The sequence below is a fragment of the Myotis daubentonii genome, chromosome 6, assembly GCF_963259705.1.
Source record: "Myotis daubentonii chromosome 6, mMyoDau2.1, whole genome shotgun sequence".
NCBI classification, from domain to species: domain Eukaryota; kingdom Metazoa; phylum Chordata; class Mammalia; order Chiroptera; family Vespertilionidae; genus Myotis; species Myotis daubentonii.
In genome coordinates, this window is record NC_081845.1 from 11019531 (window position 1) to 11160548 (window position 141018).

At 40.2% G+C, this 141018-nt stretch overlaps 4 protein-coding genes across 7 annotated transcripts; 1 reads left to right on the forward strand and 3 right to left on the reverse strand.

The window, feature by feature from the left end:
- The first annotated feature begins 298 nt into the window (after window positions 1-298).
- NT5DC1 (5'-nucleotidase domain containing 1) lies at window positions 299-106925 on the forward strand. Of its 3 annotated transcripts, none has more exons than XM_059700114.1 (12): window positions 300-497; window positions 5335-5426; window positions 7144-7215; window positions 10627-10733; window positions 14476-14555; window positions 17216-17300; window positions 97497-97671; window positions 98505-98602; window positions 101167-101285; window positions 102612-102764; window positions 104741-104909; window positions 105772-106925. In XM_059700114.1, exons 1-12 carry the CDS (start codon window positions 405-407, stop codon window positions 105885-105887), a joined length of 1359 nt encoding a protein of 452 aa, XP_059556097.1. In that variant the 5' UTR covers window positions 300-404; the 3' UTR covers window positions 105888-106925. The 3 variants fall into 3 exon arrangements, with proteins under 3 accessions (XP_059556099.1, XP_059556097.1, XP_059556098.1); XM_059700115.1 differs by having other exon boundaries at window positions 17219-17300; XM_059700116.1 differs by lacking the exon at window positions 104741-104909 and having other exon boundaries at window positions 299-497.
- On the reverse strand, window positions 18764-52200 carry COL10A1 (collagen type X alpha 1 chain). 2 transcript variants are annotated; one of them, XM_059700111.1, is made up of 3 exons: window positions 52074-52200; window positions 24010-24178; window positions 18764-21356 (listed from the first exon to the last, which is right to left on the reverse strand). In XM_059700111.1, exons 2-3 carry the CDS (start codon window positions 24161-24163, stop codon window positions 19468-19470), a joined length of 2043 nt encoding a protein of 680 aa, XP_059556094.1. In that variant the 5' UTR covers window positions 24164-24178; window positions 52074-52200; the 3' UTR covers window positions 18764-19467. The 2 variants fall into 2 exon arrangements, with proteins under 2 accessions (XP_059556094.1, XP_059556095.1); XM_059700112.1 differs by lacking the exon at window positions 52074-52200 and adding an exon at window positions 24698-24756.
- Window positions 106926-109698: 2773 nt separating the features above from the next.
- On the reverse strand, window positions 109699-113826 carry TSPYL4 (TSPY like 4). The gene has a single exon (XM_059700118.1). The coding sequence runs from the start codon at window positions 113736-113738 to the stop codon at window positions 112488-112490; it is 1251 nt and encodes a 416-aa protein (XP_059556101.1). The 5' UTR covers window positions 113739-113826; the 3' UTR covers window positions 109699-112487.
- A 6798-nt stretch (window positions 113827-120624) lies between these two features.
- TSPYL1 (TSPY like 1) lies at window positions 120625-125438 on the reverse strand. The gene has a single exon (XM_059700117.1). It carries the CDS (start codon window positions 125325-125327, stop codon window positions 124014-124016), a length of 1314 nt encoding a protein of 437 aa, XP_059556100.1. The 5' UTR covers window positions 125328-125438; the 3' UTR covers window positions 120625-124013.
- Window positions 125439-141018: the final 15580 nt, after the last annotated feature.

A 141018-nucleotide genomic window follows, 5' to 3' on the forward strand; every position in this document is an offset into this window, starting at 1 on the left:
AGGAGCGGGCTTGCGGGATGAGCAGCGACAGACCGCACACCGGCCGCCGGGACGCAGGGGAGGCCGGACGCGCGAGGGGCGGGGCGGGGCGGGGGGAGCGCGGCCCGGGCGGGGAGGGGCGGGGCGGGCGGGGGGAGGCGCGGCCGGGGCGGGGGGAGCGCGGCCGGGGCGGAGAGGGGCGGGCCGGGGCGGGGGGAGGCGCGGCCGGGGCGGGGGGAGCGCGGCGGGGCGGTGCTTGCGGGCGCGGGAAGGGCTACGGGCCGCCTCGCCGCGTCCCGGGGCGGACGCAGCCCCGCCCCGCCGCGCTCCCCCCGCCCCGCCGCGTCCTGCCAGGTCCCGTCCCGCAGCGTCTGGCCGGCGAGCTCTCCGGCACCGAGGCGCCCTGCGGTCCTTCCCGCGCAGCCATGGCTCAGCACTTCTCCCTGGCCGCCTGCGACGTGGTCGGCTTCGACCTGGACCACACTCTGTGTCGCTACAACCTGCCCGAGAGCGCCCCGGTGAGTGGCGCGAGGGGTCGGGGCGCACGGAGCGCCGCCTCCATAGCTGCCGGGGCTGGAGTTTCCTCCCCGCGCGGGCGGCGAGCGCCGGGGCCCTGCCGTCGCCGCGCCTTTGCGCGGAAGCATCCCCGGGTCCCTCCGGGGCGGTGGGCACGGCTGCCGGTAGTCAAGTTAGAGAGAGGGTTCCGGAAGAAAAGGGGGGGAAGGAAGGACAAACGGTGCGCGATCGGGCAGGGGAAACAGTTCCTAGGGCAGAGGAAGGGCGGGGCTAGAGGAACTGGGGTGTCCTCTGCAGATCCCAGGCCTTGGGACTTGTCTGCAAGTCATTTTGGGCACCAGCAGCGCGCCGCCACCGCCGCCGCCACCCGGTTAAGGGCTTGGATCTTCCTCGGCAGCATTTTTCTTTTCGCACGTCCACGCGACCACCTGTCAGTTTTTAGCACCGCCGTCAGGGACAGATTGCGCATTGGAAGGAACATTAGCCAACAAGTCACTAAGGTATCTTAGCCCTAATTTTGCTTTCCACCAAGAGAAGAAAGTAACCATCGCACACCTACTACGTGCTCCATGCACCTTGAATAAGTTTAATCCTAACGACAGCCAGCGAAGTGTGGTCCTCACTGTGCTTTGGAAGGGAGGGGGAAGTGGAGTATGTGTGACTCCACACCTGTACCCTAATGCCCCCCAATTCCTTTGATTTTCACAAAACATTGTGAAAAACTAGCAGATATATATATATATTTTTTTTGGTGTTTTTTGTTCTTTGGTCAAAGATCTACACACCCAAACAGAAAAAAAATTAGTTAAGAGCACAGTGTTTCCAAGCACGGACTCTGCAGCCAGTCTGCCAGCTCCTCTGTTACTAGTTCTGCGTCTTAATCTGTGTCTATTCTCAGTTTCCCCATCTGTAAAATGGGACCAATAACTGGATGTACTTCACGAGGTTGTTACAAAGATGAGAAGGTGATAGATGTATAATGCTTAGAGCAGTGCTGGCATTCAGGTAAACTCCACTTGTCCGGCAAGTACAAGCGTTGCTTTTATGGTTACCACCCAAAGCACTTTAAAGCCTCACCCAGTTATGAGTAGAGCTCGAGGCCATTGGTGCAGACATCGTCCAGGCCCCACACTGTGGTGAGGTAAGTGTCCCAATAAGCAATGCAGGTACCCGTCAGAGGTCGGAAAGGAGCTGGAATCACTTGAGTTTTCTATGCACAGATGCTAAACAAAAATAGTGTGCTGTTCCTCTACTACACTTCTCTGCTTTCCCTCTGTATAGATGTTCCCTTACTTATATTGAGAGTTAAGAAAGCTTTTCTTTACTACTTGATTCTTTGTCCACTACTTCCTCTAGGTCTTCTTCTTTTTTTTAATATATATTTTTATTGATTTTATAGAGAGAGAGAGAGATAGAAACATCAATGATCGGCTGCCTCCTGTACACCCCCCACGGGGATCAAGCCCGTAACCCGGGCATGTGCCCTAATGGGGAATTGAACAGTAACCTCCTGGTTCATAGGTCGAGGCTCAATCTCTGAGCCTCACCAGCTAGGCCTCTAGGTCTTTGGTTCATATTTTTCTTCCCTCTGTGTCTTTAAAATCCCCTCCTGGCTCATATTTTCTGCATCTCCTCTGTAGTCACCTTCATATGGGAGAAATATTGTTAAAAACCACTGTCATGTTAGAGCCAAAATGATGCATGTGCGAGCGTAAGAGTTTAGAATATAAGATCCTTGAAGACAAGGATTGTTTACTACACGTATGTGATGCTTAAAGGTTGGGAACAGTCACCTAGTGTGCTTTGGAGCCTGTTGGGTTTAGAAATCTTCCATGAAGGGCCTGCCGTGGGCTGAACACTGTAGTGGAGTTGGGGATACACAGGTAACACTCAGGCCTTCAGTGGCCTTCCAGTGAGCTGAGTGCTGAAAGGTTGGTTGGGGTCCCCTGTGGCGAGGGGTTTCGGAGGCAAAGGGTCCCCTGCTTTCCTCAGCACCAGTGTTCTCTGCTTCTCCCTGCACGTTGACCCCATTGTCTCCTGTTACAGAAGTGTCTCCTCTGGGAGGGAAGAAACAGCTATGGGTGCCCGTGTTGGCAGCCTGAGAAAGGGCTCCTTGTCTTAGGAAGGAGCCTGACCTCATTGGAAGCATGTTAGTCGTCAGTATTGCCACGGGGGTGAGAAGCGCTGTCCAAAACGGGATAAAGTGCCTTGACCAGAGGCAAGTCTAGCATCCCCAGGTCCCATCCGGTGGGTGCAGTGGGCACGGGCTGGTAGAGCCCAGCCGGTAGTCAAGTTTGAGAGAGGGTTACGGAAGAAAAGGGGGGAGGGAAGGACAAATTGTGCACGATCGGGCAGGGGCAACAGTTCCTAGGGCAGAAGTATGATTTACTTTGGTCCACTGAAACTGACCAAGGTGGGAGGATGTATACCTTGAAAATGGGCGAATGCTATAAGTCAGGGCCCTTTTTTAAAACCGCTACGTGACTGATAAGAAGAGCAATACCTAAGTTGAATTTACTTGTATGCCAGGCACAGCTCTAAGCTCTTTACATCCGTTAATCCCATGGCACTGGTTTCTTGCAGGCAGGATCATGTGTGTGTGTGTGTGTTTTATGGTCCTTAGTATGTTGCACTTCAGAATGACTCAGTACATGTGCGTTGATATTTTGGAATGATTGAATAAAAATCTATAAAGCAGGTAAAGGAGGAGTGTTCAGTCATCTGCGGGCTTCAGGAATCCCACTCTGTCCAAAGGCTTGGAATTTCTGGGTGGTTTTAAGAACCATCACCTGTAGTTGTGAATCACCAACAGGGTGGAGAACTGTTGATCCGTAGTGTTGACGTAACGTGTGTCGATTTACAGTTGACCTGGATAAAGGCCACATCGCCTGGCATGGGGGTGCATTTGAAGTGCCTTTATTAGCTTTGCCACACTGAGCAGCTCTATTTGACCAGGAGCCTTTGCTCTCCCCGTGCTCATTTCCTGACACTCACACCTTAGCCCCTAACTTCAGCCACGTACCCGCTGAACATGTCCCCTCCCCTCTGGGTTCACCCACCTGAGTGCTCCTCTTGCAGATGCCGGTGAAAGCATCACTGAGGGAGGTCTTCTCCCTCTCCTTTGCCTGTCTGTCCTTGCTTCCCCCGCGCCATCCCATGCTGACAAACGTGTCTTGGCTTAGCATCTGCAGAGGAGGGTCAGGCCGCTCAGTGTGGGCCAGACACACGGCTGAGTCCGGACCCCCGACCACAGTCTGCCTCAGGCTCAAGTGCATGTGATGCTGGCCCAAGAACACTCTGGAGGAGAATGGGTTGGGGCTGGTGTAGACCTCCATCCACCCTTTGCCTGCTTTCTGTTTGGTATGCACAGTTCTTGGAAAATTGAGCCAGCTCTTTAAAGACAAAACAGATATTTCACTCCAAAAGCTGGGATTTCGTTGTTGGTGAGAAGTCAGATCTGTTAACGACCAGCAAAGCATTTTTGTTGCTTTGCTGCTTTGTGGAGGCTTCTGTTGCTCTTTTTCCTGTTTTTCTTATGGTGGAAAAATGAGAGGTATTTCCTGTACCTGGTGGAGGTTGCAGATTCCTCCTCGGGAATCACCTGCCTGGTGCCCATGTGTATTTCTCTTTGAGACGCCTTTGTGTCAAATTACAAGACTGAAACAATTAGGTAACCCATTTGATGTCCTGTATTCAAGAGAAAACAATCCATGGGTTGGGGTACAGTGCTCCCAGCAGTGGACCGCTCCCCCAGAAGGGTTTTGGGCAAGAGTGAGCTGAGAGAGCATTAGAGGAGGCAACACAGAAACAGAACATGACTGGCCAGGAGGTCAGGGATTCCTGACAGGTAAGGTAAGCTAAACCGGAGTTGGAGGATTGCGATTGGTATATGCTGGTTTCCTTACAGGTGTGTTCCCGTAAGTGCAGGCTGAGCAACGCTATTATAGGTGAGCTGTAGACAAAGCTCTGGGTGGTTTTTCTTTACTACTTGATTCTTTGGCCACTACTTCTTCTAAGTCTTTCTTTTCTTTTTTCTTTTTTTGGCTCTAACATGACAGTGGTTTTTAACAATATTTCTTCCAAAAGAAGGTGACTACAGAGGAGAAGCAGAGAACACTTAGCTTTAGCTTTGTGACGTGGGCTGGGCCACTGGGGCAACCTCCACTTCGTGGCCCTGATACAAGAATTAACTTTACCACCGGAGGTGGGGCCTTTCGGCAAGGCTGGACCAAGCATAGATGTGATCATAAAGCGGTCAATATGTTCATTGTCTCCGTCATGTGTTGAATAAGTTTACAAAGCTTTGCCAAGTCTTTTTTTTTTAATTGATTTTTTACAGAGAAGAAGGGAGAGGGATAGAGAGTCAGAAACATCGATGAGAGAGAAACATCGATCAGCTGCCTCCTGCATACTCCCTACTGGGGATGTGCCTGCAACCAAGTCACATGCCCTTGACCGGAATCGAACCTGGGGCCCTTCAGTCCACAGGCCGACGCTCTATCCACTGAGCCAAACTGGTCAGGGCGCTTTGCCAAGTCCTAATGATCTCCATTCCCTTGGAATTCAGGAGAAAGATGAGTAATTGTCCTTGGTTGTATAATTGTATACTGATGATGGTACAATTTTGGAGGAAAAAAAAAGACACTACAGGTACTAGGGGGTTCGTAGGGGTGGTTTAATGGCTTGTGAAGGGCATTAAACTGAAGAGCCTTATAATTAAGATCTTCCCTTCCCCCACTGCCCCGTGAGTGATTCCATCCGGTCTTCAGGTCTGTGAAATTCAGAATGAATAGTGAATTTTATATTTAACCTCTCTTTTTTCTTTCCCTTTGTCTACAGCTCATTTATGATAGCTTTGCTCAGTTCCTGGTCAAGGAGAAAGGATATGACAAGGAATTGCTCACTGTGACTCCGGAGGACTGGGACTTCTGGTAGGTCCTTGTTTTCAAGGTTTGCACATCCCTTCTGATTTCTAATTGTTGCTGATAAGCCTTTAATGCCTCCTCTTCTATGGAGGCAGAAAGTGAAATGTGAAATTGAGTCACAGGACAAGATGCCTTCTCTACTAAAAAATTTTATGTTTAATGAATGAATGTCCTTTCTACTTTAAGTTTAGACTCAAATATGAAAACAAGCCAAGAGGGCATGTGACTAATGTGGATATTTTCACATGGTTAAATTTGTCATTATTAAGAGTTTTGGAGGTTTTAAGAGCTATCTCTGAAATTTTATCTTTAAAAAAGTTTTGTTTTATTGCTCTTCAAATACAGAAGTATAGCAGAAGAAGAGTCATGTTTTGGATAAGTATCTGAATTAGGACATTTGGTTTTTCTGTAATTGGACAGACATTCCTTTGTCTAAGACTCTTATTCCCTTTCTGGGTTAGGATTCTCAAGCTTCCTTTGTCTTTCTTCCTCATTTAGATGACAAAACCAAACGATAATCCTGTTAGACCACTTTACATTGTTTAGTTGAAAATTAATAATAATCCTAAAACACGTGAAAAATCCTAAAGCAACGGTGTTCCTCCGTTATGCATTCCTCCAATGTTTGGTTAGCCCTTTGTTATTCAAACTCTTTTGTAAAGGAGAAGCAGAAACATTTTACTATATGAATCTGCTGACTCTGGAAATTTTACTATGGACCAAAGTAAATCATACTTCTAAAGTACCTGCCATTTTTTGTTTAATTCCCTTGGTATTTATTGGCTATTATAACTCCTTGCTTTTATTATTTATAATAATGCATCTGTATCCATTTTTCTCCCCAAACTTAATATTTGACTTTCTTTTAGTTGTTTTCAATAATATACCTTGCCCAAAAGACCAGTTTTATAATCTGACCTAAATTAAGGCAAATTCTAAAGAGTAAGGAAAAACTCTGGCTAAGATCTGAACTTGCAGAATATGAATGTGTGTGTGTGTGTGTGTGTGTGTGTGTGTTATTTAATAAAAACATTTTCACTTTTAAAAAAATCCTCACCCAAGGATGTGTTTTTCATTGATTTTTCTTTAAGAGAGAAAGGAATGGGGGAGGGGGGGGAGAGAGAGAGAGAGAGAGAGAGAGAGAGAGAGAGAGAGAGAGAGAGAGAAAGAGAGAAAGAAAGAAAGAAAGAAAGAAAGAAAGAAAGAAAGAAAGAAAGAAAGAAAGAAAGAAAGAAAGAAAGATGTGAGAGAGAAACATGGATCGGTTGCCTCCCAGACACTCCCCAATTGGGAATCAAATCCACAACCTAAGTATCTGCCCTGACCAGGATTTGAACTTACAACCTTTTAGTGTTCAGGACAATGCTCCAACCAACTGAGCCACCGAGCCAGGGCACCATTTTCACTTTTTAACAGAGATATGCAATGAGGTTCATTTTTGCTTCTCTTTGAGTTTGTATTTCTCTTTTTAAAAGTTTAAGAATTTTAGAAAGTAAACATGCTGTCCTTCATTTGTTCACATAACAGTTTTCTTTATATACTTTCTCTGTGGATGATATTTAATTTTAGAGTTCTTGGATATTCTTAACTGTATGATTAACGTATCATTCCCCTGGATGGGAGAATGCCTTTTTTGCATTGTGACTTTTTGAACATATAAATTATTATCTTTTGAGTTAGGTAAATGCATGAATTGATTGAGAATCAAACATTTCTGTTTTAGTTGCAAGGGCTTGGCCTTGGATCTGGAAGATGGAAACTTCATTAAACTTGCAGATAATGGCACGGTCCTCAGGTAATAAAATGTAGTTGTGAAGTCAAGACTTTACTCTTTTCAGGACACTTATTACTCTGTAATATTTTATTGTTAAGGTATATATATATATATATATATATATATATATATATATATATATATGGCTAATATGCTTAGTGTCCATCTGGGTAATGGCGTCACATAGCAACGCCCGGCTTCCTCTCCCTAGCGACTAGCCTCCTTGGAGTTTCTTCAGCCCAGGAACACAGGCGGAAACATTTTACACTTTAACCAAATGTCTGTGAAGCGTTTTCCCGTGCCTCATCTCATTTGATCCTCACAGAAGTCCTGGAGTAGGTAGATAGGAGACTTGGTGGAATCCTATTTTCTTTTCATTAGCCGGAAAACGGAGATTTAGAAACTTGACCCAACTGAAAAGAAGCAAGAAATAGTGGACCTTGAAAATGACTTCAGATTTTCTTACTGCGCAGAATATAGTCAAACACTGCTGCAGTTAAATATTTCACCCTTTGTTCTCCCTGCGGTATCTACAGTAATAATTTGCTTCATGTTGATATTTACTGCTGTGTTGCTGACAATTACCTGAAAGAGAAGTTGGGGTGCTTCACTGGGCTGGAAAAAGTTTAGCTAAGTCAGAAAGCAGGTCTGATTAAGCAAGTTTTTTCTGTATCTATAAAAGGCTAAGTTGACTCGCGCATGCATGATACATATAAAGCTCTCACTGGCACCAATCGCATGCGTGTGTTTTGATCTGTTATTGTTGATTGTGAATTTGGTTGACATTTCTATTATAGAGAAAAGGTGAATAGCAATATTAAAATATTTCTTCTAATTAATTTCCTTCCAGTATGCACAAATTCATGCACCGGGCCACTAGTACTTAAATAAGATCATTATTTTAGTCAGATGATAGAATCTCAATGATGGTGAACCTATGACACGTGTGTCAGAGGTGACACGCGAACTCATTTTTTTGGTTGATTTTTCTTTGTTAAATGGCATTTGAATATATAAAATAAATATCAAAAATATAAGTCTTTGTTTAACTATGGTTGCAAATATCAAAAAATTTCTATATGTGACACGGCACCAGAGTTAAGTTAGGGTTTTTCAAAATGCTGACACGCCGAGCTCAAAATGTTCGCCATCACTGTGATAGATCATCTGTGTGCCTGCATATCTTTGTATGAATCCTTTGAGCCATTTAAATAACAAATCTGAGCATTAGGCTTCGACATCTAGTTTCTTTAAATTTAGCTCATTAGAAATACTTGCAGGAAATACAGGAGAATGTTAATAACTTGCTTCCCGTCATTGCCCACCCTTACTGCAAAGGCGCTTGGGAATTACATTATGTTAGGTGGGTACATAGGTACCTGGAATAAAGTAGGACTTATTTTTATTAAGGTCGAAGGACAGAATGGATATGGGATAGGAGTTTATGGTCTGCGCACACTTCTCTTCCTCCATTTATCCAAATTTGCCCCCATCATGCAGGATTCTGTGGTACCCCAGCTCCTTCTGGAAGGTTTTTCAGACTGTTCAAATCTTCCTCAGTCTCTCCTGCACTCACTGCTGCCTCCCTTCCCTTCCCTCCTTTCAGGGTGAGCCCAACCCTTTGAGTGTTGGTAAAAGTAGGGCATGCATTTGAGAAGCAGTTGCTGTCACTGCTCAGAGCCTTACAGAGGGATCACGGAGTGAGCATCTATCTTTCCCCCAATGCTGATAGTACAGTATGTCAGCATGGCCATGCAGCTGTGCGATTTACTATCCTATATAATAAAAGCCTAATATGCTAAGTGTCTGACTGTTCAACCATTTGAGCAGTTACTATGACATGCACTGACCACCAGGGGGCAGATGCTCTGACCGGTACATTAGCTTGCTGCTGGGGTCTGGCCAATCAGGACTGGGTGAGATGGGCTGGACACGCCCTGGAGCCCTCCTGTGGTCCCTTCCAGGCCCTGATCGTGCACTAGTGGGGTCCCTCAGCCTAGCCTGTGCCCTCTTGCAATCCGTGCACTGGGCCTCTAGTTTATACTAAGAGTCCAAGGAGAGGGTGCTCAGAGCAGGTTACTTCTTATACATACTCTCCCTTTTGATATATCATATTTTTTTACACATTACAAATTCTTGCTCTCCCCCAACTTTCCCTTAAGGTGCCTCTAGCTACAGCTGTTGGTGTGGCCCCACTTCTGATTATTTTGTTATTCATTTGCATGTTTTCCCTTGGGCAACAGAGATAGAGTGTATGTATGCATGTATCTATATCTATATTTACATACATACACACAGTGTAGCTTTGACTTTGACCTTTAACTTTGCTATCATTTTAGCACAATGTACTTGTCTATCTCAAATCCTGGAGTTAAAGAATGGAAAGCATCCATAGTTTTGCTTCTTTCTTTCATTGTTATGTCAGTTCATCTCCCCTCGCCACACCCCTCCTGCAAGTCTGACCCTCTCCATTCAAGTTCTAGCTACCCTGCAGCTTCTCCTGAACTGAGCTTTTCTCCTTGATGCCTGCTTCCGTTGAATATAGGAGCTTCCTTGTCTTATCATAGTTCCCACTCAGGATTCTCCCATCGCTACATACCACTTTCTAGAACATTAACCTCCTTACAAAAAGGAACCTATTTGTGATTTTTCCACCGTTTCTTTTCTCCTTAATTTTGCTTTGCTATCATAACCCCAAGCAAAGAAAAAATGATACTCTCTAGCATTATCATGTCTTATAATAAACTACATAAAATAACAGCTGTTTCTCTATAGGCTAAGAGGCTTTCCTCCGGACCAACTGATGCAAGGGCAATATTGTGAGCACAGGAAATAGCTACATCCTGTCTTGCTGGTCCAAGTTTTGTCACATTTATCTTACTGCCACCCATTGTATTTTTAGCTACGTTATGTCCTTGAATGGGCAGGATGCTCGCTCATCTTCACAGTCTCCTGTGCCCACCAGCTGGCCACCCCCAGGTGCCAGGCTCCTCCCCCCTCTCCTGTGGACCTGGTGCAGCTCGCACGCTAACTCTCCTACCTGCTGCTTTTTCTCTCCTGCTCCCTGACCCAGTCCACACAGTTGTTTTTGAATTGTTCCAGTTAGGCTCATCTTATCTTCACAGTTACATGACCGTTTCTTAGGAAAGGGTCGTGTCATATTCCTTCCAGAGAGATTATAGGTTATAGTTTCTATGTTATAGGTCCACTTTGTGAGCTGCTACTGATCACTTGCTTGTTGGTGGATGAATGAAGAGCTAGAGCTGTCAAGAGAAATGCCTTACAGATTCCTAAATGGGGAAGTCATCCAATTGAAAACAGAAACAAATAAAACTTTTGTTAACTTTAGAAGGGATCCACAATAGCAAGGCTGGAGGGAGGGGTGTTCAAGGGAGCCATTGACGAGCAGTGTCCCTCATCTCCCCCAACCAGGGCTAGCCACGGCACCAGGATGCTGGCCCCCGAGGAGCTGGCCAAGGAGTACAGCGGGAGGGAGTGGAAGTACTTCATGTCTGACACTGGGATGGCTTTCCGATCAGGTATGTCTCACGTGGACAGCACTGCCATCCCCTCTCCTTTTCTTTTGGACCCTGAACCTGCTTCATGAGGACATGAAGAAGGCCTTTGTCGTGTCCTGCTAGGCATGACGCACAAGGAAGCAACTGCGGTTTTATAGAAATAGGATGTATTTTTCTTCCACGTCTGTCTGATTTTTCTTTAGCAGTTGGTTCTATGTTAATTAAGGTTTTGTTGATACTCCTTTTCTAGCACTTGTTCTAGAGGAAAAAGAATAGCACTTAGGAGTAATACATCCCTTAGCAATCTGTATTTTTATCAGTTTGTTATGGGCTCAAGCCTTACTTTTATTTCTCCATTCTCACTTCTTTCTCTTTTCTAAAATTTTCCTTCAGTTTTTAAAAAAATATATCAGAGAGAAAGGGAGAAGGTGAGAGAGATAGAAACATCAATGATGAGAGAGAATCGTTGATCAGCTGCCTCCTGCATGCCCCACCCTGGGTTTCGAGCCCGCAACCCCAGGCATGTGCCCTAACCAGGAATCGAACCATGATTTGGTTCATAGGTTGACGCTCAACTACTGAGCCGTGCTAGCCGGGCTAGAGTTTTCCTTCTTACTGCCAGTTCTAGTCTCTTTTCCCTTCATCTTTTCTTTTTCTTTATTTTAAATGATTGTATGCATTTTTTTCCCAGTCTTTAAAGAGCTTCACCATGGGTACACATGAAAAGATTTTTCAGAAATTTTTTACAGACATCGGTGTGCATAAAGTAAAACATTGTTATAACCAGACCTTACTAAAAGTCATGATTACTGGTTTTTCATTTTTCCTAATTTTTTTTTTGCCATTTTCTCCTACACTACAGTTTTGAAATGCATCTGTTCTCTTTTAGAAAATGTAATAACCTGGAAATAGTCCTTATCTTGATTGTATTTCCTTTCTTTGTTACATTTGCAGTCTTTTGAGAGCTTTGTTTTTGTGGAGAGATGAAAATTGCAGGAAGTATGAGTATTCTTGATAAAGTAAGTTGATAGGCAATGCCGAGACTTCCCATTGGGGTTAGAGTTAGGCATAGAATGCTTTCGCACATGTCAGCTCAGAATAACTAGCGGAAGTTAAATGGGCAGATAGCCTTTTAGCCAAGGGGGGATGGAGAATTGTTGTCTCTCCAGGTACAGGTGGTGGTAAATAACCCAGAGAAGCGAGGCACACAGCTAAGTTCTGACATCCATTCAGTAACGGGGAGTGTTTTAAAGAATAAAGTATTTCCCAGCTGCCAAAGGACATTCGCCCACTCTGAGCCAGCTGTGTACTCACCGCTCCGCCCGTTCTCCAGGGGGAACCAGCAGCTTCTTCTGGTGCTGAATTTGCCCAGGAGCCGCTGAGGATGGCCTGGAAGGTTATCTGCTCTTCATTGGGTTGGTTAGGGAACTGTTTTCACTCCAGGTGCCTGGTGGTCGGGCGGTGACATAACAGAGGCCTGTTGTTTCTACAAAATACTAAGAAGCTAATGCTTTTAAGAAACAATACTAACCCAGCCGGTTTGGCCCAGTGGATAGAGCGTCGGCCCACAGACTGAAGGGTCCCGGGTTCAAATCCAGTCAAGGGCATGTGCCTTGGTTGCAGGCTTGATCCTGGCCCTGGTCAGGTGCATTCGGGAGGCAACCAATCGATGTTTCTCTGTGTCTCTCCCCCTCCCTTCCACTCTCTTTAGAAATCAATGGAAAAATATACTCTTATTTTTTTAGTGTAGAGATATATAAAAGAAGAAAAATGGCCTGTGGTTCTACAACCCAGTTAAACATTATTTACATTAAAAAAAACAACAACAATGTGATCATATGCTTAGGAGATTTAAAAAGTATAGAAAGGAATAACATGAAGAGAAATTATGTCCAACCCCTGCCCCTCAAAATTCCCCTTTCCCAAAGCTTATTTTTTAAAAATTATACCACAGGGATCATACATTTTCTGTACTTTGCTCTTTGTAGCTTACATCTTAGTGATCCTGTCACATCAGCACACACACGGATGTACCTCATTCTTTTTTTTTTTTAATATATTTTATTGATTTTTCACAGAGAGGAAGGGAGAGAGATAGAGAGCTAGAAACATCGACGAGAGAGAAACATCGATCAGCTGCCTCCTGCACATCTACTGGGGATATGCCCGCAACCCAGGCACATGCCCTTGACCAGAATCGAACCTGGGACCCTTCAGTCCACAGGTCGACGCTCCATCCACTGAGCCAAACCGGTTTCGGCTACCTCATTCTTTTAAAATCTGGCATCCAGGGCCTGAATCACGATTTATTTTATCAGTCCCCTGATGGGGGACATGGACGTGTGTCTGATGTTCGGCCATTACAGACAAGCCTGCAGTCACATTTTTCATACGTGTACAGTTTTCAGTTTTGTAAGTACATCCAGGGTGAACTCCTAGAAGTACAGATGCTCTAAGGATATGCAGGTTTAAAATGTTGATTAATATGGCCCAATAGCATGTTTCTTTACATGCCCTTTCTTTGTATATTGAGTCCATTTATCTCCGAGTTAAATAGAGAGTTGTGAAGTGCTTTCCCTACCAGTATATTTAGGGCATTTCAAGCACTAATGTTTTCTTATAATCCCTTTCCAGGATGTTGGCATAAGGATGGTTTTCCTTACCAACCGATTACCAGAGACCAAGTTCTTTTGAGCTTTTCTCCCACAAACGGGTAGATTATGTGGAAACAGCTTGGTGTAGTGGCAATCATAAGGAACCAGGCCTGGATCATATTGACTGTTACTTGCTGGATAAAGAGATCTAGTCAATTCCTAAGCCACTGTTAACATCACTTTCCTCATTTTTAAATGGAGATTTCACTCATCTGCGGAAGTGAGACTTAGGATAACATAAATTGTTCTCTTCCCCTCAGTGGTTTCACTCATGCGCCTGTGTTCCATGATCACTGAAAGTGTGTAGTTTGCAAAGAGAACAGTATTGGCAGTGGATTCTTGGGGAAAGGTATTTCTGTGTACAGAGCTTAATGGTTAAGGGACTCGGTCTTGATTCAGAGGCTTGCTTTCTTGAGCTCACCAACCACTTCATTCCCAGTGAGCCGTCTGTTCTGTCAGCAGGTGGAGGGTGACGCCTTCATACAGTACAGTCTCAGGGCTTTGGTGCTGGGAGAAGCATTGACAGCAGCCTGGCCCAGTTAATAGGTCAAGGCTGACTAAGCCTCACTATGCACACAGGCCAGCCCATGGTTGACAGCTGAGTGACATCAGCCCCTGGCCTTGTGGGTGGAAGTCAGTGAGCCCTTCTCATTAAACTCCTGAGTTGTTTATTAGACTCCAAACAAGACACATCAATATTCAACTCATAAACTGAATTTCATCTCTTAATGCCCACCAAGGGAGAGGAAGGGGATGGAAAAAAGGAGTATACACCTGGCAATGATGCTCTAAGGATACACAGGTTTATGGTGCTTAGGACAGCTAGCCATCAGGATCAGCAGGTCACTCTGGTGCCACAGGCAAGAAATAAGATAATGTACAGGGTAATGAACTTTGCCCACTGTCTGGTTGGGGGGCCCTGGAATATGGTGTGGTACAGAATAGGAGAGCGGGGGCAGAAATGTATGTGGGATATCATCTTCCTTTTCCTCTAGATTTCTGGCAAAGCCCTTCCTAACCTTTCTTAAGAATAAAAAATAGTCTGAGATGTTCCCTCTAATAATTTCAGCATGAATTTGTTTCCAGTTTAAAATTTTGTTCTTTTTCAGGAAAGTATTATTTTTATGATAACTACTTTGACCTGCCAGGAGCTCTTCTGTGTGCCAGAGTGGTGGACTCTTTAACAAAGGTGAAAACTTTTTTTTTTCATATTTTAGAAAACTGTGATGTACATATAAACCAGTATATGTCTTTTGAGTGGAGATTTTACTCAATTTCCTCTTTGTGGTTTCAGAGGAGACTGAGGAAGAAACACAGAGAATCTGGCCAAAATGTTTTTGGAAAGTTAAATAAGCAGTGACCATTTTTCCCCACAGGGAGGATAAATCTGTTCTCCAGCAGGGGGTGCAAAAGTCTAGGGAAAAATACAGAACTTGGCATCTGCATACATTCTTACTGGGCAGGTTATGGTGGTTGACATGCCCCACGCATATAATTTTTTAGTAAAAGGTTTATCTTGGCCTTAAGCAAGCCCTGTCTATTGTTTCTGTGCATCTAGGTTAACACACCTTTGAAATAAACTGTAGCCACCCTTAAGAGAGCACATGACCTTGTTAACTACCCTGTAATCCAGTCCCCACCTTGCTTTCTCCCAACTCCATGTAATCTTCCTTGTTTCCTCATTAATTTCAAATGCATTAAAGAAGTTGCAAAACTCCATTCTCCAGAGCATTGGAGATCTTGTTCCCCCATATGTCATCAATTTGGCTCGAACTCTCATAAAAAATTTCTACAGGTTTAAACATTCTTACATAGACATCTTCAAGTCTACAGTGTGGCTTTAACTCTGCATTTTCTACTGATTGGTCCCATGTGCCAGCAAAAAAAAAAAAAAAAAAAAAAAAAAAAATGGTGCCTATTCCTTGTCTCAGTTTTCTGTGGCTCAGGTCACACACACCCATTTTAGATTTCATATTTTGAGGGGTGGATCAGAAACAATGCGTATTGACTATTTGCTTCTTCAGATAATATAGTCTCGTTTTGGAATAGAAGCTCACTGCTTTTAAATGAAACAAAAGAATAGAATAGGAGTGTTTTATTTTGCTTTCAACTTCTAGAATCGACAAGGGAAATAACACAAAAAGAAAATATGCAAAATTATTGATTAATGTCAGTTCAGTAAATGCTTACTTGCTTTTTTAAAGCAATAAAAAAAAGAACTTGCATCTGGAAAAATATTTTCTTTGTTGTACTACCAATAAAAAAGTAAAGGTAATTAAGAAAATTCGACATGTCCTTAAGCATTCTAAATAATGTAAAATGAGAGAACATGAGATGAAATTTTAAAATGAATCATTTTGAGCATAGTTTAATGCATATACACTTTTTTGTAATGTGTATCAAAATTAAATAGATTTCTAGTTATATCAGTTTTTTGTTTTTTTAAAAAATTTTTTTAAAATATATTTTATTGATTTTTTTTCAATATATTTTATTGATATTTTTACAGAGAAGAAGGGAGAGGGATAGAGAGTTAGAAACATCGATGAGAGAGAAACATCGATCAGCCGCCTCTTGCACATCTCCTACTGGGGATATGCCCGCAACCAAGGAACATGCCCTTGACCGGAATCAAACCTGGGACCTTTTAGTCCGCAGGCCGACGCTCTATCCCCTGAGCCAAACCGGTTTCGGCATAGTTATATCAGTTTATACTTAGAATTTAAGACCTATGAACATAAACTGGCTTTATGTCAGAATCACTTTCCTTTTTGCATACGTTATCTTTTAAAATCACAGTGATCATGTTTATTTTAGAACACAGGTAATGGTTTATTTTTTACTCAGAATTACTGTCGTGTGTTTATGACAGTTTCTGTAGAGCATTAGTTCTGGTATGTTTGTAGAAATTGTTATTGAGAGGAAATAGAGACAGTTTCTCATTTCATAGTGACTACCAGCAAATGTATCAGTCTTTAAATGTTTTGGAGTTTTTATAATAAATACAAATATCTAGTAGTTGGTCTTCGTTTAGATGGAAACACTGCTTAATATTTCCAAGGGAGCAAATGGTTGTAGGGTTGTGTGTTTCAATGTAATGTTTACTTGCTTTCTGGTTTAAAAAAGTCTTAATAAAAATGATTCACGGCCCTGACCAGTTTGGCTCAGCGGATAGAGCATGGGCCTGCGACTCAAGGGTCCCAGGTTCGATTCCGGTCAGGGGCATGTACCTTGGTTGCGGGCACATCCCCAGTGGGGAGTGTGCAGGAGGCAGCTGATCGATGTTTCTCTCTCATCGATGTTTCTAACTCTCTATCCCTCTCCCTTCCTCTCTGTGAAAGATCAATAAAATATATTTTTTTAAAAATGATTTACATTCTGGACTTGGAATCTCCTTCATGCCTCCTACAGAGACTTGCTGCTCTTTCATATTGAAATTCAGGTACATGTGCACTGAATTCTAAAGTAACCAGGTTTATGGTTTCAGGTTTCATAGCCCCATTGATGCCATTGTACACAGAGTAACACATTCTGTCTCAGAGGCTATAAATTTACTCCCGTGTTTAAAATATCCTGTAATTTCCATGCTTTCTAATGAGTGGAAATTTTTACTTGATTTCGGTTATATGAGTTATATTAATATAGTTGTGTGTGTGTATACACATCTTTGTAGCAATAATTTTCATGGATGATTTTTAAGAATGATAAGTTTATTAACCCAGTATGTTTTCTGAAAATAAGTCCCTATTTTCGAATACAGTAATATTGTAATTGTTTGCCAAGTATTTTCTATTATGCGTAAAAAAGAATTATTGGATATGTTACATTTGGATTTTTTTTTTTTTTTAGAAGAACAATGGTCAGAAAACATTTGATTTTTGGAAGGATATAGTTGCTGGTATTCAACACAATTATAAGATGTCAGCTTTTAGGGGTGAGTAATGTGAATACTTTCTAATAGATGTTAAATGCTATGCGTTTAGTGAATTACTTAGACATTACCTAATCTGCTGCGTTCTTTAATTGGGACTTAATTTGATCCTAAATATCACTATAAAGTTTGTACCATTTAAAAGGTCCTTTTGTTTATACCTGTCTCATGGCCATAATTGCCAACATTTTGAGCTGTGCCGTCTTTTGCATAACTGTCAATGGGGTCGTTTGGTCCATTCTCCAGAACTGAAGTTCTGGTGTGGCCCTTTCCTGATTTGGGAATAGGGCTGGTGACACCTGTAACCTGTTACAGTTTGGAAAAAGTGAAAATGCCATTGTTTTTGCCTAGCTGACCCAGAATGAGGGCAGAGATATCACCAACCCGAGCCCAGGGTTTCATGGTTCTGTTCACAGGTTTGCTTGAGATACACACGTTACTGCTAAGGAATAGAGATGCCTTTATAGTATGTGATCCTGGTGACCTCAACCAGACTGTCCTGATTCAGCCAGTGGGTGGCTGATAGATGCGCAAGAGCAGTACTTTTTGAGCTTAGAAAAATGTTGCCCCCCTTTTTATTTATTTTTTGGCAGAGAAAGGCAGGGGGAAGAGGGGGAAGGGAGGGGAGGGAGAGATTGAGAGAGACTGAGATTAGGTTGCCACCTTTTGGTGTATGGGGGGATGCTCCAACCAACTGAGCCAAAACAGTCAGGAAAAATATTGCCTTTTGATTGACATAAACATTTCTTGCCTTTTAATGTAATTTAAGCCATCAAAATAATCCTAAATATTATGACTAAAAACACATCAAGGCAACAAATTGTAATTGCAGAATATTTGTTCAAATTACATATTTCTCTGCCACCTCTTTCTTTCCCTCCCAGAAGAAAATCGCTGATCGGGGGTGATTACCTCACTTTTCTCTCCCAGCCACCCGTCCTTCACTGGCTTGTGGGTCACGTGTGGTGCTGAGGGGGTCACAGGTACACTCCGTGCCCGGGTGTGTGGGAATGCCCATCTCCAGTGGAGAGGCGTATCCTTGACAACTGTGAAGCCACCCACCACTTCATTGTTTTACTTTTTATTAGCTTTGTAAAATGAAGAGCCTTAAAAGAATGGTGGAGAATTGCAAATTGCTACTGGCAAATAAATTCCGCACAGAAATCTACGGATGTTATTTTATTGCATTGTAAATAAGGAGTAGGTAAAACATTTCGTGCTTTCGTAAGTGAGGTACAGCTTATGACTTTTAAACAGCAATATAAAAATACAGTACAGAGCATAAATAAATAATGTCTTTTCATTTCTAGGCAGATTTTGAAACCTTTGACATTAGGTATAATTTCACTGGAATGGGAGGCACAAGGTACATACTGTAAACCCACAAAATCATCTGATATAAAACTCAGTAAAGGAATTAAATCAAATTAATTATACTTGTGTTAAATAAATACATTAGATCAGACACCAACTTCCAAGTTGTGAAGGGTATATAGAAAGCTTTTCTGCAATCACAGAAAAGTTTGTAAAGGTTCATAACTAAAGCACCTTGCATTTCTGGTTAATTTTAACATTATATTTTGTGTGTTTTTTATGAGAGCCATAAAAAAATCTATACGCACCTCTATATATGAATAGATTTTTTCACAAGGGGCCATTTAAGCCTTTGAGTAATGCACCATCAGAAAGATCCTATGATATATAATGTCTTCTAAATTTGAATATTCAAGTATTTAAGTCCTATACAGATATACCTCTTAAATGTTTCCTAGAAGTTCTGTTAACTGTTAGAAAACAGGCTTATTTTAAAAGGAAATGCTGACATTCTGAAATCAAATTTAACGTAATGTAGCATCACAGATCAGGGTTTTGTGATCATTTTGTATTTCGGCTTAGCAGGACTTTTATGGTGAGATTTTTAAGTACTGAAGGACTTCACAGAAAACTTGAAATGTCTTCGGACTGCTGACTAGGAATTTGACAGGGTCTTCTCCTATTGGTTACCATTGCTGCTCGCTTTTCAGAGGGAAAACTTGTTGGTCTGAAAGCTCAAATCTGTATTGAAATGACTGCTATCTTTTTCAGCCTACGTCCATACGCATTTTGTGGGGCGGGCGACGTTGGGGAATGCCTTTTCAAGCAGATTTATATTAGCTTGGTGCGAATTTGCTCACATCGGGGCCACTAAGAATCCTGAGAAAGATGAGTGCACGTACTCAGAGGAGTACAGGCCGTTGGACTCGGCGTTGGGCAGTTGGAGCCACACCTGGTCATTTTCTGCGAGGTCAATGATGGCACTGCCCGAAGCCTGATCCAGGTAGCCCTTGGTGTATTCATCATACGTGTACATGACGGGGGTGCCGTTCTTATACAGGCCTACCCAGACATGGGTCCCTTTCACATGCACATGATAGGAGAAATAGTAGATTCCCGGAATCTTGCAGGTGAAGATTCCAGTTCTCGGGTCATAATGCTGTTGCTTGTTATACAAAATCTTATCAAATGGGATGGGAGCACCTATTGCTGGGTAAGCTTTGGAGAGGATAACGGTGAAAGCAGACACGGGCATTCCTGTCACACCCTGGTTGGCACTAACGAGGGGCATCCCGGAAAGACTGGGCCTTTGGCCCGCCTTTGTAAAGCTTTCAGGAGCGACTGCCTGCCCTGGGGGCCCTGGAGGACCCGGGGGCCCTGGAAGGCCAGGCTCTCCGGCGTGGCCTCTCGGACCTGGAGGCCCGGGTGGCCCTGTGGGTCCATTGAGGCCCTTGGTTGCTATGCCAGCTGGGCCAGGAAGACCTGGAGTCCCTGGGTCCCCTTTAGATCCAGGGAATCCTGGAATGCCGGGGGGCCCAATGGGGCCTCTGGTGCCTGGTATTCCAGGAGCACCTCTGGGACCTGCCTCACCATTGTGTCCAGGCATTCCCTTCGCTCCTGCGGGGCCTGCAGGGCCTGGGAGACCAGGAGGTCCTTCTACTCCAGGGTCACCTTTGGGTCCTGGCAGCCCTGGGTGGCCCTTGGGACCATCGAGACCGGGTTCTCCCGGGTACCCTGGTTTCCCATCTAAGCCGGAGGAACCCCTTTCTCCCTTAGCCCCAGGGCGTCCTGCAAGCCCAGGTGGCCCTGCCTCACCTTTAGGGCCTGGCATTCCATGGTGGCCCGGGATGCCCTTTGGTCCTTGGGGTCCCACATTCCCAGGGGGTCCAGCCAGACCTGGCTCCCCGGGACGGCCTGCCGGGCCTTGCTCCCCTTTGGCACCCGGGCCCCCTGGAAGGCCGGGAGGTCCTCTTTGTCCCTGAAGGCCTGGCAAGCCTGGTTTCCCAAAGCCAGGAGGCCCTGGGGGCCCCGCGATTCCCGGAGCCCCGGGGTGACCTTTGGTTCCTGGGACCCCTGGCTGGCCTGGGGCTCCGGCGGCTCCTGGCTTTCCAATGCCTTCTGGTCCTCGTTCCCCAGGAGGACCTTGGGGGCCTGGTAGGCCAATCGGTCCCCTTTCTCCTGGAAAGCCCCGATCACCCTTGATGCCTGGCTGCCCTGGAAACCCATTTTCACCCTTTTTTCCCACTCCGGGAGGGCCAGGCGGTCCCATGGGCCCCTGAGGACCGGGAAGGCCCCTCTCACCTGGACGGCCTGGCGCACCGTATCTGGTGTCTCCTTTCTGTCCGTTCACACCAGGGACTCCCGGAGCACCCTTTTCTCCAGGGAGGCCTCTGGGTCCCGGGGCTCCTGGTGATCCCTGTTGTCCAGGTTTTCCTGGCACAGAAATTCCAGCCGGGCCGGGAATTCCAGGTGGTCCTGGTGGGCCCCGTGGTCCTGGTAAACCAGCTGGTCCAACATCTCCTTTTGGTCCATAAGGTCCTCTCTCCCCTGGTTTTCCTGGCAGTCCCGGTGTGCCTGGCTTCCCTGTGCCTGATGGTCCCGGTGGTCCTGGCAACCCTGGCTCTCCTTGGGGTCCAGGACTTCCATAGCCTGGTTTTCCTGGTGGCCCAGAGGGGCCTGGGTGCCCTCGAGGTCCAGCGGGGCCTGGTGGACCGGGAGTACCTTGCTGTCCTCTTACTGGGATACCTAAGAGACAAGCCCAAAAACACACCCAGAGAGGGACATCGTTAGTAACATTAAGGATAATCATTGCTTCTGGAGATGTGAATCAGGACAGAGCATTGCAGTGTCAATCAGTCCTTTTTGGCTGATCAGTCTTACATGGTTTTAGACAGTGCATTTTATATGGTTTTTAAAAACACTGCAGGAGAAGATGGTTTTACTAGACTACGGCTACCATAATGCTTTCATTATAACCTAATGACCCATGAAAATAAGCTGGGGTTGAAGAATCCATCTACTAGTATAATAAGAATGCAGTGGAAGCAAATTTATTACATTTATTTTGGGGAAATCATCTTCCTAGGAAGAAAAGAAAGAAAAACAGTATCTTACAGAAAAGGAAGAAAAAGACAAGTGCAAGATAAATGGGAAAATATTTAAGAACAATAACAATTTTCCCTCACAAAAGCTATTCTGTAAGACATAAATAAGAAATGCCCTTAATTCTGACTTACATCAGCCATGGCCCTGCTAAACACGGGGTTTAGATTTAAGTTGAATTTTTATTTTTAACCTCAGCACATACTGTGCACTCCTACAGTCTCTGTTATTGACTTAAAATTGAAACAAAGAATTAGACCTAAAGGGAGAGGTACATTAAGCAGTGTTAAAATGCTTATCTAAAGTTTTCCTTGATAAATGCACATAAATATTGTTGATGGCATAGTGCTATGGGTTCATTTGAGCTAACTGCTTCTCATAATATAATATATTTAAACTAAAAAATCACTTAGTTAGCCGGTTTGGCTCAGCGGATAGTGCCTTGGCCTGCAGACTGAAGGATCCCGGGTTCGATTCTGGTTAAGGGCACATGCCCGGGTTGTGGGCTCGATCCCCAGTAGGGGGCGTGCAGGAAGCAGCCAATCAATGATTCTCTCATCATTGATGTTTCTCTCTCTCTTCCTCTTCCTTCCTCTCTGAAATCAATAAAAATATTTTTTAAAAATCACTTATTCATTACTTTTTATGTGAAAAGTGCAATTGAGCCACAAGTGTGGGAGGAGCAGAGGGTGCCTCCTATGAGAGCTGCTGTAAGTATGGTAGGAGATGTCCAAGGCCTATTTTAGTCACTCAGAGGTGGGGTATAACAGCATTGCTGGCACTGGGATATACCATCAGGGAAGTATTAGCATGTCAAAGATCTTTAGGCTGTAATCATCACAAGCAGCTGCAGAAAATACTCATTCTTTCTCAGAAAACTTCTTTAAGAGCTAATAAAGATGCTAATAAAATTACATATTATTTTTAAATACCTGGCTGCATAATTTACATTAAAATAATTTTCTGTTTAATAGAGTTTCAGAAACATAATTTAGTGTGTTTTGGCTGAGCTCTCTTTTAGCCTCTGCTGAACAGATGTGCACGCTGTGTTTCTGTTATCAGCTTCATGTTTTACTTGTAGATTTGTGGGCTTTTGTCTTCATTCAGTGTACAATGCCTGCCAGTGGGTGATAATATACTGAGTTCCTACGTTATATAATCAAGTAGAAGTTAAGGTGGATTTAATAGTTAAAATACAGCTTCTCAACTTTTTATGTGTAAATAAGATACATATTTTTACTCTGCAAAAATTAGCCAAGATTATACAGTAAATTAAGATGGGGAGATAGAAATATTTTTAACCTTCCAGAAATGGTGCATTTTATTTTTAATTTAAAACCGTTTCTTATGATCTTGGTAAACTATAAAAAGTCTGAATTTGTGATCATAAAGAGTATAACCTAGGGCTGCTTGTCATAGCATTTCAAAATGCCATTTATTGCTTCAAGTATAATGTTTCCTTATCTTTTCTTCTTTCTTTCCTAACATATCTTTCTCTTATTTCATTTGCCGTGTGAGACATTCAAGAGTATCTGTTGTACATCTGTGCATTTATTTTTAAACATTAAGCTACCTTTTATGAAATATTTTACATTTCAACTTTCTTCCTTAATAGACAATCCTACATGCTTAACTTGCTTAAAATTGTTGTCTCCAAAGGCATTTGTTAAGGAATGGCAAATATCCTTAGCTTTCTTTATGGGATAAAATATATAACTATAATGAGAAAATACTATGGAAAGAAATTTGAATCCTCCAGTCAGTTCAGATTATTCAGTTTAATTCAGTAGATGCTTTACAGGCAGCATGTGTCAGATGTTAGTAAATGGAATTAGTGAATATGAACCCTAATCATTGCTCTTTGAGGATCTATTAGCACTTTATTAAACATTTTCTCAGTACTCTTACAGGAGCCAAGAAAGCTGAACAGATATATAGACCTCCTGCTCTTTTTTTGTGCACTTGTCAATCATTTTATTTAAACCATTTTCAATGTGAGTAATTTTGATTGGATTAGTATTTCTAGATTATGATAGTTGTTTATGCAAAAGCATCTTTTAAAGGAAAAATTTTCCATACATTAAAAAGTTCAGGTATATCTTTCTGTTATACTTATTGTGCAAAGAATATTAATGTTCTTGAATAGACTTGCTTTTTCCAAAAATCATTTTGGGCTAATTCCAGAGTTTGAAAATAATTTAACACCAGAGTTAGTAGCATTTTGTTAAAGAGATCATTAAATTGTAGAAAGCAACAACCAACTAGTTAATCAAGCAACATAAACAGTTCAGCTTACCTTTACTCTTGATGGCATAAGGAATGAAGAACTGTGTCTTGGTGTTGGATGCTGGGCCTTTTATGCCTGTAGGTGTTTGGTATCTCTCAGCATAAAACACTCCATGAACCAAGTTCAAGGACATTAGCAGCAAAAGGGCTATTGGTGGCAGCATGTTCTCAGATAGATTCTGAAAAACAGAAAATAATGATTTCGTTCCACTCTGTTTATTGACCCATTTTATTTTTCTAATGTTGTACAAATGGATTCCTTATAGAGATACCTATTTTTTTAATCTTACTGTATATATTTTGAGTATATTTAATAATTAATGAGTTATAATTTCTTAGTTAAATGAATATATGTTTTGGGAAACCAATAATCAAGTGAAAATGAAGTTAAAAAAAAGAAACAGAAACTATAATTGAATGTCTATATTAAATAATTCAGGATCTTTGACCTAGACAAAAATATCCAATAGTTTAAAAATACACTGAAACTCAGATTAGGGCATTAGTTTTTGCAAATCCTGTTTTACTAGGACTGTCTTTTATAGAGACTGAAACAAATTAAACTTTCTGAGTGCATGTTAGTGGAAAGCCATTTTTTAAAATCACAAAATCCAAGTAGTTAATTCATTAATCCAAGTAGTTATTTCCAAGCAAGCTGACACGGTAGTCCACCTGTGAGCATTGAGCCATATTCTTACCTGAGTGAGTACTGGGAGTTCCCGGAATGGTTTCTTGGTCACTGTCTGAGCCCTCCTGTTCCCAGGTGAGCAATGCAGAAGATGCTCCCTCCAGAGCTGTCCTGCTGTATTTATACTGGTTTCCTTCTACTACATGAGGTCACCCTGAGCTTAAGCTCCTCCCCCAGTGGAAGTAATTATGGTGGAAAGTTCTATTGGGCAGACATACAAGATCAGGTTGGACTGTCTTTCTCCTTGTTTTCTTATTGAAAAATAAAGTCTTTGTCTTAAATATATATTAATAGTTGTAACCGTACACAATCTTTTTCTGTAATTTTATTTTAGAAGTTATTGCTCAGATGTTTAGGTTTGTTCATGACGGGATGATACTGCCCTCGTTATATTTTTGAAAACCACATTCTTGTGTTATTTGGTTGAAAATGTTTGGTAGTATATAAAGGGAAGAAGTCTTTTTTGGAGGGGAGTGTGGATTCAAACAGCATCTAAATTCTTCAATTATTACATAAAGCCATCAATGTGTCCATTAATGTTCCTAAATTTTTATGAAAATAGCTTACCCCAATTCTGACTTATTTTTAGCCTTGGAGTAACATAGTGGTGAAAATGTAGGTAGGCTGTTTTGTATTTTAGGATTTTAGTGTAACTCCTCAGAAGTTATTAAGAGAAATTTTAAATATGATAGCAAATGAATATTTCAGGTTTTACATGTTAACTATTTTAAATTTTCCAGACAGAGCAAGATATCCATGAATTTGATGGTAGAGTTAGCAATATAATTATCCTGAAGGTTTTAGTTTATTCACAGCACTATGTTCAGTAAATGACTTCAGGTTTTATTGCTTACTTTTGGATTTTACTTTAGAGTTGCAGTAGAGATTACAAAAAAACCTTAACTTGATAATGTCATATTATGTCTATTTAAATGATATTGCACTGTTCACTTTAAAAGAAAATACATTCTTTAAACTTCGCTTCCAGCATTTTAAAAATATTGGAATTTCCATCAGGAATCTTGAATCAGCCCAATTAGAAAACATTTTCTCCTAAAGATAACACTAAATGTTATCATTTTAATTTTCAGTGTAGTTAGTATTCTCTTCAACAATTAGGAGACTCTTAAAATAGGTTTGAGGAATCCTGAAGAAACTAATAAAGATAGAAAGTTGAAAGACTAATTTTTGTATCTTATTTAATTGCATGATTTTGGGGCTAACAGGTGACGGTGAAATAGACGAAAGGAGTATTTCATACATAGGCGTAGATACATCTTTTTAAAAATCTCTTTAGAAGTAGAGTGATATGGATTCAGGATTGACCAGCAATGGAAATAATTGAATGTCTGGCCAGTGAACAGAATAAAAGTTTGTTCTTTGTCCTTTCCTTTCCTTTCCTCCTCCCCTGCATACAATTTTCTGTCTTTTAAACAAAGCCTGATTAGCACCTTGTAGAAAGGTAAATGGTAACTCATCTAACTGCCTCCCTTCCTCCTAACTCTCACTTTTAAAGCTTTTACTGGTTACCATATTTTTAAAAAAATCTACATTATCCTATACTAGAGGCCCAGTGCACAAAATTTGTGCACTTGGGGGTGGGGTGTCCCTCAGCCCGGCCTGTGCCCTCGTGCAGTCCGGGAGCCCTCGGGGGATGTCCAACTGATAGCTGTTGGACATCCTTAGCACTGCCGTGGAGGAGTGAAAGGCTCCCGCCATCTCCGCTGCGCTTACCAGCTGTGAGCCTGGCTTCTGGCTGAGTGGTGGTCAGTGCATATCATAGCGACTGGTCATTCTGCCATTCAGTTGATTTGCATATTAGCCTTTTATTATATAGGATGTTTGTATAATACTCATTGACACACATGAAATGTGACTTTATATCAGTTCAGATTAACAGAAGAATTGAAAAGTTTTTTTAAAAATCTTTCATCATTTGGAAATTTTCTATGGAGTAGCTTTTGTAATGATTACATGTACTGCACTATGTCTGTAAGGGACCACAAAAGGTAAGTGAGAGAAAGTGGCCGCCTTCTATCTGCTTATGGTTCATTTGGACAAGATTTTGAAAAAGTCATTAGGGTAACATTGTGGATGCTCTTGAATGCTAGGCTGAAGAATTTGTTTGAAAGGAGTTATTGGAAGTACAGTTCTAGTATTTTTGTGTGTACATATGGTTTACACACACTTATTTGCTTATGATTGAGACTGGTACCCTTTAGATGCCATTCATGCGAAAGTTGAGATTTATTCGCAGCTCTCCATACCTAGCATTGTGCACCTGCAAAGACTCTTTGTTCATCTGTGGCCACTGTCACTACTTTTAGAGCTTTTCACCTTAATCTCTTGTAGGTGCTTGTTCATTAACACAATGAAAGGGTTGGACTAGGTTTTTAAGCTCCACCCAGCTTTAAAATTAGAATATTAGAATTCAAGGTATTAATTCTCTTTCCCGTAATCAGACAGTGGGCTTGGCTGCATGAAGTACTTGTGGGAGACAAAATCCATACCAGGTGGTCATACACCTTCTTGTGGGATATGTAAATATATGTGGGTATTTGTCATTCTGTATTCCTCTTTAGCTTTGGGAAATGTGGTGTCTTTATTGAACAAGCCTGCGACGTTCAACCCTTTTTGCAAATAGTGTATTAATTTCAGCACAGGGAATCGGACTACTGTTTGCTTTGTTAGTCACATAAGAAGCAATGTCTTGTGCAAACAGATTGTAGAATCAGAATATTTGCTAGCCACACCCCACCCAATTGTGTATTTAAAACTATTTTTATTCTGGGAGTTTACTTGTAGTTGTTTGAAGTGACTGGTCTGTGGCTTTATGACAAAAAGCCATTCCACTTAAAACAGAGAGCCTACTCTTTAAACTCAGTAACCTAAGTGATTTAAAAAAAAATTTTAATTCCTCACCCGAGGATATGTTTTTTTGATTTTTAGAAAGAGAGGAATCGAGAGAGAGAAAAAAAATTCGACCACTTGCCTCCCATACGTGCCCCTATCAGGGACAGAGCCTGCAACCTTTTGATGTATGTGACAGAGCTTCAACCAACTGACTCACCCGGCCAGGTGATTATCAAATATAATGTTTTTTGCCCATCAATCATTTAGCTCCATTAAGTTTGCCTATTTATTTTCATTTCCCAGGGTCATTCATTAATTCACCAAATACTACTTGAGTACCACTTAGTGTCAGGTATGGAGATAAAAACTAGATGAATAATGAACAGCCCTTAATAGTGTTTAAACAGTGGTTCTCAATCTTTTCACCACTTGCACAGTCCTGAGGAATATGACAGAATTCTCTCAGTCTTGGCAGTTTATTAAGACAGTGGTGGTTCAGAGACTATATTTTGCAAAGCTCCTTAGGTGATCATCATGGATTTCTAATTTCTCATGTCTTAGTCTTATGTCACTGTTCTAGGACCTGCTTGTTAGAATTAGCTACATAATTCTGTTGTTTTGGTTCGTACGGTTTCTAACTTTATTATAGAAATTTTGTCTTATATAGAGGTAGAGAGAATAATTACAGTGCATGCCTGTGCACTCCCACCATAGCCAATTTCAAGCTACCAAGGTCAGGGTAACTGGCTCCCAACACACCTGCACCTTGGCCAGGGAACAGTACAAGCCAGCTCCAGCCTACATTGCATATTTCCCAAGTCAGATTTATCAAACAGGGAGCCTGCAGAGGCGTCTGGCTCCTGTTACTGCCCTATTCACCCTGTATTTCACCTCCTTCTATAAGTAACATTTAAAAAAATTTTTTAAAGCTTATCATATTATTTAAAAAATATCTATTTAAAATATAATTCATCCATATCCCCTCTCAATTTCTCAGGTAAATGTCATATTATACATGTACAGTTTTTCTTCTCTTTATGTAACTTTATCTTGGAGATCATTATGTACAGATGGTCCACACTCCTTTTTACAGCTGCATAGTACTCCGTTGTATGAGTGTACCATGTTTTTTTTCAGCCTTTTCCCTGTTGATGGTCATCTGTGTTGTTTCCTCTCTTTTGCTAATACAAACATTACTAAAGTGAATAATTCTGTGTGTACATATATTTTTTTATCTGAATGTCTTTGGGAAAGATTCTTACAACTGGGATTCATGAGTTAAAGATAAATGTATATGTAATTTTGTTATATATCATTCAGTTGCCCTCCATAGCAGTGTATTATTTTGCATTTCCACCAGTGTGACAGCACCTGTTCACCCACAGCCTCCCCAGTAGGATATGTTGTTAGATTTTTGCCCATTTTTGAGGTAAAAATTGGAACCTTAGTCTAGTTGTAATTTTGATGACCATCCACAGGGAAAAGGCTAAAAAAAGCATGCATGGTACACATATTCTTCTTGCTAAACACGTGGTAGAGCATCTCTTCATAGAGATCGGACCATATTTTTAGCCCGCTTTTCCTAAGTGTTCTATATCTTAGAAATATGAACCTCTTTTCTGTGATTATGGTTTACACATATTTTTTTCTTCCAGTTGGTCATTTGTCTTTTTAGTTTGCTTATAAGGATTTTTTTTAAGTGTAACATTTTCCAGTAAGATACATAAATTTTGATTCAGAATATGATTGTTTTCTTATAGACTTGGAGCTGTCAGATACATTAAAGGTCATTTAAGTCATCCTTTCATTCTTCAGATGAGGAAACCAGTTTCTCTGTTAGGAATGTCTCATTCCCTAATATTTAATCAAGTTAAATTCTGAAGGGAAGGGCTGTTGGTGAGAGAGCCCACTGCGGGAAAACACCACCGACGGAGTGAACGTGTTCATCTCCTTACCCAAGCAGGATACTGATTTTCCTGTTCCTCTGATCCTTCAGTCTTTGAGCAGTGGAAATGGGCACAGTGCCCAGGAGTTTAATTAGGGCACTTGGAGACCCACAGCTTCCACTACCTGGCGATACCTCATTCCTCCTGAAAAAGAACATCCGTGGGTGCTATTACAGAGCCCAGAAGCTAAAAATGATCTATTTGTGTAAATAGTCTAATGTGGTTTAGTGGTAAGATACCTGCTGGGGGTTTGAAAGGAGAAATTCATGCAAAAAACAGGTGTTTATGAAAACCTCTGACATTTCAGGTAAGGTCAAGAAAAACTGAGAGTCATTTAAGAAGTTTGAATAAGGGCTTTATGGTCTATTTTCTATTATACAGAAACTGCTACGTGACTTAAAGAATTCATGGTTTTGTGCCCCAGGTGCTTAATGACATCATTGTCTGTCCATAGTAACTTGCCCAGTTAAAGATACAGAGCTGCTTAGCACTTTGGCCTAAAATCTTCAAGGATCTTGGCTCCCCAACAGGTTCTAGGCCATTTAGAGACATTCCTGCTCTGTTTATAAATTTGGTCTTCACACTCGGTCTCTGCTAAATGGGAAGGAGAATGAAAGTGTTAATTGGGGAGTCACAGGGTGACATTTTATTTGAATCTCTTGCTCCCCTGTTTGATGCCACGCTTCAGAACAGCGCCACGGGTGCCACCGACCTGTGAGGTGCGAAGTACCTAGTGGGTGCAAAGCACAGTTCTTGCAGCTGGCAACACAGGTCACCAAGTAACTCCCCGTCAAGACTGATGCCTGTGCAGCCGTGAACTTGCTCATATTGACAATTAAGTCATCCCTGAGTTTTCAGTTTAAGTAATGCTCGGTCATAGTCTACTTAGCCTTTATCCCCTAAATGGGGAAACCTTAATGTGATATTCTCAACTTTGTAGAGTTTTATGGTTTTTTAAAAAAGATAGCAAGCTTTTTATGAATTGATTTGTAATTTGATCTCTCTTATATCCTAGGTAACCTTTGACCTACTTCTTCCAATACTAATATTTCTTTAGATTTAATATGTTGAAAATAACTCAACTTTGAGCTGAAGATTCACCTAATTCCTATCGTTAGTTTACTCCTGCCTTTCAAATAGAAAATCATTTTTGAATTGTCACATACAACATAAAGAACTCAAATATTGCCCTGGCCAGTGTGGCTTGATTGATTGGAGCATCGTCCCCTATACTGAAAGGTTTGGGGTTCGATTCCCAGTCAGGGCACATGCCTAGGTTGCAGGTTTGATCTGGAGTTGGAGCATGTATGGAAGGCGGCCCTTCAAAGTTCTTTTTCGCATTGATGTCTTCCTCCCCCCTCTCTTCCCCGGCCCCCCCCCCCCCCGCCTTCTCCTTTCTCTAAAATCAATAAGCATATCCCTCTGGTGAGTTCATAGCAGTTTCATTGTCTTTAGTATTTAGACTACATTTCTGAGTGGAGCTGATGGAGTGGTATTAGAATCTATGCTTGAATTTGCAAAGAGCTGCACTAATTTACATTAATAAGATGCATTTAGAATTTCATTTCTGGATCTTCATATTTATATAGTATTTTATATTTAGCATGAGTTAAAAATGATTACAACTATGATGTTCAAAGAATTAGAATAGATATTTAGATATTTCCCATTTTTGTCTCTAGTACTGATTTTGGGCTTTTTTCATTAAGCTTGATTTCTCGCATTGGTAAATGTTAGTTTATAACTGCTTTTTAATTTCATCGAGGTGAGGGCCATTCGTATAAAAGTGTTCTGTCTTTGTAAGGCAGTTGAGTCTTCTGTGGGTCATTTCTTCAGTAGCATTCTGTGATAATCACTCTAATTCGATCTAATTTAACGTCTTCAAATTGGACTTGCATTAATTGAACATCTTCTATGTGTCAGGGACTTTGCTTTTCTCATTTGATCCACAAGAACCTTTTGTGATAGATATTATCACTCTTTCTTTGTATGTAAGGGAACTGACTGAAGCCCAAGAGGTTAAGGAATTGCATCGGTTCAATAAGCCAGTAGTTGGCCGAGCGGAGAGTTTGAAAGTCAGATTTAAAGATCCAATGGCATTTTCCACAAGAGCACACTGTCTGGTATTTTAAACATTCCTCTTTTGTTTAATTTCCTCCAATTGTTACTTAAATCAATTTGTGTTCCATCCCTTATAAACTGTGGCTGAAATGTTAACATACACCTTTGCTCTTCTGGCCACCTCATGCCTAGTTCCCTTTTCTGCCTTGCAGCATTGCTTTTCAAGAACGAGGACCCCTTTTTCAATAATTACAGTTGGAAATACTTTGATAAAATATAGTATATATAATTGTTTTATATGAAAAGCAAAGAATATGAATACAGTGAACATACATGTAGCTGCTACCCAGATTAAGAAACCTAATTACCCCTACTTTTTGAAGCCCCTATGTGTACTTCCCTGGCTGCCATAGACACTTACCTGTGTCCCTGGATAGATAACTCTGATGAATTTTGTCTATTATTCCCTCTGTCTTCGTAGATAGGATACCCTCCAAAACATGCACATATATATTCCATAATAACTTTCTGTTGCATGTTTTAAAATTTTACTTGAATTATATTGTGTGTGTTTTTGTAACTTGCTTTTTTGATTGCAACATTATTTTTGAGATTTACCCATATCAATCTGTGTGGCTGTTTATTCATTTTTTAAAATACATTTTGATTGATTTTTTTTAGATAGCGAGGAAGGAAGGGAGGAGGAGAGAGAGAGAAACATCAATGTGAGAGAGAAACATCAATAAGCCGCTTCCCGCACACATGTCCACAGGGGGTTGAGTTCACACCCTGGGCACGTGCGAACCTTCAGTGCACAGGACAATGCTCAACCAACTGAGCCACACCAGCCAGGGCTGTTGTTTATCACAGCAGGGCTCTATAGTTTTCAGTGGTAGGAGCATGTCAGAATTTGTTTATCTGCTGATGGATATCTAGCTTAGTTTTATTTGTTTGCTATTAAAAATGATGCTGCTTGCATGGATGGAACTGGAGAGCATTATGCTAAGTGAAATAAGCCAGTCAGAGAAAGATAAATACCACATGATCTCACTCATTTGTGGATTATAGAGAACAACATAGACTGATGAAAAGGGACAGACCCAAAGACTGAGAAACAGCGATCAGGCTATCAATCCCCAGAAGGAAAGTAGGGGAGGGCGGGGGTAAGGGGAAGAGATCAACTGAAGGACTTGTATACATGTATATAAGCCAAACCAATGGACATGGACAACAGGGGGATGGGAGCATGAGTTTGTGTGTGTGGGGGAGGTTGGGGGTTAATGGGGGGGATGAGGACACATTTGTAATACCTTAACTAATAATAATAATAATAATAAAAAAGAAGATAAATAAAACAAACTCTGTAAATAAAAAAATAAATAAAATAAAATAAGATGCATACTGAAAAAAAAAATTATGCTGCTTTAAACATTTTTATACATGTTTCCAGACTGCCTGCAAAATCATTTTTCTAGGGAGTATACCTAGGAGTAGAATATTAAGTATACATATTTTTGTGTTACTGGCTAATGCCAAATTGTTTGCTAAAGTCATTTTATGTTTCACAGCAGGGCATAAGAGTTACAACCACTTGATATCATCTAGATTTTAAGGTTTGCCAGTCAGTAGTTGTAAAATGTTGCCTCATTAAATTTTTATTTGTATATTTCTGATTTAATGAGGGTGAGCATGTTTTCATGTTTATTGGTGATTTGCGCTTATTCTTCTTTCGAAAGCCTGTGCATTTTTGTATTCAAATACCTGTTTTGTATCTTTATGCATTGTTTCTTGGGTTGTCTTTTTGTTGTTATTGTTGATTTTTTTAATATTCCTTACATCTTTTGCATATTGATTTTCATATGTTTTGAAAACATATGGTGTCTTAAACATTGTATGTTGCTATCATCCAGCCAAGAAAGACTCTATTTTTTAAAATAACCATTGAAACCCAGTAAGTTACTTATGTTATTTTTTCCCCAACTTTCAGTGGAACTCCAAACCATTGTATATTCAGAAAAAGGCCTGGCATTTCTCTGAACGATGGTGCAGAATGTTTTGCAAAATTTTTCTTTTTTCTTTTCCTTTCTCTAATAAAGATAGATGATCGTTTTTTTTATAGAATTGGCAATTCTAAGTTTACTTGCAAAGGTTCGACATCTATCATTAATGTAAGTTTATAGTCAGCATTTAAATTCAAGTAAAATGTATTTTCTTCTCATGTAGTAATAACTAGTACCACATTCTCTTTATTGGAGTTTCCATCAGGAGACTGTTTCTAGGTGAGGATTATGATCAGCATGTCATTACTGAAAAACCTTGGACAGGGTCCTGATTGTTTCAGTAAGTGATTTTCTGAGAAAAATACTGTCAATGTGAGCTAGAAAATATTTAGGAATTCCCCTGTTCAGGAAAATTTTGAAGTTACTTGGATATAAACCCCTCCAAAAGATTTTTATGTCATAGCTGATTTGTAATGCATGATGCAAATGAGACTGATGACAGGATATTATTCTTATTACTTTTATATTTGTAAAATATTTGTAGGGGCTAAATGGGTACCCTTTCTAAAATATGAAATTAATAGTACAGTTCATGGGTATTCCATGTTATTTTTCAGAATTTATGGGACCATTTTAGTAATTTGATTTTTAGAGACAAGAATACCACAAAATGTTTTATTAGACATCATTTTTGCTTTTTATTTATTTTTAAAATTTTTTATTGATTTTTTTTTTTTAGAGAGAGAGGAAAGGAGAAATATCAATGTGGGGGTGAAACATTGATCTCCTGCCTCCTGCATGTCCTCTACTGGAGATTGCGCCCACAACTCAGGCACGTGCCCTGACTGGGACTTGAACTGGTGACCTTCTGATGCACAGGGAGATACCCAACCAACTGAACACCTGGCCAAGGCCATTTTTGCTTTTTGTAAAACCTTTTAAAAAAGTTGTTACCTGCACAAATTCTTAGGAAAACAGTAGTAGAGGTTGCATTAAATTTAAAAAGCTTATTTTTAATAACATAAAAACCAAAACCTAATTTGTCTACTAAAAGCATCTTCTGCTTAGTTTCAGAGTTCATATTTTATATTTAATTATTTGATATGTCATCAATGCTGCTTCTACTCTTCACCTCATTTTTAACTCTTAAAATTTGTTAAATGAGCTTTTGACTTTCTTCTGATAATTGTATGGGAATATGTTGGAGTCTGAAAATAAACATGTGTAGGAAATGAGAGCCTTTATTTATAGTGGGGGATGAACACTAAGTTCTGTGCTTATGGTAAGAAGTGACTTTAGCGCCATGGGTATCTTGATAGAATAAACTCAGAGAGGTTTGTGGCTGTGGCTCAGAGGTAAGCAGGAAGGAATCAGTGAAATAAATTTATAGTGTTCTTCCCATCTTGGAAAATATAATTTGGCACTGCATTTCTTGTTCCCTTTCATTTCTGTTAACTGTCTTCTTCAGACTGGAGATGCAAGCTTCTGCATACCCAGCTCTAAGAGACATTTTCTTGTTCTAATGGCCTTTGTTTCTTCACACATGTCACTTCGAGTATGTGGAAATCAAGCAAGTCCTCCTAGATATGTATAGTAACTCTTCTCTGTTTTATGGTGGGGAAAAAATGGTGAAAAATAACATGGATATTCAGGTTTATATCTTATTTGGAAAAGTGTATGGTTCTGTCATACACATTTTGACATGAAATTCCTGAAGACTAGATTTTGTTATTTTGAGTAATATTTAGAAGTAATATAAAAATTCCTGATAATGTTACTTATATTAAATCTGCCTCTGGCATGAATAATATTTGAAGGAATTGTCACCAGTATAGATAACATTGGAACAATAATGCTGTATTTTTCCAATTTTTAATTGTAATTATTTTGTTCGGAATGAATTTGTTCTATTACTTATAGATTATTTTTTTCCTATAAAACTGCCATCAAGAAACAGTTATCCTTTTGGCATATTTAAGGAATGGGAGTTTGCCATTTTTTATGGCTATTAATCAACATTTTGTGGTACCACATATTTTTGTATATAAAATATGTATACTAAGGTAAGTGATCATTTTATGGATAAGCCTAGGAAATAAGTCACTCAAAAAATTACCTGTAGTAACTTATTTTATTATAATAAAATCAAGAAAGATTATTACTAAGTGTCATTACTGCAACATGGCTGAATTTCTAGTAGTGTTTGGTTGTGATATTTTTTCTCTATTAGGAATATCTTAAACCTTTTTACAACCTGAGAAAAAAAATATGAAGAAATTAGGAGCACCCTGGCCAGTGTGGCTCAGTTGGTTGGTCATCATCCCATGAACCTAAAGGTTGCCGGTTTGATTCCCAGTCAGGGCATATGCCCAGCTTGTGGGTTGGGTCCCTGGAAAAGGGTCATGCAAGGAAGCAGCCGATCGATGTTTCACTCTCACATGGATGTTTCTCTTTCTCTCTCCCCCTCTCCCTCTCTCTCTAAAAATCAATAAAAAATAAGTTACGAAAAAGAGAGATTAGGGACTTTTTCATTATGATTTTTCACATACATTTATATGGTCATTTCATTTTCTTATAGTAATAAAGATATCCAGAGCATATTTATTACTGGTATTTGGATACTTGGATTTCTAGGATTTTATATAATTGGAATTCTTTTTATAACAGAATATAGGAAAAGTTACATTTATTCTTATTACTTTAAAACATAAATAACACCACCTTCCATTCATATACACTCAGCTGCTAAATATGTTTCTTGAACTTGTTTTTCCTAGTTTTCCATATTACTTTAAATATAAGATTCTAAATATAGAACTCAAATATTTGGATGGATTTAAGTTAACCTTGATTTCCAATAAGCTAGTGAATGGACTCATAGAGTTTATTTGTAATCCACACCAGACTTTGGGATGACTATTTTTTTAGACTTTACGACAGTAACGTAATTGTTAAGAGGATGGGTGTGATAACAGGAAGTAAACTGGAGTGATGAGCCAATGATTTATGCCTGATGACTTTGAGTTAGTTCACCATTCCCCAGCCACAAATATGCAGGGTAGGAAAATGAAACCTCTGTTCAAAATGAGACTACTTAAAACAGATCTTAGACTGATATCATTGACTGTTCTCTGCACAACTTTGTTGAAAGTTTTTGGATTTCTTTTGAAATGTGCTAGCTGCCAGCAGTTGGGGACAGGATCTGAGGGAAAACGAATCACCTAAAGCAGCAGTTCCCAACCTGTGGGTCACGACCCCTTTGGCGGTCAAACGACCATTTCACAGGGGTCACCTAAGACCATCCTGCATATCAGATATTTACATTATGATTCATAACACTAGCAACATTACAGTTATGAAGTAGCAACGAAAATAATTTTATGGTTAGGTCACAACATGAGGAACTGTACTTAAAGGGCCAGAAAGTTGAGAACCACTGACCTAGAGTATGATATTTAATCCTGGAGTCAGAAAGCCTTTCTAAGTATGATCTCAAACCCAGAAACCATAAAAGAAAAGATGTATGAATGTGACAACATTAAAAACATTCTGCATATAACAAAAAATACAAACAAAGTTAAAGACAGAATGGGAGGAAAATTTCCAACTCGTGTAATAGACAAGGTGCTAATAGTCATAGAAATAAGAGTTTCTTTAAAAATAATTTAAAACAAGCCCTGGGCCCTAGCTGGTTTGGCTCAGTGGCTAGAGCGTCAGCCTGCAGACTGAAGGGTCCCAGGTTTGATTCCGGTCAAGGGCACATGCCCGGGTTGCAGGTTCAGTCCCCAGTCAGGGGCATGCAGAAGGCAGCCGATCCATGACTCTCTCATCATTGATGTTTCTGTCTCTCCCTCATCCTTCTTCTCTGAAATCAATAAAAATATATATTTAAAAAAACAAACAAAAGAAAAAAACAAGCCCTGGCCTGGTATTTCAGTTAGTTGGAGCATCGTCCTGATTCGATCCCCAGTCAGGGCACCTACAAGAATCAACCAATGAATACATAGATAAGTGGAACAAGTAGATCTATCTCTGTCTCTCTCTCTCTTTCTCTCCCCCTCTCCCCTCTCAAATCAATGAAATAAAAAAATTTAAAAATATTATTAAAGGTGGAAGAGGGCATAGAGGGGATAAATAGTGTTGGAAATTTAATTTAATTTAAAAATATATTAAAAACAAAGCAATAATCCATTTGAATAATGGGCAAAGGAAATCAACAGTTAACAGAAAATAAATTATAAATGGTTTTAAACTTATGCAAAATGTACACTCATTCATAATAAAAAATTGCAAATAGAAACTGCTGTAGGAAGTGTAAATTAATGCAAACTTTAAAAATTTTAAATGTACATGCCCTCTGCCCAGGAATTCTATGTCTTAAGAATTTATTTCACAGATACAATTGCATGTGCAGGTAATGTATATACAGGGTTATCCTGCCAGTGGGTCTTAACCTTCTGGCCCTTTAAATACAGTTCCTCATGTTGTGACCCAACCATAAAATTATTTTCATTGCTACTTCATAACTGTACTGTTGCTACTGTTATGAATTGTAATGTAAATATCTGATATGCAGGATGGTCTTAGGCGACCCTGTGAAAGGGTCGTTCAACCACCAAAGGGGTTGTGACCCACAAGTTGAGAACCACTGCTTACACCATTGTTTATAATAGCAACAGAAGGAAACTGCTCAAATATTCATTGATAAGGACTACGCACATTTTCATACATATGTACAATGGAACATTAAGGAATGATTAAAAAGTTGGAGGCACCTTGTTTTAGACTGATATGGAAAGACCTCCAAATATATTTAGTAGGAAAAAGAATGTGTGTAGACTAGGTTATATGGTAAATGGCATTCATGTGACATACACATCATTGTATATGTAAAGCAGGATGTCTCATACTGTTTATGTAAGATTAGAGGCCCAGTGCATGAAATTTGTGCACTGGAGGGGGGGGTGTCCCTCAGCCTGGCCTGCACCCTTTTGCAGTCTGGAACCCCTCAGGGGATGTCCGCCTGCCCGGCTTACTCCTTACAGCCCTCCTGCAGCAGAGGCAGGAGAGGCTCCCGCCACCACTGCTGTGCTAACCAGCCGTGAGCCTGGCTTCTGGCTGAGTGGCGCTCCCCCTGTGGGAGCACACTGACCACCAGGGGGCAGCTCCTGCATTGAGCATCTGTCCCCTGGTGGTCAGTGGCATCATAGCAACTGGTCATCCTGGTTGTTCCACCGTAATGGTCACTTGGGCTTTTATTATATAGACTAGAGGCCCAGTGCACAAAAATTTGTGCACTCGGGGGGTGGGGGTCCCTCAGCCCGGCCTGTGCCCTCTCGCAGCCTGGGACCCCCTCAGGGGATGACCTTGCTGGCTTAGGCCTGCTCCCCAGGGGATTGGGCCTAAGCTGGCAATCAGACATCCCTCTGGCAGCCCAGCAGCCCTCGGGGGATGTCCACTTGCCAGCGGGGAGCAGGCCTAAGCTGCAGTCGGACATCCTTAGCGCTACTGAGGAGGCAGGAGAGGCTCCCACCACCATCGCTGTACTGGCAGCCATCAGCCTGGCTTGTGACTGAGCAGAGCTCCTCCCATGTGAGAGCGCCCTGACCACAAGAGGGCAGCTCCTGTATTGAGTGTCTGCCCCCTGGTGGTTAGTGTGTCATAGTGACCAGTCATTCCCAGTCCTTCTGCTGTTAGGGTCAGTTTGCATATTACCTTTTTATTATATAGGATAGAGGCCTGGTGCACAGTTGAGGGCCAGCTGATTTGCCCTGAAGGGTGTCCCGGATCAGGGTGGGGGGTCCCACTTGGGTGCCTGGCCAGCCTGGATGAGGAGATGATGGCTGTTTGCAGCTGGTTGCATCCCCTTCAGGGTGGGGGTCCCCACTGGAGTGCCGGGCCAGTCTGGGTGAGGGGCTGAGGGCCGTTTTCAGACTGGTGGGTGACTGAAGCTCCCAACCTCTCCTTTTTTTCTTTTTCTTTTTTATTCTGGGATTTATTTACCTTCTATGGCTGTCACTGGAGCTGAGAGCCGGCTCCAGCTTCAGGCCTCGGCTGCTGAAAGCAGGTATCTGAGGTTTATTTAGCTTCTATAATTGAAACACTGTTGCAGCTCCATCTCTGAGGCCCGGCTGGCTGAAAGCAGGTACCTGGGGTTTGTTTAGCTTCTATAATTGCAACATAGTTGCTTAGAGTGCAGCTCAGAGCCTGGCACGGCAGGTGTGGAATCTTGGCTTCCTCCATCGCTGGGGCAACCAAGCCTCCTGTTCGCTTCAGCTGTGTGGCTGCCAGCCACCATCTTGGTTGGCAGTTAATTTGCATATCGCCCTGATTAGCCAATGGGAAGCATGTCGGAGGTACGGTTAATTACCCTATTTGTCCTTTATTAGATTAGATAGTAGGAAACTAGTAAGTAGGTTGCCTTTTGGGAGAGGAATTGGGTGGGTGAGGGGTGGGTTGGGAAGGAGACTGACTTTTCATTGTGTGCTAGTCTTTACCCTTTGAGTGCTGCAACATGTACAGATATGATCTATTCCAAAATACATCATATAAAAAGGCAAAAAGCAAGAGAAGAGAATGTAGCATTTGTTTTCTTTGCAGTTTACCATGCATGCCCTCCAAAGACGGCCTGTTCTTCTGAACATTGAGACACAGTGGTGAACAACAGTCATCCTAAAGTTTAGTTAACATTTTTTTAGTTAATAATCCTGAATCTTGCATTCCTTGGGACTATCATTGTGAATGTCATTTGCATTGTACTCACAAACTATAGACGTGTAAACTAGTAGAAGTGTCGATGATGGTAGCAGAGTTTATTTTGTTAAGGAAGACATGGCTGAAAGCAGGATGGTTTATATAACAAAGTCATTAACTAAAATTTGAGAATTCTTTTTGTTTTTCTCAATAGGAAATAAATGAGCAAAATAATGTTTAGTATTAATATATACTTAAGTGGACTGATTTATTTTTTAACATCTTGAGTGGTTAACTTTATAGGCAGTCATTTCTATAAGTAAATCAAAATGGCAGGGAAAGTCAGGGTCCCACCAAAGAGATATTTTCAGTAATAGGGTATTACATAGCACTGATTTATAGGTTACAGTTTACTAAGGAGCCAATCCTTTATTTTTATCACTAGAACATACTAAAAATTTAAGGCATGGAAATTGACGATGCTGCTCAAACTTTCCTAGATGCTTGGGTTTTTAGCCTAATTCATGTGTTTCTTCAATTTTTCTTTCTTTATTACAAGACAGGTACATAATCCATGGATAAACACAGGTGGACAGTAAACCAACAAAATTCTCAAAATATATTTTGTCTGGCAGGACATTTTGGGTTAATTACACACTTGGTTCAGAATTTGAAGGTGTAGGTGATATTATTAGCAATTTTAACACAATTTAAATTACTCAGTGAGTTCTAAATGTTAACTTAAGAACTATTTTATAATTAAGAGCTTAAGTAACTGTTTTCATAAGTGTAAATTTTCAGAGCAGAATAAGCTATTTCTATATACTAGGACTGACTTAAGCTTCTTCCCACTGTGTATGACAGGAAATTGGATAGACGGCGTGTTTCTTTACTAGACTGACTCTGCAGTTTTAGGATTATAATCTTTTACATTCTTTTCTTGCCAGTATTAACAGAACACTGAACTCTTCAAATGTTACTCTAGGAGGATAAATAAGTTGAGTCTGAGATGGAGCTTTCCACATAGTGGTATTTGAATGGGGGAGTATATAACACTGTTGCTTTTAACAAAGGTGAACCCAAGGGCAGCTGTCAAAACGGGTAGCTAACTTGAAACTGGAGAAATAGTGATTTTCCAAAAGTGCCCCAATGCCTAGTGCAGACACTAAATTGAAAAGGAAATAGTTGGACTTAATGTTGGTACAACAAATCAGTGTAGAGAATGGGGTAGAACCAATGAATCTGCAGTTTCCATGTAAAATAAGTTGTGAAAGAATTATAGAATCGGAGAGCTTGAAGTGTCTCAGAGATCTTTTTGGCCAATATCTTTTCTTTAGAGATGAGGAAATTGAAAAGAAATCCAATTAACACAGAATCAGATTAAGACTCTTGGCTTTTTACCTGAAGTCCAGTGTGCCCCCTCACGGGTAGGTACCCCCAATATTACCCCAAAATATTGATGAGGAGCTGAAAAAAGATTTGTGGGCCATGAAAGATGTGATTTAGGGGCTAGATCGTATACTTTTGTAGTCCCTGGTCAGGATTAAAGGATATTTATAGAGGAGTGACCTAATTAGATGTGTGTTTTTAAATGATTACTCTGGCTGCAGTATGCAGAACTTTAGGGAATTAGTGACCACTAGGAGGTCAGTTTTAAAAAATGGTGTTTTGGACTGAAATGATGTACTGTAGATGGAATGAAGTAGCCAGACAAAACTAATATTTAAACACTTTGCTGATTTTTAGAGATTGGGGCATTAATCTGGCAATATTAGGTAAACTTATTTTTACTTGATGTTGCTTGCTGTTGTTGCTGTCTGTCATATATTCTTATCATTTAATATAATATCTGAATTTGGGGAAGCTGGAGAGTCTTGGAGTTTTACACATATATACAATAAACTTCAAATGTGATTTGGGTGGGTATATCACTTAAAACTATATATATATATAATGTATACAGTTCATATTTAAATACAACATTCTATTGGCATTTTAGTTTTATAAGCAATTTCAGGTTATATGACTTTGATAAATTAGTGAATAAGATGACATTTTACAACATTTTATGACACTTAAAAATGTTATCTTTTCTGTATTGAAATCTCGACATCTCTGAATTTACATACCTTTCTGAATTTGTTCAGGGATTAGAATTCGCAGCTCCTAGTTGCAATTTGTACCACCTGTTTAGCCCTTTATTTTGCTTCTGTACAGTTGTCATGCCCACCTTCGCACTGTCAGTGCCTGAACCATCACTCTGCTCTCCCCGTCTCTGTCCACATTGTTAAGGACCCTCATGTCAGAATGGTGTGCCTTCCAATGAGTGTATTGGTCGTATCTTAAGTCCCATTCATATATACAAGTGCATTGTTACTGTGCATATTTTTCTTGGCTAACAATACAAAGAAAAAATAAATGTTTTCAACTTATATTGTTTTTGATTTACAGCCTGTAAATTACCGTGTTATTAAAAGGCATTTGTAGAGCAACATTTATTCCATTTATTCATATATTTATTCACTTGAAATAGTAGAGCATTTGCATGCTGTTTTTTATTTAAGTTTGCTGATATGGTGCTATTTTAATTTAAATAATTTTATGTGGTCTCTTGGTATGCTTTTTAAATTCACAAAGTTATCACGGTAACTGCACATTGAGAAATGTGATGTTGGGTTGTTTAATATAGGGGTAAGCATATAGATAGTGTGTTAAATAAAAGCCATTACTTTTTTATTCCTACTTCCCATTAATAATGGGAAGAAAGTCTATTTTAGCATTTCTATAATAAATACCGGCTTTAAATAAAACTTTAAATTTAAGAAAGCAGCAACAAAATACTTCACTATAGCCTGTAAATAACAACAGCTCTTTCTTGATTATTGAGATATTTATAAACTGATAATTTTGTCTCATCAGATATCCTTTTGTTTCTGGAGCACCAAGGTGTTTACTTTGGCTTCTAAAGCTTTAGAAGGACATGTTCTTTGGGGAATAATTGATGCCAACTTTATTAAAAACACCTATTTTATTTTACTAAGCTACTTCTTTGACTAAGAGTTAGGATTACAGTGTCCTAGTTGATTCTCGTACACCATTCCTTACAAAGGAGAAAGAGAAATGGAAATTTTGGAGGAGATGGAGTTTGTGAGGTTGGTATTTCATAGTCTACTCTACAAGGAAGCACTGTGTTCGTTTTCATTATACTTGCAGTACAGTTGACTTCTGAAATGGCAAATGTTAAACTAGTTTGAAGATTCAGAATTTGAAATGAGAATACATGATTGGAAAATACAGGAACTATTTGATTCTTTTTCATCTGTTAGTGATTAGAGTGTTAACGCCTTAAAGTAGCACACAACAGTTGACTAGTCAACTTCATTTATTAATATTTCCATCTCTTTCATCTTAGCCTCTGTTTCTTCACCATGAGATACCTTCCTTTGCCTTTTGTTTCAAACATAAAACATTGAATAACAGTGTTTTCAATTGCTCCTCTACCTTTAATTTCATCTATGATTGTGATTATCCATACTACCATGTCAGAAATTGGGGTGCCTTACTCTTTCTCTAAGACAGTCCAAGTGCTATATGTTGGATTCATCACCCTCCATCTCACATGGAACTTCTATTCTGACATTTATTCTCCATCCTGTCTTCACCATATCTATATATATAAAAGCCTAAGCGACGGTCCAACAGTCCGACCATCCGACCGGTAGCTATGACATGCACTGACCACCAGGGTGCAGATGCTCAACTCAGGAGCTGCTGAGGTGCGAGGACTTGGCAACTGCGGTTCTTGGGTGACGCACCTGGAACCAGAGAGGAGGGAGACTGATTCCGGGGTGCATCACCTGAGAACTGCCCTCTCACAATCTGGGACCCCTTGGGGGATGTTGGAGAGCCGGTTTCGGCCCAATCCCCACAGGCCAGGCCGAGGGACCCATTCGTGCACAGGGCCTCTAGTCCTTATATAAACCCCTTAAATATTCAAGATTTTGAATGCTATAAAAAGAGAAACCTTCCTACAGCCCTATAATTCCTTCTCTTCTTTTTTCCTCTCTCACTTCACAGCCATACTTCTTGGATAATTGCTCCAGATTATTCTGTTTCTTTTTAGAACTCTAATGCAATTCTTGGCAACCATTATTAACAAGGTCAACCAGAAACTCCAACTTGCTAGATCCAATGATCTATTATCAGTAGTCACATTATCATTATTCTAAATATCTAACTTTATAAATCACTGTTCTCAAAACTTACCCCTTTCTTGGCTAGCTTACTACCTCTCTCCCTCATCTCCTTATCAACTCTGACTTTCTTATCTTATTCCTTGATTTTTTTTTCTTTTACTTTGCTCACCCCATGAATGTTAGGACTCCTAAAGGTCCTATGTTTGGTCCTCTTCTTTGTACTGCAGGGGCTACCTGGATGGTCACACAAATTCCCCATTTATTTGCATGCTCATTTCTCCCTTATCTGGTATCAACCTAAGATCTCTTGTCTCTTCTCCTGATCCATATTTTCAACACCTTGTTGGAAATTACTAGATACAGGGAGCTAGGAATCTGTAGATGGTTGTAATTGTCCTGATAAAAGATGACATGGAAGTAAACTCAGGAGTCTCAGAGGGGATAGAGAAGCTAAGTGTTTACAAAATATAGTAAGGAGGTGGAATCTATAGAATCTTCTATTCCATTTGACTGGGGGAGTGGGAGAGAAGGAAGGTCTTATTAAGCTTGGTCATTTGAAGATTTGTGGCTCTATTCATTAAGATTTGGGGTAGAAAAAAATGAGCAGATCTTTCAAAGATGATGCTTGTATTTTTGAGCATATAAAGTTGGAAATATCTGTTGGATTTCAATTATTTGTTTGACTTTGTACTAGTATGAGTTTCAAAGAGATCCGGTATGGAGGTAATGGACTTGGAAGGAACCATCTATAGATGGACATTGAAGACATGAGAACACAGAGCACAGAGAAGGCTAATGTAATGTCACAGCCTTTTGTAAACACTGTACTCAGATTTCCGACCCCATCTCCAGCTGTTTCTCCCAATTTCACATGTAAACTCTGTTGTAACCATGGCAAATTACTTGACGTTCTCTTAACGTGCCTTATCCTTTTTCCATTGTCTTAATACACGTTGATCAGTGTTTTCGTAACCCCTGCCCATTTGGTGAATTTTATCCTCCAAAATTTAGCTTAAGTAACATCTCCAGGAAGCTGTCATCAGGTTTAAGCATTCCTCTGTCTCTGCTCCCACATTGCCTTCTGATAGTACTTACTACAGTTTTTTCTGTGCCTTACATGTATGTATATACCCTTCCCACTAGACTGTGTCTTCTACAGGCCTAAGACATGTGTTGGCAAGTTTAGGGCCAAATTTACTTATTTGTTAAGATAATAGAATTTTGGGTAGAATGTTTTATAATTATATGGCTCATTAAAGTATAATAAAAATAACTTTAAAAATGATTGGCCATGTTAATATTTACATGACTTTTTAAAGGTTCACTAAGAAAATGCTTCTGGGCTCTTGATTAAGCTCTGTGAGCTCACCAGAAAAAAAGAAACCGTAAATTTAAACAACCTTTAACACCCCTCCATGCTGCTAGTCTTATTTTTATAGTATAGTAAAATACAGAGAAATGATGGCTTTATACTTTACCACTAGATGGCTGAATTACATTGCTTTTGGAAAAGAAGTAAAATCTTAATCATTCAAAGCAGCGTAATATGTGGCATTTAACAAAATGTGTCTGATATTTAAATATATGCATTTGCACATATATGTGCACAGATATCTACCCACACATAAGTAATTTAATATTTGAATAGTCAAGTTAATTGGATTAAGAATTGTTTCTGAAAAAGTTGTAAGAATTATAGCCATGTATGATTTTTGCTTTGATTTATAAGATATGTTACATTTTCCTAAGACATATAAAAGGTCAGTATATTTTAAAAGCATATTCTTGCATAGAATATCCACAAACATCAGCTCTAAAGTTTCACAGGTACCATGAGGGTGAATTTAGCTCTGTTAGGAAACCGGTATCTATGTCAGATGAGTACATTCACTTTATCTTTCAATACAGCTTTGTAGGATCTCTGTGCAGTTAGAGTTCAAAATGAAATAAAAGGTCAATACTCTACTTTGCCATTTAGATTTTAAGTTGTAAACCATTTTGCTCCAGTTTTTAAATTTCCTTGAATCAACTCTTGGTCATGAATGCCTCTATTTTTGGTCAGGCTTCAGGAATATATAAAGTTGAACCACATGAACTTGACACTTTCATTTATCAAAAACAGTCAAATATCAGCAGTTTCATGTAGTTCAACTTAATGACTTTTTTATTGTTTTAGTCATTTTCGTTTCTTACATTGCAATGAACTGAATAAATAGTTCCTGCCATATGAGGGCAGTTGAGTTTGGTGAGCAAAGGTTTGACCTGGACGGGATTGTTTGCCTTGTCTGTAGGATTTTGGGGGATCCATGCACAGAAATGCAGTGTGGCAAAGTAACCTTCAGGGTAACGATAGGTCTTAGTGGATGCCATTTCAGTGTAAAGGTGTCTGTGTTGCACTCGGAAAATGCAGGAGAGGAGCGTCCTTTAAACTAGGATGTACAGTGATGTCTCCAGGGCATATCTCTAGGCTTCTTTTGGTTACGTGCTGGTTGAAGTGATTGGCCAAAAAGATGTTAAATAGTGGGTCTCAGATGAACATTTGTTTGTATGTACTTTTCTGCCTTGAGCGAGTGTTAATTTCATTTTTGGTTACTTCGTGGTAACGCTAACATTTAAAATACGTGAAATTTAGACATAATTGGTAAATTTAATACTTTAAGAAAATAGCAAAACATCTGAAGGGATGTTTGGGGCAAAATTAAAAGTTGCTTGTCCCCGGGGTCTTGATCTCTTTCCATTCCAATATCCTACTACCGCCCACGCTAATCCAGTTTCCTCGCGGGGAGGCATGCTTTTTGGATCAATTCAAAAATAAACAAATCATTACTTGTTTACTTTTCTGAACTCTGACAACAGATTCACCCAGACATGTACTCCTTGCTACGGTTGATCTTACTCATGTTTTGGAATTTTTATGTCAACCTTATTTTAAGCCTTCCAGCAAAATGTTGATTTTTTAAAAATACACAAAATTTTATATTTGCTTTTTTTAAAAAAAAAATTGTATTTGTTTTGTGTGTGTGGTGTGTTTTTTAATGCGAGGACAGTGAGGTAATATAACGGTTTGAAAGTGTTCATGGTGTTTATTTGGTAAACTTACAGGTTACTTTAATTAGGAAAGGAAGAGGTCCTCTGAGAGAAATATTTGGCTGCTTTTAATGGTGGAATTAAACAATTTATTTGCTCTGTTTTATTTCATTCATCAGATAAAATAAAGCAATGTTTGACTATTTATGCCTCAAGATTAACAATTAGGAGGTGCTTCTTAGCAGAGACATCTTACTATGTTTTTTGACTTATCACTAATGTCTTGTACATGAGGAAAAAGAATGAATTGTTTTGGAGAAAATACAATATTTCCTTATGAGATAAAAATAGAAAGCATCATTGAGGATTAAAAAAATTACAACCACATGGTTTTTTATCTGTTTTGTTTTTACTCCCTGTGCTGATTTGAATTGAGGCTGTTCGACTAGAACTTCATTTTGACAGGAAGTTTATAGACTTTATATGTGGCCATCTGAATAAATATTGCATTGGAATATTTCTCCATTTGAATTATTTAGGATTACAAATATTTAACATGGCTGTAGCTTACTAACTTCTTCAAATTGCTCCAAAGATCTGGGATAATCTGAGAAAAATAATAGTCTTTCTTATTGGGGATAATTTAGTTAGCACTTTATAGTATTAGTTTTTATTGTAGGTTCTTGTCACTCATCAGCACAAGCACTTCTTCTGAAAGTCAATGCCTCTTACTAGATCACCTAAAGGACCATTGTAAATCAAAATTTGCTTGCCGAAACCGGTTTGGCTCAGTGGATAGAGAGTCGGCCTGACGACTGAAAGGTCCTAGGTTTGATTCCGGTCAAGGGCATGTACCTGGGTTGCGGGCACATCCCCAGTGGGAGATGTGCAGGAGGCAGCTGATCGATGTTTATCTCTCATCGATGTTTCTAACTCTCTATCCATCTCCCTTTCTCTCTGTAAAAAATCAATAAAAATAAAAAAATAAAATTTGCCCAAGATCATATTTTGAAACTAAATAATATAATACATTAAATCTAGTTTGAGAAATTTGAACATGTCCTTTACAAAGCTAAAGTGAACAGTTTAAAATGTCTTTGAATCGATCAAAAATTGCAAATATATTTACCTATCAGTATTCTACCCATCAATGAAAGGACACATTAATGAGAGGGTATCCATTACAACACAAGTTATAAAAGGAAAAGATTCTAAGCAAGGCATTTGTTCATGTAAAAAGGGCTGGTTGAATAAGCTACAGTGTATCCACACAAATAAATAATATGGTTCTCTTTAAAATAGAGAGAATGAAGGGAGGGAGGGAGAGAGGGAGGGAGGGAGGGAAAAAGGGAAAAAGGGAAAAAGGAAGAAGATTTTTGTAAGAGCAGGATACTTCTAGGACTATATTCCAAGAAACCAGAAACACCAATCAGAAAGGATATATGCACCCCTATGTTCATAGCAGCACAATTTACAATAGCTGAGATTTAAAAACAAGCTAAGTGCTCATCAGCAGATGAATGAATTAAAAAACTGTGGTACATCTACACAGTAGAATACTACGCCACTATAAAAAAGAAGGAACTTTTACCATTTGCAACAGTATGGATGGAACTGGAGAGCATTATGCTAAGTGAAATAAGCCAGTCGGAGAAAGATAAATATCACATGATCTCACTCATATGTGGGATATAATGATCAACATAAACTGATGAACAAGAATAGATCCTAGACAAATGGCAGGGTGGGGTGGTTAGGAGCAACCAAAGGACTTGTATGCATGCATATTAGCATAACCAATGGGCACAGACACTGGGGCTGTGGGGGCTTGCCTGGGGTGGGAATGGGGGGAGGGGGTCAAGGGGGGAAAAGGAGACCTATGTAAAACTTTAGACAATAAATTATTAAAAAAATAAAATAGGAACAGTGCAAATAAAATTTTAAAAAGCAAGATACAGAGCTGTATACATTTTATGCTATCTTTTGTATAAATAGGAATTAGGGTAGATAAGAAATATTTACAAACAAAAAAACACTGGAAGAGGATACCAGAAACCAATATAAGCAGCTACCTAAAGGCATTAAGGATTGGGAATAAGTTAGAAAAAAGTTACATTGACTTAAATCAAGTTCAGTAATACACTACCTCCTGTATGAAATATCATGATAGTGGCCAATGTAGTCTTATATGCCTTTGCATAAAAACCTTGAGGTTATGTTAAGGTTGATAATATTTCTTTACTTTGAAGAAAAAAAAAACAGTATTAGTGGCCATTTGTTCCTGATCATCCTTCATTTTGGGGAGGAATAAGTAAAATAAAGAATGATATTTTCCATTTGACTCTTGTTTTTTTCATGTAACATTTACTTTCTGTAGTGTTCCCCTCAGTCCCTGTCCTTCTCATTTCTAATTAATGAGCTTTGATTTTTAAGGTTTGAAAAGAAACAGGTGGTCTCTGCTTTTCAATCCCAAAGTATTAAAATTGGCTTATTATAGTCTGTTAAGGATTACCATGCTATGTATAGTACAGAGTAGAGAGAAATGTGCCATGAAGAAGACATGGATAAAGTAAGGGAGGGGAGGTTAATATTTCCTCATTGGGAAGGGACGAGGAGGGCATAAGGAAGTCTGCCTGGAGGCAGTGGTTATTTAGAGTTGCCGTAACAGATAAAGTAGAAACAGAGGGAGAAGTCAGGTGGATGACACTAGGGATAGTCTTACGACACTTTTATAACATTTGCTGTTAAAATTCAGTATATCTTGAATGAGAACATTTGAAAAGTTTATCAAAGCTCCATGTGCATGTGAAGATAATAGAGATTAGATGACAATAACTTTGTGCTTCAAGTCCTTTCCCACCCCCACCCATTCTCGTCACCCCACCACTCTGGACACAATCCATCATGTTCTCAGGCAGTTAGTTGATGCCCCTGGCCCTAGTCCATGGAGGAGCCGACTCCCTGGAAAGAAGGGTTGCTGCATCTTTCCCTATTACAGCTTGCTTAGTGTTTAGTTTTCTCTTTGCCTAAGTACATCCCATAACACTACTTTCCCTCTAAACAAATAAGATAGGAAAGGAGGGAGATTCACCTTGGGCTCCAGTTACCTGGATTATTTGGGGTTGGGGGGATGGGAACAGGGAAAACAAAACAAAACTTGTATGTATCCCAGATATTTTCTGTCCCAGATATTTTGCCTTTTTTCCTCAATCCCATGTTTTCTTGAATAACTTGGTTTAAAATGAGGGCCCCCCCCCCGCCCCCCGCCCAGTGTCTTAAATTTATTTACTTAAGAGGTTCTGTAAAGCTGTCAAATTATGTAGGACCTGTCAGTTGTTACTGTAACCTGTTCAGTGGAACTCTAGACAAATAAGTTTTGTGGGCTTCCACACTCATTTCAATCCTTTGGCCACTGCTATCTTGGAAGCTTAAGACAGTGGGAAATGAATTGTGGGGACAGGTTCAAAGAGTTGAAACTATGTTGAAAAAGCTGCCTGCCAAAAACCAGTGTTGAAGTCTTAAAATGAAATACTTTTTTATTTGAAAAATAGTTAACAGGAGTTGTTGAAGAGATGAGTCCAAAGAGAGATCAAGTATGTGTAAAACTGAATTTTTGTAAGTTACTCTTTTTCAATAGACTATAACAAGAAAGCAAAAAGAACCTCAAGAGAGAGTATCTCCCTGTCCTCTCACATTTGCCCCCCCCCCTTATTTTTTTCTTAACAAAACGAATCAAACCATTAGAATGGTGAAATAGTGAAAGTGGGTGGGAAGGTGGAAGCTCGCTTCCGTTCTGAGGCTGTAAGAGGGAAATCATAAAGATTAATAAAGACCAGTGGCTGACCAGACCCATCTATTGGGGGTCTTTGATTTGTCCATTTTTCAGACTAAGAGATGTACAGCATTCTTAACATAGAAAAGCAAAATGCCTTCACGTGTTACAAGAGCATTCAGAGAAATGAAAAGCGTAGATTTCAATTACATTTTTTCCATACTTTCCAATCTTTTCTTCCCCTTGCCTATGAAACAGTTCCCCTTTTAAAGAGGAAAATCATCACATGCTGGCATTGGAGCTCAAAAGAAGGCAATTCCTCTGAACTCCCAAGAACTTTCTAGTTTAACAGCTGGAATAAGCACAAATTGTTCTACCGAAGTTTTTATTACATAATAACTCCAATTACCAGCACTGATGGTCTCCCAGTGTTGGGAGATGCTGAGTATTATAAAAGTGAGTGCGGATCTGGGAGTGCTTTAAAGAAGATGATCATTTGAGGATGCACGGCATTTCAAACACTGGCTTTCGTGTGCTGTGCATCTGCCCGATGCTTTCCTCCTCCTGTTTAAATTGCCGATTCTGACATCCCTTCAAATCCAGAAAAAAATACTGAGTTTCTAAATGATTTGCTTTTTATTTAACCATTGCTTTGTGAAGACAAAAAGCTACAGACACAATCTTATGAGTCACACAAAAAAAGTATCATATTTTCTGTAAATTCATTTTATCTCTTCTGAGAAATGGTTTAAATAGTCACGATGTTCATGCCCTGTTTCACCTCCTCGCATTACCGGCCATATAAACCTGTTGTCGTCACACATTTGCATTCTCCTACCTGTATTTGCTGGTGCCTAAGTGCTTGTCGTTGGCTGCTCTTTAAAAGCCACTACTTTGTCATCGTGGAGGGTTCTTCAGTTACACACAGTCAGAAGCTCATAGATGCTGCCGGTAGTGATTCCAGGAAGAGTGAAAGCAGTTCACTGCTTACTTCCAGGAGCCTTTTGGGGTCGTCTTTGAACTTTATACCTTTTTTTGTACAAAGCTCTGCTGAATCATATGCTGGCTACCAAGTGATGGTCTGCCTTCTGATTCATTTCCAGAAGAAAATAAATTTCTGTTGTTTTCCAGCAGTCGGTGACTTTCTGAGACGTGGATGGGGGCTGGGGAATTCCATTTTATTTGATCCCATGTGTTAATGCAAGAATGGAATGACACCTTGGCAAGAACACTTGCATTGGGATGGCTCGCAGAACAAATCCTTCAGTAGTTTTAACTAATAAATCTAAATGATGTGTGCATTTTAGGAGGAAAATTACTTTGTATCTACCTACTACTAGCAATGTTAGGGAGTTAGAAGACTGGCTTCTTGTGCTATTCTTTTGGGGTCAGTGATTTTTTTTTAAATACACAATTACCTCTGATTTTTTTATACCTTTATTGGTTTTTATTTTTATTCTCTTACCCCTTTTTATAATTGACTCAGCTGTGTGTTTATTCTTTTTGAAAACCAGAGAAACATGTTCTTTTCTTTAAAGAGATAAGAGACTTGATACTAATTCATCAATCCTGCTCCTTTTTTTCTCCCATGCTTTTTCCTAATTACCCAGATTTGACAATTATACATATATGATTATTGATTTTTCTACCCATTCCCTTGTTCTTTATTTCCCCTAAGTCAAAATATACTATGAATTATAGAATGCCCTAATGATTGGACACTCTTTCTCACCATCATAATGTCTGATTTTCTTAACATCATGTAAAGTATTAATTTACCAGTTTACTGAATCTTTGTGCCAAAGCTCTGCCCTGGAATGTATTCCACACAGGTGGCCTTTTCTACATGCTGATCAATAGCAAGCCCTCTTACAACCAGGTCAGTAATGTGTTTAGAAAGTAATTCAGTTATAATCATGAGAAACTTTTACTAAATTTCCAAAGGGACCTCCTTTTTTCCTGTTATATCTAATAGATACCTAAATGTGTAAAAAAATAAAAATGATTTCCCTAAGTCAGTTTCATCAGGGTGGATTCTGTTTAAAGATGAAAGGGCTGAAATTCTTAAATATGCTAGTTCTAACCTTGAAATGAGAATAATTTTATTTACCAAACTTGAAATGAGAAAAAAATTGTTCTCATTTGCATTTGAGCTGATGAATTATCTTGCCTCTCTTGTCTTTGAAAATTTTGTTGATTAAGTAAATTAATTGGGAGCAACTACTGTGTGCAAAGTTATATGCTGAGCATGCTATAGGAGTTATAAAGATGGTTAAGAAATATTTCTTGCCCTCAAGAAAATTAAATCATCTTTTATAGGCTGTTATCACTGATGATTTATGTATGAGTAATAAAATGCATCAGATGTAAAAGTGATACACTTTGTACTTTAAATGCATTTGCAGACTTGATGAATTTCAAACATTTTATAAGTTGAGGTGTGCTGCTCTTTCCTTCTTAACCCCTCTACCTCCCATCAGTTTCTAAGTTGATGTGTTTTTAAACAATATTTGTCCTCAGTGTCTTGGAAAGTGGAGCTTTCTTAGAAAAGACAAAATCTGTGACCATTGTTGAGAAATTACCTTGCATAGCCCTCAGGTTGTGATGAATATATATGATTATTTAGGTCAACTGAAATGTAAAAAAATTACTCTGTGTATCTGGTGCTTGTTTTCTGTAAATGGTTTTATTTCACCTTCCTTCATTCTTGAAGGATATTTCTGTAGGGATAAAAGTCCTGGTCAGTGGCTATCTTCTGCACTATCTTCCACATTCTGTTGTTTTATGTTGAGAAGTCAGTTGCCAGTCTAATTATCGTTTAAAGGGAAATCTGTTTGGTTCAGACTACTGTGAAAAATTTCTGTGTTTGGTTTTTAGCCATTTAAAAAACAATGTTGCTTTGTGTAGTTTTCTTTTTCTTTATCCTTCTTGGGGTTTGCAGGGTTTCTCAAACATGTGCTTAATACCATTGATTGATTTTTGAAAAATTCTGAGCCAGTATCTCTAAAAATATTGTTTTATTTTTCTTCTCTCTTTCTGGAATTTCAGTTACACATATTTTAAAAGACATAGATATATTTACTGATCCTTTATATCTCTTACCCTTTTTCAATATTTTCTCTTGTTGTCTGTTAGTTTTCTTCTGATCTGATTTCTAACCTCTCTTTATCTCTTTAGCTGAATCTAGTCTGTTTTTAAGTCTATTCTTTTAAACTCTTAATTTTGGTTACTATATGCTTTAGATCTAGAATTCTATTTAGTTCCTTTTACATTTTGTAGTCCCCTGAAAAAAATCTTAACTTTTATCTTGTAGCTCCTTGCATTTATTATGGATAGATGAAAACTGTTCCTATTCCTACAATTGTTGTGAATATAAAATTAAATAAGAAATATATATATAGTGCCTGACTTGTAAATAATAAAACACTAGTCATTTTGTTGTTGTTATTATTATCTTTAAATTCTGAAAAGGGTTGATATCCAGAAACAATTAAATCATTCCTATTTCTTGGATTATATGAGAATATAATGTTAAATGAGAAATGTATGTAAAGTGCCTGACTTGTAAAGTGAGCAGTATACTTTAGTTGTTGTGTTGTATTTTTGTGTGGTTTTTTAAAAATATATTTTATTGATTTTTTTACAGAGAGGGAGGGAGAGGGATAGAGAGTTAGAAACATCAATGAAAGAGAAACATCGATCAGCTGCCTCCTGTACACCCCCTACTGGGGATGAGCCCGCAACCAAGGTACATGCCCTTGACCGGAATCGAACCTGGGACCCTTGAGTCCGCAGGCCGATGCTCTATCCACTGAGCCAAACCGGTCAGGGCTAGCTGTTGTTTTTAAGTTACCTTGAAAAATCTGAAAAGGGTCTATATTCAGAAGCAATTAAGAACTCTTGGCGGATAGAGTCTTATTTCTTAGCCATAGCCATGCCCTGGCTTTTGCTGGACCTCACGTTCCCCAAATCCAGCCTTACCAGACAGCTTGCGTGCTGTTTTCCAGTGTACTTCATAGTATGGTGTGCCTCTCAGTTGATCAGCTTGGAAAATACTGAACTCCCCCCCCCCCCCCCCCCAAGTATCCTATCCTCATCTATCAAGGCCAAGAAACTCCAGCTCAAGGGCCACCCCTCTATGAGGCTTTTCCTGACACCCGCTCTGTCCCACCTAATTCTGTGACTGACCCCGCCCTTCACCCTCTATGGCCTCGTTTTAGCCTATTATTATCCTACTGCTCTTCCTTGGACTTGGTTCACGGGGTCTGTCTCTCTTTACTGGCCTATAACATCCTTAAAAGTAGTGAACATTCATCTTTCCCTTTGATCCCCAGCACAATGCTTGACCCATTGCAGGTGTTCCATAAGCGATTGCTGAGCCTATTAATGCACGTGTGAATGAACTGTTAATGTAACTGTCACCACTGTTATGGTTCCACATATTTTAATGTTTTAATCACTTGATGTATTTGTTAATTATTTGCCAAGATTGTTATTTTACAGCCCTGACCGGTTTGGCTCAGCGGATAGAGCGTCGGCCTGCGGACTCAAGGGTCCCAGGTTCTATTCCGGTCAAGGGCATGTACCTTGGTTGCGGGCACATCCCCAGTGGGGAGTGTGTAGGGGGCAGCTGATCGATGTTTCTCTTTCATTGATGTTTCTAACTCTCTATCCCTCTCCCTTCCTCTCTGTAAAAAATCAATAAAATATATATTTTTTAAAAAAGATTATTATTTTACAGAGTATAAGTCATCAAATCAAATCAATGTGTGTTTTGTTCTGGCTTAGAAGAACCATACTTTGTTAAAGGGATTTGAGACCAGGAATTACAAATAGACACTGTTCCAAAGTGTCATTTATAGTCTAGTTATCAAAAATTTGGAATATACTTTCTAAAAATGTTAGACACTGATTGAAGGCTGCGGTGTCTGAAAGGAGAAGTTATGTTGTGGAAAGATGATGAAGGAGAAAGAGATCTGGGTTCTTGCCCTCACACTATCACTCTTATCCAAACCCTGTATGAATTTAAACAAATATTGGGCTTCGGTTTTTTCCATCTGTAAATCAAGGTGATTGTAAATTAGTTAAAAACATCTTAACCTTTTGTAAATTTGTGAACCCTTTCAAGTGTTTATTATTTTTATGTGTTAAGGCATCAAAAATAGTCAAAAACTATTTTCATGTCTGGGTGTTTAGGATTCTTGCATTTTGACCTTTAGGAAAATCTGCTTTCTTTGTTCCTGTTTGGTTTCTAAATGATGAGATAGGAAAGAATGTGTCAGGGCTCTACTTGCAGGCATTTTTCTACAATCTCTCATTGAAGATGTAGATAACCACTTAGAATAAAATCATCTTTACGTTGTTTGTTTTAACATTTTCTTTCCTGAAATACCAGAGAAAATCTTAATTTGTTATATAAGACATTTGATCAGATGAATACAGTTCACAAATACAATTTATTTGGGGTGGACCTGTAGGATTAGTCATTTTTACATACTTTCTGAAGTTCAAAATTTGTGGTTCTTATGCATTATCTCTGTTTTTTGGTGGTTCATCATGTGAATAAATTAAACACAATCTACTGACAATAACTGAAAACACTATGTAAGTGTCCAAAACACAGTGCCTAGCAGTGTCCGTCTAAGTAATAAACTGTATCTGTGTCAGAGGCTGCTCATTACCCTCCCTAGAAGTACACATCAAGGCTCTCAACATTTTGTTTTAAAAGGCTACAAAATTGAAACTTAAAAATTAGGAAGAAATTGGCACATTTGCCTTTAACAACCTGAAACTGAAATACCTGCATCCATCTGGGGTGGTGGCCAGATGATGTGCAGAAGTAATGAAAACACAGAAGGTGTCTTCTACCTGCATGATTTTTGTGCCACAGAAAAGAATATTATAGTGATGTTGTATGAGAGGATAGTCAGTCTAAACAGTAAGCTTCATGCACATGGCGTGTTCCATCCAAACAACAGTGACAGGGGAGATGCACGAGGGCAAGTATGCTTCTCAAAACCAGACACAGGTCAGAGAACCCACTTGGTCATCAGTTTTACTAGGCATATTACTTTTGGTTTTTAGTTTGTTTTCTGTTGGTTTATAAACTTTTTGGTTTGGAATAATCCCTGGATTTACAGATAAGTGACAAAAATAATATGGAGAGATCCTGTGTGCCCCTCATCCAGTTTCCTCTAACATTAACATCTTCCATTGCCATGATGTCAAAACCGAGAAACCAACATTGATTGGTACATTATGATGAATTAAACTCCAGACGATCTGGATTCCACCAATTTTTCAACTAATATCCTTTGCCTGTCCCAGGAACCCATCCAGGATATCACATTGCATTTAGACATCATGCCTTATTATCAGTTTCTTCTGGTTTGTTACATTTCTCATTCTTTTCTTATTTCCCATGACCTTGGCAGTCTTGAGGAGTACTGGCCAAGTATTTGGCAAAATGTTCCTCCATTGTCTGATGTTTTTCCCATGACTTGACTGGGGTGATGGGTTTGGAGAAAGACTCTCACAGAGGTGAAAAAGTATTCTCATCACATATGAGGCATGTGTGCTATCAGTATAATGTCACTGATGATGCCAACCTTGGTTACCTAAACAGCATAGCATTTGCCAGGTTTCTCTACTGTAAAGTTACTATTTTTCTCCACTTCATATTCTGTTCTTGAAAGCAAGTCTCTAAGTCCAGCCCTCGGTCGAGTTGAACTCCCCTGCTTGGAACAGGGGAGAATAACTTGTTTGGAATTCTTCTATAAAAAGACATTGCAGACAGATTGTTTTGACCAGTGTTAGACTCTTCTCCAGTATCAATTCTATCCCTCTGTTCTGAGGCAAAACATGATATGCATGTTCAATGAAATATTCAACCCAAATTGTGCCCATGACTAGATTGAATATATATTTTGTCTCTGATTATAAAATTTAGAGTGTAAATGTTAAGTGAAGAAAGTATTCCTTATTCTTGCTTGCTTTCATGATAAAAGTAATGAAAAATAACAACTGGTATGGAGAATGGACAGACAAGAGAATTCTGGCTTTTTATGATTTTTCAATAAGGTTTTTTTGGTTTGTTTTCTTTTTGTTTTTAATGAAAACCATCTTGAATTTTTATCCAGATAAAATTATCCCTGCTTCTAGTTCCCATAACTTTTTTTTGTTTTTATATTGCTTTTGTTGTACTCGGTTTTAAAGGATATGGTCACCAGTTCTACCACCTGCTTTGCAGCCTGCTCGTAACATAAAGTTAATTGAGTCTAGCTGGATTGTTAATATTGTTGCCTACATCCTCTACAGAGGCCATGTTAGAATAGCATAGGTTTTTTGTCATTTTAAAGATACATCTAAAAAAGTTGGGTTTTGTAATAAACTGTTCTGATCTCCTCCTAATGGTCATATTGTTTGAATGACCACCGTAACTATAAGGGACACAGAATATTTCCATGAGCAGGATTTTGTTTATTGTTTAAAACATTAATGAATTGGTTTAGTTGATAGACTTTAGAAATTTAACTTTATTGAGGTGTAATTTATCCGCTATAAAAGGTGCATATTTTGTGTATCGTTTGAGGAGTTCTGATATATGTATACATTTGTGTAACTGCCACCCCAGTCAAGGTATAAAACATTTTCAGACAGTTTCTTCTTTTTTTCTTTGGAGTCAGACCCCCAGACATCCACTTTCCCACCACAGGAAAAGAATGATGTTATTTCTTTCTTTGTTCTGATAGTATAAGTTAATTTTAGAAAAACAGTTATTTTCTATTACTTGCATATATTTTCTCTAGCTGCCTTCATGATCTTCTCTTTATATTTTCTTTTTAACCATTTGACTATGATGTGTTAAATATTGAGTATTTATCTCGCTTGGTGTTTTCTGAGTTTCTTGGATCTATATTTGATATCTTCCATTAATTTTTGGAAAGTTCTTAGTCAGTATGTCTTCAAATATTTCTTCTGTCTCATTGCCTCTCACTCATTTTCTAAGGCTCCAATTACATGTATTTTAGACCATTTGATAATTTTCTGTAGCTTTTGGATGCTGTGCTTGCTCTTTCCCCACAGTATTTTTTTCTCTTTGTGTTTCAGTTTATTGACCTTTCTTCAAGTTCATTGATATTTCCTTAAATGAGTCAGGAACTGATAAACCCACCAAAGGACTTCTTCATCTTCGATATTGTCTTTTTAATTTCTAGCATTTCCATGGTTTCCATTTCTCTGTTGAAACTTCCTAGCTGCTCATTTATGTTGTTCACCTTTTAACAGTTTGTCCTACTTATTTTTAACTTCCAACATCTGGATCATCTTGTAATCTGGTTCTCTTGATTGCTTTATCTCTTAACAGTGGGTTGCCTGGGGCAATTTTGTTTGTTTCCTGTGTGAAGCCTGTACTTTTTGATTGACTGTTAGATGCGTGAACTTTAGAGACTAAGGCAGCACTTACACTTCAAAATGGGATTGCCCTTTCTATCGTGCTTGTAGTGTGTGGGCTTGAATCAGTCTATTCAGGAGCTGAGCTGGATTGGGGTTTTGCCATGTTCGGTGGACCCCAGACTTCCAGTTCTCCTAGCACTGAGCTATCATTGCCTAGTACATAGGGTTACTAGTACTAGTACATAGTACATAGGGTTACTGTGTACATAGGGTTACTATACTGGAGGGATTTCATCATAATGCTGCTCCACCCTCAGCTTTCAGCTGTCCCTGCACGTCTGCACCACAGAGAGAGTATATCTCCACACTCTTTAAAAAATATATTTTATTGATTTCAGAGAGGAAAGGAGAGGGAGAGAGAGATAGAAACATCAATAATGAGACAGAACCATTGATCGGCTGCCTCTTGCACACCCCCAACTGGGGATCAAGCCTGCAACCCAGACATGTTGCCCTTGACCAGAATCAAACCTGGGACCCTTCAGCCTGCAGGCCAACGCTCTATCCACTGAGCCAAACGGGTGAGGACATATATCTACACACTCTCGCTCTTTCCCCAAGAGAAGACTGCTCCTAGTTGCTTGTACTGTCTTCGTCTCTAATGTTCACCCACCATCTAACATTTAATCAAAAATTACAGGATTCACACAGGAAACAAACAAAATTGCCCCAGGCAACCCACTGTTAAGAGATAAAGTAATCGAGAGAACCAGACTACAAGATGATCCAGATGTTGGAACTTAAAAATAACTAGAACCAAACTGTCAAAAGGTGAACAACATGAGCAGCTAGGAAGTTTCAATGAGCAGCTAGGAAGAAGCCGATCAATGATTCAGTTGATGAGATGCCATAGGAACTTAACTCTTGTTTACATCAGTCAGCCTGGGGTAAAACTGGTTTTGTTATATGTCATTTCACTTAAAATCACAGAAGCTACCAGTGATGTGAACTGAAGACTTACTGTGCCTGGCAGAGGCCTGTGGAAAACCTTGTGAGTGCAGAGACCCCTCGTGTCCAGTGCTCTCAGCTATTTCAGACTGACATGCTATCCCCTCACGTGGCCTCGGGCAGGTTTTTAAATTTTAGCGGCTATCGTCTTACCAGCTGTGATCGTGGCTGACCGTTTCCCTCCAGGGCCCTGCCACAGGGAGCTCATCCATGTGGCCTGTGCCCAGCCTCTGCTGATTCTTAAAATTCCCATGTTGTGGGACAGTGACTTCCCAGACAAGATTGTCTTTGCATTTGGAGCCCCTCCAGATTTAAACCCAACCAGCGAGCCCACAGATAAAACCAGAGCCCCGTCTGGTTTCTTCTCGCCTGGCAAACTGCCCTTCTCGGTGAGCCCGCTTCTCCAGGCTCATGGACCCGGCCAAGATATGAAAGTGGCCTCTTCCTGTTCAGTCGCTTCTCGTTGTTTTTGTGTTTACAGCTCGTCTGTGGTTTTAAAGAAATGTGTGTTGTTGGGGCTTATCTGGGGGGTTGTTGTGCTCTCGGCAGGAGGGAAGGCCGTCCACAGCCTTCATTATTCAGATCAGAAGCTCGTTGGATTTTCAGAATTTGCTGTTGATTTTTCAGCTACTTCATATTCTGTCTAAACTTTTTCCACTAACGATACTCATTTGCAGGTTATATGAATTGTTAGAAAATACCTTCACAGTGTTTGTGGAGGAACATAAAATCCGTTTTCTTCTTAGAATTAGGTGGGAGCTCTCTGAATAAGCAGTTGCAGATTTTACAGTGTTTGGAAGAAGAGCAAGAATTTTACAGATTTAAGCACACTAGGCATAGTGAAAGAAGGGCAGTACTCTCTCATCTATGCTCTTTTTTGCAACTTCTCCATAGTTTCTGCCTCTATATTTTAACTGATCGATACTGCTCAGATATTCATAGGAAAATTAACTTATTATGCGGTATTCTAAAATATTATATTACTTTTAGTTTTTACTTCCTTTTTTCTCACTAAAGTAATATGTAAGAAGTAGTTTTGTGGGGATTTTTTTTTTTTTTTAGGCAGATGTTTTTTTTCTGGTCATTTTTATCCCTAAGCTTTGGGAATTAATAGAATTATAGCTTTTTATTCATTCTTTCTTGTATTTTTTTAAAAAAAGCAACTTATTAAAGGAAAATTATATATATATGAATTCTCAGAGATCTATGCGAGACATTATTATAGTGCAGGTATAACAGGGATATGAATGAAAGTTCTCTCACCATGAAGTATGAAGTTCTTTTTTAAAATGTAGTTTCTGTTAACATATGTAGAATAATTGCAATATAAGTACTAGTGTTTCACAGAATGAGTTCATGCATAAGACTGTAAAATTGCCTTTTATTACATGAGCTTTTCATTTCCAACAAATTCTCAGTGCAAATAATTAAATTTTGCCTCAGATTATATTCCTGTGCTATTTCTCTTGGGTTTATAACATTCATGACATACTTTTCAATTATCTGTGTTTTCATTCAAGGGCATTACAGACTTTAAGGGAAAACTGGATAGACTCTATTCAAAGGCAGATGCTGCTGTAAGATTTAGACTTTATTATTTCTGTGATTGAAACTCACAATCTCTAAATATTATAAATGGCTTCCCTCTGTTTCAGTATAAAGTGGGTTAAAATATATTAAGAATATAAATTTGCTAGTTACATATGAAATTCATTGCTAAATTTAAAATGCTTGATTTATTTTAAGATAATCCGACAGATATGTAGGAGATATTTATAGATGAAAAGATTGATATCTGTAAAAGCTGAGTGCTGGGTGTAGCAGTTTATTATACTGTCTTCCCTGCTTATATATGTCTGAAAACTTTCATAATAATTAAAATATAGTATCAACTTTAGAAATAGCAGATAAATATCAAAAACATTAGATGCTTAAATTTCTATGTAAAAATATAAGGTAGTATAGATATAAAAGAATCATAAAAATATTGGCAAACTCAATATATAAAAAGAATATATAGAAGTATATAAAAGTTACTCCCTGTCCAGAGTGCAATATTGGTTTAACATTAGAATAATTTAGTTCATGACTAAAGATGGCAAGTTAAAGATGGGATCATGAGGTCAGTAGATTCAGAAAAATTCAGTCAGTAAAACTCAGCATCCATTAAAAAATTTTTTAAATCTTAGGAAACTAGGAATAAAAAAGAACTTCTTGAATCCCAGTATGGATCTCTCCAAAACTCCATGCTCTTGGTGAAAGTGTTTTATTTAAGACTGGGCATAAGACAAGGAGGCTTGCTATCCCCAGTTTTTCTCATTATACAGAAATCAATTGTGAGTCCAGCTCTCAACACCATCAGTTAGAAACTAAAATATTTTTGCAGTAACATCACAAATTATCAGATATCTAGGGATAAATGTGCAAAGCCTGTTGCAAGCTTTTTATGCAGAAAACTATTAAAATTATTGAGAGAAAATAAAAGAAGACTTAAATAATTGGAGCGCTATATCATGTGCATAGATTGGAAGACTCAATTATATTCCTTGGCTATTTCTCTTAAAGATGTCTTCTCTTGAATTAATCATATAAATTCAGTGCTGTTTCAATCAAAATTTTGACAGGTTTTTACAAAAATAGTACTGATTCCTAGCCAGTTTGGCTCAGTGGATAGAGCATCAGTCTGCAGACTGAAGGGTCCTGGGTTCAATTCTGGTCAAGGGCACATGCCCAGGTTGTGGGCTCAATCCCCAGTGTGGGGCATACAGGAGGCAGCAATCAATGATTCTCTCTCATCATTGATGTTTCTTCTCTCCCTCTCCCTCTCCCTCCCCCTCTCCCTCTCCCTCTCCCTTCCTCTCTGAAATCAATAAAAATACATTTAAAAAATGAAAGAAAAGTTCTGCTTCTTGCTCTGGTCAGTAGGTACATGAATGTTTATAATATTTCACCAAAGTATAGATTTATGGTTTTTGTGCTTCTATGTATATGTATATTTATTACAATAATTTCTTTAAAGAGTCATGTACAATTTCTGAATTAGGGTAAAAAGCCCATTATCATAGCTAATACTTTGTTTTTAATTTTGTTTTGTTTTTATTTGTTTAAAATTAATTTAGTAGCCCTAGCTGGTGTGGTTTAGTTGGCTGAGCATTGTCCTATGAAGTCTAAGTTTGTAATTCCAATGGATAAATAAAACATTAACATTGATTCACACATTAGATGTTTACTTATTAAAACAGATCTTAAAAATGTAAGAAGTTGTAGCCTTGCATATTCTCAACTTAGAGCAAAGTCTTCACCTCTCAGTTTACTCATTACAATGGATTTTCCCAAAGATTCATTGTATCTGGTTGAAATGGAGTGTTTACAGAATACCTTTTCTACTTGAATTTCACTCCTTTTTTAGTTTCACTCTTGAGAAATGTCTTTCAGGTGTAAATTAAACTTTACTTTAGTTAATTAACTAGAACTTTTTTCTCTCATAGACCACTAGAATTGTGTAATTGATTATGTATATATAGTTTCCTGATTGTAAGTGCCACTTAGCTCTGAGTCCAATTTATGACATACAAATAGTCCCAGTACTGCTATATGTTTGCACTTTACTTTTTATCTTCCTAGGATTGACATTTTACTCTGATATTCTCTGGTTGTGATGTTTCTTCTTTATATCTCTACCTTCTAAGCATTTTGTGCAAGTAATTCAGATTCTTTTTACATTAAGGAGAACAAATGAATGAACAAACGAATGAATGAATGGATGTTGGATGACATTGACTTGAGTTATGAAACTGCTGGTTCTTTATAGTTCTTGTGGATGAAATAAAGTTCAAAAGTTTAAACCAGCTATGCAGACTGTTTTTCTCTCCTTTAAAAGGGCTCTTGCTTGTCAAGTGAGAGTAAATATTTGTAGTTGGCTATGGAAAAATGTTCTGAGGGTGAAGAAAATTATTTTAATAGAACTTTATTCTTAATAGGTGGTGGATAAAAAAAATCCATTCATATGCAGCAGGCTGGACAACAAAGTAATGGTAGGCAGCAGTTCTTTAGTTAAATGTGAAATGCTTATTAGTATCCAGTCAAAGGAAGTACATAATTATTTTATTGTACACCATGCTATATGTATGTAATTGCATTTTGAGATTTACTTTTCCTTTATCTATTGAATTGCTGAAGCACTTTTGTTGAAATAAGATTTTAAAACATTTCAATTGAGAAATGAAATTTATGTTCTTTTAATAGTTTTCGGATAGTGGCAGAGTAATGTGAGCAGCATGATATAATGGAAACTGTATGGGCTCTGTTCAAATATGGGCAAATAATGCCATCCCTCTGAATCAACCTCAGGGCTCTTGTCAGCAGTCACAGGTATAGCAGTATGTATCCCCGAGGTTGCAATGGATGTGTTACTTGAGCTGGGTATATAAAGTGCCTGGCATGTCGTATAGCTAGTCGGTATATGTTTATTTTCTTCTCTTCCTATCAACAAATTTTCAACAAGGGAAAGCTTAGCATTCTCTGGGGCAAAACAGTATTCTTTTAAACTGTCTATTTTTGTCTTTTATTATTATGTGAAATATTGGGGTGGTTTTTTTTTCCTTGAAAAGAGGCTATTGCCACATAATGCAAGGAAGTAATTTCTGATGGTTCTTATTTGAAAGAGAAGAGAAACCTTTTTGTCAGTGGATGTAGAAAGAGAGGGGAAATGTGGAGTATTATTTGGAGGAGGGTTGAGAGATGGGGGAGACAGTAGGTGAGATAAAGGAGTTATTGGCATTGAATCTTGAGGAAACAAAACATACAACCCCCAACCCCCATCACATTAGTTGCTCTTTTGACACAGCTAAATTTAAGTCAAAGGGAATACAAATGACAGTGGTTGTGGGGGTAAACAGTGCAGAAAGCTTCTACTTTTGCACAAGTCTTTGCTTTATTGGGTCTTGAATAAAATCAAACAGGAAAGACTTGAGACCTGCAAAGCTGCCAAAAATGTAGTGGTTTCTGGATTCCTGACAGCTGAACTGCCAGGATCGTGTGGTGTATAAAACGGCTGGAAAGAATCGTTCTGCTGAGGGGCAAGTGACAGGTCTGCTGGATTCCAGTAATCTGAGAAGGTGCCAGAGGCTCGCTCTATGATTTCATTGGAAGGCTTCTGTGTGGGGCTTCTACATGGTCCTCATTAGTAGTTGCCCCTATTTATTTTAAAGACCAAGCCAAGGAAATCCTAGAATTCCAGAACTGGGAGGAACTTGGGAAATTATCTAACTCCAGCTCTTTATTTTAAATGAGGAAACTGAGGCTCAGAGGCCTCAGAGTGACTTCCCCAGAATTACAGAGCAAGTTGATGTTAGAACGAAGGCCAAGACTTGAGTCTCTGAATTCCTCAGCTAAATGCTCATAGCAGGAGAAACCAATCTTTAAAAAATGTAATGTGTGCTTCTACCCATTTAACATTATTCAACTCTGCAAGTCAGTATCTTCAACTAGAAAAAGAAAGAAAATAAACAATTCCTCCCCTTCCTTCTGTAGTTTAGGAAGAATTTATACCTTTGACCCAAACTCCAGAAACCTTTGCTTCAAGATACAAAACAAGGAAGAGCATCTGATTTTTTCCAAAAATGTTAACCTCGAGTAAACAGAGAACCCTGCGGTGCTTGCTGTGTGGTAGCTCCCACTGCTCTGGGGGAGGGTATATAAGTCTAAGCAATTTCTATTTAGTAGGTGCTTCATAAACATTTATTGAGAATTTATACTTCCTTGATATGATAAAATTGCCTTCAGCAATCACTGTCTAAGTCAAAAAGATTTGTATGTATTTGATTAATTATACATAAGAATTCCCACATCTTGATTAATCACTGTGCATGATACTACCAGGTATATGGGATGAACTGCAGCAGATCAACGAAAATATTCTTGTTGCTAAAAATCATCTAAATTGTCTTTTTTTTTTTTTCTTTTCCTTTTTTTTTTTAATTAAATCTTTATTGTTCAGATTATTACATTTGTTCCTCTTTTTTTTTCCCCCCATAAGTCCCCTCCTCCCAGTTCCCGCCCCACCCTCCGCCCTCACTCCCCACCCACTGTCCTCATCCATAGGTGCACGATTTTTGTCCAGTCTCTTCCCACATCTCCCACACCCCTTTCCCCCCCAAGAATAGTCAGTCCATTTCCTTTCTATGTCCCTGATTCTATTATAATCAACAGTTCATTCTGTTCATCTGATTATTAATTCACTTGATTCTTAGATTCACTTGTTGATAGATGCATATTTGTTGTTCATAATGTGTATCTTTACCTTTTTCTTCCTCTTCCTCTTCTTAAAGGATACCTTTCAGCATTTCATATAATCCTGGTTTGGTGGTGATGAACTCCTTTAGCTTTTCCTTATCTGTGAAGCTCTTTATCTGACCTTCAATTCTGAATGATAGCTTTGCTGGATAAAGTAGTCTTGGTTGTAGGTTCTTGGTATTCATCACTTTGAATATTTCTTGCCACTCCCTCCTGGCCTGCAAAGTTTCTGTTGAGAAATCAGCTGACAGTCATATGGGTACTCCCTTGTAGGTAACTGAGTTTCTTTCTCTTGCTGTTTTTAAGATTCTCTCTTTATCTTTTGCTCTTGGCATTTTAATTATGATGTGTCTTGGTGTGGTCCTCTTTGGATTCTTTTTGTTTGGGGTTCTCCGAGCTTCTTGGACCTGTAAGTCCATTTCTTTCACCAGGTGGGGGAAGTTTTCTGTCATTATTTCTTCAAATAGGTTTTCAATATCTTGCTCTCTCTCATCTTCTGGCACCCCTATAATTCTGATGTTGGTACGCTTGAAGCTGTCCCAGAGGCTCCTTACACTATCCTCGCATTTTTGGATTCTTTTTTCAATGTGCTTTTCCGGTTGGATGTTTTTTGCTTCCTCGCATTTCAAATCATTGACTTGATTCTTGCGCTCCTCTGGTCTGCTGTCGGGCGTCTGTATAATATTCGTTATTTCAGTCCGTGTATGCTTAATTTCTCGTTGGTTCCCCAATATAAGATCGAGGGTCTTATTAGTTTTCGTGTAGATCTCATTAAGTTTATCGACAGCTTCTAAACAGTTCTTGAGAGACCTTAAAAGTGTGGTTCTGAACTCTATATCTTCCATTGACAATTTTGTCCTGTTTCTTTGTCTCCGCATTTTGTTATGCTTCCTTGGTGTACCCCCTAGTGGTCTTTGTTCGAAGTCTTATAGTTAAATCTTGATTGTTGTAGCTAATTCCAGGGAGGGTTTGACCTCCAGGCCAAGTGGCTATGAGAATCAGCTGTGTCAGCAGTGAGAGAACTTCTGTCCTCTAGGGAGGTGCTAATCTAGCTTTTGCCTGAGGCTATCCGGCAAATGCCTCTGTGCAGGGCTTGGGCGGGGCGGGTCGCACAGGATCAACAGGGTGGGCCGGAGAGAGCAGTTATGGCGGCTCTCAGTCCTGTCCCCAGGGGCTCTGCCTCTCTGAGTCCCAGCACCCGCTGCAAAGCTCGGAGAGAAAGCTGCACTCGCTCTGACCGAAGCCAGACAGTCCCGCTTCTCCCGTTTGAGTCTGGGTCCCTAAAGACTCGCCCGGATCTGGTGCTCAGAGTCTGCGACTCCCTCCCGATTGAAAACAACAATCGCGCCCTCCGCCGCCAGCCCGCTCCGCGCACTCTGCACCTCAGAATTTGACTTCACCACTGCGCCTCCTCTGAGTGTCCGTGTGCGTTTCTCTTTCCTCCTAGTTGTAGGACTTCCACTCAGCCAGCGTTCCTGTGGTTCTGGGTGATGTCCGTTCCGTGTTTTAGTTTCACTTTTGAAGTAGTTGTTCAAAGCAGCAAACTCCGGCGTTAACCTATGCCGCCATCTTGGTTCTCTCTCCGGACACTTTTTTTGCATCTAAATTGTCTTAATAACTTTGTGTAGTAATGTAGATTATATAAATTTCTAGAATCAACACCTAAAGTTTGAAATGTTACTCTTAAAAAATGTATGTATTGATACAGAGAATCTATATATATACACACATATACACTGAGTGGCTAGATTATTATGACCGGCCAGATTATTATGACCACCCCATCAGTACTTCATTGACACTTCCAAAAATACTGAATATTGAAAACTTCCTAAGCAAATACTCTCAAGGTTTTATTATTATTATTTGCATAACTAATTCACTTCATAGTGTTGTAATGTACCCCTGAATCACACAAGGACGCCTCAAGAAGTTGAATTAAGGAGTCACATTTATTTCAAAGCCGGGACTACAAGGGGGCTATGCTCTCCAAATCTCGAAGTGATAAAATGACTGCAACACCAGATTTATATAGGCAAAAATCACAAAGGTATTGATTACATCTCGGGGTTTGGAATGAGGAACCTGGTTTACAAAAAAGCAGTTTGTTACAGAAGCTAGATTAGTTATCTACAAAGATTAATTATAGGTTCGGGTCTTGGGACCACTGAGTCAACAGAAACACATTATCTGGAGCCATTGAGGCAATTTAGAGTAATTTTGCAGTCCTGGTCTCCAGGTGCAGAGGAATGTGTTTTCTAAAACCAGTAATGACCACAACCAATGGGGTATTCAAATTGCAACCAATAGGGTATTCAGTCGAATGGGATGATTTATATAATTCAGAAAATCAAAATAACTTTTTTATTATTTTAGCAAGCAAATAATGACAGAAGCCAAGTCAGCAGGGTTAAAATATTAAACATTTACCCAAACATGGTTGCTACCATGCTTCAATTATACTGATGGGGTGGTCATAATAACCTGGCCGTTCATAATATCTAGCCACTCAGTGTATATATGTGTGTGTGTATATATATATCCATATATATATGTGTGTGTGTGTACATACGTATATACAGGGGTGGGGTTTATAGTTGTGAGTATGTGAAACAGGGTTTATTCTTGTATTATTTATTAATTTTGTATTATTTTTCATACAAACAACTATAAACCTACTTTTGCTCACCACTGTATTTGTATTCCCTGAAATTCAGACTCTCAGGTTCTCCTTGTTTAACATACTCACCAGCAAGAAAGCAGGAAACATTATCAGAGATAAATTCAAAGCAGTTTTGCTACTTGTGAACCATGTTGATTGCCCTTTTTTTAAGACTTAATAAAGATGAGGTAGAAATTAACAAACATGGGGATGGGTATGTGGGCTTATGAAATGCATCTAATTAATCTCCCTTTGCCCTTTATTCAGATAAAAATTGATAATTATTAACATAGTATTAATATCATGATAAGAATTGGTCACGTGGGCATTCAGTGCACCTAGGTAGATAGATGTTTAAGACATGGATGTGAGTTTGACTTTACTAGGTGACTTTGGCAAGTTAATTAACCCCTGTAAATCTGCAATTGCTCATATTGAAAAATGAGATAAAGTCATATTGTTGTGAGATAATGTGTTAAACACAGTGCCTAACATTGAGTGAGCTCAGTAAATATCAGCTAATATTATTATTGATGAAAGGTATGATTCCCTTTTTGTATATAATCAAATATTCTCATGAAATGCATTTCTGCTTTAGAGAGTTATATTCATTTCCCCCATCATTTTAAAAAGAAAAAAAATGCCACTTGAGTCTAAGCATATACGAATGGAAGACTTGAAATGGACATTCCTCCTTTCTCAAATAGGAGTCTATTATAATAATATTGAATATTTAAGTTAAGTGGGTTCTTGTTTTTTTAAAAAACTTTTTTTCTGAACCATTTCCTTTTGATGTAGAATCAAAAATAAAATCTAAAAGAACAATAAAGAATTTTTACTAATGTGTATTGTAAAAGGTAAGCATGAAACTCACAATTTTGAAATTAAATGTTTAGATATTTCTTTATATACTTATGTTGAGAGTATGAAGCCTCAACTAACTAGACCCCATCTGGTCCAAACACTAATATTTTGCATCCATTTCTGAGGGCACATTTTCTCCGTTAGGAAGGATAACGGGAAACTCGCTTCTGTGTGCTCACACCACTGTAAGGTGAGCCTTCTTCTCTAGGCTCGACTTCGCCTATTCTTCACCTGGCGTTTTCTCCAGACCCCGTGCTCCTCCTGCATGGTTTCTGGTTGCCCTGGACCTTTCAGGGTCAATACTCAGAGTGGTGCCTATGAAGCTATTTGTGTGAGATACACTTAGTTCATCAGAGTGCGATTGGAGTCATGTTCCGTTTTATATGAATGCTGCATTATTAAAGCTGTACATAATAACCCCAATGCCTCACAGACGTCCATAATATTACTTGAGAAAGCTAGTGCTTATGATTCTTTGGCCTTCTTGACTATTCCATTTGTTATTGTAGCAGCTCTTTGTGTAATGGCCTTTTAGTTTATTTTGTGTTTTTCTCCTAATTCTGCCAGCTTTTCCATTGTTTATTTTACAAAAGTCTTTCCCCATAGAATCTAGTAATACTGTGTTGCTTTCCATAGGAGCGCTGTAATTGATAACAAAACCTCTAAATCAAAAAACTCCTGAGCAAAAAGCAGAAAGAGCCCATGTGTTAGGCAGCTGCGGTGGAAGCAAAGAACACTGGCCTTTGAAAAACGAAAACCCGGTTTCAAACCTGGAACTCGCAGTTTACTTGCTGTCTGATCTTGGCTGAATCTTTCAGTCTCTGATCTTAAGTTGCTGTATTTGTGAAATGGAGAAGATATTGCCTCCTTCACGGATTGAGAGCATTAGAAGTAAAATACGGGTAAGCAGTGTTTCATAAACTGAAAGTACCAAATAAATGGAGCTTATTAATATACACGGAATACATCTCATCTCTGTGTTAGTGGACACATAAGCAAAAGGTTATATTTAAGTATTTAATAACAAAATAGTATTTTCAAAAGTTTATTTAAATTTTTTATTTTTACATGTTAGACCCAAATATATAATTTTGCTATAAAAATTTGATGATTTAATGAACAATGAAAAAGTAAAGGCAATTAGAAATTCTTTTTTTAAATTTTTTCTTTATTGATTAAGGTATTACATATGTGTCCTTATCCCCCTAAAGTCCCCCCACTCATGCCCTCACCCCCCTGGTGTCTGTGTCCATTGGTTAGGCTTATCTGCATGCATACAAGTCCTTTGGTTGATCTCTCCCTTAGAAATTCTTGACAGAAATTGTACAATGATGTCATAGTCCAATCACAATGCAACAAAAATGTGGCATGATTTTGAGCAGTTAAAAAAGCTAAGAAATCCATTTGACCTTTATTCTAGGAACATGCTGCTCTTCTGAGTGACCGTTCATAAAAATGGACCTCTGGAATTAGAAATGTAATTCTAACACATAACTTATTTCTGCTATGAATAATATTTATATGTCACCATACAGTAAACACAGATTATTTGCCTTTAATTTTTAGAAACACCTTATAAACAAAGCATAGAAGGGTTAGTTGATCATTTGAAAAATAAATAAGATGGCAGCCAGGGTTAGGCTGTAGAAGGAGTTTGGAGAGTTGCGGAGGAGAGAGTCACTAGTAGCCTATTTTATGTTGTGAGGAGTTAAAAATTGATGGAGCATGATTAGAGCTTGAAGTGCATTATTTAAAGTAAAAAGTGATCAGTGAAAGAACAAAATTATAACTATAAATTGTGAAGAAGAGGGAGAAGTAAAATAAAGGGTAATAAGTTAAGTAAGTCCTTATTTCTTGGTGGAAAGTCCATAGATGTTGTTCAAAGCATATGAGCTGAGGATTATATTGTTGAGAGTTGTGAATGTAAATTATCAGAAGAATTATAGCAAATGACTAAAGATGGTGGGCTTTGAGAGCAGTACTGAAGAGAGGTATGTGTGAGGCTAGAACCTTTTATTTTTTAATCACTGGAAGACATGCGTAGAGAGAGGGGAAGGGAGAAAGCGAGTGAGAGAGAAATATCCACGTGAGAGAGAAACATCCATTGGTTGATAGGTTGCCTCCCAGCGCACCTCAATCAGGGCAGGGCTAGAACCTATTTTCCATTGTAAGCCGTTCTGTGGTACTGTGGTAACATTTTTACCATATACACATATTACTTTGATTCAAGGACTTAAAAATGTGCTAATAGCAAAAAGTGATGGATGGATACTGTGGCATATCTCACCCAGACCCAAATCTAGATGATCTACTGTAATTCTTCAAGCCTGAAGGCATCTCACTTTCCTTTCATTTCTGCTCACCACTCCTTCTAAACTTTCTGTGTCTTGGCCTTATACCTGGTAGCATGGAATTTTTTTTTGCTTTCCAGCCTAGGGTCAGCTTAATTCACACTATGTTTTATGTCATTAGTGAAAATTCTTAGTTTTCCTGTTCGCTGAAACATTAAGATAGTAAATTTCTATAAACCAAAATAGAGTCTGGGCAGGATTCAGGTGTACATTAGTAAGTGAAACCATGTATCAGTTGCTCAGAAAATGGCTTGCCTTATACCAAGGTTTTATACCAAGATCTTACTAGAAAAATCATGCAGCACAGGAGGATACTGAATGTCCAAAATATTGGAAATTTTATGAAGCACTATTTTATTTCCTGTAAATTTCAATTAAGTTTACCTTAAATTTTTATTAAATTAATGTCTTCCCTATTAAAGAGGTAGTGTACTAGTTCAGCTTGGACATACTCATTTTTTTAAGAATAGTTTATTACAACAATAATCCAAATATTCTACCTTTAGATATGACGACATTTGATATTTCCCTGCTTCCTTTTCCGAATGTACATAATCAGGGGTTAAACAGATGTCTGCTGAAATGTCTTTTGGAACAACATTACTGTTGGAAGAGGGCACATATTTAGAAAACAGTAGACTGTTGTTATTCAGCCAAATGGATTCAATGGCTAAGATTAAAAGTGTAGATGGCTTTAGATCAACAATCCTAACTAAGAGTGATTAAGCAGAGTTGATATGCACAGAGCAGACTGTGGCATCATGGATTGAGGAGAAAGAAAGAAGTTTTTTTCTAGCAATCACTTTAGGAGACACAGGCAAGAGTTGTTTGGAATCGTAATTTTGGACTGGAGAAGGTAGCGATGGGGAGGGATTTCCCACTCTAACTGTATTTGATAACAAGCATTTTGGTCACTTCTTCATTTATTTACCCACCCAGTATTTGTTTGAGCACTGACTGTAAGATCGTAGTTGGTAATGTGGGGATGTTAAGAGGATAAACTCAACCTTGTGGATCCCTCTAATCTCCTGACCCCGTGCCATCCCCAGAAGTCAGATTGTATTGCAAAAGGACAGTTTCCTGTTCCTTGCCAATCATATATTCCATAACTTCTGATTTCCTTGCTGGCTTAGACCTTGAGTCATCCAGCAACAGTTTCCAAGAATTATAATTTAACGGATGGATTATTTTTATTTTCTAAATCACATGTGTTATTTGCAAAATATAAGTCAGATTGTTTAAGTTTTTTAATATTTTTGCATTGATCTAACAACAGCAACAAAACAATGGGAAAGAGTCTAGTTAATAAAAACTTAAGCCTGTTATACTTCATAGTACTTAAATATTTCCTCAGTGTTTTCCCCAAACTATCAATCAAGCCACTGTTGGCAATTAGTTTGATTTAGAAAAGACAGTTTTCTCTTTTTAATCAGGTGTTTATTTTACTAGCACAAAGAAATTGTGAAAAATATTTATTTAGAAAAAATAGTTAAAATACTTGAGCGTTATTTTCTCAAAGTATATAAAACTAATAAAATTTGAAAACCTATCTTAAATTTTGTTAAATTTTAATAGACAGAAGCTTGAGGTCAGGGGAACAGGAGCAGTTTCATGACACCAAATAAATTGTAGGCATCCCTGTCTGCTGTGACATTTTAGGAGGATGTCCCCAGTGTTGCTGGCTTTCTGGGTAGAACATGTTTACTGCCTCTTAATTCTGCAGCGTCAGGAGCGCTGGCTCAGTCTTTCCACTTTTCCTTCTGCTGCTTGTGCAGCGTTGTGTGTGCTGGTTTGAACAAACACTCACACAGGGCTTACTGTGAGCCAGCCTCCATTCTTCCTTTTCCATCCCTCCCCTGCCCCCGGGGTTGGAGGTTCCTCAAATGAAGTGCATGTTTTCTCCAGAGTCCTGCCTGGTAGCACCTGATCTGCTGTTTTTTCTTCCATTTGTGAAAGGCAGACCGGGTCTCTAGTGGCTCCTCACTTTTCTCGTGCCGAATGTATTTGTTGGAGCCACAACCCCAGAGGCAGGGGGTCGTGGGAGGCATGGTCTCTTCTACTTCCTGTAGGGCAGGGCATCCTCTGGTCTCCTGTCCACCTCTGCCTCCTTCCTCCACGCTTCCTCTGCCTGCTGTCCTCCTCACTTCCGTTGTCTTCTCCTTACTTTCTAGAGGCAAGAGCCTTCCGTGGCATCTAGGCATTGACCTGCTTTGCCCGGTTTCATGATGCAGATGTCAGGTTTACTCTAGACCACAGTTTGTAGACACCTTCCCCCTGACTGGGGTTCATAGAAGACGGATTTCTAAACTTTTTACAAAGCCTACAAGAAGGTCTTTAGTATCTGTTAACTCTCTGATTACCCATCTTGTCCAATTTGAAAAACTAGAGTTGAGTTCTTGGGAAATTCTGGGTAGAATGACTGTCAACATTCTTGGTGTTCACCAGCTCTTTCCTCTGCCACCCCAGTCGTAAGAACCATAGCCAGATGGCATGGTTAATAATCATTTTAGTGGCTCTGATGGGTTTAAAGGGTAATATATGTCATAAGGTTACCCAAGTTTAGCAAATACCAGTTCTACTACTTTCCAGCTGTTCAGCATCGGCCAATTGGCACAATTATTATTAAATTTAACATGAAAATAAACCTGAAATGGGGCTTATTTCATAAGCTAGTGATGAGGATTCAGTGAGATGGATATCTAAAAGCACTTCACACAGAGCCTAATATAAGAAAACAAAAACCCACTAATTAAATGTTTGTTCTTTATTGTTGCTTCCAGTGGCAAGCAGTTACAATGTACTGGACATTATAATGCCTTGAGTGCTTTTACATACACATGTTCACATCACCAGGAACTCCCCAAATAGAATTACCCCAAAACTGTACTGCCCCTGTAAGCTCTCTGCATTGTTTTTCAGGGGGCAGTGGCCATTTAGCTTTGCTGAGAAAATGTCCTTCATCAACTTGTTAGCACCAGGAGTGAGCAAGCTTCTTCTAAAGCTTCCAAGAGAGAACCTGGTAAACAGGAGGGCTCTTTCTTCTGTTAAACTGCTTGGTGGTTACTGACTACATCAACAAACAGGGATTCAGTCACTTACTTCCTTTCCAAATTGAGGTCACTGAGCAGTGAACAGTTTCTGGGCAACAGCCATCTACTTAGTAGAGTTCACCAACTCATTGGCAGGTTTTCCAGGCTACCTTGCTTTCTGTACAACTTGTTTCTAAACCAAAAGATGGCAGGCAGCATAGCGTGGCCAGTGGCTGGTTCATGGAACTGTGCTCATCATTGTTCTGCTCATTCCCTGCCTTAACTCGGGCAACTCATTTTAAAGAGCACCCTTGCTTCTATTGGACCCGCCCATAAGAACCAGGGAGTCTCTTCTGCCTGACTATGAGCCACATATCTTAACCAAAATTGGAGATGTGTTAGTAGGCTAACTCATGAGGTCACGGGATCACATAGAATCTTCCATGATTGTCTCTCTTAACCAGCAATAGGATGGTAACCCAGCAAGAATAGAAAGAGTGTCAAATTGGAAAGAGTGTCAAATTGGATAAAGTTCTTTAGTGGTATCTCCTTTGGCGTAGGGTCCCTCAACGTGAGCACTATTGTCATTTAGAACTGGATAATTCTTGGTTGTGAGAGCTGTTCTGTGCATTATAGGATGTTTGCCAATATATTTGTCCTCCATCTACTAGTTACCAGTAGCAGCACACCCGTCCCCAACAAAAATGTCTCCAGACATTGCCAATTGTCCTGGGGGTGGGGAGGTAAGGGAGTGAAATCGCCTCCAGTTGAAAACCACGGCTATAATAAAAGACAAAATTTCCAGTTGCTTCTTCTAGATAGATAGGGGAAGTCTGTCAGATGTCTCTATTAAGTTTTCCTCCTGAAAGGACTATCTTCTAGAGATGCCTGTTTCTTGTTACTTTTTTCTTCCAAATTGTTAATCTGATTTTTGATGCTTAGTCCTCATCCGGAAAACATCAGGCAGTAGAAAGGACACAGAACTATCATCAGAAAACTGAATTTTCCCCACCACTGCCATCATTAGCCTTGATCTTGAGCAAATCCCTTAATTACTCCGAACTTTAGTTTACCCATCTGTCAAAGTTGTGGCAATGAGGGAAGTGTGTGTGGGAAAGCACCTTTAAAAATCAAAGCAGGCAACCTGTGTGGTTTCTGATACCATTCTTCAACAAAGTGAATCAGGGCTCTTTGAAGAAATGTCTGACTCTAGGACTGAGGCAGGCGGTATACAAAATGAGCCTGTAACATCGTGTAGCCTTGGGGGCAGACAGGGAAATGCTCAAAAAGTAAAATAAATAAAGATGGGGTATGTTGAAGGGACACAGGAATCAAATAATAAAGCTCCCAATGGCCAAAGCTGGAATAATTTGAGAACAAAATAAATAAAGTAGTATCAGATTATAACCCAAAGTATAAAACAAATATCAGTGAGTAATTATAACATAAATATATGATTGAACAAATAAATAAATGGGAGAAGAGACTACCTTAGTACTTAGGCAGAAGAATTCCAAAAATGTATGCAGACACTTTGCCCTCAAGGAGGTAGAGCATAACTCTTAACTCCTTAGTTGTGGGCTGTGACTATGGAAAGGGGACAAGGAGGAACCTCACAGTGGAGAAGCCTGGCAAGCACTGCCTTAGCCAGGTGATGGAGGTCCACATCGGCCATGGTGAGTCATGTTGATAGTGTTTTAGTGTTTTCCATTAATGAGAGAGAAACATCCCTCGGCCGCCTCCCGCAAGCCCCCTACTGGGATCGAGCCCACAACCCAGGCATGTGCCCTGACTGGGAATCAAACTGATGACCTCCTGGTTCATGGGTAAAACAAGCAACCACTGAGCCACACCGGCCAGACGATAGTGTGTACTCTTGATGTCATATGTGGAGAATGGCACCTAACCTCTGTGGTCTTCCTCCTAAAAACCCAAAACCCATAACACAAGTCTCACCATGAAAACAACAACAACACATCAGACAAATCTCAACTGAGGGACCTTCTGCAAAATATCTGACCAGTACTCCTCAAAACTGACATGGACATCAATAAGAAAAGTCTGAGAAACCTAAGGTGACATGACCACTAAATGTAATGTGGTATCCTGGAAGAATTCTGAAAGAGAAAAAGTGTATTAGGTAAAAATTAAGGAAATATGAATAAAGTGTGAACTCTAGCTAATAGTAATGTATCAATATTAGTTCATTATTTGTGACAAACATATTCTATTTTAAGATGTTAATAATGGGGAAACAGTATGAGGTATATGGAATTCCCTGTGCTCTCTTTGTAAATCTTAAATTATTCTAAAGTTAAATTTAAAAAAAAAAAGAAAACACCCATAGCTAGATAAAGTTAAGGCACTTTTATAAGTCACGGTTATTTTATCTGGAAGGATAGATCATCAAGCACTAATATATGATTTTCTACACTTTTAAGGTCTATTCATGGAGCCTGTCCCCAGAGTAATTCTCACAACAGTGTTTACTGTCCTTATCAGTCATACATCATCTGTCTTGTAGCTTGGAGCACTTTTAGGTTTCCAACTAAAGAGGCCAAGGTGCATCACATAACAGTTCTTCACCTTGTTGGTGTGAGTCCTATGGCGGACCAGGCTTGCTTTCTCTTATGAGGAAATCCACATGGGCTCCTTTCTCCCCTACCTCGTCAGAAATTCAGCTGTCTTTACAGCATTCAAGTACTTCCTTCTAAGGTCTAGAAGGTTCCCTGTTTGGTTTCCGTGTTCTCAGGGGGGATGGAAGAAACTGAGGAGGTTCTAGGGCAGCTCCCCTTCACAGCTGAGGGTGAAGCACAGATCTAATGAGCAGGATGTGTGCAGACGAGGAATGGAAGATGGGGAGCTCTTTCAGGATGGTGAACCCTTGCAGGGATAATATGTGAGAGGATAAAAACATTTCATGTAGGTACCTAGAAATAGTTCCTCTATGACACTCACCTTTCTGGGTGAAGCCATGGCACTGTATACAGTTGATCATTGAACAATGTGGGGATAGGGACACCAACCCTTCCCACCCGCAGTAAGAAAATCTGTATATGCCCTGACCAGTTTGGCTCAGTGGCTAGAGCGTCGGCCTGTGGACTGAAGAGTCCCAGGTTCGATTCCGGTCAAGGGCATGTACCTTCGTTGCGGGCACATCCCCAGTAGGGGGTGCACAGGAGGCAGCTGATCAATATTTCTAACTCTCTATCCCTCTCCCTTCCTCTCTGTAAAAAATCAATAAAATATATATTTTTAAAAAATCTGTGTATGACTTTTTGGCTCCCCCAAAACTTAAGTACTAATAAACTACTATTAAACAGACGCCTTACTGATAACACATATTTTCTATGTTCTATGTATTATATACAGTATTATTACAAAATGTTATTAAGAAAATCATAAGGAAGAGAAAATACATTTATAGTATTTGTTGAAAAAAATCCACATGTTTAAGTGGAGTCATGCAGTACAAACTTGTATAATTCAATGGTCGATTGTAATTGGATATTATTCTCACATCCTTATTGCAGTGAGCAGGATTGTTTATTGATTCTGTGCATATAGTACTGTGTAAAAGTATTTTTTGAACTTGGTACAATATAGAAACTAAATTCAGGATCACTTCATTATATAGAGAGCAGCATTTAATAATCCCACTGGAGGCCTGGTGCACAAAATTCATGCACGGAGGGGTTCTCCTCAGCCCAGCCTGCACCCTCTCCAATCCGGGACCTCTTGCAGGATGTCTGACATCCCTCTCACAATCTTGGACCGCTGGATCCTAATTGCTCACCTGCTTGCCTATCTGGTCGCCCCTAACTGACCCCCCCCCCCCCCGCCACAGGCCTGATCACCCCTCACTGCCCCCCCCACGGCCTGGTCGCCCCCAACAGCTTTCCTCTGCTGGCCTGGTCATCCCCAACTGCCCCTCCCCCCCGCTGGCCTGGTTGCCCCCAACTTCCCCCCCCCCCCCCCGCTGGCCTGGTCGCCCCTCACGCCACCCCCCCCCCCCACCGGCCTGGTCGCCCCACGCAGCCTGCTTGTTCAGTCGTTTGGTCATCCCTCACTAACCCCCTGCCGGCCTGGTCGTTAGGCAGCCATCTTGTGAGGGCATGGGGGTTAATTTGCTTATTACCTCTTTATTAGATAGGATAAGTGATGATCTCTTAGTGGTTGCACATTAACCAGCCAATTTCCCTAATATGACCAGTGACATATGGAATGACTTCAAGAATGCTTCTCAGTTCTGAGCATCTCAGTGAGCTGAGCATTTACCATGGTCAAGTTTACTGAGGATTCCAAATGTGTTTAGCATAAAAATAACAGCATCAACGTGTGTTTAGCCACTCTCCAAACACTCTCCTCATTTAGGCTTGTTTGTCACCCATCCCACCCATGGAGTAGGGAAGGCAACATATGACCACCACCTGACCGTTGAGGACAAGGACACGGCTGAAACACAGGTGTAAAGCCTGACCCACTGATGCTGGCCGAGTGTTTCCCCTGCTAGCCACACTGCAGCCTTGGCATGGTTTCAGGGTTATAATTATTACTTCTACTTTTTAAAATGCTCTATTTCTGGACTGAATCCTGTTTGCTTGTTATTTTGATCCAAATGCCACACTGTAGCTTTTTGTAGCTACGGCTGATAATTTAAGCATTGTGGACTGAAGTTAACCTAGAGGAGTGCTACCAATAGAACCTTCTTAAGGATTAAACGTTCTATAGCTGTGCTGTCCAATGCGGAAAGCTGTCAAGCACTTGAAATGTGACTAGGGTGTTTCCGGAACTGACTTGTAAATTTTATTTATCCCTAGTTAATTTAACCTTAAATAGCCACATGTGGCCATTGACCACCATATTAGATAGCGCAGGTCAGGATGGCATAGAAATCCCCCATTATGATGCAGGTTCCTCTTTTACATTAACTCTCAGCATTTGTTGTCCATTCTTTTAGAGAAAAACTACTTTTTGAGAGCCTTTTTTTTATTTTTTAAAAAATATATTTTATTGATTTTTTTTACAGAGAGGAAGGGAGAGGGATAGAGAGTTAGAAACATTGATGAGAGAGAAACATCGATCAGCTGCCTCCTGCACACCCCCCACTGGGGATGTGCCCGCAACCAAGGTACATGCCCTTGGCCGGAATCGAGCCTGGGACCCTTCAGTCTGCAGGCTGATGCTCTATCCACTGAGCCAAACCGGTTAGGGCTGAGAGCCTTTTTTTTTTATTTTAATGGTTTGGATATTTGGAATATAGAAGTGGTAGAACAAAGTTTCTTCTAAATTTTGACCTACTTAAATTTAAAGCTGTGGGATCTTAAATCAACCCTAAAAAATAAAATTCACTGAGTTTAATCCACCATACTCTTTTGGGAAAACCTGAAAAGATAGTGATCCATATGTCGTTGATTCTACCTTTAAGAGTCCAAAACTTTAGAAAATTATTATTGGCAAGAGTTTTATTTCTTTAATTCTGAGAGCCGAGGGTATTTTCTTTTATAGATACAAATCTGTTATTTGATGCCTGCAGACTTCAGTGACACTTTAAATAAGGATTGAATGATATTTACAGGGCCAGACAAAAATCTAGTCACATGATGTTTCCATTAGGCTAAGAATGGAATTCTGAGATTATCGTCTGGGAAAAGGGAACTGTGTTTTATAAATTCATAATGCATTGCAGATAAACATTAAAGTATTAAAACAATTACAGCTGTTTTTATTACTACCGTTAAATTAAGCAAATAAATTCATAAGCCCTATCGGAAAATTAGAGTGACATTTCTTAATTACCTAGCAGTTCCTTGACTGGAAAAAATCTCAAAAAGTGAGGAAAGTAAGGGGTGACAAATGTTATTAGGAGTAATAGAAATGCCTTCTCCAAAAAAGTGGGGGTGCTGCCTCATAAGAAACTTTTTTTTGTTCTAACATGCCTTTTGACTTCTTAATACAAATGCTTATAATTAGGCTTAATAGACAACGATCTGCCACATAATATATTAGAAAAACTCTCCATATGCTGAGACAGGAAATAGTAAAGTTAATCTAAAATGCTATTTAATGCAAATTTGAACAAACTAAATTACCAAATGCTTGCTTTTCTATAACAGTCTTACAGTGGTATGTTACACACATTCTCTTTGATGTGAGTCTTTAATTTCTGATTTAGCACTTGACTCTACTTCATTGTTTGGATTCATTTTCATGGTCATGAAAATACTGTATCAGTTCCTTGTAACTTATCTTGTTAAATACTATCTATAATAATCAAAGTGTAATATGCTAATTAGACCAGATAGCCAAACAACCTTCTGGACGTCCTTCCGGATGAAGCCGCAGGGGCTGAGGCAGAGGTGGATAGGGGTGATCAGGCAGGCAGGCAGGCAGGCAGGCGAATGGTTAGGAGCGATCAGGCAGGCAGGCAGGCAGGCAGGCAGGCGAGTGGTTAGGAGTGATCAGGCAGGCGGGCAGGCAGGCGAGTGGTTAGGAGCGATCAGGCAGGCAGGCGAATGGTTAGGAGCGATCAGGCAGGCAGACAGAGTGGTTAGGGGCAATCAGGCAGGCAGGCAAGTGGTTAGGGGCAATCAAGAAGGCAGACAGAGTGGTTAGGGGTGACCAGGCAGGCAGGCAGGCAGGCCAGCAGTTAGGAGCCAGTGGTCCCGGATTATGAGAGGGCAGTCAGACATCCCCTGAGGGGTCCTGGATTGCAAGAGGGTGCAGGCCAGACTGAGGGACACCCCATCTCCTCCATGCACGAATTTTGCGCACCGGGCCTCTTTTTGAATATGAACATATTGCCAGCTAATAGAACATTTCCAGTCCCCCAGAAACCTTCCTCATGCTCCTGTGCAGCCAATATCCCTTTTGGCTATGAACCAGGCTGGTATGGCTATGAACCAGGAGATCATGATTCGATTCCCCGTCAGGGCATATGCCCGGGTTGCTGGCTTGATCCCCAAGCTGTATGCAGGAGGCAGTCAATCAATGGTTCTCTTTCATCATTGATGTTTCTATCTCTCCCCCTCCCATCCTCTCCATAGATTAATTTTATCTGATTTTTAACTTGATATAAGTATGGTCTTCAGTCTGTTTTTCCCCCTCAACATTTTGTTTGTATAATTCATTCCTCTTGTTGAATATGACAGTAAGTCAATCATTTTCACTACTGTATAGTATACCATTGTGCGGGGTGGGGCAAAAGTAGGTTAACAGTTGTGAAACCCATTTTATTCCTATATTATTTATTATTATATTTTCCTTATAAACAACTATAAATATACTTTTGCCCCACTCCGTATGGCTATGCCACAATTTACTTATCCATTCTATAATTGATAGACATTTACATAAATTTAAATTGGGGACTATTACCAATAATATTTGATAAACATTATTTACATGTTCTTCTTAGATACATATCTGCAAATAGAATTACTACATTACGGGGTAAGTGTGTGTGTTCAGTTTTGGTAGATAGTGTTAAGCAGTTTTCCAAAGTACTTATACAGTATAGGAATGTTCCAGATAGTTTATATTTTTAGTATCCTCACCAATACTTGATAGTCAGGATTGGGGAGGGAACCAATTAATATCTCTCATGATAATCATAACTTAGCTTTTACGAAGAGCCAGAAGAGGCTGACATAACAGTTTTAGAACACAGGCACCTATGTGTACACACACACACACACACGCACGCACACACACACACTGATCATCAAATGTACCCACCTCTAATTTTCCACAGACTATCCCTAAAACACCTTGAAGACAGTGCCTTTGGCCCAGTTCATTTTTGGCAGTAGAATGTGCAGCTTGGTCCTGTAGGGAAACAGTTGGGTAAGAGAGCATGATGCACTGCTGTGGCCCTGAAGGCGTTGGGTGGGGTAAGAAATACTTGAGGAGTTAATAATATTGGAATTTTCCAAGTACTCTCAGAGTGTGTTTGTTGAATTTTTATAATAATTTGACACAAATAGACCTCAATTCACTCTGTTGAATCCAACAAACATTTTTTTGTGAGTGTTCCATTCCTACTCTTGTATATTGTAGAAATGTGAAAGGAATGAAAGATCGTGACTAATAAAGATACAGAAGGATGCTCTACTTTATTAGCAGTCAGGGAAAGCAAGCTGAAAATATGAGATGCCCATTTTTCACCTACTGGATTGGCAAAAATTAAGTCTGATAATATGTTCTAGTGTGAGTGTGAGGTAAAAGCATGCACATACACGCTGCTGAAATGTTTTATCATTCTGGTAGGGAATGCAGTGTACCTACTAAAATTAGAAATGTGCATATGCAATGGCCCAGCAGTCGCAACTGTAGGTATAAGTTCTAGAGAAACACTCATATGTACACAAGGAATCATGCACAATCATACCCCCAAATGTATAAGAATGAAAAAACTCATCAGTAAAGGACTGACATAGTCATCTGTGGTATATGCATGCATTGGATTACTATGCCATGATTAAAAGGAATGAAGCAGCTGTAGAATGTAAGCTCTTGGAGGGCAGGAAATTTGCTTTTGTTCATTCCCGTGTCTCCGGCAACTAGAATTATGCATGGAATGTAGTAATTACTGGTTGAATGCATCTGTAAGTACATGGCTAGATCTCCAAATCATGTTTTTGAGTGAACAAAGCAAATTGGAGAAAATGTTTATTGTAAAATGTGTATGCATATGTGAAAGTCCATAAAAACTTATGGAAAGGTTTGCACCAAAATGTAAAATACACATGAGTATTTGTCCATCTACAAAAACTTAGCTGGAAAGATATATACAAAATGACAACAATAATACCCTAAAGCAGGGGTGGAAAATGTCTGGCCCTCGGGCCCAATAAGGCCCATGAAATTATTTGGTCTGGCCCTGCCAAGGCATTAGGGGTGAGTTAATTAAATGTTTGGCCAAATATAGCAGGTTCATTTTTTAAGTTGATAATTTTGTATGGCCCTCGAATGATGTTATAAATATCCAAATGGCCCTTGGCAGCAGGGTAGACAAAGGGAAGGGACCAGATTTTAGGAATGGTATTCAGAGAAGTCTGACTTTTCTGCAGTGTTTCAAATTTGCAAAAGGATGTTTACTTGCATTACTTGGGTAATTACAAGATCATTTAAAAATGACATTTTACTATGGAAAGATGATTTCCTTGTTATCTGGGTTGAAATTTGCTGGGTGAGGGACTCCTTTCTCTGGAGCCCCGCAACCTCCACCCAGCTGTACAGAGGTCACGGGCTTGCTGAATTTAGTTTCCCAAGTGGTGTTCCCAAGTAATATGTGTAATAAATTCGAGGGGGAAAAGCCATCCAGTGATTCTGCATATTTCTTTAGGAATAAACCAGCTGTTTGTATTTCCATCTTTATTCTGATTTTATATTTGTAGGAAGCATTAAAGTGTGTTTTTTGTTTGCTTGGGTTTTTTGTGTTTGTTTATTTGTTTGTTCTTTGCTAATTGCATTCACATATGTTTACAACAAGTCTTTAAAATACCTTAGTAAAGGAGATAAGGTTAATAGAAGTAGGCAGTAAGAAATATGAAACAAAAGAATCTGTAGAATAGCATTTGTATTTCATCATGCTTTTTCCCTCATTGTTAACCCTCTCAGGACCTCATTTTCCTATCTGCACAGAGGAGATGGGGTATTTTGGTTCCTACGGTTCTCTTTCCAGTGCTCTGTAAAAAATGATATATAGCCTGCATGTTCAGTTAATATATGACAAAGGACGCAAGAATATACAATGGGGTAAAGACAGTTTATTCAATAATTGGTGTTGGGATAAATGCAAAAAAAAAAAATGAAACTAGACCACCTTCTTACACCTTATACAAGAATAAAGTCAAAATGGATTAAAGACTTAAATATAAGACTTGATTTTAATTTTGTATCCTGCTACTTTGCCAAATTCATTTATTAAATGTAGTACTTTTTTTGGTGGAGTCTTGAGGGTTTTCCATGTGCAATATCATGTCACCTGTAAATAATGACAGTTTTACCTACTCCTTTTCAATTTGGATGCCTTTTATTTTTTCTTCTGTCTGCCCACTGTGGCTAGGCCTTCCAGTGCTGTGTTGAATAAGTGTAGTGAAAGTGGGCATCCTGTCTTGTTCCCGTTCTTAAGGGAAACACTTTTAGTTTTTGTCCATTGAGTATGATGCTAGCTGTAGGTTTGTCATATAAGGCCTTTATTATGTTGAGGTATGTTCCCTCTATTCCCAGTTTGCTGAGAGTTTTATCAAAAATGGGTGCTGGATTTTGTCAAATGCTTTTTCTGCATCTATTGATATGATAATGTGATTTTTATCCTTCATTTTGTTTTATATGATGTGTCACATTTATTGATTTGTGAATATTGTACCAGGCTTGCATCCGCAGAATTGCACACGTAAATTGTACAATGAGTCTTGAATCAGAGCTGTCCAGTTCGGATACAGGAACACCCAGGACCACATCTTGTAATGAGCTGATATATGTGTGCCTGCTGCATACAGACTGCTCTGTCCTTTCAAGATTTTTAAATGGGAATGGAATAGCCACTCTCCTTAATAGCAATAGCCATTACTTAACGAAGTCATCTGCAAATCATGAACTCCTTCCTCCCTTCCCATCTCCTCTGTTCTATAATGATTTAATTTGCTGGCATGAGGCATTTAGATTAAATTCCTTTTGAAGTTTTAAATGGAGTTCTTATCTGGAAGGAAAAACATTTCCTTTGTCAGTTTTCAGATAAGTTGGGCAGTTAATTGGTCATCTATGAGGTCTAGTGCAATTTCCTTTTCATTCACATTTTTCTTCATTGAGTACACATAGCTCATTTAGTGTGTATTGCTAATGTTTGCCAAACACTGTGAGTAAAATATTTGCCTCATTTAAATTGAATTTTGAATGTTTCCTTGGTTATTGAGTAATTCCAGGCCTGTGGGTCCTCTGGGTTTATGTCGACACCTCCTTTCCTTTCAAAAAGAAATAGTCTGATCACTTATGTCATGTACTTTCTTAACAGATTTTTTCCCCTAGGTCAAAAGAAAGTCAGACTATAATTTTTTATCAGTAAATAGTTTGATTACTACAGTGTTGTTTTATTCGGATCTTCTGGAAACTTGTAGGATCTCTCTGTTAATAACTAGTCCCGGGTTCTGCTTATAGCAGATTTGTTGTGCTTTCTTCTGAAAGATTGAAGATATACACCAAATATACACCAACATTCAGATGTACACCATTGCTTCTAATACCTTGAGCCTTGAAATTCCATTTAATTCAAACTTAGGATAAGTAGGCCTCATTTAGATTAAGCAGAAATAAAGTTTACCTTTGACTACGGAAGAAATGGTTTATTGGCAGCGCCCTTGGTGATCCCAGATCTGTCTCGTCCTTCAAAAGTGTTTGGACGGAACAGACCCAGGGACGCCCCTTCTTCCAGCCTCAGGCCACCCTCCTGCTTCTTATCCAGTCACCACCTTCAGAACCACCTCCCAGGCCAGCCAACACACCAGTTTCTTTTCTACCTTAACTCCTTATTGCCGAACAACCATGAGCTCCCAGATTCATCAATTATTCCGCCGAGGGGGAGGCCGCGCTCAACCACCTGGCCAGCCTGCCTCTGCAGGCCTCCCACACCTACCTCTCTCTGGGCTTCTATTCCCACCGTGATGATGTGGCTCTCGAGGGCGTGGACCACTGATTCCGTGAGTTGGCAGAGAAGAAGCTGAGGGCGCTGAGCATCTTAAAGATGCAAAACCAGCGCGGTGGCCGCACTCTCCACGATGTGCTGAAGCCTCCCCAGGGTGAGTGGGCAAACTCAGGGCGCCATGGGAGCCACCCTGGCCTTGGAGAGGAACCTGACCCAGGCCCTGGTGGAGCTGCAGGCCCTGGGTTCTGCTCTCACAGACTCTCAGCTCTGTGACTTCCTGGAGAGCCACTTCCGGGGAGAGGAGGTGAAACTCATCAAGAAGATGGGCGACACCTGACTCACCTCCACAGGCTGCCAGCCCCCAGGCTGGGCTGGGCGAGTATCTCCTTAAAGGCTCACCTCAAGCACCACTAGCAGCCTTTGGAGCCCAGAGGCCTTTGAGGGGCCCCTCTGCATCCCCCTGGGGTCTGGCTTTTGCCTGAGCCTCTCCCCAAAACTACTAGCTATTCTTTTAGTCACCCTGAAGCCCTCTTCCATGCAGTGGATCAAATGAAACAATAAGGCTTTTTGCAGCAAAATAAGTGGTTTATTTTGTTAAACCACATAGTACTCTATACTAAGATTTCAAGTGAGTATATTTAACCTCCTTCAGAGAAGTTTTCATTACGTTAACTTTATTGAATGTATTCTGTGTGCCTAGAATCTAATCAGTGTCGCGCTAACCACTGTAATGGCACAAAGTGAAAGATAAAAATCTGTTACATAATCAATAAGCTATAGGAAAAATCTATGAATAAGAATTGTATGTGCACTAGAACATAGTTGGCATATTGAAAGGAGAGATAAAAGGAGAAAAAGTGGGCATTAAGCTGACCCCGAAACGCAGGGTGGAATTTAGAAAAGCAGAGAAGAATGGTTTTGAGGTCATGGCTTAAGGTTGATGATGGGATGGGCCGAACCACAAACATCCTGAGCTAAGGCACTGCAGGGGGAACAAATGCGTCCTGTTGTCTAGACAATGAGAGCAACCTTCACTTCCCATTCTGGGTCCTTGTGGACAGCCCGGGCCTCTCCCAGACTCCACAGTCCTGACCTTTTCTTCTGCTGGGTTGCTCTTCGTCCCGCTCAGGGCCTGTTGACATGTCTCTCACAGATGAAGACCCAATCCCAAACTCACCCTCTCTCGCATCCTCACCTGCCTGGGGAGAAGTACCGATTCTCTTCCCCAGCAGCCGGCATGTCGGTCGCCTGCCTAGCCCACGTCACTGCCCAGACACTTCCCACTGCGCTTCAGTTTCAGCTGTTCCCTCGGCATCAAGGCCTTCTGGCAGGTGGGCACCAGGTGTCCTTCGTATCCTCAGTGCCCACGTCGTGCTTGGTCCCGACGACCCACTCAGTACGTGGGTCGTGCGTTTTAGGGACTAGTGGGAAAACGTATTTCTCTACCTGCATTTCCTAGTAACATTAATAGAGTCGACAGTTACAGGAGTAAATGTTTGTTTTTTATTGTAGACCTAAGGTGTCCTAAAGAGAGAAAGCAGAGAGACATTTCTTTCAAAACCTTTGGTTATATATATATCTACAGTTCTCAGCATTATTTTTATGATTTTTCATGTTAACCTGGAAGAGTTTTTTGATTTTTAGTTTTAAAAATATTTCACATTTTAGTGTTTAAAAATACATATGACTGTCATATTAACATGACTATATGTTTTGTTTGTTCAGAAGAATACCCAAGAGATATAAACTTGTTATATTAAGTTAAATTGGAAGGAGGTAGAGTGAACGAGATAAAAGGAAAAAAGGAATCAGGCCAAAGAAGAAAAAAGAGAGGCTGAGAAAGTTAAAAGTCCCACCTAGAGAATACTATTCCCTGGAACCAGCCATACCCAGCTTCAGTCACCTTTCAACTCTTCCTGCCCAGGTTCCTCCTGTTTTCTGCTGGAGACCCTGCTCACTCCTTACAGAGGCTGCAGGCTCTATCATAAACTAAACCTCCAACAGCTGTATCCCCAGGCTCTCTCTCTGCCTCATAAAAGAGTATTGTAGAATGAGGACGAGGTTCCCTGACTGATCAATTTTAGTTATTCAGGTGCATTGAGGAGCTGAACTTAGCATGGTCTGTGTGTATACCAAATACTGTCTTGGCATTCTATTAGGATACATGCTCCAGAAGAAAAACCAGCTTAGAAGAAACTGAGTGAAAGGTCTGTTTCAGTATTTTTGTTTGTTGAAGAATTGTTAAATAACTGAGCGCTTGAGTCCTCAGTGGGAGGCAAGTTTCCTTAAGACACTTGCAGTAAATGAACCCTAATGTCTAGCTTATAACTCCTTTGTTCCTGTTATTGTTTCTGATCTCTGTGCCTCCGAGCGAGAGAAGTCAGCCATAACATTTTTTTTTAAGAATAATCATTGGCACATCACTGAGCCTGTTTTGCCCCGAGCTATCCCGTTTTGGTTCTCCTAATTTTTTCCAGTTTCTTTCTCTTGGAGGAGGTGAGAGGGAGGTTTCGAGTCTGGATAATCAGTGGGCCTACTTCCTCTGGTGAAAACAAAACCTTCCAAGATGGTTTTATACCTGGCAAATACATGTAAAAACTATTTGAGACGAAACTTAGTTTATTTCTTTGAAGCTAGCCTCTAAAACTTGTCCCAGGTTTTACCCGGAGGCATCTTGAATTTGCCTTACCAAGAAAAACAGCCCTGTTTCTTAGCAGCTAATTTGTAAAGCTGCATTTAGGCTGTAGTGCTTTTACTGAACCAAAGTTCGTGCACCTGATGCTTTGAAAGGCCAAAACGCGAGCTGGGAAAGGTTTGTTGATTCAGAAGGCGCCAACTGAGAACACAGGAGACGTAGTGGTGCCTCAGATCCATCTTGCTAGCTGGATCAGGCCAAGGGTTTTGAAGGGGTCGGGGGAATGGGTATGGGGAGTGCTGGTGTGGGACAAGTTTAAGCTGGAAAACCTTGGAGCTTGGCCATTTACGGTAAAGGCACGTCAACACCGGATCTTCCTGGACAATGGACCCTTGACTTCTGAACAGGTTCTGGTGTTGAAGTTCCAGTTATGTCCTGGTCCTTTGTAGCCGTGGTTGGGGGAGAGGGAACTTTGGTTCTGGGTGCAGCTGGAGGCCAGAGTTCTCTCCTCTGGGCTTGCTTCGGCTGTATGGCTTGTGGTTTTGGTCTTTTATCTCTAAAAACAACTCAGCACCTCATCAAACAGGATAGGACTGGTGGAGCTGGTCTGCGGTTACAGTGCCTCTATTCATCCCAGGCTACAAGCTCTGTAGGTCCTTCTGATGATGTCATCGTGTCATCATGTGCATTTCTTGGATCTTTCTACTTCCTCTGACATTAACAAGGGAAAATACTACCAGCTGTTAGCATTCAGCCCAAGGCTTGCACTGTCCTACTGTGGCCCCTACTCTTGCTCTATTAGTGAACAGATCAGATGAACCTGGAGACATTTAATTCAGAGACTGAAAATAAAGTGTACCAGAGTGATAAAGGCAATGGCAAAGGCAGATGATTTGTTTGAACAAAATGGCAGAGTACTCAGTAGAGTACACTGTTAGAGGACCCAGGCCAGAGAAGAACAGAGCGCCAAGCACATCTTGCCTGGGCTCCACTGTGGTGAATAAGTACACAAAGGTATTTATAGCTTCTTTCAGAAGGCAGTTTTATCACAATGATTTTATAATATCCATTCTGCTGAGAGGCTTCAGAACCTTTAAACAACGTCTCTAAAATCAATCTTTTATTATGTTTTTATATTTTTAAGATTTTTTTAAAATTGATTTTTAGAGAGAAAGAGACAGACAGAGAGAGAAACATTGATGTGAAAGCGAAACATCAATCGGCTGCCTCCTGCATGCCCCCAACCCGGGCATAGGCAAAAGCAGCCTTTCGGTGCATGGGGCAAAACCCAACCAACTGAGCCACACCAGCCAGGGCTTGGCACTTTCTAATATTGGTTTATAATCAGTTGTTATTTATTCTTATGGGCCCATAATTAGAAATACTGTATGTATATCAGGAATAGGCAAGCTTTTTCTTAAAGGACCAGATTATAAAGGTTATAGGCTTTATACAGATACTTATATGGCCATTTAAAAGGCTAAAACCTTCCTTAGCTGCAGCCTGTGGTTTGCCAACCTCTGCTCTTTATGATGATCGCCGGGGTCAGTCTTTGTCTGGTAGCTCTCTCCTCACACACACATACACTTCTACAATTATTAATCCTCTGCTGTTTTCCTGAAATCAAGAATATAAATATGAATGTAAAGACAGTTTCTTTCCTAAAGATCTTACAGTCTCAGGAGAAAGAAAAAATACATAAACACGCTCATTGCAAGTACTTAGTACCTTATAGCGCAGTGATGTCTAGAGGTGGCCTGGCTGGAGGAGAAGGGGGAGGGCTCCACAGAGACCAACCTTGTGATGAGTTGCAAACATTCCTAAGCAGCAAAGCAAGGACAGAGCCTTCTAAGAAGATATTTTTTTTTTTCCTTAATGTAAGACATGTATTTGAGGTTTTTCCCCATCTCAATAGAAGATCTCAGTTCCCAGATAGTAGCATAGATAACATCAGCTCATTGACTACTAAGAATGTCTAGGAATTCTGAGGAAAAGCACATAACCCAGTAATTACAGAGCAAAGCACGCATACCATTTAAAGCATTTGACTTATGAGGATGTTATTTTTCTTTAAAAGATACTGGATCACCAGGTAACTTAAACCTAAAACACATAGATTTGGACACGTAAATGATATGGTTCCATAAGGTTTAGTGGACTAGGATTCTTGAGCACTCTATTCCTTTCTGAAGCTTGTTACCAACTGTCGTTTTAAGCAAAATCTGTGGTCTCTATTAATTTATCTTTAAAAGGACAGGTTTGGCCGTAACCGGTTTGGCTCAGTGGATAGAGCGTCGGCCTGCGGACTGAAAGGTCCCAGGTTAGATTCCAGTCAAGGGCATGTACCTTGGTTGCGGGCACATCCCCAGTAGGAGGTGTGTAGGAGGCGGCTGGTCGATGTTTCTCTCTCATAGATGTTTCGGACCCTCTATCCCTCTCCCTTCCTCTCTGTAAAAAATCAATAAAATATATTTAAAAAATAAAAATAAAAAAAATAAAAGGACAGGGTTTGAAGTAGATGATTTCTAAGGCCCCTTCCAGTTCTAGGTGCTGTGACTATAATTAGGCAGATTGCATATTAATAGCTACTTTTTTCCTCTGCAGAAATCTAATTTGATTTGTTCAAATTGCCAAATTCCACTTATTCAAATTCCAATCAATCCCATAGCCTCTGAACTAAGATACTATCCAAGGAAAAAAAAATAAGAATGTATGGTATTCTTGGAGTTACAGAGTACTCAAATGCTATTCACCAGACAGGCAGACTGGCTACATTCTAGCTCTATGACTTGGGCAAGTTCCTTAGCCTCTCTATAACTCAGTTTCCTTATCTGCAGAATGAAAATGCTATAGGACCTGTTTCATGTGGTTGTTATAATAAGTAAATACATTAATAATCTTAGAATTCTGTTTGGCAAAAATAATCACTTAAAGTATGTCAGTTATTATTACAAGTAAAGATAATCCTATGTAATAAAAGCCTAATATGCTAAGTGTCCAGTCCGGTCAGCTGTTCAACCAATCAAAGCATAATATGCTAATGATATGCTAAGGCCACTCAACCGCTCACTATGATGTGCACTGACCAGCAGGGGGCAGTCACTCAATGCAGGAGCTGCCCCCTGGTGGTCAGTGCGCTCCCACAGGGGGAGTACTGCTCAGCCAGAAGCCAGGCTCATGGCTGGCATGTGCAGCAGCAGTGGCGGGAGCCTCTCCTGCCTCTGGGACAGCGCTAAGAATGTCTGATTGCCATTAGTCGGACATCCCCCTAAGGGTCCCAGACTGCGAGAGGAAACAGGCCGGGCTGAGGGACTCCCCCCCACCGCCCCCCCGCTCAAATTGTGCACCGGGCCTCTAGTTATAAATAATCCATATATAAAATTCAGTATTAAATTAAAATGTTGGAATTGTTCAGCTATATATAAGCTATCCTATCTAATAAAAGAGAAAAATGGTAATTGGCGTACGACGATACCCTTTTCATTGGCTAATCAGGGCTATATGCAAATTAACTGCCAACAAGATGGCGGTTAATTTGCATATGTAGGCACAATGCAGGGAGGCGAAAGGGAAAGCAGGAAGAAGCCCCCTGCCACTGACAGTGATCGGAAACTCAGGGGGGAGCTAAGAGCTGGGGGGGCAGGGCAAAGACGGCCCTGGGGCCGCCTTTGCCCTGCCCCCCAGCCATGATCAGAGAATCAGGCGCCTTTGCCGCCCTGGCCAGTGATAGCAGGAAGTAGGGGTGGAGCCAGCGATGGGAGCTGGGCACGGTCGAAGCTGGCAGTCCCGGGAGCTAGGGGTCCCTTGCCTGGGCCTAAAGCGAAGCCCACGATCGTGGGGCCGCTGCAGCTGCGGGTCCCCGCTGCCCTGGCCGGACACCTAGGCCAGAGGCTTCCTGCAGGGGCAGGGGCGGAGCCTGCAACCGCGGGAGCTGGGGGTCCCCTGCCCAGGCCTGACACCTCTGCCAGAGGCCTCAGGCCTGGTCAAGGGGCCGATCCGGTGATTGGTGATCGGAGGGTGATGAGGGTCAACTCCTCTGGCCAAGGCATCAGGCCTGGGTGGGGGGCAGAGCCGGGGATTGGGGGGATATGATGGTCCCCTTGCCCAGGCCTGAAGCCTGGGTCAGAGGCGTCAGGCTTGGGCGGGGGGTGGAGCAAGCGATCAGAGGGAGATGGGGGTCCCCTGCCCAGGCATGATTCCTGGGCCAGAGGCCTCAGGCCTGAGCGGGGGCCAGAGTCAGTGATCAGGGGGAGATGGGGGTCCCCTGTCCAAGCCTGACACCTCTGGCGGAGGCGTCAGGCCTGGGCAAGGGGCCGATCAGGCGATCGGAGGGTGATGGGGGTCTACGCCTCTGGCCGAGGCATCAGGCCTGGGCAAGGAGCCGATCCTGCGATTGGAGGGTGATGGGGGTCAACGCCTGAGGGCTCCCAGTATGTGAGAGGGGGCAGGCTGGGCTGAGGGACACTCCCCCCACACACACCCAGTGCACGAATTTTGTGCACCGGGCCCCTAGTATATATATATTTGCATTCTGTAAATGTATACAATATAGAAACCTTTGAGTTATTCTTTGGAGGTGATGGGGTTCAGGGCAGGCAGACCCAAACATGTCATTTTGACATATTATCTTGAATTAAAGTTACTTGAGAAGCAGCCAGTGCAAGAACACTGTGACTGTCCTTTGGCCCCCAAAAGCAGGAAGTACATCTCCCATGTGAATGTACCCTCCCTATCCCAAGAGGATAGAAGGCATCCTTATCCCCAGAGATAAGCGTTCATGGCCAAGAAAGTAAACAGATGTTGTTACTTCTCCATCAATTTGCTACCTTAAGCAAAACCCCTTCGTTTTGTCACATCTTCACAATAATTGTTTCTTTCACTTTACTCAACCTAGGTATTCTAGATGTCTTCATTTATAAATATAGTAAATTAAAACAAACCGCATAGGGATCCTAATTAGAAAATATTTGTTTTAATATTAAATTTCAGTTTTATCTTTTGCCTCCTGTAAATAAACAAAAGAAATTCAGAACATACTTAATCTATTGTTTATTTCTTTTATCCTTCAAAACACATTTCAGCCCTAACCAGTTTGGCTCAGTGGATAGAGCGTCGGCCTGCAGACTGAAAGGTTCGATTCCGGTCAAGGGCATGTACCTTGGTTGCAGGCACATCCCCAGTAGGAGGTGTGCAGGAGGCAGCTGATCAATGTTTCTCTCTCATCGATGTTTCTAACTATCTCTCTCCCTTCCTCTCTGTAAAAAAATCGATAAAATATATATTTTTAAAAAACACATTTCAGTGTCTCTTGGCCAAAAAAAATTGTATATTTCACAAATACTGTTCCTTACAGCAAATGCATTTAGTTCCTAGCTAAACATTCTGGCTGTTCGCTGGCATGCTCTTCTGTAACTTGTAAAGGTTGCTCGTGTTTCAGTCTCTCCTAATGATGTTCTGCCCTGGAAACAGCCACAGACCTTCACGGCGGCTGAGGGTGGGGGTGTTAGCATCCCAACATCTGTAATCCCCTTTGAAAACTCCAGCCACAGATCACACAAACAGTAGTGATACAGTTAACAAGGAAAAATGTTACTTATTCTGTGATGATAGAAATAGTTATATGGCACAAATGCCTGTTAAATTAAAAGTTATTTTTTAATATTCAAGTTGTACTTTTTAATTTTTTTTTTTATCAAAAGAGATCCCTAAATCCAAAATTATGTTTGATATATGCAGGCCATTTTATGTGCGTATCAGATTGTTGCAACATTTTGCTGTTTATTTCCATGACTCGATATTAATCAGTTTTTTAATGTAGGAGAGTGAAACTTTCATTCTTTAGAACTAGCTTTTTAAATATTTTACTTTTGGCCCTATCTGGTTAGCGCTCAACTGGGGTTCGATCCCCGTCTGTTTGCAGAAAATATCAGCATCTAAGGGTATTAGAGGGGTGGAAAGGCCAGGAAAACGAGTTACATAAAATGGCAGTGAAATAGAATTCCTTTGAGGTTAACTGAAAACACAGAGAGTACTTTGTGAGTTGAAAACAAACAAGACCATTCCTTTCTTTCCACCTTAGGTCAAAATTCCCTGTCTTGTGCAGTCAGTGTTAATCTATCAGTATCATAATATAATTAAACATGATGTGTTTTTATTATGGGTTAAAAAAAGGAAGGTACTTTAGATAGGATGACTTTGATAGGGCAATGTTTTTGTCATCACAGGTTATATGTTACAAACCATATTATTACTTTGAATATAAATAAACATAAATATTCCTGTGTCTGTCCCTGCACTAAGGTATTCACTGAATGCCTGCTCCATACCAAGAAGAACAATACACACCCTCCCTTTAGAACTTTACAATCTCTTTGGGGAGATAATTTAATTATAGTATGATTAACCTAATGCTTCTGTGGTTCAACAGCTTGATTTAGTTAAGTAAAAAGATGAGAATATTATAGACAACAACACTGTGTTGTGAACTTAAAAATTGCTAAGAGACTAGATCTTAATTGTTTCCATCACAAAATGTACTAGTATAACGTGATAGAGGTGTTAGCTAACCTAAGGTGACAATCATATTGCAATATATAAATGTAGCAAGTCAACATAATGTTGTACACCTTAAACTTGCATGTTATATGCCAATTAATAAAAATAAATTTTAGGAATAAATGGATATCTATTTGTATAATATAGCGCCTATTACTTCAATGATTTGAAGTTTCAAGGGGATGGAAGTGTTTTCCCCAGTAACAGTCAATGATCTTTTATAGTAGGAGCAACCCATAAGGTACCATTGGGTATCTGTCCAGGGTTTGTCTAGTTTGTTCATTTCAATGTGGTTGTGAACAAAACAAGGGATCCCATTATTACCTCAGAGTAGTTTTCTCAGCTAAACTGTTATGATTGAATACTTTCCATTAGGCTTATTAAGAGATACTAATAAAATTAATCTAGCCAATAATTTTAAGATACAGTATTTATATGCTGTTTTTAAATTCATTTGAAAATGGGACAGTAACATTTTAATAGTAATTTATATTTTGGCCACTAGAGGGCACTAGACACATATGTATAGCTAAGGAAAAATATCAGTTGATATTTCAAATGCAGTTGATATTTCAAAATCAGTTGATATTTCTGATTTGAGAATGCTGAATAAGTTCTTTATGTTTTAACAGTTTATCAGTTCTTGTGAAGTAGTCAAAATATTCTCAACTGACATTTTCAACCATCATTATGTTTTTAAGTAAAGTAGTATTCTTAAGAAGCAGTACTAACTGCTATATTTTTTTATATAGCTTTGAGAGAGATTAACTTGAGAACATGATGAGTCAAAAAAAGAAAAATCTCCTTGATATTTTTATTTTTCAGAAAACTGTGGGATATATTTTCCAGAAATAAAAAGAGATCCAGGCAAGTATTTACATAGTTGTCCTGAATCTGTAAAAAAATGGCTTCGACAGCTGAAGAATGCTGGGAAAATTCTTGTATTAATCACCAGTTCTCACAGTGATTACTGTAGACTTCTCTGCAACCATATCCTGGGGTAAGTGATGAGACATTCTGTTTTCATGTTTATAAAACACTGATAGCACATTGGACCAATGCATTTTATAAATGTGCTCCACCATGACCTTACCAGTATATTAAACAATGCTGAGTGGCAAATGGTTATTTCTCATAACATTTCTCAACATCCGCACCACACCCAAGTATGTTTTAGCAAAGCAGTTTTCCTGGGGTTTCGTATGCTCATAGCTTGCTGATGACCTGGGCTTTAGATTTTCTGAAGGGTGGATGGAACACATGTCCCTCATGTCTTCCCTAGCAACATTCAATGATTCCCAAAAAGTATGTGGGGATGTTGGATAAATATTATCTCCTCAGTGCAACATAGAGCAAGAACTACCATTCCTTTGCCATTTCAAATAATCCTAAATATAGTATTGAGTACAGATTGAAAACAATGATTGTTGTTATCTAAAAATTGTCACATTATAAGACAACACTGATTTTCAAAATAAAGTATCTTCTTCACATTTTGAACACTCTCTGAAGACATAGCTTTGAATATTTCTAGTTATTGGAAGCTATTGAATTCACTTACCATGACTGTGACCATTATGAGAAAGCTTAGCACCAAGAGTTAATGTGCTCATTCTTTTCTTATGTTTATGTTGTTCAGGAATACTAGTGCTAAATCACCCCTTATTTCCAGTGTAAGATTTACCTTAAAATGTATAGGAAGCATGTAAAAAGTTCATCAAAAGATAAGAAATGATGGTGTGGTCAAGTAGATAGGTGAAGATTAAGTTCAATTTTATATAGACAGTTTCTAATTCCTTAAAATAAATATTTTAAAATTCTGTTGCTTTTCAGGAATGATTTTGCAGATCTTTTTGACATTGTGATTACAAATGCATTGAAGCCTGGTTTCTTCTCCCATTTACCAAGTCAAAGACCTTTCCGGACACTTGGTAAGTTAGTTTTGGTTTATTTCTTCTCTTTAAGATTTGTTCATTCATGTATTCAGTAAACAATCTGTTGGCTAACAGCCATGTGCAAACTACTGTGTTAGGAGGTTTTGTGTATACTGATATGGGATACGACGTATACTAGGTGAAAAACAAAGGTAAAACAATGTGTGAAATATACCACCATTTTATAAACAAAAGGAAAAATAAAGATATGGTGATGCAGTATTTTTAACTTAGAACTTTTTTGTGCTACTTAAAAGCCCTACTCGGTGCAAGGCAGTTGACAGTAGCTTGGTTCTCTGCTCACTGAGGAGCCCAGAAACGGTGGAATCCAGCTTAGGTTCAGAGTCCTGGGTGTCAAGCACTGAGTGGTCCTCGGTGCACCAGACAGAGGCATAAACCGACATAAGCAGGAAACCCCTGAGGTCGCGCTGCGCGTTGTGAAGGAAGGAACTGCCTGATGAGGCCACCTAATGAGGCCACCTTGCGTGGCTGGCCAGGGAAGGCCTGTCTGAAAAGGTCAGGCAAGGTGACTTGTGAGGAGGGACCTGAAGGGTGGGTGAGTCATGAGGAGAGCAGAGGATGAGTGTTCCTGGCGGTGGGTGGGACGGACGAATGCAGCGGCCCCGTGTGGGAGACGTCTGGCTGAGTTCCAGTGACAGAGAAGAGGCCTGTGGTTCTGGCCATAGGGATGGGGGGAGGGGGGACGTCAGGGAGGCAGGCAGCCTCATACACTGTGGGAAGGAAGGGGTTTGGGTTTTAGTCCATGAGCAATCCGAAGCGATTCAGTTGAGGTAGAAGAGTGACATAGAGACATCTTTGGCTGCTGGGTGGGGAATGCATTGGATGTGGGGAGGGTTAGAGAGGAAGACCAGGCACTTACAGTGTCCCAAGTGAGAGATGGTGTTGTTTGGTCTGAGGCAGTAGTTCTGGAGATGGTGCGAAGTACATGGGGGAAGGGACAAAAGTAGGTTTATAGTTGTGACTCCATGAAACAGTTTACTCTTGTATGGTTATTTATTATTGTATTATTTTCTATGCAAACAACTGTAAACCTGCCGTTGCCCTGCCCTGTATATTTAAGATGTATTACGGAAGTGGAAAACATAGGACTTGGTGATGCTTTAGAAGCAGCAGATGAAAGGAGTAATCGAAAATGACTTCCAGGTTATTAATTTTTCTTTTTTCCTGAATTGAAAAGGTGGGTGCATAGTGATATCACTTGCAGCCAGGGGGAAGAATATAGAAGAAATTTGGGTGGGGTGGAGATTACAACTATTAAGAACTCATCTTTCAACATAGTAAATTTGAAATGCCTAGGAGTTATCTAACTGGAGCTATCAATGAGGAAATGGTGTAAACGAGCCTGGAGTCCAGGAGAACAGAGGTTGGCTCCCGTGTAAATTTGGGAGCCATCAGCCCAGGGACAGGTATTTAAAGCCACGGGCTTATATGAGATCAAATATAAGGAGAACAAGGACAGGCAAGACCCAGACCAAGCTTCACCACTAACTTTAAGGATAAAGAAGATTGCAGTCTGGGAGCAGACAGGTGACAGTGGGGGGAAGAGGAGAGTAGTGTTCAGAAGCCACAGAGGAAAGCGGAGAGTCATCAGTGAGGGCAAATGCTACTGAAAAGCCCACTGAAAAGGAGAGAGACAGTCCATTGGAGGGGCAAGACTGGTGTCCTGAGCAGCAGTGTAGAGGGAGACCAGATTGCAGTGTCTTGAAGAGTTGATTGAAGGTAGTGGAACCAATGATTATAGACAATTCTTTCCAGAATTTTAGCTGTGAAGACAGCCAGAAAATGGAGGTGTCAGCTGAAAGACATATTTTCTTTGTTAAACTGAAGGTATTAGAATATGCAGATATGCTAATGAAAGGTCTAGGATAGTGGTTTTTGCGTGTGAAACTTTTGTTCCTCAGGGCAAATCTGGCAACGTCTCAAGAGGCACAACCTGGGAGGCAGGATGCTACTGGGGTATCTAGTGGGGAGAAGCCAGGGATGCTGCTAAACAGCCTACAACTCGCAGGACTGCACCTCCTCTACCGCAAACAAGGAATTATCTTGTACAAATCTCAGTGGTGTCAGGTTAAGAAACCCTGGTCTAGTAGAAAGGAAGAGCTTGATGATGGTTTTATATATGGGTTTACTCTCTTATATAAATCCTTGATTTTAAGAAACCATCTGATATGAGGGAGTCAGATAATCCTCTTTGTGTTAAACTAGAAAAGAATTAAATATTTTTCCCCTCTTCACAAACTTGTATTTAAGCACTCAATAAATTTTTATCTGCAGGGTTTTCATATTTTGTTCCAGTGTATACCGGTCCTGTATCTATACTTATTCCATCCCACAGATTTTTATTAAAGTCTTACACACACACGTATGACCTATTTGTGTATTTGTGAAGTGCTTGTAGCAGTAGGTGCGCACTGACCGCTAGCTCCTGCGCGCAGCGGTCCTGTCTTGTACATGTCCTGCAGCCATGCCTGCGTGTGGTCTGCCCAACAGGGCGCTCTCCCTTGACTAAAGAGGATATGACTGTCACGCTGCATTTTCAGAGAATGACGAGGAGCAGGAAGCCCTGCCGTCTCTGGAGAAGCCTGGCTGGTACTCCCAGGGGAACGCTGTCCACCTTTATGACCTGCTGAAGAAAATGACTGGCAAGCCTGAGCCCCAGGTATTTTCTCACTGAGCGGGGTCCTTGGTGCCCACTTGCAGACATAAATTTTTATAAACTAAAACCGTGATTCATTTTTGTAAATATATATTTTATTGATTTCAGAGAGGGAGGGAGAGATAGACACATGAATGATGAGAGAGAACCATTGATCGGTTGCCCCCTGCATGTCCCAGACTGGGGATCGAGCCCGCAACCCGGGCACCTGCCCTGACCGGGCATTGAACTGTGACCTCCTGGATCATTGGTCGTTGCCCAACCACTGAGCCACGCCGGCTGGGCTAAAATCCTGATTCTTACTGCATTTAGCTTAGTTATCTGTGGGGAAATAATCTGCCTTTGCTTATCTACCAAGCTCTTCTCTCACCTCTTCTGTTTAAATAAGCCTTTTTGTTGAGGTAGACTAGGTCCTTTATCTGTCTCGAGTGTAGGAAACCTTCCAAGCAAGGGGCCACAGATCGAGGGGAGGCACTGGATTAGTGTGGGATGCCTGAGGCGTGACATCCTGATAACAGTCCCTAAAGGTTTTTGTATGTAAAATAAGCAGTAACTGAAATTACGGGACAGACTGTCCTACAGACACACTGGTTTTTGACACCCTGGTCACATCGTCCATGTTGGACATTGGGGCATTTTCAACAGCAGGAGCTTTCATCTAAAAAATGTTTGCCAGGAGCCCTGCGAGCCGGAGAGATTGATGGGTTAACAGCCCTGCTCCATCGGCTCCCAGGTTGCCACAGTCCCCTGGGACCTCCTGAGGGATTTCGTGGGCAGCGCTGCCTGACTTGGAGGTTGTAATTCATATTCCCTTAACTGCGGCTTCTCGTCTGTAAAAAGCGTGCGGACAGATCCGTGGCCGTCTCGTCCTGGGATGCCCCGGGAGCTTCCCAGGGTCCTGCCCAGCCCCATCCTCGGAGATTCCGCGTCAGCAGGTTCAGATGGAACCGGGACCTCTGGGGAAAGTGGTGTGAAGTGCATTCCTGCTAACCGAACGCACTGGGACAGGTCACGGCTAACATCTCACCAGTTCTTCAGTTCTGGGGGCAGGTTTAACTGTAAACACGCGGACTCTTGCTTCTTCAGCAACCTTGAACAAAATCGCTTCTTTTCTGCCTTTCTGCTACCTGCACATGCATTGTATCACTTCTTAAACTAAACCTGGCACCCTGCAAACCAAATGGGCCAAGTTGATGGTCACCTAGAAAGTTCAAGGAAATTTAAGATGTTTATGCAGCTTTCAGAGGAATTTTCTTCACCTTCCATGAAACAATGACCACGCTTTCACAGTTCGAATGCCTCACCCAGAGTTTGCTGTCTGACTTACAGGTTGTGTACTTTGGTGACAGCATGCATTCAGATATTTTCCCAGCCCGTCATTACAGCAATTGGGAGACAGTCCTCATCCTGGAAGAGCTCAAAGGGGACAGAGACTGGAAGCCTGAGGAATCAGAGCCCCTAGAGAAGAAAGGAAAATATGAGGTAAGGGTTCCTCTTTGCTTTATCTTAAGAAGTGCTTGTTGGTGCCAAGAGAGATGAACTCTGTTGGCAGTTGTTGTGGTCTTGCCGTCTCAGCTCTGTGATTGATCTTGTGGATAACTGTTAAACGAGGCCAAGATAACGCAGGTCAGTCTGTGTTCCCTGCCCTCTGCTTTCATCCAGTGCCGGCGCCGGGGATGTTTTGGTTGGTGCTGAGGCTGCCAGACCCTGACTCACTGTGGTGACACTGTCTCTTTTGCTTGGCCGTGGAAGCTCTTGTGCTCTCTTCACGGGTCTAGCTTAACTAAACAGGCAGCTCCTTGAGACTGACTCCTGAGCCCCCAGAGTGAACTTTACATAAGGGCACTAACCCAGTCACAGGGCTCCGTCCTCATGATCAGACACCTCCCCACCTCCTAATATCACTTTGGAGGTTAAAATTTCAACATAGGAATTCTGGGAGAACATAAACATTTAGACCATAGTAGCATCCAGATTACATTGAACCAGAAAGGGTAGATAGATCTATTTTCCTCTCTTTATAAGAATAGGGAGGAGCCTCGATTCTATCACTCATTTGCAGGACCATTTTCTACATATGTGTGATATGATGATTTGAGCCTTTTTACTTTTCAGACTCATTATCTTAGGATAATTAACTAAATCAAATTTATCCTATAAACTGCTATTTAAACATTGAGAAGTTATATTGAAATACACCTTAGATGTACACATAGGAGTGTGGATATTCATATTTCAGTACTGCTCTTTGGTGAAATCCAAATAAGTTCTTGCTGAATGATTTCCAAACACCATCATCTGCAAACATACATTCTCTTCTTGCTTCACAAATCGAGTTCCAGCACAAAGAATTGTGAATCTAAAGGGATATTTGGGACACTGTGTGCTCCAAAATTAAATTTTCATCAGAAGAGCATGACGGATTTTATAATCCAGACTAGTGGCCCGGTGCACGGATTCGCGCACAGAGAAAGGAAATTAGAAGAAAAATTTGTGCAGTAATACGTTACTGCAAAAAGTTACATGTCAAAATAGTGTATATAATATAGTATTATAAAATTAAAATACAAAATATTTTAATATCACTATTCACCTTTTCTCTATAGAAGTGTCAGAGATGAAAGAAAATTAGTAAAATGTATATGAAAATAATATATAAATTGATTAATAAATAAACATGATATAAAAACAACAAAGACATGATATAAAAACATTGATAAAAACAATGATTGATAAATTGATTAATAAATAAACAACATGATATAACAACAACAAAGTGCCAATAGTTGGTCTTCAGATACATTCTGGCATCACGTGCGATTGGCGTCAGCAAGAACTTTATATGTATTGCGCATGTGCGAGTCGACGTTTATTTTTAAATTGCCAGTGTGCATAACATGTACCAGCTGGTCAGTCGGTTGGACAGATGGATGGTCGGTCACTTAGCCTTTTATATATAGAGATTATATGGATGGAATAGGATTTTTTTCAGTTCTTAATTTTATGCCATATCCATAAAACATTGAGAAGTATTTTTTGAATGGGTCTTTAATTTAGTCTGCAATTTTTATGTGTCTACTCTGTCCTAGGCACTAAGACTTAGGGATACATAAATGCATCAGTTCTTAGCCTTATGTAGTTAAGAATCCTGATCTGTCAAGGGTGAAACAGTATGAGAAGTAGTATATTAGGGATAAACTCGGGACGTAGGAAAATGGAGAAGTGACCTAATCCAACCTGAGTGTGGGAGGTCAAGGAAAACATCCTGGGAAAGGCCCGATCCCATAGGATGAGAGGGCTCCCAGACAAAGCCAGAGGAAGGTACTTTTAAAATAATATATAGTTTGGTTAAGGGAAACAAATCCTTCTGATTTTTAATTTTTATTTACTTAGCAGGGGAAATTATAATGAGATTGAACATTAATCACAGTTTTTATTGTTCTATCTTCTCGTTTCAGGGACAGAAGGGAAAGCCTCTATATTCATTATCTAAAAAATGGGGGTCTTTTTTTACTGATTCCATTTCGGGACTGGAAAATACAGAAGACACTTTGGTTTCTACGTGGTCCTGTAAGAGAATCAGTACTTACAGCACTATTGCAATTCCAAGTATTGAAGCTATAGCAGGTAAAGGGGAAAATACTTTTTTATTTTTAATATATTTTTAATTGATTTTAGAGAGGAAGGGAAAGGGAGAGATAGAAACATCAATGCTGAGAGAAAATCATTGATTGGCTGCTTCTCACACTCCCCCACAGGGGTTCCAGCCCGCACAACCTGGGTCATGACCTCCTGGTTCATATGTCAATACTCACCCACTGAGCCATGCCAGCTGGGCAGTAACTTTTATTTTTAAGGACTATGAAGATTATTAGTTTTCATTTACCAATTACATGATCCCTTGAGTGGGGCCTGATTTTTAAATTTAAAAAACTGAGATGGCTATCCTTATTTTATTTATTAACTTTTGTGCATGGAGGGTATTAAAATTAAACTTACTAGTTTGAGTTCTGAAGATGATTTACAATATCTCTAAATGTAATTTGACTTTAATATTTTAAATATTATAGGGAAAGACATCTATACTCTTCATTGTAGGTACAACCTATCCAGGTGACAAAAGAGATATTAAACTTATTAGACTCTAAAAAATAAGTTTTGCCCTAACCGGTTTGGCTCAGTGGATAGAGCGTCGGCCTGCAGACTGAAGGGTCCCAGGTTCGATTCTGGTCGAGGACATGTACCTTGGTTGCAGGCACATCCCCAGTGGGAGGTGTGCAGGAGGCAGCTGATCAGTGTTTCTCTCTCACTTATGTTTCTAACTCTCTATCCCTCTCCCTTCCTCTCTGTAAAAAATCAATAAAATATATTTTTAAAAAATAAAATAAAAAATAAGTTTTATTATCAATGATTATCAAATATTCATGTTTATATTTATGAAAGGCCTTTGAGATCTGCAGAATAATCTAATTGTGTGTTTTTTCCCCAGAATTACCCCTGGACTACAAATTTACAAGATTCTCTTCAAACAATTCAAAAACAGCTGGCTACTATCCAAACCCTCCATTGGCCTTATCAAGTTTTAAAACATTAACAAACAAATAACTTATCTTTACTGAAATATGAAGTGAAGAACCATATATGCAGCAAATGTACTGTAAAACAAATACTGTAAAATGCTTTATAGGAACAGATTCTTAATGAAAATTGATCAAGAAATTGATGTTTTTCCATAGTTCCTCTTTCTACAGATGTCCAACGACTCTCATATCAAAATCTCAGTGTCTTTGAACTGAAAAGAACTTTACTAACATTTTGCATACCAATGGTCCTGAGATGAGAATTCACCTGGGGACACACATAGACACACATATTTACACCTATGCCTAAGCCAATGGCTCTCAAAGTGTGGTCTCTAACCACTAGCATAGCATCACCTGAGAATATGACAGAAATGCAGATTTGCAGGCCCCACCCCAGACCTACAGAATTAGAGCTCCGGGGTGGGACCCGGCAATCTGTGTTTCATAATATTGTGATTCACGCTCAGGTTTGAGACCCACTGGCTGGGCCTTCACCTCTAGGGATCGGTTTGTTTAGTCTGGGTCTGTAGATGGACATGGACATCTTTTAGATGCCCCAGGAAAAGGCGGCCAGGCTTGGGACAACTGACCTGCACCTCCTGCAGTTTACCCAAGGACACTGAGTCTCGTAAGATTAATGGTTTTTCCAAGCTACTAGGTTTTGTGCTGTTCTTTTGTTTTCCAAAGCTAGGAATAGATACATGATTTCTTCTGATACCATGCAGCCAGGATGGGACAGAGATGATACCAGAAACCAACTATTTCAACCTCCAATGTTATCTATTAGGGTTCACCCTTCTCTCCCCAATAATGTTAAAGGCTGTCTAATTCATTTTCATTCACTTTAAAACATGTATTCTCAAAAGGAAAAGAAATTGGTTCCTAGGGTGAAAAAAGTAAGATAATGCAAATGGAATATAGCCCTCCAAAGCTAAGCATTACCCACTAAAATCTTATTCCTTAGTATTTTTATCATTAAGGAGGAACATAATTTAAAGTTAAATTTATTAAACTTAATTTGAGTTTAATTTTTTCCTTGGGAGAGGGGGGTGATAATGGGGGGGGAAAAGGTCGAGAAAAACTGCTTTAAGAGGGTATATGGTTATATGACAATCCCACATTATTGTGTTCAATCCCACATTATTGTGTTCTATGTGCTGTGCATAGTCATATTAGTAGCTATTTGTTACAAGATGTTTGGAGCCAGATAATGTTTACAGTATAAATCCTGGCTGCTCTTTATGTTGTAATTTCACTCTCTCCACCATGAGCAGTAACAGAAAACACTTGTCACCATCATTATTTTACTTGGACTATAGTAGAGAATTTAGCATATTAATGCATACAGTGGAAAGATATTTAAAATATTTTAAATACTCAAAAATAATCCCAAACATATTGTGGGGATGAATATCTCAGGGTAGGTAAACAGTTACTGAAATTATTTCCTCAAAGTCAGTAACTTTCTTTAATATCTACTAGTAAGAATAATGTGTTGGAAGCTGATTTCCAAAATCTCATTGGACTATGATAATGAGCATACACAATCAAGCTTAAGGCTGAATGATAAATACTGTCTCATGTATACTTTCAATACACATTTGATTTCTTTTAAAAAATAAATCTATTTTTCTTTAGACGTTTATTTTGTAAATGGCAAAGAATACATATTTAAGTGCTTACAAACTACTGTTGCTAACACAGAACCCCAAAATAAGAAGTTAATTATCCTTTTTGGGCCACTGAGGAGTGAAAAAAAAAATCAATCAAGTCAGAAAGAAGTTCTAGTCCTACTTTTACTAGGATCTACCTAAAGTATCTGAACAAGTTAACCACCTAACTTGACCTCAGTTTTCCCTATCTTGTTGAAAGAGGTTAGCGTTTACTTCAAGTTTCCTTCCAACTTTATAACAGGGACAGTCATTGATAATAATGAATGCCGTTTTTCTTTGGGGCTGTAATTAGACTTTTAAAATTTTTATTTCACTTTTTAAAAGTGCCAGTGTTTCTAATTGGACATGAAAATTTAAAATCATCCAAAAATGGTATTATAAAAATTAAAAACAGAATCTTATAAAAGAAAGGCTAGACCTTCTTTAAAAAGTCATGTCTAACAATGCAGGAAAATTGTGCAAATAGGCAGAAGGCTTAAGTTTAATATTAGCATACAGGCAAACATTCGTAATCTAAAAGATACCTAAGAATAATGGTCAGGGGAGCTGGGATTTCCTTTGCCGGCCACTTGATCTCATTAGCAGAGGGAAGCTCTGAATGACACAGTGGTCAAACTTGTCAGAATTTGGTATTTAGAATATTGAGGCAGCGGAAACTTCAATTGAACCTAGAATTACAATCTAAAATCATCTACTGAGTTTGTTAAACTCAATTCACATCCCACAATAACTTATATCAATTTAAAGCAAGTTCACTTTTAGTGAACTTGTTTGAATGAAAAAACTGGTTATTTTATATAACAAACCAACAAAAAATGGAATGTAAATCTGTCTCTTTGGATATAACTGATTGTTAGGATCACATGAATAGCTTTTTTAAAAAATGATGTTGCAAAAAATAAATAAATAATTTAAAAAATTAAAAAATGATGTTTCAGTAGCATTTCCAGGCTCTTGATAACAAGGTTATCATAGAGTTGGCTACTAGATCACTGCAAGGCTGAGATACATTTGAGAGCGCTCACCTGGTGCGGTCCAGTTGCTTCTCTTAAAAACTCTTGGGTATGGTGCAGTCCACATAGGGTGATTTCAAAAAGGTAAATTCTTGTTGGTCTCTAGAATCATCCTCAGAAATATGGTAAAAATGTAATAGCAATGCATGCTGACTCCTTACCAGGCTACTTTATGTACCTTATTTACTCCCTACAGCAACCATAGAAGGAATGTAATTACTGATTTACAGAGGTTAGATTATAAGCTCCTTCAAAGTTGTATGGTTACTAAGCAACAGAATCTGTACATGAGCCTAAATTTGACCCCAAAAATCATGCTCTTTGTTGGTTGGCCAATTCTTCCAACATTGGATTTAGACTAATTCTTAGTCTGTCTAAAACTACATTTCGATTTAATGATCACCATGCTGGGACATGTAAGGGATTAGAAATGAAGACATATGGGCTCTGTCCTAAAATAACTTGTAACTTTAAAAATATTAAAACAGAACTTACCTGGAAGAGTAAAATAAAGAACCAAGAGTCACAGGAGTCCTACAATGTGGAATGAAGTTTGCTCTGGAAGCCACAGATGCTAAAGGCCTCAATAAGCAGGTCTACTCTTCATAGTCAAGTTCAAATGTTCACCTTGAATACTTAGCAACTTTCCCTCTCTTGTGCTGAGGAAACCAAAATGGAGAAGGAATAATGAGAACTGGTCCAAGGAAACTTAGTGGAATGTGGGATATCTGGGCCTATGGAGAAGTTGGGTTATTACTTAAATTAACAACAGCACAGATTGCTTGACAATCAGGTTTTTGTACCAGGCACCTATTCTCAGACTCATTAAAAAAAAAAAACAACTTAATTTTACTTTCTTGGTATTTTGGCCTTGGTAGTTTCTTGGTAAAGATCAAAGCTTAACAAAGTTAAATACATTGGTGAGGGATACATTCCTAAGTGCCTGTTAAAGGGAATCAACATGTTGAATCTCTGGTTGTACAGAAAGAAAATTATGTCCATGAGTATGTAGCTGCAATGGGCCTATTTACCATTTTCCAAGCAAAAAAAAATCTCAGGAAGTTTGGTGGCTGGTGCCTCTTTTGTTAACCTTCCGGGTGATGCTTACTGTGACCATTTGGTAACTTTAGTAATTTCTCAACCTTACATTAACCTAGACAACATAGAACTTTATTAATTTTTATTTTGGTGAAAACAAGAAAGACAGCAGACTGACAGATTTTACTTTTCCTTTGAGCACATAGGAGAAAACAAAAGGACCCCTGTTAAATTTGACAGAGCAATTCTACAAGCACTTACACTGGTTAGGAACATAAAATATCAAGTACCACATTACTACTATGGCAAGAAATACCAAAGAAGACGGTTATGTTTTTCTTCTTGAGATTACTTTCACAAGACAGCAACATTTGCACAATTTCAGACTCTTCAAAAATCACATTATTCCCATTCTATTTCTAAGGATAGAGCTATATACGAAGATAGACCAGAACAAGCTGATATATTAATAATATTCACAGAAGTCTTCATTCTGCACAGGAAACAAATTTGATATTTTTGCACACATTCTCAATTACAAGCAAAAAAAAAAAAGGCTGTAAATGTCAATTCTGCCAGCAAGCAAAATAGAGAATAGGATTTTACTCAAACACAGTGAAATAAGAAGCAAATACCATCAATCTTCCACATATAAAAGATCACTCCTAGAATAATAGAGAGAAAACATCTAGACTTGCATTTATGTGTATAAAAGTCTGGTGAATTCAAGGAGATAGGAAAAATTAGCGGGAAACCCTCTTCCAAGCATCCTCTTTAAATCACCACTGATCTTCCCACCTCTCTTGGGTAGAGCCTTGGGCCTCCCCTCTCCCCCTGAACCTGCAGGGTTCCAGGCTCCCCTGCCTGCCTTTCCAAGGCCACTCCACAGCAGGCTCATTTGTTTCTGGGCTTTCCGTTTCTCCAGCTTAGAGCATGCTCCCCAATGCTCTGTATCCAGATTTCCCAAGCCCTGGGGAGCTTATGGCCTGCCCTTCACCAAGAAAGGAGAAAGGGTAAGGGTGGAGGTCATCGGCACCACCATACCCCTCCAACAGTAAGACAGCCCTGACACACTGTTGTCCCACAAACTAGAACTTGTCTGAGAATCCAGAGGCACCACCTATCTCCTTACACCCTAGGAGGGAGACTTGGCATCTGCCCAATGCAGACAGCAGCCTGCTCCCTCTTTTGTTAGGGCAGAAGCAGGGAAGGAAATGAGGAAGCTGGGGACTGAGAGCCAAGAGCCAGGCAGTAGGATGGAGGCCTTATGACATCAGGGCTATAATAAAATAGTACAGAACACGGGGTTGACCCACAAAATGCTGCTTGGGGTTATTTCTAAGTGGTCCAAGGCCCCCCCACAAAGAATCGCCATCTTTAGAAAAGTAGAGTCAAACTAATTTTTGCTTGCTTTATATCACAACTTGCTGTGAGTCTTGAACCCATCTCTGTGAAGTGCTTCTGTCTCTCCTCCCAGTTTCTCAAACTAAAGATTAAAAAACACACAGGAGGTTTTGGTAAAAATGAGCAAGTTGGTCTAAAAGACACTGCATAACTAAACAGTCTACCCATAGGTCTCCCTTTGAAACATTTAGATCTTGCTAAAGGAAATGGGGTGGAGGCATGAGGGCGGAAGAGGGCAATGAGATTATACAGTAGCTTTCTCCCTCTGGATACAATCAAGGGGAGAGCACATTAAACAAAAACCCTGCTTTACTAGTTTTGTTTGTTTCTGAACTGTAACTGCTGCTGAGGGAGGAGGGGGAGGAAAGGGGGGCTATGAGACAAGGTGGGAGGGAGAGAAGTGGGGGGGCAGGGCAGGAATACATCGACCTCAGTGCCCCAGCCTAGCAACTCTGTCATGCTTAGAATAGGTTAAGGAGGGGATGCCTAACAAAGTTGCCTAGATTAAGGGTGGTTTATTGGCCAGAACTCAGAAAGGTTGTTGGCAGGGACCCCCGTTCCAGCCTTGCTTTGGGCACTGTCACATATGACTGCCCAACCTTCCTGACAGCCTGTGAGTTTATGGGTAACCATTTGAAGGGGTTAACGGGAAGGGGGGGGGGGGTCCTGTGTGCTGCCTGGGGGCTTCATTCCAAATAGTTCCTGCAGAGGCAGGCAATGGTATGTGTACAAAGCTCATCCAAAAGACTGAAAACAGGTTTGGGTAGGCCACAGCCCAGCTTTCATACTCACCAGTACTTGGTCACAGTACAGTGACCAAAGGCATAATAAGATCAACATGACACAGTGTACCTCTCATCTGTTACCTCATTCAAGCCTATTAGCTACCCACCAGTCACGTGCTTATTCTGCCAGATAACCAGCAGGTGAGATGGCATGAGCCCAGGAAGGCAGCTGGGAACCAGTTAGTGGTAGCCTGGAATGTCCAGTTGGGGTTGATGGCTGGCATCATCTCTATCAGCTTCATCTTGCAGTGGTGAAGCTCAAAAGATCTTGCCACAGAGTGCCAAGAACAGGAGCACAGCCAGCATAAAGTATGAAGCCCAGCTAGTTATTTGCAAAGATATATATCAAGTTTAGTGTGGCAGCTCACCACTGGAAAACCTGGGGAAAGACCATCATCACAGACAGGGCCCAAGGCATGCAGAGGAAGTCAGTGGGTATCTACGGCGTCCTGTGCTTGGCACAGAAGCAGTACAAGGCCATGCACTTGGAACACATAACACTTCGCAGAACAGCAAGGAAGCCCAGAGGAAGAAGAGCATAGACATGTAAGTGATAATCTTGCAACTGATTGCAGACTTAGAAGAACCAAAAAACAAAATAATCCGGTGTGAAGAGAAAGCAGAAGGGAGAGTGCATGCTATTGGCTAAGCATAGGACCCAAGAGGAGGTGGTAAGGAAACGGTGCAGGAGCTTCTCACAGGCCAGGAGTTAGCCAGACTGGAACCTGAAGGCCCTGGGGCTGTCCACCGGCTGCCTTGCTGGGTCTCGAAATCTTCGGGGCCCTTCACCCATCAGGTAATATTGGAGGGGATTGGACCACAGTTCTCCTTTGATAATCTCAGCAATCCTGTCGAATTCCAGGAGGCTGTGGTCTGAGAACCAGTTGAAGAAACTGGGGATCGTGTTCCCTTCCCGGTTCCTGTGGATGTGGGTCTGGGGGTCTTGGCCCCGGTGCCAGCGGATTGGAGTGGAGAGAGACACCACCCGGCCAGAGGATCTGCGCTCATATTCCTTGACGAGCGCCTCATTTCGGAAGTAGGGGTTGCTCTGAAAGATGAACTTGAATTTGCAGCCTGCTCTAGGGTGTTTAAGCTCCTCCACCTCCAAATTGATCATGTACCTCATCATTTCTTCATCTTGACCACTGATCATAGGTGACAGCTGGGGGTGGTTCCCAAAGGCAGTGACCCAGAAACCAGGGATATTTTGGATAATAAAACTTCTGCGCTGCATATGGAGCCTTCGCATCCGGCCAAACTTGCGCTCCAGCTGAAGGAAGGCCCTGTCTGCCTGGGCATTTACGTTTAACAGCTCCTGATCGATCGCCTCCAGCGAGTCCATGGAGTTATTGGCCTTCGGGGTCCTAGCCCGCGCCTCCTCTTTCCCTCCTCCTACCACCTTTTTTTCCTTCTGTATCAATTTCTTCTCCTCCACCGCCTCCTCTGCTACTCCTTCCTTTCCCACCGTCGCTGAGATGGCGCACTTCTTTGTCATCCCGTCCTTGGCCTTGGCCCCAGGCATCATCTGAGACCCCAATCCCTCTGCGTCACAGGCTTCTGGCGCGTTCTCCCCAGCTGGGCCGCACGGCTCTCGCAGCTGACAGCCATTTTCCTGGCTATTGTCGGCAGCCACCGAGGGGGAGGCAGGGGCTGCGTCCAGTCCCTCTGCGGGAGGCCGAGCCTCTTTCTGGTCCGTTTTGGCTGCCGCATCACGACCCGGAGCAACTGGATCGCCGCGCACGGGACCACCGCCCGAGGGGGCCTGGGATGAGCCTCCCGCCGCGGAGCCGGCCACGCTGCCCTCACCTGTGTGCGCCATCTCCACCTCCACCTCCCGCGGCGCCTCCGCGTCCTCGCTCCGGCGCGGGTTTAGGTCCGCATGTGCCGGGGCTTGGTCGGGAGCGGCGGGGCCGCAGGTTTTAGCGACCGAAGGGTTGCTGGCCTCACCCTGACCGTTCATTTTGCTAAGAGTCAGACCTGCAGGAGCGCGAGCCCTGTCCGCTGCAGAAGTGGTGCTCCGCCCCTCGCGCCACCCGCTCTCCCGTCTGGGAGGATGCTGCTATGGCAACCGGTGACGTCAGGACGGCAGCGTCCTACCATCGCGCGAGAAATAACTGCTCCTTGAGATTGTGCTGGCCATCAAAGGTAGTCCATTGTCTTTATGTTACAAAATGTTTTTAGTTTCGTCGGTCTGGAAAAGGTTGGGCTTTCATGAGTAGAGGCAGCATACTCAAGCATGGGCGAGTTCCGTTCATGTGGGTTTTCTAAGGCTTTAGTGATTGTGTTTTCAAGTCAGCTCATAGGGCTTCTCATGTGTAGAGTGGGTTCAGCAACTCACAGGCCTTCCTTCTTTAATGTACAGATTCATGGCTATTTCCAAAGAATGGAGATGAACAGAGTTGGATGTTTAAGAAAAGTGAAGTGTTACTGTGTTAAGTGTGATCATTTAAATAATTAGGAGCAACTGAAAGGGAAACCTCTCATCCCAAGAAGACATAATAAAGGATAATTTCAATTTTCCGTATATATTTTAAAGTTTAAATACTTTGGCCAACACCTACGAAGTAATTGGACAATATTTCCCCTTCACTGTATAAGTAGGAAAATATTGTATTTTCCTTACTTAGGGGTGACTTAGACACACACGAATGTGCAAATTCAGCCTTTAAGCATTACTGGAAGAAATGTAATCTCAGGATATTTTAATTTCTAAAATTATGCATATCATATGTTGCTTATCCTCAGATTACAATCTTAATCTAAAAAAAGTTCTTGCTTCATAATGCCTGTGGGCATGAAGCCAGCAAATATTTGCCAAAATTGGCTTCTGTGATAATTCACTGCAGGGCAGAAACAATGGTTAACTGTTTGCAGGCACTGCAGCTATTAAATGCCTTAATTAAAATATTTTCAATAATATTTGAAATGTTAATGTTAAAATATTTACTTAAAAGGTAAGAAAAGTTACTGTCTATTCAGGTCAGCTCATGCAGTTCATTAGGTAGTGATGTCACTTGGTTTGTTGGGGTGTGAAAATACTGGTGTTAGTCCTTAGAAAAATCCAAGAAAACGAAAAGTTTGCATATTTTGGTTTAACATCTTAAATTCATATTAGAAAATTACTATGATGAGTCATTGAAGTAGAAACTCCACTACTGAGCACCCATATTATGATCACTTTCAAAGAAGGGCTTAGACGTGGATTCCCTTGTAATACCTTAATCAATAAAGAAAAAAATAAGAAAAAAAAAGAAGTGGATTCCCTAAGAAGTAAGGACTTAGGGGAAAAGGAATTAGAGAGAAGCAGCAGTTATACTGAGATTTTTAATGAGGGAAGTAGTGCAGATTTTGTCCAACTAAGAATGAAAAGTGCTGCTAGAAAGACAATACAATCCCTCAGTCATAGTTTAGCTCACAAAGGTTTACCAGAGAATTCATAAACCATTTTTTTTACCCCTAGTCAGCCTGCTAAGGACAGACTGCCCAGATGACTACTGACAGCTAACCAGTTACCCAATCAAAAATTGTACAAACAAGATTCACTCTTCCCAGACTACAATTAGTTTTCTCTCCCACTTTCCTCTTTCTTTTAATAAATCCCATTTTTGCTTTTGTGAGGTAAAATCAATCTACTGATTTATCCTCCATGCAAACAAGTAAACAATGTGCTGTAATTAAGTGACTTTGGGACTTTGAGTTATTCTTTGACACTACTCTGCCTTGTTTGTAGGTAAATATCTTATTTTGTTTTTATAATGAAAACAATCAACTATAGATGAAGCAGGAGCAGCAATAGTGTTTAGGTTCCCAAACCTTATTGTGCATCAGAATCACCTGGAGAGCTGGTTAAAACACAGTTGCTAGGCTCCACTTCCTGAGATTTTTATTTAGTAGGTAAGAAATAGGATTCTAGAATTTGCATTTCTAACAAGATTTTGGTGGTGGTGATGGTGGTGGTGCTGCTGCTGCTGCTGCTGCTACTACTACTGCTGCTGGTCTGGGAACCACCCTTTGTGGTTCCCAGATCCACTGCTTTAAGGTAATGGAAAGGAATTAGGTTGGAACTGAAAAGTCAGAGAGAAGGGCCTGAATAAGGAAGGTCAGAAAAGCATCTTATAGGCATTTGAATGTGCAGAAATGGAGAAGGAAACTCAGGGAGATTCTTGACAGTGCCCCAGGAAATTATTATGATGTTAGTACTTCTTCAGAACATATTGTCCACAGCATACTGAACTTATTTAGTGACAAGAGGATGACAGAACCTCTAAGTTTGTAAATTTAGGGAATCTCTAGAGAGATCAACTTTGACCTGGAACTGAGAGAGAAAAAGTTAAAAAGTAATTCCAAGATTGGAATTATAAATGAAATTATACTGCAGCAGGAAGAACTTGCAAATAAGTTCTTGCAAGTAGAGTTAGCAACTAGTATTTAAGCACAGGAGAGAAGTCAAGACACTGGAGATGTGCAAATGGAGTTCCAATTTTTTAGTTCCCAACAGTATTTTAAAATGTTATCTATTGAGGTTATAATTTACAGACACTATAATGCATGGATCTGAAGTGCACAATTTCACAAGTTTTGACAAATATATCTGTGCTATCATCATCCAAATCAAGATATGGAGCATTACTATCACCCCTAAAAATTCACTCATGTTTCTTCCCATTTATTCTCCCGAAACCTCAGGCAACCACTGTGGATTTCTATCACCACAGTTTCCCATGCTACTGAACTTCACATGTACCAATTATATAGTTGTACTCTTGTCTGGCATCTCTTGGGAAAACTTCCAGAGGTATAGTGAAAACAACCTCCAAAAGGGGACAGGGCCCAGAGACTGAAGAAAGAGACTGACAACTCCAGAATTAAACAAGTTTAAGGGAACTTAGGGACAGAAGCAGACTCAGTGTGGCTTAGTGGTTGAGTGTCAACCTATGAACCAGGAGATCACCATTCCATTCCCAATTAGGGCACATGCCTGGGTTGCCCACTCGATCCCCAGCAGTGGGTGTGCGGAAGGCAGCAGATCAATGATTCTCTCATCATTGATGTTTCTATCTCTCCCTCCCTTCTTCTCTGAAATCAATACACACACACACACACACACACACACACACACACACACACACACACTCTCTCTCTCTCTCTCTCTCTCTCTCTCTCTCTCTCTCTCTCTCTCTAGAGGCCCGGTGCACGAATTCATGCACCAGTGGGGTGCCTCAGCCTGGCCTGCGGGATCAGGCTGAAACCAGCTCCCTGACATCCCCAGAGAGGTCCCAGATTGCGAGAGGGCAAAGGCCAGGCCGAGGGACCCCACTGGTGCACGATCAGGGCTGGGGAGCGACACAGGTTGGCCAGCCGGGGAGGGACCACGGGAGGGCTCCAGGGCATGTATGGCCCATCTCGCTCAGTCCTAATTGACTGGACCCCAGCAGCAAGCTAACCTACCAGTCAGAGCATCTGCCCCCCTAGTGTTCAGTGCACATCATAGCGACTGGTTGACCAGTCAACTGTCTGCCCCCTGGTGGTCAGTGCACATCATAGCGAGCAGTTAAGCAGCCTTACCATGTCATTAGCATATTATGCTTTGATTGGTTGAACGGCCGACCGGGTGACCAGACACTTAGCATATTAGGCTTTTATTATATAGGATTTTTAAAAAGAAGCAAACTGTGGGACAGCAAGAAAGTAAATTTTCATGGAAAGTACTTACTAAAGAGCTCTTTTGTACAATCAAGCTAATTCTATTCTGTAAGACTACATGGGTTATATGGAGCAGATGTGCTGAGAGCCTACTATATTCCCGGTACTTTGTCTTAACTGGATGTTATAAGGTGGCAAATTTCTGAGTAAATGTAACAAAACTGGAGAGTGGGCATTCCCTCATTTGAGGAGGAAGGGTTATCCATGATTCTCAAACTTGTTTGCACCTTAGGGTCTAATTTAATTGGTTTGAAGTAGAGCCTAGGCATCAGGATTTTATCAAAGCTCCCAGCTATTTATAATGGGCAGGTTTGAAAAATATTAGGCTAAATGACTACTGATCTAAACGTAAATTAAATGAGAAATTAAAACTGAGAGGAAGGTAAATGGGAGTTAAATATTGATTATATATTATATGCCAGGAATTGTGGTTGGCATTTTTACACTCTAACCTTTATTAACAATTAGAGGCCCAGTACACAAAATTGGTGCACGGGTAGGGTCCCTAGGCCTGGCCAGTGATCAGGGCCAATCAGGTTCCCATCTCCCCGCCTCCCTACCTCCTCCCCTCCTCCTTTCCTTGCTCCCTCCATGCCCCACCGCTGGTCGCCCGCCATGTTCTGCGCTGCCTCCTGGTGGTCAGCGCACATCATAGTGAGCGACCGAACTCCCAGTCTCCTGGTGGAACTCCTGAGGGGATACTTTGCATATTAGCCTTTTATATATATATATAGACTAGAGGCCAGGTGCATGAAATTTGTGCACTCGGTGGGGGGGCAGTGTCTCTCAGCCTGGCCTGAGCCCTCTTGCAGTCCAGGAGCCCTCAGGGGATATCTGACAGATGGCTTGGGGAATGGGCCTAAGCCATCAGTCGGAAATCCTTAGTGCTGCTGCAGAGGCAGGAGAGGCTCCCGCCACCGCTGCTGCGCTCACCAGCCGTGAAACCAGCTTCTGGATGAGTGGCACTCCCCCTGTGGGAGCGCACTGACCACCAGAGGACAGCTCCTGGTGGTCAGTGTGCATAGCAACCGGTCATTCTGCTGTTTTGTCAGTTTGCATATTAGCCTTTTATTATATAGGATGTTAGTACTTTGAATCTTTTAGCACAGTGCCTGGCACATAGCAAGGCTCCCATGTTTGTTATCATCATCTTAAAACATTATAATGCATTCTCCAAATACAACCTGGGAGAATATCAACTTATAAAATAGATATTATCATCCCTGCATTGTGAACAAGGAAACTGAGACTCAGAGAAGGTATTTATTTTGCCTAATGTACTTGGAGGAAGGTTCTAAAACTGTGATTTAATCCCAACTTAAAGCTAGTGTGTTTTCCCTGTCTCTTCAGGCCAGTAGAAAGACATCTGGGTATAATAATTAGCAGCTTATTTAAGTGACCCTTTTTCATTATTTTTTAATTTTTTTCAAAAAATATATTTTCTTTATGGATTTTAGAGAGAAAAACAGAGGCCCCTTTTCATTTTTAATAGAACCGTTTCTTCCTGGCCTGTTCTCAAGAAAGTTACATTAAATGCAAGTACTGAGAACATGAAGCCACAAAGTAGACACTGTTTTCCTAATTTGATCTGATGGAAATTCTTCGGTGGGTCTTAACAAATTCTGAGGTCAAAGGAAATGGATCAAGGTGGCTGGCCCTTCAGAACTGAAACAAAGCACTTCAATCAAACATGGAATTAATAATTAATACTAATTAATAAAGATTATATCTATTATTTCTATACAGTCTAGGCACTTTAATTATAAATTAACATGGAGGGAGAAGTTGGCCCTGAGGGGATGGTCCTCCTCTTGACCACATAAATCCCATTTTCTTGTGCATGTGACTGGTTGGAGTATGTGATTTGCTCGAGAAAACATCTGAGGAGTGATAGTCCCCCAATGAGATAGAGTTCTTCAAGAGCAAGGACAGTATCTATATTCCATATAATCCTTAATATAGTATCCAATAAAAAATAATTGCTGTTGCAGCAATTAGCACACTAATTTTTAACAATCACATTTGCTTCTTCAAGCGTGAGCATTGAATTGACTTGATGTAATGCTAGATTGATTTTTTTCTTCTGTTGCTGGCTAACAGCTAAAACTTGCAGTCCACGTAACATACACAAAATGGTATATTTAATGACTGAAATTACTTTTATTTTCTGAGCTTCATGTACATCTGTAAGCCAAAAAGTACATAATATTTTATTCCAGAAAAATATGAAGCTATAGGTCCTAAATATCACTAGAGACTGAACCATTATAACCATCAATGCCAATTTGGTACCCAGATCTACCTTACTTATATCCAGAAAAATAGTACATTTACACAGTACGTTTTGCAAAGTATTGGATATATCTTAGAACAAGATTATAAAAGGCATTTCATTTCATTATCCTTTTTACCCACTGGCCTCTAGTTAGACTTTACCCAACTTGAATTTAAACTAGATAAGCCTTGTCCTAAAGTCACAAAAAATTTCATGGGGAGAAAGAATAACGTTTAATTTTTAGATATTTTTATATACTTTGAGATACTCAAGAAGTCTAGACCCATGCTGTCCCATGTAATTTAAAATTTACCAGTAGCCACATTTAAAAAATGGATGAGAAATAACTTAAATATTATCATTTCAAATGCAATCAACATAAAACCTTAAGATAATCTATTTTTTCCAAACCACGTCTATGAAACCCAGGGTGTATATTATACTTACAGCAGATCTCAATTTGGACTAGCCACAATTAAAGTGCTCAATAGCCATTGATGGCTCGTGGCTACTGTATTGGACAGCACATGTCTAAAGTGTAATGACCTTCAATCTCCAGGTGAATAGTCACCTTAAGATGTACAAAAACAAAGCACATAAAAGTTGATCCAAAGTTGATGCTCTGTTAAGATGGCAAGTGAAAGGTTAATAAATGTTAGTGTTTGGATTTTTTCTAATTTTTGCTTTTATTTAATAAAGGCTTTGTAAATTTTTTGACATAAATTTTACAAATACCTTGAAAACCATTTTTTTCTTTTCATTACCTCATCAAGTCTTTCTGGGTCAAGTATGTCAAACTCAAAGGCTAACACAAGCCAAATAAATAAGGTTTAAGTTTAAGTGAGCCACAAAAAAACAAAAGCTTCACTTTTCATGGAAACACAGGTTTATTTAGATATTTAAATAAAGTTTTATTTAGCTGAATGCAAAGGGCTGAAATAAATGAGTAATCGTTAACATGTAAAACAATAGAACATTTTAATAAAAATTAAATTTTTCTTGAACATTAACTTACCAGACACTGAATAACTACACAAATAAGTATAACACAAATAAACCTATTTTTCTTGTTCTCTGAAAGTGAAATATTTCCTGTTGCACACACCAAACAAGTCAGTACAAGACAAATGACGTGGCAATCGGCTGCTAAAATATTCGCTGCTAGTATTAGTGGAGAGAAATGGTGCACCTGCACATAAAGGGCATACGGCAAATGCATGTAACAGGATTAGAGTAATCAGTCATTAGTGAACGTTGTAGTTCGTTATTAATAATTATGTATAACAGGATATTGTATAAATTAAGTTACAAACTTTTATTAAAACATTCCTTACATACTATTATATTGGCTGGGCCGCAAAAATATTCCTTGTGGGCCACATGCGGCCTGCCAGCCTCGTTTGACATGCTTGGCTGGGTACTAGGTTGTTTCTTTTCTCCATTTTAGTTATTTTGTCATCCAGTATTTATCTGGTGACAACTATATATATTAAGCTAGATGCAGTGACAAAGGTAAAAACATACTTTTCCATCTCTGCTTTCACAAAACTTCCAAGCCACAAAGGGACAGTGAAAGACATGGAAATAAATCTTTGTCACTCTGCCAATTATTTGTTTCCATATCAGTCTTTCCCCAGTTCTTTAACAATAAATGGAATGGTTCTCTCTTACACTTGTTATCTTCCTGGGGCCTGACAGATGCCTTAACAAATGTTCATGGAATTCAATATAATGAATTACTGTGTTATTTTCTAGAACAGAGAATCCTACAAAGTACACCAAGTACATAAAAATGTTTCATCTTCCCTAAGGGGAACAGAAAAAGTGCAAAACAAAAGTTATTTTTGACAGGCCTTGAAAGATCTGACAGAGATAGAAGGTGGTGAGGTTTGAAGAACAAACAAGTTTCTACAGCTGAGAAAGTATGGGATAGAAGAGTATATCACTTATGATAAGAATTCTCTGAATGTGTGCTTATTAAATGCACAAATGACTAAAACTAGCCTGAGTGACCTGAAACTATTATCTATATAGACAAAAATGGAAGCTTTAAGGAAGTGAAGGTTGGAGTGGAGTGGGGTTGCTGCACAAAGTGTATGGGGGAAAACTGACATCGTGAATAAGCAGTTGCAATTGTTGACATTTTAAAGTAAACAAAAGCAACATCCCTTCCTACCTTTCAAGGTGTAGTAGTGTGCCATATTTTATTTACTTTTGGATAATGCCTGTTGTATTCACTTAAGAACTTTATTAAATTCCATAATCTGTTATCTCTAATAATTTCTTCAAGCATGTTTGTTGACAGGGTGAAAAATAGGAACTCTTAACAAAGTAACATACTTTTATTTTACCATCATGCATATATGTTAATAATACACTTACAATGACAGAGCAATCTCCCAAGTACTTAAGCTAAATTGTTAATAAGTTGTTAAAAGTGCAAATTATCAAGCAAGACAATCAAGCCATGCTGTTTTGGCAGGTTATTTTTCCACGAAGACAATAATTTCCAAAGTCTTGATAATCTGACAAGATCAAGTTATTTATATTTCTAAGAATGCAGTTTTGACAGAAACAAGAACAAGTTGAAAACCATTAGGAATATTCATTTAAGTCTCTATATCGTACTGTACTGGAAAGATTATTTTTCTAAATGTTCCCAAACAAAAGCAAAGAAAGCTTGTATAACTCAATTTTCCTAGTAAGCAAAAACAGAAAACAACAGGCTTTTACTAAGTATTAGTGAAGTAAAGGACACAGTATTAACCTACATAAATTAAGTCAAATGAAAACGAGAAAACATCCAAAGTTGCATTTCTTTAAATAACTCTTCTCACCCTTGCCAGTGTGGTTCAGTGATTAGAGCGTTGGCCCAAGCACTGAAGTGTTGTCAATCTGATTCCTGGTCAAGGTCAAGGGCATGCACCTGCACTGCAGGTTTGATGCCTGCCCTGGTTGGGGTGTGTGCAGGAGGCAACCAATCGATGTCTCTCTCATGGATTTTTTCTTTCACACCCCTCTTCCTCTCCCCCACTCTCTCTAAAAATCAATGCGTTGGGTGAGGATTAACAACATAAAAAAAATCCTGGCCAGTGTGTGCAGTGGTTAGAGCACTGACCCACTACACCAAAGGGTTGTGGGTTCAATCCCCAGTCAAGAAAACGTACCTGGGTTGCAGATTCATTCCCGGCCCTGGTCGGTCAGGACATGTGAGGAGGCAACCAGTCGAAGTGTCCCTGGAAATCATGGAGAGCCAAATTAACGAAAAGATCTGCTTTTGCAGATGTTTCTAAGTTGTTGTTTTTTTCTTTGAGATAAGGGACACACAGAGAGAAAGTGTACTGCTATCCTGACAATTACTTCAGGATGAGGAAAGAAGGTACAAAGAGGTACCTAAGTTTTGTGTGAATTCACTAGTTGATGCTGAGAAAGCCTGGACACCATCCTTATACTTGTCATGAGGACAAGATCTAAACTGTCACCTCAACCACTTCCCTGAAGTAGGGCTACTGGATGATGGGGATCAAGGGAAGATGGGGTGAGGAACTGAGATGCCTTTTGGGTAGAGGAATAGAAAGGCTGGAAAGGAAATTTGTGCTAGCAGGAAACTTATGTCCACCACCAGTTCTGGAGATTCTGGTTCACCAGAAATCAGAGGAGCCGACAATGGTCAGGAAGATGTTCATCAGTAGACAGCAGGCTAAGACGAGTGGGCACAACCAGAGGTGCAAGGGGAGCAATGGAGTCACATAAGTCACAAAGACCAAGTGGCCCACTGCTGCTCTCCAGTGTCTCTGGTTGCTTTATTTTCTGCACAAGTCCACAGGCTATATGCCTGCCCTGCAGAGCAGAGTGGGTAGAACAGGCCTCTAGACAAAGCTAGAATCCCAGGTGGTAAGAACCACCACACCAGAGGCCCTGGAAACAAAGAGTCCAAGCAGTGCAGAAAAAGGCAGTGAAATTTACAGCGTATTTACTTGGCTCAGCAGTAGTGAGTCCTGGCCTTGCAGAATGTGACAGAAATGCAGAACAGCATGAAGGTTGCATATCAGTGGAAAAGTCAGGCTGTGTAGAAGTGGAGAAGCATGGCCATGAAGGTCTCAGTCTTGCGGTTGAGTAAACAAACGTCCAGAGGAAAAAGGTCTTAGAAATGTCAGGGGAAAAAACAGTAAAAGGTATACCCCTTTCCGTTGCTGCGGCACAGGTTTCAGCAAGCAGTCAGGGGACCTTGTGCAGAGGTAGTCCCAAGGACAAAGTTTAACCAGACTGGAACCCAAACGGCCTGGGGATCTCCACTGGTTCCCTTATCGGGCGACGTCTGGCTCTACGGACTCCTTCCTGCAGCAGGTAGTACTGCAGAGGGTTTGGCCACAGGTCCTCTTTGATGATCTCGGCAATCTTGTCAGACTCTGGAAGGCTGTGGTCTGAAAACCAGGAGAAGAAATTGCAGACGACGTCCTGGTTTCTGCGAATGAAGGACTGGGGTTCATGACCCCGACGCCACACGATGGGAGTGGAGAGAGACACTACGCGGCCGGAAGCTCTGACCTCGTACTCCTTGACGATCAGCTTGTTTCTGAAGAAGGGGTTTCTTCGAAAGAAGAACTTGAACTTGCAGCCAGTTTTCGGGTGTCTGAATTCCTTCACTTCCAAATGGGTGATGTATCTTAACATCTCGGCATCCTGGCCCCTGATCATGGGGGCCAACTGGGGGTGGTTCCGAAAGGCGGTGACCCAGAAGCCCGGGATATTCTGAATGATGTAGTTCCGCCGCTCCAGGTAGTGCCGGCGCATCCGCCCGAACTTCTGCTCCAGCTGCTGGAAGGCCCGGTCAGCCTGGGCATTCACCGTGTCCAGTTCCTGCTGGATGGCCTCCAGGGGGTTCATGCGGAGGTTCACACGGAAATTCACGTTCAGGGGCCGGCGCCGTGCCCCCTCCATCACCTCCGCCACCGCTCTGTTTCCCTCCGCCTCCGCCTCCGCTCCGTTTGCCTCCGCCATTTCTACTTCTTCGCCTACTGGCTTCTCCTCTACTTCCACCTCCTGCTCCATTACTATCTCCTCCTCCTTTTCTTCCTTTTCCACCATCGCCTCATCCGCGGCCTTCGCCTCGGCCACCACCTCGGCCCCCGGCCTCTCCGCGCCACTGCTTTCCACAGCCGGCTCCGCGCCGGCGCCGCGCAGCTCGCCAGGCCGACAGCCATTGTTCAGGCCGCGGTCGGTTGCCATGGCCACAGACTCGGCCACCGGGGCCCCGGCGGGGGGCGGAGCCTGTTCTAGCTCTGCTTCAGGCGCCCCGAAACTGCGACCCCCACCGACTCCGAACTGGGGGGCATGGCCGCAGGCCGCAGGGTCGTGTGAGGCTCCCTCCTCCTCTGGAAGCTGGGCCCGTGGGGGCGCGACGGCCTCCAAGCTTCCCTCCCCCGACTCCGCCATCACCTGTGCCTCCTCGGTTTCCTCACGGAGCTTCGGGCCCTGGTGTGGGTCGGGGGGTCCGGTGGCACCGTCGGGAGCATCGGGGCTGCAGGGCTGGAGGAGAGGGGCCCCCTCAGCCCCATTCAGGCCGCTCATGGTGGTGGTCGTGGCAGCCAGACCAACCGTAGATTAGCAGCCGCTTTCCTCACAGAAGCCGCGGGCGGTGTGAAGCGGCGTCTGGCACCTCCCACCCTCCGGTCTCGTCTCGCGAGGGTTCTCCGTGAGGGTGACGTCACAGCTGCGGAGCTCACCGCGCGACTTCTCTGCGCCTGTGATTGGTGCCGCTGTTGCCAGGTGCGAGCGCGTTCTCCGTCTCACTGACCGGAAGTGTATCGGTGGGCGCGATAAATTGACTTACGTGTGAGTAAATGTACCAGGGACTCAGAGACCGACGGCGCCGAGGGCCCTCCCCACAATGCACCTGGAACCTGCCTCCAGCACATACGCTGGGGTAATTGTAGGGGCCACAGTGCTGCACTGCATACTTTGTATAAAAACTTTTCTCTGGTTTTCGGTAGTTCTTAGGCAGGAAGGTAAGTCTGTTCCCTGTTACTCCATCATGTTCGAAAGCAAAAATCTTCTCTGTATTTTTAAACCAGGATGAATCGCAGATTGTTTCCCTTTTCTCAAAGGAGAAGAGACATGAAAATATCAGTACCCGCCTGTAACATCACTGGGAGCACAGGCCACTCGGTGATGCATATTACTCCTTGCTCATCCTGAATTTGTAATCTGCATCCAAGAACTTGTGCTGCATAATGTCTGCAAGAATTAAGCCAGGATCAGTTTGCTAAGTCTTGCTCAATGGCCCCTCACTGTAGAAAATAGAAAAGCGATTTCCAGCCCCATAAATGACTAATCTGTTCACAAATTTAGTTCTGCAAGAAGAAAGTTTGGCTGTAATGAAGTGTGTGTTCATGGCAATCAGCTCATAGAGTTCCTTTAAGAGTTATGCCATTGTCTCTGGTGGTTTTATTTTCAGATTGTTGACTTGTGAGGAAAACCAGTGTTAGAGATTCCCAAGACCTCGGAGAAAGCCCACCTGCCACCATTTTAGGAAGAAAAGCCAGTTAAAATGGATAACCAAAATGGTCTTAAAGTAGAAAATAAACTTGCAGAATGCCAACATGCAGTTAGTTGAAGTGTAAAAGAGGCAAACACTTTTTTTCTTTTTAAATATATTTTATTGACTTTTTACAGAGAGGAAGGGAGAGGGATAGAGAGTTAGAAACATCCATAAGAGAGAAACATCAATCAGCTGCCTCCTGCACACCCGCTGCTGTGGATGTGCCCTCAACCAAGGTACATGCCCTTGACCGGAATCGAACCTGGGACCTTTCAGTCCACAGGCCGGCGCTCTATGCACTGAGCCAAACCGGTCAGGGCCAAACACTTTTTTCCTATTTTCTTTGCTTTCTATGGTAGGCTGAGTAATGGCTCCCAGAGATTTCCAGCTGTTAATCTTCGGAGCCCATGAATGTGTTTTCTACCCGGTAAAGCGACTTTGCAGATATGATTAGCTTAAGGGTCTGGAGATGGATGGTTATGGTGGATTATCTGGGTGGACCCGGTGTCCATATAAAAAGGAGGTAAGAGTGTCAGTCTGAGAAGAGATGATGACCAAAGCAAAGGTGAGAGAGAGAGAGAAGGGAGAGATTTGAAAATACTATGCTGCTGGCTCTGAAGATGGAGGAAGGAACCAGGATCCAAGAATAAAATGCAGCCTCTAGATAGAAGCTGGAAGGGTAAGGAAACAGATTCTCCCAAAGAGCCTGCAAAAGAAAGCAGCTCTGCCATACCTTGATTTTATGATGCCTAACCTCCCAGCACTGTAGGATAATTACTTTGCGCCGGTTTAAGTTATTAAGTTTGTGGTAATTGTTACAGAAGTAATATGAGATGAATACTCCTTGAGTTGAGATTGTGTATTGCATCTACGTGTGCCTCCAGTTTTTCCTAGTAGCACCCCCTTCACCCTGTGAGGTCCTGCCCAACAACTTGATTTTTCATATTTTGAGTTTCTTTTTGGTTATCGAGACCAGACATTTACATATGCAATATATAGAAAGACAAATTTAAAGCCAAAATCTAATACAAAACATTTTTAAGTAGACCTCAGGAACTTATGTTTTTGTTTACCACTGTTTACGTAGTGCCTTGCACACTGCACAGGTTGCATAGGTTATTAGAATTTTAATAAAGGAACAAATGAAGAGTGTGCCGTGACAGCTCAGTCAGGGGTTCAGTGACCCTGAAAGGGGGCTGCGAAAGACAAAGAGAACAAGCTGGGTCTAGGACTCTAGGTGGATCTCCTGTGCCTGACTGAGGCCACAGAGAGAGACCCAGACAGCAAGCTGAGCCTTTATTTTATGGCCAGAGGTAAACAAGGTAGTGGTCACCATAGTTACAGTGTCCTTGTGAGCTTCACTTGTTTTGGCAGCACTTGCTGCACCTCCCACAGCCCATTAGCTACCCAGATAAGATCTAGGGAGCCTCAGAAGGTCAAGATGAATTATGCTAAGAGGGCTGTGCCCCCTAAGCTGGGACTTGTTTGTGGCTGTGCCAACCGGTTCAGTCCAGAGGCTTAACCCTGTAGCTGCTCCCTACAGAATAGAATACAGTTTCTCCTGCCTGCAGCTTGGTGCTTGTAGAAGTAGGGGGCATGCAGATTTCCTCCCTGCTTTCCTCCCTACCTGTCACCAGGAAACCGGAGGGCTTCTCTATCTCCAGGAAGAAAGTCCTAGTCAAAATGAATTTGTATAGCCCAAACCGGTTTGGCTCAGTGGATAGAGCGTCGGCCTGCGGACTGAAAGGTCCCAGGTTCGATTCCGGTCAAGGGCATGTGCCTGGGTTGCGGGCACATCCCCAGTGGGAGATGTGCAGGAGGCAGCTGATCGATGTTTCTCTCTCATTGATGTTTCTAACTCTCTCTATCTCTCTCCCTTCCTCTCTGTAAAAAATCAATAAAAATATATTTAAAAAAATGAATTTGTATATATGCATCAGAGACTATGGAAACATTACAAAAAAAACCAACACAAACAAACAGGAAACAACAGTTTTGTTTTGCAAATAATTTACATTAGTGTGGTCACACTGTATGACAAACTCTGGATGGACCGACATAGTTAGGTGAGTTTACATAGCAAAGCCTCAAACTACCAACACTGTATTTCCGATTTTTTAATGCTTCCTGAACAAGCCAAGGTAACGATTCCAGGACTTAACTTCATTTCTCTCTGCAAGAAATGGATCTGGATCCTGTGATGCATGGCTGAAATTACTTTTGTATAGATAAGGATGAATAATGGAGCACAGCTGGTGTGACTCAGTTCATCCTCTGGTGCACCAAGATGTAGCAGGTCTGATTTCCAGTCAGAGCACATGCCCAGGGTGTAAGTGTAATTTCCCCAGGGGGGGCCATGCAGGAGGCAGCCAACCGATGTTTCTCATTGATGTTTCTATCTCTCCCTCTCCCTTCCTGTCTCTCTAAAATCAATAAAAACATATTTTTTTAAAAAGGAATGAATAATGGAATTTTCCACAAGGCCCACTTCTAATTGCCATGAAATTATTCTCAGTCTTGGAACTGGAATAATTTAATTTGGCCTGAAGTGGAAACTTTTTTACTCTAATATGCCTTCTATTTTTAAGCAGAAGACAGTGCCAGGCTGTGACCAGTCCTAGAAGACGTCTTTATTTGTCAAAGTCACCATTATGTTGTCTACATAATGTTATCCTGTTATTTTCTCTGTTTCTGCTTACTGGGAAAATTAATGCACTAACTGGTAATGTTAGGAAAAACTCCAGTGATAGATGGTACATGTAAATGTAATCAGGACTCTGGTGAGTGTAATTTCCCCAAATAATATTGAGACATTTTGGAGAAATCCTTCCTTCTCATATTGTCCTTCTATCACTGGAAAAGCTGTGATATGGAATATTTGATTGACTTTATACAGAAAATGAGGAAAAATAATTTTTTTCTAATTTTAATTGTCTGAAAATCACAGTAGAGAAGTGATTGTGATTATATATAACTCTTCATTGTAGATGATGGTGAGCCTAGGTTATGATCACTTTTAAGTAAGAGAAAGACCAGTAAGAAACAAGGATTGAGAGGGGAAAACAGATAGGTGTATTTTAGGCCTTTTTTTTTTAAATCCTCACCCGAGGATATTTTTTCCATTGATTCTAGAGAGAGTGGGAGGGACGAGGGTGGGAGAGAGAGAAAGGGAGAAACTTCCCAGTGAGAGAGATACATAGATTGATTGCCTCCACACGCCCCCTACTGGGGATCCAGCCTGAAACCAGGCGTGTGCCCTGAGCGGAACTCAAACTGGCAACCTTTGGTGCACAGATCCTATCAACAGAGCCACCTTGACCAGGGCCATTGCATCATAGTTTAATTGGCAATGTTTGTTTGTTTTTCCTTCTTGGTGATATTTAAATAATACTATATTTTACAACTGGTGAAATGCCATAATTTTCTTCCTGGAAAATTCATTGAGTAGTAAAACTGTAAACATTTTGTTTTTATATGTAAAATGATGTTAAGTTTCAAGCTCAGATAAATAAATACAAGTGGGTTTTCCCCCTTGGAAGTGGAGCAATATTTTGTTGATGAGGACTTCATGCATTCCTGACCCTACCTAATGAAAACCAATAAAATCCCTATTCTTTGTAATAACCAAAATATATTTCCACTAATTTCCAAGAGACCCCCCTAGAGAAGGTCTAGCTCCTGCTGGGAATCTCTTTTATTTTATTTATTTATTTATTTATTTATTTATTTATTTATTTATTTATTTATTTATTTTTTGAGTGGGCACTCGGATATGAACCATGGGAATCTCTTTTAAATACTTGGTGGGTATGGTATTCCCATTGGGTCCAGTAGATGGAGCAATTGGTATTTAAGAAAGTGATATGTCTAGTCCAGCGGTTCTTAAACTGTGGGTTGCGACCCCTTTGGCGGTCGAACGACCCTTTCACAAGGGTCACCTAAGACCATCCTGCATATCAGATATTTACATTACGATTCATAACAGTAGCAACATTACAGTTATGAAGTAACAATGAAAATAATTTTATGATTGGGTCACAGCATGAGGAACTGTATTTAAAGGGCCAGAAGGTTGAGAACCACTAGCTCTAGTCTATGATGGAAGAACTTTGAAATAATCTTTCACTATAAATGAAATACTCTTATAATTTAAATTGAATCATAATATTTTATTTCCACTAAGCTGTAATTGTTACAAAGTCATTTTCTCAAGCAGATTTAGGTTTGTTATGATGGTTTCCAATAATCAAATCAAGCCAAAATATCAAATGATCCTGCATACTTCTGTGTAGACTGGAGTCATGGACCTAGTTTCAAGTTTGAGCTCTGCTGCTTATTACCTGTTTGACCTGAGCAGGTCACATAATCCCTCTGAGCCATAATTTTCTCATAGTAAAATAGAGATTAAAATACATACTTTATAGGCCTATTAAGAAGATGAAATAAATTTGTAAAGTGTTTAGCACTATAAGCTTTCAATGAATAGAAGCTGGTAGTATTTTTTGGGGGGGAATATCTTATGCTAAAACTCACATACATTAAAATTAAACTATTGTACACTGAATTCCATTATGAAACAGTTAAGTGTTTAGGAGTTCAGAGAAGAAAGACATCCATGTGAATTAAAGTGATCAGTGCAAGTTTCACAGAGGAAATGAGACATATCCTACTGTGGGTAAGAGTTGAATAGCTTGAGAAAGAGGTGGGGCATGAAGATACAGTAATCATCTTGTCCACTGCTCCAGCTATTTTAACATGCATTCCAGATCTTCACTGATCAATATAGTGGCCATTAGCTACATGTGGCTATTTAAATTCAAATTAATTAAAATAAATAAAATGAAAATTTCAGTTCATCCATCACACTACCTGCATTTCAAGTGCTCAGTAGCAACATCTCGCTATTGGCTACTGTACTGGGTAGCTTACAGCATTTCATCACGGCAGAAAGTTCTATTGGACTTTTGTTCTATTGGAAAGTTCTGTTCTAGACATATAGTGTCTTTAGGTGGTGGAAAAAGAAGGCTTGCCAGACTGAAAGTGCCATACCACTGAGGTAGCCAGCCATTATTTTATGAAAGTATTAACGAAAACATTACTCATGAAAATTTATGTTTTCAGCTATCATTTTTTTTTTATTTTGCAAAAACTGTGTGTTTATAATAGGATTAAGTATATTAGAACTGGCTCACATAATATCAAATAGATAGTCCAGATGTTATATTTCTGTATTATAAAGCTTATAGATTTAAAATAATTTGCAAATGTGTTTGAGCCATTACCCTTCATAGAGAGGAAGTTAAATGAATCAAATGCAGGCAGTATTAGTTGAAAATTTTATATAATTTTATTAGTCATTTAGATAATCAATAAAATGTACGCTTGGTGGAACAAGCTCTTAATGTGTTTTTAATAAGGTAAAATAATTTAAGATAAGATAAAATAATGTATGTGAAACAATTAATGAAAATAATTACATAGATTTTTATTTTTTAATACATTGTTATTGATTTCAGAGAGGAAGGATGAGAGAGAGAAAGAGAGAGAGAGAGAGAGAAACATTAGTGATGAGAGAGAATCATTGATTGGCTGCCTCCTGCATGCTCCATACTGGGGATCAAGCCTGCAACCCCGGGCATGTGCCTTGACGTCCTGGTTCATAGGTTGACACTCAACCAGTGAGCCATGCCGGCCGGGCTACATAGATTTTTAAAAGTCACTGTGAATCATAGTTACTTGTTTGGTACAATACCAAAAATTGACAGTCAAGCCATTTAATAAACATGACTTTTATATTTGAAAGCATCTCAAAATCCTGAGGATAAGAAATTTCATACAAGAGAAAATGTGCCTTCCATTTTGTAGATAGTATGAAGTTTAGATGAGTAGCTACTTTTTAACAGTGTTAAGAATTTGTGTTGTCATGTTCATTAAAACTCCAGAAACTAAACTAAACTAAAATAAAACTCCAGAGCTAATATATAATCTTACAGAAATATCAGTAAATTTTTGTGTGTGAGTACAGTCCCAAGGTCAAGGAACCTTTTTAGAACAACCAGACTTTCGTGATAAAAAAGAACAAACCAGCTCTCTGGTTTGAAGCCAGGTTTCATCAAAGTCATTTACTACTTTCTACTTGAAAATTAATTCAATCTGTAAAGTTCTTATTATATTATCTAACTTGATACTTTGGTTGTCATAACACTTCATCCATTAGCTGAGAACTCTGCCTTGTGAATTCTTTGGCTCTAAGACTATATTACAACTTCCTTGGGTTTGTAAGCAAACCATTCTATGCACATCTGTTTTTAAAAATGTGGAAAAGGTTGATTTAGAAAGAGATTACCATTCATTCATTTGATCATTAATAGAAATCATCTCATGACATAGGTAGAATTCACAGAATTCACTTTACTGTAAAGATAGGAAATCTCAGAGAGGTCAAATGACTTGCCAAAAGTTATATAGCTAGTAAGTTATGGAATGTGGATATGAACTTGGTTTGCCTGCCCTCAAAGCTCTTTCTACTACTCCCTATTGCTTTTCTGATTTCTTTTTTTTTTTCTGATTTCTTGAAATCTTTGACAATAATGGGGAACTGAAGGACTGCTGTCTCTTTCCTGATAAATTCTTTTTCCAGGGTTCACATCTTCAGTGCCTGGCACACAGGAGATTCTTGTGCACTGCTGGTTGCATTGATTGAATGTTTCTACAGTGAAGGCTAACTGAAACAGCCATTAAGTTAAACAGAGCATATGGCTTATATGAGACAAGTGCCCTCAGTGGAAGCATTTATTAAATGTGGAACAGATTTAAGAAATAATACCTTCTGCTACTGCTGTTATTTCTAACTTAACAGCTTTTCCAGCTTCTCAGACTTGGAGTTCAGAGATTTCATTTGTTGATGAATGAACTTAAGGATAAAAGAGCTGTAACAACTGAATATTTCATTAGTTTTTACTGTTCTACATTGAGAAAGAAGTCTTGAAAACAAAGGTTTGTTATCAGGAAATACATGAAATCCAATTTGGAAATAATTCTAACTCACTCTGAGAAGAGAGAGGCAATCTGCATCCTTCCCACTTAGCATATCATCTACCTAATATGAAGATGGAATTAAGGTTGCCAGTCAGCTGACTTTGAGAGAGGAAGATTTTTCTTAATTATCTGGGTGGGCCCAATGTAATTATAAGGGCCTTTTTAAAGTGGAAGAGGGATGCAGAAGAGGTCAGAGTAATGCAATGTGGAAAGAATTCTACCAGCATTGCTTGCTTTGAAGATAGAAGAAGCCACTAGCCAAGGGATGTTGGACGACCTCTGGAAACTGGAAAGGGCAAGGAAATGAATTTTCCCCTGGAATTTTCAGAAAGGAATGCAGCCCTGCTGACTTTTTTAGTTTAGCCAAGTGAAATGCATTTTGGACTTCTGATGTCCAAAACTCTAAGATATTAAATTTGTGTTGTCTGAAACTACTTAGTTGTGGTCATTTGTTACAGCTGCTATTGAAAGCTAAGCATGTAAAGCATTTAACACATTTTCTCATGCAATACTGTTAGCTGACTCAGTTCCTGTGTCCAAACTCACAGGAAGTTTTTGACTTTTTCTGCATTGTGAGAGGTGGCCCAGGGGAAGAGGAGCCATCCTCTCCCACTCTGTGTATTCATTCACAGCCTTCTCAATCATTTAACTCGCGAATAAAGTATTTCTGATATCTCAGTCTATATGTAGTATTCTCTTTTTTGAACCTTTGGGCAGTGTTTGTACATCTATTGTGATTACTTGTTTTGTTTTACCTTGTTTTGAGTTACTTATGAATTTATTTTACTTAACCCTGGTAGTTTGGAAATAAGTTGATCGTGAGGACAATTTTTACTAGCTTTTCTATTCCCAGGATGGTATCAGTTTGCATAAAGTAGGTAATAATTATTAAATGTTGTTAAGTAATAAATATTGGAAAAGAAGTAAAGGCAAGCAGTTCCTAATGTGACCTAAGAATTCTATAGTCGTATCTACTCACATGCCAGTGGCAAAACTTGGTTTGCAAAGGAGGCAGAGAAATTAGTCTCTAGCTAATGTGGTTTTGTGCTCAACTAAAATTCTAGGGGAAGGAGAGAGGACTGAATATTGAGGGATAAAGAGCATGTTCTCTATTGGTGTTAAGAATAATTTGAGCTAATTAAACGTTATCTGTTATTATGAGTTTAGTAGAAAGCTATTAAGGAACAAAATACCCCAAAGGCATGGTAAACTAAAAATGTAGCTAAACTCATCCTGAAAGGCTGTTTGAATTAAAAAAGTTATTCCTCGATTTTGAGTTTCATAGAATTTGAGCTCATAAATCTTACAACTAATTGACTAAAATATATTTGGCTACTTGGGGCCAACATCTTTAAGAGTATAAGCCAAGTTAGGTCAGTTTTGTGAAGTCTGCCCTTCAGAACATCCTCATTCTTGAATTCCTGGTTTTAATGGAGAACAGAGTGAGAAAGAAAAAGCAAAAGAAATTTGTGCCACATTTGTGAGTAGTGGAGAGGTCAATAGAGATAAACAGAGAGTTCTGAGTATAGTTACAAATATATATTAACTCGAGTTCTGGATGGACTTTTATAACTGATAGGACCATTGAAGATTTTTAGGAAGAAGAAACAAACTAAAAGTATAAGCAGCTTTCATTTTCTGGGGATGCTATGGCTTTAACTTGAGGGATTTTCTACAGCATTAAGTCTTTTAGTTAATGCAGAAGCCTCAGCAGCTTGTGATTAAGTTACTTTAGAACAGGGGTCCTCAAACTTTTTAAACAGGGGGCCAGTTCACTGTCCCTCAGACCGCTGGAGGGCCGGAATATAGTTTAAAAAAAACAAACTATGAACAAATTCATATGCATACTGCACATATCTTATTTTGAGGTAAAAAGACAAAACGGGAACAAATACAATATTTGTATTTGCATGTGGCCCGCGGGCCGTAGTTTGAGGACCCCTGCTTTAGAATGTGGGTGGGTTGCTTCCTTTTTCCTAAATGAGTCATGAGACATTCTAAGCAGAGAGGACATCATCCAAAAACGTATAGGTCTAGTTAAAGATTCGGGATAGATGCTGATATATAGAGACAGAGATAGTCAGGGATAGCAGTAGACACAGAGATAGAGATGAGGGAGGTTTCTCTGACTCAACTTGTACCAAATAGGATCTCCAAAACTTGAACAAAACTCAGCTAAGAGGTCCAAGATAATATTTCAGAATGCACCTTTAACCCTTATTAATGTTGAAATGGGTAATTCCACAATATACTGTGACTTGAAGTTGAGAAAGTAAAATTAGTATGGTCTAAAAGAAAGTTACTTAACATTGCTGTTTTCTGAGACTGCTAGTATTTTGGCGATGGGCAAGAAATATTAGATGGAAATATAATTGTGGAATTATAAAAACTGCCAGTCTGCTAATAATTTGCTTTTGTTCAAACCATTTTTAAAATTTTGGCAGTTATTCATAAATCTTAGTCCAGAAAAAAAAGTGTAATTTTTTTATTAGAAAAATGTGTACAGTATTAAGAGAATAAAGAGAAATCAGACTGTTACATCTTCCAAAAAGAGACTTTATTCAGGACTAACCTACTAAATTTGTACTTGTAGTCCTTTGGATTCCAGAGTCACAATTAGAGGAACAATTGGAAATAATAGAATTATGTTTTTTTGTGTGTTTTTTAAAAAAATCTTTATTGTTGAAAGTGTTACAGATATCCCCCTATTTTCCTCCTTGACCTCTTCTAACCCACATCTACCCCCCCACCCCCTCACACACACACACACCAGGCCTTCACCACACTATTGTCTGTGTCCATGGGTTATACATATATGCTTACAAGTTCTTTGGTTAATCTCTTCCCACCCACCCACCCAGAATTATGTTTGAATAGTAAGTTGCAAGTTGTACATTTAGGCAGCTGTTGCTATTTTTGAAATACAAAACAGTCCTTAGTGGTACTCATTTCCTTTCATATTGAATATTATTTTCATACAAACATCAAAATGAAAGAAAAAAGCCCAACTTCAAATGTACCAGTTCCTTTAGCTTCTGAATATATACTTTTACCACTCTTTTTAGTAAACTTTTACAAGTAGTGAAGAGCTAGGAATTTTTATAACTTCGAGGGATCAAGTATAATATTTAGCAATGGCTTAATATGCTTGAAGAGTATATTTATCTTATCTTTTCGCTCCTGCTAAAGACTTACTTTGCATAATTGTTTTCCTGACTATTCTGCCTCAGGCTATTAAGTCTAATGAAAAGAGTTTTGGCCTTCTACTAACTTACTATTGCTAGTGTCAAAGAACTATTGTCCTTCCCCCATTCCTCCCACCCTTTGAATCTAAGTCCAAAACAAATGAATGGTAACAAGTTTTCTTCACTGCTTTTTAGTATAGAGTTTCAGTTCAGGAAAAGTTCTGTTCAAGAATGAATTCCAGCAGTGTTCCTAATCACTGCCGGCAGCATAAAAGTCTTGGAGTATGGAAGTAAGCCAGAGTAAATTCTGCTCTGAGTGAAGTCATTTATATATGATAACACATGATTATGATTCCTAATGCAAACTCCATGGCCATCTTAAGAGTTTAAATGATGAACATTTATGAACATCAGAGTTAAAGATGAAATCATTTCAACTGTGATTTTTATTCACACACTATTCAAACAAACAAACAAAATAGGGAGGAAAGTCCTAAGAGATGGAGCATTCTTTGATTGTAGAATGCTGGTTGGACTCCTGAAGGAGTCAGGCTGAAAGGTTTTGGAGTGAGTGTATGTATGAGCAGGGGGTGGGGGGTGGGGAGAGAGAAACATTTTTGGGGGTAGGCTCGTCCGTCTGTTGGAAGTGAAAGGCTGTCCTGGGGATCCACCTGGAAAGGAGCCTTGATTCTTTGTCCTTCCTGGAGATGGCAGTCCTTTCTGGAAGCCCTGGCCTAACCCATGTGGAGCGAGGCTGTGTAACCCACTGTTTCAGGAGCAGGGAGATCCAGTCCTGCCCAGGGTCATGCCCATTTGGTGTGCTTCTGTGTTACCTCTTTTATCAGATATCTATGTGTCCTAAGAGGGAAGAACTATTTTATTCAGTTCTTCATACATTTACTCTTTCTTTTAATTGAACTTATTGGGGTGACTTTGGTAAATAAAATTATATAGGTTTCAGATGTACAATTCTATAATACATCATCTGTATATTATATTGTGTGTTCACCACCCCAATTAAGTCTTCTTGTATCACCATTTATCCTCCCCCCCCAATACCGTCTTCTACCTCCCCCACTCCCCTTTCCCTTCACCTTTTTCACCCTGGCCCCAACCTTCTTCCCTCCAGACAGACAGCTGTCAGTCTGTTCTTTGTATCCGTGAATCTGTTTCTATTTTGTCAGTTTTTTGTTTTTTTTGTTTTTTCATTAGATTCCACATATGAGTGAGATCATGTGATACTTGTCTTTCTCTGACTGGCTTATTTCACTTAGCATTACTCTCCAGGTCCCTCCATGCTGTTACAAAGGGTAAAACACCTCAGGTCTCTCTCTCTCTCTCTCTCTCTCTCTCTCTCTCTCTCTCTCTCTCCCCCCTCACCCCAACCCACCCTCTAGCCACAGTTATGGCTTTCACTTCCACATTTTGGCCAAGTTCTTTCCTGCCTTGGGTCCTTATTATATAGTTTGCTTTGCCTGAAATTCTCCCCATCTTCATCTTCCCTCACCTCTATACTCCCTGCCTCACTCTCCCTTTTCACCTTGCTCCCCAGCTATTTCCTACTCATTTTTCTCACCTTAACTCAAAAGTCACTTCCTCAGGAAAGACTTTCTTGAGCCTCTATGCCCAACTAGGCCCCTTTCTCCTCCTTATACCCTTTCATTATACTCTGCATCCCCATTTGTAGCAGGTACTACAATTGTGATTATTTATTTAATATTTGTTTCCCTTGTTAGATTGTTAATTAAATGATGACATCAAATATGTCTGTTTATTGCTGTACTTTAGGTATTAGAAAAGCATCTGGCAGTTGTAGACATTTTAGTATATATTTCTTAAATGAATAAATGATCCAACAAGTGACCAACTGGATGGTTGAATGGCTGGGTGGTCTGATTCGGTTTTGCACACACATCCCACCTCCCAGTGTTCCAGTCAGGACAGCAGGCGACAGATGCAGGTGATAAGTCCCATATGGCACAGCACAGTGAGGGTGGAGCAGGGCTGATGGGAGAGAGGAGCTGGTAAGCCCTTTTCTTAGTGGAAGTATGGCTCAGGAAGGCCAGAGATCAAATAGCAAAGACCATATCCTGAAGAAGAGTGAAGGCTTTAAATTAAATGGTGAGCCAGGCCTGTAGTGGTTGCTGAGGGACAGAATCAAGCAAAGAACCAAAGATGCATAAATGAGGAGCATGAGTCAAAACAGGTGGAATGAAGGCCCCCTTGAGTAGTTCCAGATATAGGGTGCCAGAGCCTGTGGGGTCTTCTTTGAGCTCCGCTCACATTTTCATGGGAGAAATGTTCATGAAAGGCCCCAGTCTAAGTTGCAAAGTATTTACCCCCACTTTTTAAATACACTTCCATATTTCCTTATCTGAAATCTTTACAGTCCCATGAATTTGAAATCCAGATTTTAGAAAGGGGATACAGGCAGGATATACGCTGAATTAATTATCATCCCCAGTGAGTCCTGAGGAAACCCTTGTTATCAAACACATTGCTAGTCATGCAGTGAAATGTATGGAAATTCAGAGAGTGGGGTAAACAAACACCATCAAAAGGCTCAGGATTATTTCCGGGTGGGTTTTGCTACCAAATGAGATACAAACACACTTTCAGAGTGTTTTTGGATTTGGAAATTCTGGATGAGGGATTGTGGACCTGGTACGAAGAGTTATGTGCTTCTGGCACCCTGTTAATACTTGTTTGGCTGATTCTCAGCAGCAGGGGAGGAGCTGCTCTGGTTTTCTGACTCAAAGGCTCCTCATTCTGCTGGGAAATCCCCAGAGTCTCCCCGCTGCTCATCTTCTCAGAAGGAAATTTGGCTACCCCTGGCCTTTTGCGTGAGCTACTCTGACCTGGTTGTTAGTATTCAATCTTCATTAAGTGTCTGCGTGTTCAGGGCTCAGCTAGGAGATAGAACAGGGGTGGGCAAACTTTTTGACTCGAGGGCCACAATGGGTTCTTAAACTGGACCGGAGGGCCGGAACAAAAGCATGGATGGAGTGTTTGTGTGAACTAATATAAATTCAAAGTAAACATCATTACATAAAAGGGTACGGTCTTTTTTTTTTTAGTTTTATTCATTTCAAACGGGCCGGATCCGGCCCGTGGGCCGTAGTTTACCCACAGCTGAGATAGAAAGACAAATGGAAGATGGATTTATCCTTCAGGAAAAAATATGTGTGTGTATATACATGTATATGTATATGTATACATGTGTGTACATATTTGTGTATGTGTGCATACACACATGCATATCTATATATGTCTATTTCCACATGTCTAAATAATATAAATGTTATACAAAGAAAGAAAAATAATGAAACAAATGTGGCAAAATAGTAATAATTGGTAAATTTGGGTAAAGAGTATACAGGAGTTCTTTGTACTATTCTTGCAATCTTCCTGTAACTTTTAATGATTTCAACATTAAATTTTTAAATTTGTTTTCAAATATTAAACTTGTATTACTGTTATCCACACAACAAACTTTATTATAGCACACACACAATTTTACCAACTTCCCACTGCCCATATGAAGAGATTTTAATCTCCTCAGCATCATGCTCAGGGACTTCTTATAATCTGGTCTCAAATTACTTTTTCCCTACAGGTACTCCTTATTCTGTCTCTGCTGAAATGCTCACCATTCGTCCCTCCTCCTGCATTTTGTTCCTGCTGTTCTCTCTACAAGGTGTGCTCCCACTGCCCCGCCACTGGTGAGCTCCTACGCCTGCTCAGGAGTCACTTCGTCTGCAATACGCTCCTGTACTGTAGGCGGAGTGAACACTTTTCTCCTGTTATGCACTGAATGTCTGTGTTCCCTGAAATTATGTTGAAGCCCTAGCCTCCAATGTGATCGTATTTGGAGATGGAATCTTTGGGAGGTAATTAGGGTTACTTGAGGTCATGAGAGTGGGAGCCTTATAAGAAGAGACACCAGGAAAAGAGTTCTCGCCAGGGACCTAATCTGCTGGCATCTTGCTCCTGAATTTCGTGAGCTCCCGAACTGAGAGAGTGCAGTCTGTGGTATTTTGTTATGGCAGACCATGCAGACTAATGCACCCCCTCTGTGTATTCCCTGCACCTTGCTTAGAGGTAATCTATTAGGACTCTGTCTTTTATTTTATTTTATTTTTTAATCTCTTTTTTTAAAAAAAATATTTTATTGATTTTTTACAGAGAGGAAGGGAGAGGGATAGAGAGTTAGAAACATCGATGGATGAGAGAGAAACACTGATCAGCTGCCTCCTGCACATCTCCCCACTGGGGATGTGCCCGCAACCCAGGTACATGCCCTTGACCGGAATTGAACCTGGGACCTTTCAGTCCGCAGGCCGACACTCTATCCACTGAGCCAAACGGTTTTGGCTGGACTCTGTCTTTTAATTGGTTGCTGTCTTTCTCTCCCACTGGGGAGTGAACCCTGAGGGCAGCAGCTATATGCTTTACTTTTCTGTCAAATCCCTTTTATCTTTTAAGGCCTAGCTGCGTT

Excerpts from the sequence above, each read along its gene's own strand:
- TSPYL4 (XM_059700118.1), bottom strand. The coding sequence starts at position 113,738 with ATGAACGGTCAGGGTGAGGCCAGCAACCCTTCGGTCGCTAAAACCTGC.
- TSPYL1 (XM_059700117.1), bottom strand. The coding sequence starts at position 125,327 with ATGAGCGGCCTGAATGGGGCTGAGGGGGCCCCTCTCCTCCAGCCCTGC.
- NT5DC1 (XM_059700114.1), top strand. The coding sequence starts at position 405 with ATGGCTCAGCACTTCTCCCTGGCCGCCTGCGACGTGGTCGGCTTCGAC. Across the intron at positions 5,427-7,143 it reads CCGGAGGACTGGGACTTCTG|TTGCAAGGGCTTGGCCTTGG; the intron begins GTAGGTCCTTGT and ends TTTCTGTTTTAG. Across the intron at positions 104,910-105,771 it reads AAGTATTGAAGCTATAGCAG|AATTACCCCTGGACTACAAA; the intron begins GTAAAGGGGAAA and ends TTTTTTCCCCAG.
- COL10A1 (XM_059700111.1), bottom strand. The coding sequence starts at position 24,163 with ATGCTGCCACCAATAGCCCTTTTGCTGCTAATGTCCTTGAACTTGGTT. Across the intron at positions 21,357-24,009 it reads TTATGCCATCAAGAGTAAAG|GTATCCCAGTAAGAGGACAG; the intron begins GTAAGCTGAACT and ends CTTGTCTCTTAG.